Here is a 104,382-nt window from a genome sequence, read left to right as displayed (position 1 = left end):
TAAAAATATCCATCCTAATGGATGTGGTGGGGTATCTCACTGTGATTTTTATTTGCATTTTTGTAGTGGTTGGTGATTTTCGAGCGTCACTGTGTCTTGGGAAGTACTGGGGATCAAACTTAGGACACTGCATATGGTAGTGCCCCCCCTCACCTTTTAAATTTTCTTTAGAGACAGGATCTCACTAAATTGCTCCAGGGGAGCCTCGAACTTTCGATATTCCTGCCTCTGCCTCTGGGGGAGCTGGGATCCCAGGGGAGCCGTGAGCATCTTTCCCCATACTTACTGCTCACCTGTGTATCTTCAGGAAAATGTCTGTTCAGGTTCCCTGACCACTGTTTAATCAGGTTGCGTATTTTGGGTTGTTGATCTGCAGCAGTTCTTTATATATTCTAAATATTAATTCCTTATCAGATACATGATCAGCAAATACTTCCTCCCATTCCTGGGTGGCCTTTTCGCTCTGTTGATTGAGATACAAAATACACTTTTAGTGACACAGACAAGAAATCAGGGCTTCACCCAGTGCCATGAAACCTGTTTTCTTTTTCTTCTTTTTCTCATTTCTCCTTCCGCTCCCTTCTCTTTTCTCCTCCTCCTCCTCCTCCTCCTCCTTCCTCCTCCTCCTCCTCCTTCCTCCTCCTCCTCCTCCCTCCCCCCCTCCTCCTCCCTCCCCCCTCCTCCTCCTCCTCCTCCTCCCTCCCCCCTCCTCCTCCTCCTCCTCCCTCCCCCTCCTCCTCCTCCCCCCTCCTCCTCCCCCTCCCCCTCCCCCCTCCTCCTCCTCCTCCCTCCTCCTCCTCCCTCCTCTTCCCCCTCTTCCTCCTCCTTCCTCCTCCTCCTCCACCTCCTCCTCCTCACCTCCTCCTCCTCCTCCACCTCCTCCTCCTCACCTCCTCCTCCTCCTCCTCCTCCTCCTCCCCCTCACCAGGGACTGAACCCAGGAGTGCTTTACCTTTGAGCTACATCCCAGCCCAAATTATATTCTTTTTTTGTTGCTATTGTAAATGGAAATGTTTTCTTTTTCTTTTGGATCATTCATTATTAGTACATAGAAATATCTGATTTCTGCTTGTTGATTTTGAATCCTGCAATTTTGCTGAATTGACTAGTGGGTTTTTGTTTTTGTTTCTTGTGAAATCCATAAAACATCTGTGTGTGTGTGTGTCTGTGTGTGTTTGTTGTGGTCCTGGATATTGAACCCCATCCTGGTATGACAGTGGTTTGACACACCCTCCAGCACTGGACCCCACCCCACCCCACTTTTGTTCAAGACTGGGTCTTTAAATCACCCAGATTGACCTTTAACTGGTATCCTCCTGCTTCAGCCTCCCAGGGAAGCTGGGATCACAGGCATGTGCTACCATGCCAGGCCAAGGTTTATATATGTGTGTGTGTGTGTGTGTGTGAGTGTGTGTGTGAGTGAGTGTGAGTGTGTTGTAGTTGGACACAGTATCTTTATTTTATTTTTATGTGGTGCTGAGGATTGAACCCAGGGCCTTGCACATGCTAGGAGAGCGCTCTACCGCTGAACGACAACCCCAGCCCCAGGCCAAGGTTTTTGTTGTAGTTTTTCTCTTTACCTGGAGGCCTGGGTAGGGACAGGTTTCCTTGAAATCTTCCAAGTTCTGTGGGTAAGCTTTTTCTAGTCCCCATTGACTAAGGGTGCAGGTTTCACGGTCCCCACAGATTTCGGGAGTGCCGGTTCCAGCTCCCTGCCCTGCATGGCCACGACAGCACCCTGCTGGGTGGCTGCGCCAGTCTCCCTCTGGTGCCCTCCAAGCCCTCCCCGCAGAGCTTCCGCTGCACCAGCTCACGCGCCCTCTGCTCCTCTGCTGTCTCCTACTTTGGAAAGCAGACCCACTCTATCTCCTGACTACGTGACACCGGAGGGGTCCCAGCATCCGTTTCCAAATGCGCACCCCAGCACGAGCATTCACAGAACACACCTGGGGCCAGACACAGGACACAGCCAGAGTGGGAAACACCGTGGGCCCTTCTCCCACCACAAGGGTCCTGCCTCCCCTGGGCTGGGAGCCAGGCGAGGCCTCGCCATGCAGGCCATTGTGGCCATGCTGGGCGTTGTGGCCTTCCCTTCTAAAGGCCACGATGCGCAGATACCACTCGAGCCACTGCGGGATCTTACATCTCATTACTCCTTCCTCCGGCCCTGTGGGTAGGCACGATTATTGTCACTCAGTACTGCCAGAAACGCAGATGGCAAGGGGCAGGACTGGGATGCAGACTTAGGTTGGCCCAACCTTTTACCAAACATCTCATCTTCCTGTGTCCTTCCAAAGCCACCGTGGCTTCCCTGTCTCACCAGATCCATCCTCTGGTGGTAGGTCTGGGTGGTTTCTCTCCTTAGCACCCAGTGGGTGTGGCCTGGGGGCCACCAGCCACCTCTCTGCAGATGTTACTGCGATTTTTGCCCCTTGAGACTCCATCTGCAGCTCGGGAGGGACTGCAGAACTCACACAGCCCTTGGCCTGCGCCCCTGTTACCAGAGAAAGGAGGCTTTGCCAAGGACTCAGGGGGAGTGGACTCGGCTCTGTTTGGGACCCAGCCCTCCCCGAGACATTGTAGAGCCGACGACGGGGCCTCCAGACACAAGCCCTGCTGCCCCACCCCAGCCAGGGTGGTGCTTGTGTGGGAAGGACTTTAAATCCAGCCGCCAGACCCCTGGACGGGAGAGGCAGGGAGTGCTGGTCACCATGCACAGCTCCTGCAGTCTCCGGGCGCTGCTGCTGCTGCCACCACTGCTGCTGGTGGCCACCCCGGGCCCCGCCAGAGCCCTCACGAAGGATGAGCAGCGTGCCATGGTGGAGCTGCACAACCTCTACCGCTCCCAGGTGTTCCCGCCGGCCTCCGACATGCGACGGATGGTGAGTGCGGCTGGGGGAGCGGTGCCTGGCAAGGCCCACCGCCCACCGCTCCTCCCCACTTCCATCCCCCATGCTGAAGCTGGCTGTCTCCGGAGACTCGCCTCTGGGGCCACAGGTTCCCATGAGCGGCCCCATTATACAGATGAGGAAACCAAGGTTCAGAGGGACATGCTTGGGCTCCTGCAGCTGAGAGAGCCAGATCTGGAAGCCCTGGCTTCCCACTCCAGTGGCCCCTCCTAGCACTTCCAAAAATGCATGTGCCTCGGTAAGGGGTCACCTTTGTGACAAGAGTCTTTTAGAAGTCCCTCAAGATGATGGGGAAAGGAAGGGCAGCTGATGGGTCTGCACTTGGGGCAGGAGGGAGGTATTGAGCAGGCAGGTGGGAGAAGGAACCAGAAGCAGATGGAGCTCTGGACCCCACAGTCCAAATTCTGTCTCCATCACTAATGAGACCTATGATTTGGGCCAAGTCCTTTCAGCATCTGTCATTTTCTCATCTGTAAAATGGGGTCATAATATCTCTCTCTCTCTCTCTCTCTCTCTCTCTCTCTCACACACACACACACACACACACACACACACACACCACTTATTGAATCTCACAGATGTAATTTTGTGGGCAGGGATGAAATCTCAAAAAAAAAAAAAAGTACATAAATATACTATTTATGTACCAGTGAGAAAGATGCAGGAAAGGCACATGCATGTGTGTAAGGTGACAGAAACTGGATTTTTCCAGGCAGGGAGAGCCATTTGGTGGCAGGGTTAGGAGGGATGTCTGTGTTCAAGATTAGAGATGAGGTGAGGAAATCCACTCCCTTCCTGCCCTTCCCTGTGGTCCCCTCCAGCCTCTCCCGGGGGCCTGGGAGGTGGGTGGGCAGTGTCCAGGAAGCCCTGGAGCTGGACTGAGAGAGCAAGTCACCCCTGGGGAGCACAGCAGTGAGCCTGGAGCCCAAGGCCTAAATTCTAACCTCAGCTCCGTCCCATCTGGGTTAGTGACTCTGGGTGCCCCTTTCCCTTCTGCTTCCTGATGGGAAGATGGGCCTGGCAACCCCCGTCCTGAGAGTCAGACAGGATGAGACGTGTGAAAGCTGTGGGAAGAGCTCTGCCTACACACCTAACACGCCATTCACAGCCCGTTGGCCTTGGCAGCCCGGAAATGCAGACGACAGAGAGCCCCGGATGATGGCCTCCACTCTGCCAACAGCCCCCTGATTGCGGCCTGGGACCTGTTGGGCCTCAGTGTCCCTGTCTGTAGATCCCCAATGCCCTCCAGTCTTGCGGGCCCAGCATGAGGGTCTACGCAGGCTGGAGCAGTTCCCAGACAAGAGGTGCATCCTGGAGTATGGCCACACGCTGGGAAGCAGTGCCAGATGTCAAAGTGATGTGCCGCTGCCTCGTGGGAAGTGATAAGGTGGAGATGAGGCTGGGCCAGTGTCAGGATGTGTTCACGACAGGACTCAGGCTCCGCCTCAGTAAGGGGTAAATGCAGAGCCTCTGGAGCCAGATGGCCTGGATTCAAATTTTGGCTTTCTCAATGATTAGCTGTATGACTTTGGCCAAGGTATTTAACTCTTCTGTGTTTCAGTTTCCTCATCTGTGAGGTGGGAATGATAACAGAACAACTCCCTGCAGGGTAGTTATACAATTAAATGAGCAAGACGTGTAAAGCTCTAGGAACAGTGCCTGACACACAGCAGTGCTCAATGAGTGTGTGTGTGTGTGTGTGTGTGTGGCACTGGGGATTGAACCCAGGGCCTCACACATGCCAGACAGGTGCTCGACCATGGAGCGACACCCCCTGTCCCACACTGGAGAGAATGGATCCCAGGTGAGGCAGGTTTGACTTATCACAGCTGTCCCCTCTCCCTTAGCCTCCACTCTACTTGTCACCACTTTTACCTTCCAGAAGGTTCCATTGAACCCTACTCCTACCTCCTCACCCCCAGCCTTTTCTCTCTTTGACACAAACCAGGTTCAGTCTTCCATTTTCTGCACCCAGAGACTCCTAGGATAGCCCCCACCTCCTTCCCAGCCACTGGCCTCTGCTACAAGAATGAGAGCTCTAACACATGGCTCTGCCCCTTGTCCAAGACCTTTAGTGGCTCCCAGTGGCTCCCGACTGCCTCCTCATTGAGAAAGCCCTGTGTCTGGCCGCTGCCTCTCTCTCTCTCCAGCCCCCTCTCCCGCTCACCCTTAGCCTTCAGTTACCTGAGCAACTTGGCTTTCCTCAAGTCTGGGGAGGGCAAAGGCATGGAGTATGGATTGTCCCAAGGGGAGTGGGAATGTCTCAGCTCTGAGCCTTTGCATGAGCGCCTCTCCCCAGCTCCACCTGGCCAACACCTCATCTTTGAACACTTGGCTGGGTGTCCCCTTCTCCACCCTCAGCCTGGGCTAAATGGCCCTCTTTGGTGCCTGGTAGTGCTCACTGCTTATGGTATTTACCACATCCTGATCCGGCTGACCTTACAACCCTATGAACTTGGGCTACTTGGTGCTTGCTGTTGTCCTAGGGCTGACACAGTGCCTAGGAGTATGGAATGAATGGAAGGACTAGGGAACTTGCTTCCAGTTGGTGACCAAGTGGCCAAGGTGGATGGAGCACCTCTACAGGGCGCTCTGGATGACTGACTGAGAAGCCTTCATACCCAAAGCAACGATTGTAATGTCAGGACGTTAAGCGTCTAATCAGAATGGAAATTACTCCTGGACTCTGTCGGGAGGCTGCTTTAAGCAGAGCCACTTCTGCCATCAATAGTCGACAGTATGTGTTAAGCTCGACTATGCACCAGGACTGTGTCAGACACTGGACACATGACTGCCCTACCCTGAGGGAGTGTACAGTCTAGCCTGGAGCCTGCAGGTCACCCCAGATGGCATTCTGGTCCACCCCCTCTCCAACTCTTCCACCACTGCTGAATTTGAGAGAACTCAGGGACCAGTGATTTGGGACAAAAATGCCCAGAGAGAGAAAGGGATTCATTGAGGTCCCGGCCCTAACCTTGTCCCAGCCTGGACCTTCCATCCCCACTCCAGCAGCTGCTCGGGAAGCCCTGAGTGGGTGGGGAGTGGGCGTGGCCACACAGCCCCTCCCCTGGGGTCACCGGGCTCCTGCTGCTTTATGGGCTGTCTGGCTCTCAAAGCTGGCTGAGCCTGGAGGGTGGAGAAACAGTTGCCGCCAGGACATCCATTTCCAGGAGAGGCCAAGGACAAAGTTTAATGGGATCCAGGCCTCCCTCCCCAGTCCTTTGGGTCAGATGTCTTGCTAGTTCCTCCTCCCACCCACACTCAGTCTGTCCTCCCAACCAGAAGCAGAACCTCAGAGGCCCTCTATCCTAAAATGCCCCCTCCCAGCATCTCACCTGAGGCCCCCTGGAGAACACTGCCTCTGGGACCCGACAGCTGTGGGTTACTAGGGCCAGAAGATAGGCGGCCGGGCCCTTCAGTGAGGGGCCTACTGCATTGTCACACAAGACGCTTAATTTTCTTGGGGAAAGGCGTTGTCAGATGACAGTTGAGAGCACTTAGAATAGCACCTGGGAGGGAAGCCTGGAGAGGGTAAAGGCATGGGGCTGGACTGTCCCAAGGGGAGTGGGGACAGAGGGAAGAGGAGGGCGAGAGACAAAATGGACTGAATAAACACCCCAGCCTTGGCCATCTCACTGGACGCCTTGTGGGCTTCAGAGCAGTTTAAATGCCCTGAGAAGGGTATCACTGCCCGCCTTGTACATAGGAGATTAATAACTGTCACAGACACCATATGGGTGACTCAATCTTCCCGCTACCTAGGAGAGTTCTCTCAAGTCACACAGGTGGTGAATGGTCCCAAGTTCGAGGAAATTTTCTGCCTGGGGTGGCTCCCTCTCCCTTTCCCAAGAAGCCCACCAGGAGCAGAGACCTGCTACAGGTCATGACTCAGGGTCACCTCTCTAAGGCGAGTGGGTGGCTGGATGAGTCTCTGGACCCCTCAGGCCCCCAGGACACCCTCAATCTTCTGCCCTGATCCCTGCAGGATCTGTGGGCGCCCTCACCTCCCTCTCCCACTTCCACTGTGCCCAAGGCGTCTCACCTCCCTCCCACATGCCCTGCAGAGGTGGGACCCGGAGCTGGCCGCCTTCGCCAAGGCCTACGCACAGCAGTGTGTGTGGGGCCACAACAAGGAGCGCGGGCGGCGCGGAGAGAACCTGTTCGCCATCACCGACGAGGGCTTGGACGTGCCGCTGGCCATGGAGGAGTGGCACCACGAGAGGGAGCACTACAACCTCAGCGCCGCCGCCTGCACCCCAGGCCAGATGTGCGGCCACTACACGCAGGTGCGAGGCTCGGCTGGCGGGGCGGGGCTCGGCTGGCGGGGCGGGGCCTTGAGGGCTGGGGCGGGGCCAAGCGAGCGAGGGCGGGGAGGGGAGGGGTGGGGCCATGGCGGGGGCGGCCACATCTTCTCTCACCTGCCGGGAAGTCCTCCGAGCCTCTCCACCTCCCCAAAGTGGGTCCTCAGCACGCTAACGCCTAGGTGCTCACTAAGACCCATCACTGCACAGCCAGTATGGGCTGCGGAGGCCTTTGACAAGTCTGCTTCTCAAACTGTCCAAACCATCATCATTTCACTCCTTAAAACCCACAGATTTGTCGGGTTCAGTGTCTGCGGAGGCTGAGGCAGTAGGATCTCGAGCTGGAGGCCAGCCTCAGCAATTTAGCGAGGCCATAAGCAACTCAGTGAGACCCTGTCTCTAAATAAAGTATAAAAAAAGGGCTGGGGATGTGGCTCAGTGGTGAAGAACCCTGGGGTTCAATCCCTGATACCAAAAACAAACAAAAACATAAAACCATCTTTTGAAAACCCAGACCACCCTTTTTGGCCTAATACTGGCAAGACATAAGTTAGGTGTCACAGAGCCAATTTCATGGATGGTAGTTATTGTCACAGGAGAAATTTGGACTGGGCTTTGAGCAGTCCTGCCCTCTCCTGCTTTGACTAAAATATGCAGGGCCATTTGTCCCCGTCAGCAAATGCCCCTTAACTTTGCTCTTTTCTCCCTCTCTCTCTCTCCTGATGTGTATAATGATGCTTAATTTGCTGACTAATCCACCTGGGACTGAAAGAGCAAATAGACAATCTTATTTAATTTTTGCTTTAATTAACCATGTACAAGAGCAAACTGTCTCTGTAAGCGACTCAGGAGGCTGAAGCAGGAGGATTGCAAGTTCCAGCCCAGCCTCAGCAACTTAGCAAGACCCTCACCAACTTAGTGAGACCCTGTCTCAAGGTAAAAAATAAAACGTTCTGGGGATGTGGCTCAGTGGTAAAGTACCCCTGGGTTCAATCCCCAGTGCCAATAAATAAATAAGGCAAATTGTCACTGAAGGAAGATTTCGGGGAGCCTTCTAACACCATTCCCTGCCTCTTACAATCACCTGTTGCTCACGGCTGGGGTTCTCACTGCATTTGAAAGTTTGGACTTACAGTTAAGAGGCATGTGTGTATGCTGAGGGGTGGGTGGGGGTGGCGGTGTGGACCTTCGAGTTGAGTCCTTTTTTCTTTTCTCAGTGCTTATTTGTCAAATACAAATGACAACATGACAAAAATATTCAAAGAAAAGGAAACCAAACATCTTCCCACCACGTCCTCCAGTTCCATTTCTTTGTGCCTCTTTTAGGTGGTATTTTTAGTCTTGATCTTTAGGGAAGGAAATCCCAACAGCACCCACCCAGATCAGGAAGCTGTGAGGCCCCAGGACCCTCCCAACCCTCTTCCCTCCGGCTCTGCCACCTCTCCCCCTCTCCATGCACACACAAGCTCCCAGAGGGACTGTTGGCGGTGCCCAGCAGGATCGTGTATGCCCAGCTCCACCCCAGCTTTCTCTGGGCTGTGGGAACAGGCACTGTGTGTCATTTCTGCATTGAAGATCTTCAGCTGATAAGCAGAAAGACTCCTAGGCAAACTCCTAGAAATAGCAAGGGAAGGTTGGTGGTTCCACCCATGGCAGCACGCAGAGGTCATTTGGAAAAAAAAATAATCTTTTTTTTTTTTTTTTTAATTTGTGGTACTGAAGATTGAACCCAGGGCCTTGCACGTGAGAAGCAAGCACTCTACCAGCAAGCACTCTACCAGCCCCTCAAGAATTTTATACTTAAGATGCAATGCATTCTAGCAGCTAGGAGATCCACACCTAGAAACAGGAAGAGCAGGTCCTTGCCTCTGTGGTTTGGGAAAAGTTCCACTTGCAGAGTAACTGCACCTGTGCCCCTCCTTGGACTTCTTGTGGTTGATGTCTAAGCTTCTTCCATTTAAGATTAATTTCTTTGTATAAAATGCAAGGATCTTTAGGAATAATCCATAGGAAAAATTCAAGAGGGTATATCAGAACTCTGGAACTGCAGGAAGATTTAAAGAGGGAAGGAGGCACACCTGTAACCCCAATGTCTCCAGAGGCTGAGGCCGGAGGATCACAAATTTGAGGCCAACCTCAGCAACTTAGTGAGACCCTGTCTCAAAAGAAAAAAAAAAAAAAAAAAAAAAAAGGCTAGGAATGTAACTCAGTGGTTAAGCACTCCTGCCTTCAATCCCCAGTACCTCCCCCCAACCTCCATGCACCAAGAAAAGAGGCCTGGGGAAATGGTAGGTTTGGCAGGGAAGAGTAGACTGTTAGGGAAGAACTCCCCCACCTCCACCTTCTTGTTCAAAAATATTCACAGAAAGGAAACCATATGCAGGGCCATTTTCCCCTGGCAGTAAATGCCCCTTAACTTTGCTCCTGAACCAGTGATGGGCAGGGGTGAGGGTACCAAAGCCTCCCCTCCAGCACATCCTCACCTCTTGAACGTGAAGGGACAGAGGTCCTATCAGGAGGGAATTCCGTGCTCGCAATGTCCCCCTGACTTCCACTTCTTGTTCAGTGTGGTCAGGGAATTGATGCCTGGTGTAGGCCGGTGCAGACAGACACCAGTAAGGGACTATGCCACCCAGTTCAGGGCTAAGCTGTCGGGTTGGCGGCTGTCCTTCAGGTGGTTTGGGGCAAGACAGAGAGGATCGGCTGTGGTTCCCACTTCTGTGAGAAGCTCCAGGGAGTTGAGGAGACCAACATCCATCTACTGGTGTGCAACTACGAGCCCCCGTAAGTGCTGGGGAAGCCCCAGGGATGGGGGGAGGTGGGGAGGGGGAGTGGGCAGAGCCAAGGAGATCTGAACTGGGTCGGGCCTGAGAGGTGGGAAGGGTGTCAGTCTGGGGCTGTATTCTCCAGGGAGCTGAGAGGGTACCCATGGGGTCGCCTCTCCTTGGCCAGAGAAGGCCACAGGGAGCCCGAGGTCGCCCAGCGATTTATTAGCGGGAGGCCGCAGACCCGGGGCACTTGCAGAACGAGTGTGTAAACGAGTGAAGGGACCGGGTGGGGGTACCGAAGCCTCCCCTCCAGCCCCATCCTGGCCTCTTGCAGGGGGAACGTGAAGGGACAGAGGCCCTATCAGGAGGGAATTCCGTGCTCGCAGTGTCCCCCTGACTACCGCTGCGAGAACTCTCTCTGTGGTGAGCTGGGGCGATCGCGCCGGGCGGGGACCGGGAAGAGGTCCGCGCCGCTGGACGGTCTGGACGGGTGTGGCAGGGGAGGGGCTGTTTGCTTTGCCCTTGGCGCGTCCAGTTTGGTCCGATCATGACAAGTGACCAGATTCCAATCTTCCCACGGTCACTACGGAGGGCAGAGCAGAATCCCGTGGCTCTCCAGGACCGCGCCAAGCCAGCGGGTGAAGACGGGAGAAAAGGGCTCGGCCGCCCGGTGGGCGTGGCGGGGGCGGGGCGGGGGCGGGGCCTGCGGGCGGCAGGCGCCCTGGGAACCCGCGCGCAGCTGGAGGAGGTCCCTGAACAGCAGCGAGGACGCGGGAAACTGGAGAGAGGTGGATGAAGGAGCAATTGTGCCAGTAACAAGAAGGGAGGGCCGGGCGCGGTGGCGCGGATGTGGCGGTGGCCGAGTGTCCCTGAGTTCAATCCCCGGTACCAAAAAAAAAAAGTAACATTTATTACCAGTGAGGGTCATCCCCGAGAGACACACCCGCTGGGGAGGTGTCCCGACCGGTGTCTGTGCGTCCTGGTAGCCGCGGTTGCCCCGCGTGGGTTGCGGTGGCCGAGGAGGTGGGGTCCGCTTTGCGGCACTGACACGCGGCCTTGGGTGTCTTATCAGAACCCATCAGTGGCCCGGAAGAGGAGCAGGATTTGCCCTCCCTGGAAACTGCGGCCCCGTCCACTCGGGCCACGGAAGCCTCAGGCTCCAGGAAAGCCGGCGCTCCCTCCCCGGCGACAGAGGTCGCGCACTTCTGGGGGACAGAGGTCTCGGGCTCCCCGGCCACGCAGGCCCCGCCCACTGTGGAAACAAAGACTCCGTCCTCCTCAGCCACCAAGGAGCCCTCCGCGACGGCCACAGAGGCTCGCCCTTCCCTAACGAGTGAGGTCCCTTCTGCGTCGACAGCTCACGATCCGCTCTCCTTGGATGAAGGGCCGGTCACCGTCCCCAAATCGACCCATGTTTCCGTTCCAAAATACACGGGCAAAGTAGAAAGCGAGACAAGAGCACCCTCCATGAGCCCAGAGAAACCTCTTTACCCTGAGATGTCCCTGATAGGGACAAGGGAATCCCTACCCCAGGCACGGGAAGAGGCTGAGGCAGAGGCTGAGGCAGAGGCTGAGGCAGAAGCCGAGCTGCTTCCTTCCAGTGAGATCTTGGTGTCAGATATTCCAGACCAGGCCAAACCAGATGAGTTGCAGGCCACCCTGGACCACACGGGACAGCCCTCCTCCAAGTCCCGGCCCAATGCCCCCAATGCTTCTGCTGCTGCTAATGCCAGGGGTGGGCGTACCCTGGCCCTGCAGTCATCCCTGCCAGGTAAGGGCAGTAGCCTCCTTCCTTCCCACCTGCCTCCAGCGGAGGTGGCCTGGGCTGGCAGGGCCTGCACCCGCAGCAGGCACTTCCTCCCTGGCGTGGCTCCCTGCTGGGGGTGGGCTGGTGAGGCCGGTGGCAGCTCTCTCCAGCAGAGCCAAAGCCCCTTCCTTCCCACAGGTACAGAGAGCAGGGAGTGGAGGCTGAGCTCCGGTCACATGTGGGGTCCTTCCCAGGGACTACTGCTGCTGCCTCCCCTGATGTTGGCTGGACTCTTCTGAAGGGGACAACATTCAAGGCAAGCCTGGGGGAAGGGAGGGCAACCCTGACCTCCTGCTCACTCAGGTTGTCTTTTTCCAAGTAAGAGGTCTCCATTTCCTGGGAAGGTCCTGCTCTGTGGCCCAAGTGCCTCCTCTGCACCCCAGGTTCTGGCCAGATCCCAGGCCAGCTCTGACCTCCTCAGGAGGCCTCAACAGGACTAGCCCCTGACTGCCTCAGAAGGGAGAGCCTCTTCCTGGGCTGTGGGGGACAGACTTCTGAGCAGTGTTCCAGTGGCCACGGGTACCCGGTATCCAGTTGTCTTGTGGCCGCAGGCTGCTCTCCTGGAGCCAGAGGATCTCAGGTTTCCCAGGAGCCCCTTGACTCCTTCCAATCTCCTGGCCTCTTCCTCAAGCCATTTTGGGTACAGGGCTGTCCCCAGATGTGCCTCCTGCCTTCCCAGGTCGCTGCTCAGCTGCCATCTCCCCCACCCTGTTCCCAGCCCCTCAGCTTCCTGGCTGAAGGCCCTTGGGGAGGGAAAGGCTGCCAGGCCTGTGCCTCATCCGGAGCATCTAGGCCGCACCATCCCGGCTGGCTGCCAGTTCAGGGACCAAGATGGCTGCACTCCAGCCGGGACCCCTCCTGCCCCAGCAAGGATTCCTGCAGGGGGTGGGATTCTGGGTGCGCCCCTGTCCAGCAGGGCCGCCCTGCGCTGTTAGGCTGTGGCTCTGTGTGCCCATGCAGCTGGGGAGGCAGGGGCGCAGGCACAAGCCCTACCCAAGCAGGGTTCTCTGGATTGGGAGGCAGGGACCAGAGGAGGCCCCCTGACTCCTGAATAAAGCCTGTTTGGGAGCATCCAGCGCCCCAGTGCTTATGACAGCTGAAGGCAAGGTGATGTGGGAGGCCCTGCCTAGGCTCTCCCCCACCAACCTGTGACCGTGGAGTCCCCCTTCACATCTTCTCCCCCCAGATACTCCATCTGTTCCCTTCCTGTAACTCCCTGCCACCCACATCACAAGCCACACAGGAAAGGGCAGGCCGATCTGGTGACTCCCAATGGGGCCTCGCTGGTTTGAGGCTCAGGGTCAGCAAGGTGTCTGACCTTTACAGAGGGTGCCGCTGCCCAGGCCCCCCGGAACGGGGTTAGGAATGCACTGCAGGCAGGGCTTGGCCCTGGTGCTGGAGGAGCCCCCAGGATGGATTCTGGGGTCCCAGATGCTTTTCCAGGAAAACAGAGCAGGCTTTTCCAGAAGTGTTGTGGGCCAGGAAAACACAAGCAGGGGCAGCAGCAAATGGGTGACCAAGGGTGGTGGGGGGAGCAGAGCAGGCCGAAGCAGGAGGGGCAGGGATGGCAGGATGGCCTGATTACAGGCCATCTGGCTACAGGCCAGGCTGGTTATAGGCCAGGCTGCAGACTTGGCCTGTAACCAGAGGTCCTGCCCCTCATTTTCTTTATATACATTTTTAGCTTTATTAATAACCCACACAACCTAAGACTTGCCACTCAACACAATATTTTTAGTATGTTCACAGGACTGTGTAACCATCACTTCTAGCAATTTTAGAAATTTTCATTATCCCCAAAGAAACACTACACCTGCTAGCAGTCACTCCCCATTTCTAGCCAAACCACTCCAGCTAAAGTAACCACTAATATACTATCTACATGAATTGACCCATTCTTGACATTACATATAATTTCCTGGTAAATCATATATAATTTGTGATTGCTTCTTTCACTTGTCTTCAAGCTCATCAATGTCACATGGATCAGAACTTCATTCTTTTTTATTGTCAAGTAATATTCCATTCTATGGGATTTTTTCCCTCAGTCTTAAGGGTTGAACCCTGGGATTTTTTCCCTCAGTCTTAAGGGTTGAACCCAGGGTCTTTTTTTTTTTTTTTTTTTTTAAGGCAACAGACTCTTTATTTAATGTGGTTTAAAATACATCAATAAAGTCCCTGGCTGTTGTGAATACCAAAAGGAGATTAACTCCCCCCTGCCCAAACCCAGGGTCTTGTGCACGCAAGGCAAATGCTCAACCACTGGGCTACATCCCCAGCCTTCTGGAATGCATTTTATTCGTCCATTCATAATTCATTCGTTCAGGTGTCAGCTGATAGACATTTCAGTTCTTTCCACTATTGAGCTATGAGTAATGCCACATTAAGTATTCTTGTACCAGTTTTTTTAACATGAGTTTTCAATTTGCTTGGGTATATACATGGAATACCTGGGTCATAGTTAACTTTAACTTTTGGAGAAACCCTGAACTGCTTTTACATTCTCACACCAAGCATGTGAGGGCCTCAGAACTTCTCAACATCCATGCAGACCCTTGTTCTTCTCTCCATCACAGGCACCCTAGCAGGTGAGAAGTAGTATCCCCTGGTGGTTTCAATTTGCACTTCCCTGATGACTAACCTGGTGGCTATTTGTCTTGGGCTGTGTATTTGTCCTTTTCCTGAGTTGTAGGAGTTCTTTATACATTCAGTACAAGTCCTTTATCAGATAATGATTCGCAAACATTTCCTCCCATTCTGTAGCTTCTCATTCTTGATATTCTTTGAATATAAGTTTTAAATTTTGATGTCGAATCTATTTTTTCTTTTATTGCTTATGCTTAAGATGTCATCACCTAAGAAACCATTGCCTAATCCAAAGTCGTAAATATTTATACTTGTGCTTCCTTTTTAGTTTTAGTTCTTAAAATCTTTAATCAACCATTTCGGTTTATTTTCCTATGAATCCAGCTTCATTCTTTTACATGTGAATATCCAGTTGTCTCAGCACCTTTTGTTGAAAAATTATTCTTTTCTCATTAAATTGTCTCAACACCTTTGTCAAAAACCAATTGACCATAAATTTGTTTATTTCTGGGCTCTGAATTTTATTCCATATGCCAGAGTTTAATTAAGCAGCTTTTGTATTGAAGTTTTGAAATCAGGACACGGAGTTCTTGAACTTTGTTCTTCTTTTTCAGGATTGTTTTGCTATTCTGGGCCCTTTGAATTTCCATATGAATTTTAGGATCAGCTTGTCAAATTTCTGCCAAGAAGTCAGCAGTTTTTTTAAAGACTGTGTAATCTGCCACGTTAAATCAACCATGAACATGGGCTGTCTCTCCACTTAATGAGCCCTTCTTTAATTTTTTTCAACAATGTTTGTAGTTTTTAGAGTTTTGCATTTTTTTGTTAAACATTCCTAAGCATTTTATTATTTTTATGCTACTATAAATGAAATTGTTTTTTTTAGTTTGTTAGTTCTATGTATAAAAATAAATTCTTTCAAAATATTGATCTTGTATCCAGTTACCTTGCAGAACTTGTTGATTAAATGCGTTTTTTAAAAAATGGATTCCTTAAGATTTTGTATAAGTCATGTCATCTGCAAACAGGTCATTTTTTCTTCTTACTTTCTAATGCATATGGTTTTTACTTCATTTTTTCTCATGCAGTTTCCTAATGAGAATCTCCTGTACAATATTGACTAGAAGAGGCAAGAATGGACATTCTCATTCCTGGTCTTGGAGGAACCCATTCACTAATGTACCAATCTGAATTCTGGTTTTCTCATTGTTGCCATTTTATCAAGCCGATTCCCAGTGCACTGAATGTTTGTTTTGTTTTGCTTTGTGGAGCTGGGGACTGAGCCCAGGACCTCACACATGCTAGACACTCTACCACTGAGCTACGTTCCAAGGCTTCCACTGAATCTTTGATCCTGAAGGTTGCTGGCTTCTGTGTTGACTATGTGATTTTGCTTTGTCTAAGGATAAGAGTGTGTTCCATTAACTGACAGAGGTTCACCCAGCTGCCTTCCTGGGAGGTCCCTCGCCTGTTTTCTTCAGCTAGTGCCAGGGTCTCCTCTTGGACCAGTTCTTGATCTACTGCCAGGGCCTGGGTGGTGGTTGGGTCTGGGAGCCCCTTGGAGCAGGACCCGTAGAAGCCCACCTTCTCTAGTCTGGGGTGGCTCTTCCTGTCTTTTGCAAAGAAGGAGCATCTGCTGAGAGCCCTCAGGGAACCTGTCACATGAAAGAACCTGCCTAAGTAGGGACCCGGGAAATTTATTTTTTGGGGAAATACAAGGACACTGGGCATGATATCCGCACCTGTCAGGCCAAGCTGTGACAGACAGACAGACAGGTTAGGGGGCGAGATGGGCAGGGAGGAGGCCAGCCAGCACAGGCCTTGAGCATAAAGGGCTTGTTGAAGCAGAAGAGGCGCCGGCACTCTCGGAGGCCGTGAGGCCCAGAGGGGAAAGGTCTGCTGCAGCACTGCCACTCGGCTGCTCGGCCTCTGGGGCTGCAGTGACAAGGGCTGCAGAGGGGCCAACAAAGGACACCCCTGTCATCTCAGGCTTCACTACGAGGGGGTCCCAAAAAGCCCTTCCCACTTTGCCCATTAGAGCAAGACTGTGCGGCCTGCCTCTGGCCCTTGTGGTGGAGTCGGCCTCCTTTCTCAGGCCAGCATCCGCCGTTCCAGTTTCTACGACTGACAGCATACCCTGACACCTAAAAGACCTCAGGATACTACCTCAAGATGGCACTGACCCTGCCCAAGGTACTGAATGGCCAAGTCCATGGGCAGCCTCTCCAAATATCCAGGAGGATGTGGCTATCAGAGGGAAGGGCTCTTTCAGGGCCAGCTCAGTACAGGCTCCACAGATCCAAGTGCCCCTAAATCCGGGGAATCACAGGAAGTCATCAGAGCAGAAACGAATTTGAGGGTGGAGCAGAGAAAGAAAAGTGACCCTGGAACAGTGGTCAGGACAGGGGCAATCACAGAGCTGGAGAAAGGAACAGCCGACTCCCCTCTGAGGACGCGAGGCCCGACTGCTCTAAGGAAACGGTGCTGCCGAGGCCTGGACTGACCACCCCCCACACCCTCCCCTTCCCATCAGGGAAAGGGGGTGTGGGACCCAAGTCCTGAGGCCTTGGGAGCCTGAGCACTAGCTGTTTCTGCAGCAGCTGCACAGGCACAGTTCTGTGTCCTGCCAATCGAAGACAACCACATCAAACTTCCCCTGAGTCAACTGTCACCAGACTACTGCAAAAACATCCCAGGGCCTTCCCTGGTGGGGACAACCACCCATGCTGTGAGGGAACAATGACCAGTTACATACCAGACCTCAGTGCTAACAAGTCAGGTGTCCCAAAGCAAAGGCAGAGAAGCACTGGGGGAGCTGGACCGAAAGACACCATCTGTTTACAGACCCTGGTGCTGGGCAAAACCCAATGGAAAGAAGGGAAGGGAAGCTCATCCCCTGTGCTGCAATCATGTGGCCACTGAAACAAATCACTCAGCAGGACTTGAAGCCAGGCCATCTTCCAAAGGTGCTGAGACAGAGTTGAGGGTTGGCGGGAACATGTTCTGGAAGAGCTGCCTGTCTGACACCAGCTGTTGTTCTGGGGGCTCATCTCACCCTGAGACTGATCCCCACCCAGCCTCACACTCCTGCTCCTGGGTGGTGCTCCCACCGCCTGCTGTCTCTCTGTCCACACCAACAAGACGGACAGAGAATGACTCTGCTTAGACTTTTTTGTTTTTTTAAATTAGTTTTTTTTTTTAAGTTATTGATGGACCTTTATTTTATTTATTTATATGTAGTGCTGAGAACCGAACCCAGTGCCTCACGTGTGCTAGGCAAGCGCTCTACCACTGAGCTACAATCCCAGCCAGACTCTGCTTAGATTTTTAAAGTCACAAAAATAAGAAACTCCCCACAAAACTCCAAATCACCACCAATACATTTATTTGAGGGAGGTGGGGTCAAATCTTACCATGAACTTTTTTATACTGGGTAGGGCTAGAGACAATGATCTGCCTAACTTTTTCACATTCCCACAACTGCACAGGTAACCGAATCCTGCACATGAGGTGCCACCATTAAACAGACAAGCATTAGATGAGGGGGACACATTCTGAAGAGTCACATGATTTCCAACTCAGAAAAAGGCGCTGCCCTCGAATCAGAAAAGTAGTGTTGAGAAAACGAAGGCAGAACCTGGCCCTGGCCTTCTAGCCTAGGCCCAGTCATGATGGCGGCCTCGTGAAGGGGTCATGCCCTATTTACAAACAGGAGAGACACTCCCAGCCGAGCTGCAGAGTGAGAGCCGGGCTCCCTGGAGGGGTGCAAGTGGGTGGGACCGACTCCATTAGGCTTCCCCCAACCACCCTGGCTCCACAAGCCTTTCTCTGGCTCTGTACAAGGCCGACTCTGGGAAGTCAGGGAATGACGCCTCAACTCCCCACCCCCCACCCCACCTTCTCCAGGTCTAACAGGTGACCCCACCCACTGGGTGCAGCCCACCCCTGCGCAATCCCACACCTCAAGAGACACATGGCCAATAAGAAAACTGTAGCCCAGCCGGGCTGGGGTACACCTAGGTGTCGCTGGGCTGCAGTCTCCCTACAGGTATCCCGAAATGATCGGCCTCACCAGAGGGCCAAGCTGAGACTAGGAGTTTGGCAGGTGGTTTAGGTTACTCCAGGGCAAAACATGATCCTGATGACACCCGGCGGAAAAGCAGGCTAGAGCCGCGGAACAGCTGGCCCTGGAAGGGAAGGAACGTGACCGTGAGACGAGGAGCTTCCCCATGGCCTCAGAGAAGAGGCACCACGGCTCTGAGGCCCCAGGGCAGGTAGAGGATCAAGGTCTCATCCTGGGAGGACAAGGTCAGCCTGCTGTGCTGAGGAGCGAGCAGGCCACCTCATGCCTGGGAGTGCCCAGTGTCTTTGGGGCTCCTCAGAAGCAACTCCCAAGAGGAGACTGGTGCTCTTCTGGCCTCAGAGCCCAAGGAACTGAGCCTCAAGGGAGGAGTACGATGCAGACCGGCTCTCCACCCTCTTCTCACCCAGAAACCAGCCAGCACCCTGCTCTCCCCAGGCCAGGGCCACATTTACTGGGGGGGGGGGGGGAGGCGGGGGGGGGAGGCGGGGGGGCAAACCAAGGCTGAAAGAAGGCCCGTCTGCCCTTGTCTAGAAGCCTGGTCCCTGACTGCCGGGCCTGGGAGCGCCAGCCGGCAGGAGGCAGCTTCAGCACAACACCCCAGAACCCAGGCCTGCCCCCCCCCGCCCCCAGCAGGCTCCCCATGTGGTCAGCGCCACTCTGCAGGGCCTGGGGTCCTAGAGAAGGGGACCTCCCGCATGCCATGTCCCAACCCTGGTTCAGCTACAGTGGTCTCGGGCCTCACATTTTCAGCCCAGGTGCCTTGAAGGACAAGTGCTGAGACTTAACTACCCACCACAGGGGCCAGGACATCCTCATCCTTGTCCTAAGCCTTTAAGAGTCAAGTGAGACTGGACCTTCCGTGGAATTCTTATTTTGTTTGTTCTTCTTACGGCACAGGGGTTCACTGTGCTGCCCAGGCTGGCCTCAAACTCCTGGGCGCTTCTACCTTGGCCTCCAGGGACCGGGACGATGGCCGTACGCCACCACACACAGCTCTGATGTGTGACTTTTAAATGAATCCAAATTGAGCCACTCAAATCCTTTCTTAAATTAGGAGAAGTGCAAATTTAATTTAAAAGCCTTAAACCAAGCGTCTGTATTTTCTCTATTCACCGTACTCAGGGGAGATCCATGAGACCCCTTAGCCGCCCCTACAACAAAGAGCCCACAGAACCATTCAGGGGACAGTTGTGGCAAAGAATGGGAAAAGTCTCCAGCCTCCCGGGCTCACTCACCTGCACACTCAGGTACTTCCAACAATGAATCCAGGATTTGAACACTGGGGAGTAGGGGGGGAGCCCAGCCTGCAGCCTGTGGGAAGGACAGTGTGTGAGAACCAGAGGACAGAGGGAGGAGGTCAGCTACACCCTCAAGAAAACAGCCTTGGACTGCCACCTGCCAACATCCAGAAATCAGGTTCACCCCACATGGCGTTGGTGGATCCAGGGGAAATGTGTACATGGGCAGATGGGAGGGGGCAGAGAGCCAGAAAGGCCCGGCTGGGGAATCCCGCAGTCGGCAGGGCCGCGGAGGGCTGCACACCTACCCACAATTGTTCACAGCCATGAGGTCTCCGACCAGCAGGAAGGGGTAGGTCAGCATGCTCACTGCAATCTGAAACCCAGAGAGACCTGAGCGCCGGCGGTCTGCCCAGCCGGGCCCTGCACACGCTGCGCAGCACCTTGCACTAAGACCCGCCTCCCTGGACCAAAGCTGGCCTGAGCCCCACCCCGCCCACAGGGAAGGCCAGGGCAGCTGGACTTACCCCCATCACAAACTTGGTGTAGCTCCGGATGGCCAGGGCCTGGCTGAACTGAGGAGACAGAAAGGGAGTGCGTTTTGCCTCGGACAGCTCAGGATGCAGACTTCAGCCCTGCAGACCCCGCCTCGCCCTCCACACCCTGACACACCCACGCTGCACAGGCTGCCTCCCTCAGGCCCACTGTGTCCATGACCTAGAAGGGCCACAGAAGACCTGAGGCAAAGGGGCAGGAACTGGGCTGAGGACTCCAATGAAGGAGATGGGAGTGCAGGGTCACCAGCTGCTGGCTTGTGTGACATCGTGAGTCAGCTCCCAGGACATAGCCCATACCTGCCTGGCTGCGTCCAGGGCCTGGGCTAGTCAGGGCTCACTGAGTGAACCAAAAGACAGACTCCCGTCCAGACGCCCAGAGAAGCCTGGCCCTGGGCCTAAGGAGAGGGAAGACTCAGGCGGCTGCCACCTCCACCTCACTAGGCTGCTGCCCGCTTGGCTCTTGGCTTTGCCCCACTCCTAAAACTCTGCCCTGGAAATAAGCTAACAAGGAAGGTCCTGCCCATCCCTCGGCTTCCTGTGCAGTAGCCATCCCACCAGGGATTCCCTGACCTGGGCAGAGATTGCCCAGCGGCTCAGCAGGTCGGCAACCCCACCTGAGCCTGGAAGCCCACACAGAAGATCCCTCCCATGCGGCGCCTGACTCTGCTGCTGCTGCTGCTGAAGTGCAAGCAGCTGCCCAGCTGGACCAGAGAAGCCAGTCCGCAGCCTCCACCAAGACACCCAGCTGTCCCGGGCATGCTCTGCATACGACAGCAGCAGTGCACCCACCCACAAGGTCCCCAAGGAAGGGCAGAGCTGCAGGCATGTGGGACGGGGTGTCTTCATGGAGCTTATACTGAGAGGCCAGTTAAGATTCACCCAAGTTCAAGGGCCAGCCAGCCTTGCTGTGGGAACAGAGCTCTCATCTAGGGCCACAGACCTGTTCCCCAACACCCCCCAGCCCCCAGCCCATACTGGGCCTACACAGCCCTGCGGACCTTGCCCCTCCCCGACCAGGCTGATTCTGGCAGGCGGGTCCCCAGGTCCCTCACAATCCTCCTGGGCTTGGCTGTCCCTACAGTCCCACAAGAAAACCACATTGCCCAGGAGATGAGGGATTAAGCCACTAGGAGTTCCAGCCCCTCACAGCTCTCTAACCCTTGCCTTGTTCCAGCAGAACCTGTCACCCATCAGGCGCCCAGAGCCTTTCCTCACCAAGCGCCCTGCAGAGGGACCAACGCTTTCATGCCTGACGGACCTGCTGAGGCCTGTGTGCACCAGGCTGGGACAGCCCTGCCACCAACATGGGGAGCCTCCCGCCCGGCTACAGAGATCACCAGAGAATCCCGGGGAAAGCACCCTCAGTCTAGCAAAGGGAAGGACCCTGGCCCAGTCTTGTTCTAGCCCAGTGACTCTGGAGCGCTCATTTAACCTCTGGGCCTCAATTTCCACTATCGGTGTCATCCACCTGTCCTGTTTCCTTGACAATCAAGGCTGGAGGACCAAAGGTCGTAACCTTCACAGAGGACTTTGAAAGCATAAAATAAGAAGCAAAATCTTCTGATTTCAGAGTCCTGGTTGAGCCTCTGCCCAAAGTATCCTGAGGAACACTGGATGGTAACGCTGCCCAGGACAACGGCCCTCCCAAGTCTGGGTACCAATCTAACATCCCATCTTTCCTCAGGCAAAGCCGAGACACCAGGACTTCTAGGGGCCTGTCACCCTCAGGGTGAGGGAATTCCAGAGTCCTGGACCTGTCTCAGACCCTGGGAGTCAGGAGTACATGGAGGTAAAGAAGGACAAGTCCTTGTTCCAACCAACCTGGGAACCTGGATTCTGGTCGTTTCCCAGCCCCCCTGGGGTGTCACTCACGCTGTCATCCACCAGGTAGGCATTGATGAAGTGGGCCAGCAGGTTACAGCCCCACAAGAAAACCACATCGCCCAGGAGATGAGGGATTAAGCCACTAAAAAAACAAGGTGAGCAAAGTGAGCGGGGAGCGAGGGGTGAGGTCCTGGGGCTTCATACCCAGGAAGCAGGGAGGAGGTTCCAAGCTCAACATTTTAGCACCCCCAAGAGCAAAGCCTCGGAAGGAGAACCCACAGGCCCCTGTGAGCCAGCAGCGGCCCACCAGAAAGGCCGGGGTCCTCGTCCCTGAGGTGTTACAGGGCACTTCTAATGCCACAGACTGTTAGTGGTCACAAGCAGTTTTTAAACCACAGAAGCCAGGCATCAAGATGTGAGAGTTGCACATCTCAGATTTTCAAGTGCAGATGATGAAAGTATCTACATGTTGGCAGCTTTCTCCTGGCCTCCTCACCAACCATGTTCAGTATACCTCTTCACCTCTAGAACATCCCACTGGCAACATGCCATGCAAATGTTTCCAAGGAGGCCACCTCATAGACCAACTCATAACGTGACGACCTTAATGGCAAAAAGCTGCAAAGAGCCCACAGGGAAGGCTCCCGAAGGCAGTGCTGAGGGCACTAAGTCCACAAGTGCCACTTGGGTCTTTGTGGGGTGTTTTGTTTCCTTCTGCAGCACTGGGGATGCGGTTCAGGAGTGTCAACCATGAGCCACAACCCAGCTTTACAATTTTTCCGTTTTAAGACAGAGTCTCGCTGAGCTGCCCAGGTTGACCTGAACCTTGGAGCCTCCTGCCTCGGCTTCCCAAGTGTGTGCCACTGCGCCCGGAGGTCACTTCTGCTCTCCACACTATGCTTATCTGCTCATAGAGGAACAGGGTGCCTCGGGGGGTGCTCCAGGGGAATGGCTGTCTCTTGGGAAGGGAAGCAGAGTTATTTCTGAATTTTTAAAAAGTCTAACTAATATCTGGAAAGCTCAAAAGAATGTATGTTAACACATACATGAGGACCAGCAATCAGGTGACCATGCACCGAGCTCTGGGACCTGTGACACAAATGGATACTGCCTACTCCAAACCCCCGGGGAGAAGGAACCCAAGGGCGGGCGTGAAAACGCCAGAGGTGGTGACACAGTGTTTCAAGGCCTAAAGTACCAAGTACACAGGCGAACACGTACTCACATACTTACACACGTGTGTGCACGTGTATGTGAATGTGCGGGTGTGTACATCAGCGCGTCTCAGCCTCGGCGCTGTTGCATTTGGAGCCGAGTGACGCTTTGCTGTGTGCTGCTTCCATGCTGCAGGACACCCAGCAGCACCCTGGTCCCTCTCCACTAGGTGCTGGGTCTGACAATGAGATGGCTCCGAGAACCCTGATGACAGCCATATGTGATATATGTATGCACACAGACACACACCCCCTCACAGGAATCCCTTGGCTAAAGAAATGCTATAAATAGAACCCTTGGAAAGGGTTGGAAAACCACAGTAAGAGTTACGTTAATATACTATAACTATAGAATATCATTAATATATGATAATATCACATAAGTAAAAAATATACTAACAACACGGGTCCCGATACTAGTACACTATACATGGAACAGCTGTGTCACCACCTAGATCTGGAAAAGGAAGACAAAACACAAACTTGTCAAGCCTGGCTTCTGAGTTCTGTTTGTGACTTTTTTTTCTTGGGGGGGGGGCGGTGCTGAGGATGGAACCCAGGGTACTCCATCACTGAGCTGCATCCCCAGTCCCCTTTATTCTACTTTGAGACAGGGTCTCTCTGAGTTGCCTGGCTGGCCCAAGCCTCCCGAGGGGCGCTCTGGTGGGCGAGGCTTGGACTTCCTGAACAGCCCTCTCGGCAGGTGAGTAAGGAGACATCCGAGCGCGGGAGGTCGGTGCCATCAGGTCATCATGTGCCCTGCCAGAGACGAAGCCCCTTGGGCCCCAGCCAATGGCTGCTCTTAGGAACAAAACCAGAAGGGCCAGATTTTCTGACTTTTCAAGAGAAACCGGAAACACGAACTCTTGATTCGCCAGGACAGACGTGACTGGCTGGAGCTGGCCTGTGGCTCCCAGCACTCGACCCTCAGTCCAAGACACAGGGTTTCAGGCACTCCTGGAGTGAAGCCAAGAACTACGGGTGCCAGGGCTGGTGAAGACCAGTGCCAACGCCCACCTGCAGCCCCCGGGGGTGAATGGCCAGGGCCTCACGGGGCCACTCGGCTCATCTCCCCTGAGCGCTGGGTAACAGTCCCTGTTTGTTTGTGGTGCTACAGATTGAACCCCGAGCCTGGCGCACTCCGAGCCACCCCCGAGCCCTACTCCATTTTTATGTAAACTGTGACCTGAAAAGGGCCGAACAGCTTGGTCCTGATGCTCTATGGCCCAGACCAGAGCTGGGCCGCAGCTGATCGGACTGGGGCAGAGCCTTGTGGTTAGTGTGAGGGGGCAGCTGTGGCCTGGGAGGCCGGGAACACACATGTGTTAGCTGAGCCATGGCCATGGCCGGTTACAGGGTGGATAAACTCACGTACACAAAGAATCCCAGCAGGCCCTCCTCTTTGAAAATCTTCCCAATGGAGCTCAGCACACCACTGTGAAGAAGGCAAAATAGGAATACAAGGTCACCTGGTCACTTAGCAGTAGCCCACCCCACCAGTCCCCCCAAATCCAGCCAGTCCTAACCTAGATGGGGAAGAAGAACCCAAGAAGAGAATTGTGGAGAACTCTGGTCTGGGGAGGGTTACACAGTCGTGAGGACGGAGGAAACCAACACGGTCCTCTCCTGCCACGTTCCCTGGGACCTGTGATTCAGGAATGAAACCCTCACCGGGACACTGCAGCAACAGCAGCAGGCCCCTCTCCCACCTGGCCCTGGTACTTATCTCTGGTCAAACACCCTCCTGGCAGAAGAGCCTGCAGGCCACCTGACAGGCACAGCAGGGAAGGGGTGGTGAGCAGAGGGGGTCACCTCGGGGTAAGAAGAACCCAGAGCCTTGAAATGGGACCCCTGGACCAGCCTAGGAAAAGCCATCTGGCCCTCCATGGAAGACGCCTGGGCACTAGTGTCTACTGGAGACCAGAGGACAGGCTGTGGCATCTTGCATGTGAAATGCAAAGAAGGTTCAATAACCTCCTCTGCGACCTGTAGCTAGAATGTCAGCTGGCCTCTCCTGAATGGCGGCTATGCAGGAAAAGTACAGGAAAAAGAAGCAGGTGGCAGAAGATGGCGGGAGAAGCCCCGGCCAGCACAAGTCCCACCAGGCCCCACCAGCCTTCTCCAAAGGGCTGGCCACTGGAATTCTGAGAGAAGTTGTCCTCTCTGGTGCCATTTCCCACCCTCACCTTTCAATCTGGGAACAGGCCAGTTCTCACTAGTGAACCCAAGATGAGGGGACACAGCAAGCAGGCTTCATGGGGTAATGGCCCCATGGGATAGCTGCAGAGAACAAGTGACCCAGGGAAATGAGATTCAGAGGGAGGCAACCCAGATGTGTCTATGGGCCACAAGCTTCCAGGACCTGTACCCTGTGGGGCACCTCCAAGGGACAGAGAGGGCACCAGCCCTGCAGGGAAGACGGTGTGGGTACAGGTGCCATCCACGCCCACATCCAGGGAAGCTTCTGACACACAATTAGTGGATGAGTCCCAAGCCTACGGGACAGCTTCTCAGGACTGTGAAAAGAGCTGCGAGCCAGGCTCTAAAACAACTGGAGAAACCTTTAGGGCATCAACTGAAGAGTCCAGAAGGTGACCTTGGGTCAGTTCTAAGCGGCAGAATCAGTGCTGGTCCTGAACACCTGTCCAAGCAGAATCCACTGCCCAGCACCGAGGCTTGTCTAGCGCAACCCCCGGGAAGAGATGGAAAAGAAAATGGCCCATGACACAGACCACAGATGCCACTGCCACAACCTTCTAAAGTGACGCAGTGGGCTGAGCTAGGGCACAGAAATGGACCAGAAATGGACCAGCATGGCTTGTGCTGGGTGACTCTGAAGGGTCACAGGGCCACTGCAGCCAAGAGAAATTACCCACCTGTATTTGGCTTCCCGTCCCACAAACTGGACCATGCAGCGCATTGAGATGACTGAGGAAAGAGCAAAGGCACACAGGTGACTTGGTGGGCCAAAGCCCATGACATCCCAGCCACATAGTGTCCAATACTGAGTGATCACTGCACAACGTGGCCTAAGTCAGAGTGCAGGAGAGGAGGGCCCGAGGCTCTGGGACCACAGCATCCCATTTCTTCTTCCTGCCATTGCAAAGGACTCTTGGCCAATCTCTCCTTGGTGGGTTCCAATGGGAACTCCTACCCCCACCACTTCCCAGCCATGCCACCGCTGCCTGCCTACAGCACACAAGGCGCCATGCCACCCCCCTACTTGGGGATAGATGCAGTCCCTCAGGGCGGCTCACCATGCAGGGGGTGGGCCAGCATGCGGGACACGCACTGCATCATCATCTCGTAGGACGTCTGGAAGAGAGCGGGGGGACGACTCCATCAGGCCTGTCTCTGGGACTGGCACTCATGGGGAGCTGTCCTTCTGGGGGAAGACTGGGGGACCCACGGACCTCACATGGGGCAGTCCACTTCCCAGGAGAGCGGCCTGGTCCCCAGTGAGGACCAACGGCAGCTGGGAAAGCTTTCCAAAATTCCCCAGGTCCCACAAGGGCTCCTGCATGCCATGCACCAGGCACAAACAGGGCCAGCTGCTCCTCTTTAAGAACCCACCCACCCCAGGATGAGGCACAGCAGACCCCCCTCCACCCACACCCTCCACCCCCACACCCACCTCCTTCACTACTTTCTTCAGGGAGGTCTTCATGTCATCCTTGTTGGAAACCTGCTCGATCTCGTCAGGAGGGAAAACCTGACACACAAAAGGGACAAAAGCAAGGTACAGTCATGCCTCCTCGGCATCTCAAGGGATGCAGATGGCAGAAACCAGCCCCTGATATTTCCTCTACAGGGGCTGCTGGCTGGGCCACCCCAGGGGGCAGGGTGAAAGCAGCCACTGTCACAGCTGTAGGAAAGTAGGATCGTGGGTCGGAAAGCCTCCAAATCACACGACCAAGGGTCTGACCACCAGGGTCTGGAGCCCAGCCATGGCTCTTGGGTCCAGAAGTGGGGAGCAGGACCAGGGCACACGGGCTGCCTCTGATGGTGGGCTGGGGGCAACTCCAGGCAACCGCTCCTGGCTTCGCCCCGGATTCACCTTCTTCATGCTGCCCCGAGTCACAGTGGAGAGGGCGTTGGACATCAAGCGGGGACTCAGGCCCCGGAACAGCCCGATCTTCCCGTCCACTTGCACAATGTACTTGGCTATAAGAAAGCAGAGGGAGTAGTGTCACGCCAGCCCAGGTGCACCCACTCCTGGGCACACATTCCCAGACTAGCTGTGGCTTGTCCCTGAAGTCCCTGCCTACTCCAGCATGGAGGGAGCCTCCAGCCAGGGCCTGCAAGCAGTCGGGCTTCATTCCCAAATGTCGTCTGGCCTGTTTCTTTTCGCAAAACCTTCGCAATGTACTTTAGACAAACAAGCTCACACACTTTGCGTTTTCTTTTTGGTTTGAGAACTACCTGGCAAACTCAGCTGTGGTTTCTCAGTGTAGTGACCTAAGAGCTGCAACCCAAAACCAATTTCTATTGCTTATAAAATGTTTTTCTTGGGGAAAAGGAAAAGAAAAAGAAAAAGAAAAAGAAAAAAAAGAAAGAAAAATGATGATGTCCGTAACCTAAAGAGGAAAAAGTGGAAGAGGAAGGGCACTAAGAAGACAGGCCTAAACACGACATGCCCCGGCCAGGAGCGCCCACCTGCTCCCGTGCTGCACCCTGGACACCACCTGGCACTCGCCGGTAGAGGAGCGATTGAAGCAGAACACACACAGATGATGCTAGGAAGCCCCTGGGTGGTCAGTGAGCTGAGCCTGTGGGGACCATGTTTTGCTAGGCCTCTCCTTTTACAGAGTTAATGACTCGTCTCATTGTTTTATTTTACATCAACTTTTTAAACACGTTCAAAAAAGCCATGTATTTTTATAAACCCTCGACCCTGGAAGCTAGCAGAATGTTCTAGCCGCCAATCGGCTCCCCTTTCAGACCCACGCATTAGCTCTCTAGCACCGCACAGAGGCGGTGACGAGCAAGTGCACCTTCTCCTCAGCAAGGTCTGCCAGCATGGTGACTGGATTTCACAGTGGGAAAGGGCTTCCACCGGCTTTCCAGAGCACCTGTCACCTGCACAAATGGATTTCTGAGATGGGAGTGAGCTGGAAAGAGGAGTGGGAGGAGGGGAGGGATGGGTCATGGGGCCAGTGCCCTATGGCACAGAGGGGAGAGCCCCACCAGCCTCGTTTTACCTGATTTGCCCACGGGTGAGAGGAGCGAGGAGCTCTATCTCCCCACTCCACAGAGGAGGGCAGAGAGGGAAAGGTGCGCAAACTGCGTGGGAGGCCCTCATGGACTGGCCAGGGCCCTGTACTCCAGAGCCAGGAAACCTTCTAAGAAATTTTTCCTTTTACACAGAGAATGTCAGGACAGCTGTGCTGGTCACCAGGACATGGCAGAGCAGGAGAAACTGGCCACACATTTCTGGACATACCTGATCTCCCAACTGAGAGCAAACGTGGTGTCCAGAAGTACCCAACAGACATCTGCTCACATCTGGACTAAAGGGACATTTATATCAACAGGTGGGGTGCCTCGGAACTCTCACATCTTTGCCAAGAGCCACTAAGATGGAGGCCGAGACTGCTCTACCTGGAGTTGAGTCCTTTGTAATGGCTATGTGACCTGAATGGAGCCATGACGTGGGATGTGGTGTCAGCCCCTCAGATCAGCCAACACGTGGAGGCAGACACGAGAAAGCTGATGAAGTGCGACCCCAGCACACTGGCTCCACAGACAGGGGGGCCGCCTTCCTCCTCTGGTGACCAACCCTCCCCCTGACATTTTTAAAATAAAAATAAACACAAATACATTTTCCCATAAAATGTCACATTCTGCCTGGCTCTAGCTTTACAGTGGACAAGCAGGGGTAAAAATGGAAAAGAAAAATGACATCTGATTCTGACAGCAGTTAGTGTGTGAAATAAAACAAAAAAGTGACCCAGAGGCCAAGCCCCAGGTTACTCTGCAGCAGAAAGATTTTCAGAAAACATTATGGACCAAACAGGCAGGAAGAGCAGAGGTGGGAAACATCTGGATCAGTCTGGAGTGGAATTCTGGCCACGAACAAGGAGAGAAGGGCACATTTAAAGCAAGTGCCAACACAGTCACCTGGCAATGGGAGGGACTGGGAAAGGAACAGCTATGATGGACTGAAGAAGGCCCTGGACGGCTGACACCTGGGCCACAGGAGCAGTATGACAGCAGGTGACATCTCGTGGACAGACCTCCAGCAGGGTAGCTAGGAAGGGACTTGAGGGCTGAGGCACAAAGTGGTGGCCTTACTTTGCAGACAGGACTGTAGCAGGGTCAGAGCAGTAAGTGGTGTGGCCAAGCTCAGGGACACTGGGGGGAGAGCTGTGACTCTTCACAGTTCTGTAACCAGTGGCGAGACGCCAGAGTGAGCGGGCACTTGTCTCAGGAATGCTGGGGAGCAGGACAGCCAGTTGTCATGAAATAAAGGAGCTCAGGAGACCACTGTCAGGCCTCCTGCTGGGACAGAAAAGTAGAAAAGCTGCTCAGAAAGAAAACTCATGCCCGCCCTGCTCTCGGCAGAACTGGCTGGCAGAGGTTGACAGGGATTAGCGTCCCGACCTGGCCCTTGGCTCAGGAATCTGTCTGTCTTGCTGACTGGGCTGGTGGCTGGCAGATGTGAGCAGAGGAGGTGGACCAAGGCCGTAGTGCTCACCTGCTCCTGCCTGACACCCTGCCATGTCTGGCAACTCTCAGGTTCCCTTCTTAGCGCCAGCACCAACTGTGGGTGCCAGGCGGCCTGGCAGGTGCCCTAGGCCCTACTGAAGGTCTCTCTTCTGTTGGCATGGGCTTCCTGGCCTGGGCCCCATACTCACCATAGGTGAAGAAGCTCGGCAGGTAAAGGACCTTCCTCCCCAGCACATTGGTCCCAAGCGTGGGGGGCATCGGCTCATGCCCCACCTTCAAAATTAAGAGAGAAAAGCAAAGTTCTTCTGGTGATTTGGGCTTGCTGCACGCCCTCTTTCCCACGCCTAATTCCTCTAACGCTGCTCCTGTCTCCCACTCACACACCCCAGAGAGCTCACCTGCGTTGACTGCCATGGGCATCACGCACTCTCCCAGCGCTCAGCAGCATCCAGTCCTGGCTACTACCCTGACCACAATGCCCGCCCCATCCGGGCCCCAGCATCCTGACCCTCAAAGCCCAGGATTCCCAGTGCAGAAACCCCCTTTTAAAGTACTTCAAAGTCCATTCTCATCTCAGGAGAAATCTCAGTTAATTTTAATCTCCAGGTAAAAACTTCATTTTCCAATTGCACTCCCAACTATGCCAGCGCTGAAACACACCACACCTGAGTCTCAGTCCCACACTTCAGACAGCTCAGCTCTGTGACCCGGTCCTAAGTTCCCCCCACTCTCTCATCTCTTACCAAGCCTACTGCAGACACCTCCACGGGCTGCCCTTCCATTTCCAGCTTTAGCAAACTTCCTTTGAATCCTACTCTTCCTCAAACCTGTCCTCAACTGTCCTGTAACCTCTTTTGTCCCATATCCCTGTGACAAACTGACTGCCCTGGGCTCCACAGGCTACTGTCATTCTTGTTGCACAGAATCCAATTATAACCAAAGTATCTGTCATGCCGTCCACACCCCGAGACTCTGCTGGGTGGGGGGGCATTTGTTATCTGCCCGTTCACGGGCAGAGACTCTCTAATCCAGGCGGAAGGCAAGGTACAAAGGAGACTTGTGCCCAGGTGGGAGTGAGAAGGCCTGCCTTCCCTTGGCAGGGCCAGGACACCAGCCCAGAGGACCAGAGCGACAGAAGCAGCACCTTGCAGATTGCACAGGGAGTGACTGGAGCCAGCAGGTCAGGAGGCCCTGCCCCGAAAGCTGCGGCAGGTGTGCTCCAGGCCCAGGTTAGCCAGTGTCTTTGAAAGTTCAGGTTGTCCCTTCTGAATGTGATTCTGAGACACACATGACAGATCACTGATTATAAATTTTAAGCCCCCCCACCCCCATTATGGCCACTGTCTTAAAAACAAAACAAAACCCACATTCCAGCCCAGGAGACAGACGAGGCTAGAGGCAGCCCTGCCCTGCTAGACATTTTCCCTTCTGGGTGAACCCGAGGGTTTGGAATTAAGTTTAGATTTTGTCTTTAAATGCAGGTAATGCTCCTTATACACTCAGCTACTGCTCTGTGCTGTCTTAGTCTAGCCACTATCATTTGGGAGTCCCTTTGATTCCAACTTTACACTTAAGTTTGTGTCCCTCCACCCCACATCCCCATGGCTTTCAAATCTGTTGGGTCTATATCTTAAACTACTCAGGATACCAAAGACACACTGTCTCTCCTGCTCATTCCTCTCACCTGCGGGTTTTAATTATCTGTTCCCAAGTCACTGCATGCCTAAATCTGTTAATCCAGTCCTAACCACAGCCTACACTGTGGTCCTGTATCAGATACTCGAAGAGCCAGTCAGCCATCTTTAAACCCCCAAAGCCCCAATCTTGACACCAAGCATTCATTTAATCTATTTCCTGCTCTCCCAAATAGTAATTTGATCTACTACTTTTTGCAAAATTTTCTTCTTTTTGGTACCAGGAACTGAACCTACAAGCACTTAGCCATTGAGCCACATCCTTGTCCCTCTTTGAGACAGGATCTCACTAGGTTGCTTACAGCCTCACTAAATTACTGAGGCTGGCTTCAAATCTGCAATCCTCCTGCCTCAGGCTTCCAAACAGCTGGGATTCAGGTGTGTGCCATCAAGCAGAGGCTTTCTGCAAGATTCTACTCTGATTCCCAATCTATACCCACTGAGATCAGACCCTGAAGTATGTTACACTTAGCACCAACTGCCACCCTAACTGGGTCCACCCATCTTACACACCCACCATCTACTTCTTCTCACTCTTCGGGCTCCCCCGTTCCCCAATTCTTTTTCAAACCACCCTTATTTCAATTTTCTTTTCAAACCTGTACACCAAATCACTAACTCTACCACTTCCATTTCTCTCCATGAGACACCCACTCCTTACATCCCAGCAGCTTGCACCCCAAAGACTCTACCGCCTGCCTCTCTAAAATTCCAGCCCTCGTTCAATCTCACTCCACTGGCTCTGGCTCCCAGCACCCTGGATTACCAACTCAGTGCTGGCAAAGCACCAGTTTCTCTCCCAAGCCTGCAATCTCTATTGCTGTAAATACTAATCTTATAAGTAAAGAAGTCCTCACTCCCAAGTCACAACCAAATGCCCACCAGTCTCAGTGTCCACTGCCCCCTCAGCCATTTCTTTGGTACTGGGGATTGAACCCAGGAGCACTTAACCACTGAGCCACATCCCCAGTCCTTTTTATTTTTTATTTTGAGAAAGGGTCTTGCTAAGTTGCTTAAGACCCTGCTAAATTGTTGAGGCTGGCTTTGAATTTGTGGTCCTCCTGCCTCAGCCTGCAGAGCTGCTGGGATTTCTGGCATGAGCCATTTTGTCCAGCCCCCTCAGCCATTTCTAAACCTCAGTCACAATTAGTTACTCCTGATTAGATGTCCTCATTCCTTGTCATATTTCTGGGCACACCCAAATGTATTACCCCCATTCCCTGGATTTCAATTATGCCCCCCACCCCCTGACACTGGGGATTGAACCCAGGATGCTCTACCACTGAGCCACATCCACTGTCCTTATTTTTTATTTTGAGACAAGGTCTTGCTAAGTTGCTAGGCTTGGCCTCAAACTCAGTAACCCTCCTGCCTCAGTGCTCTAAGTCATGGGGATTTCAATTACTCTCATTCATAGACCTTCTCTTTTCAATGGCATTTGACATTCACTCAATTCAATCTCAGGGATGGTAAAATCTGACACCCATTTGCATTAAATCAAACCTCAAATCTCTGTTGGGTCTCCATCTCAATTTTTATCTCCAACCCTCTGCTTGCCCTTCTGAATTGGAAAATTCTAGCCTACATCTTCAGATACCACTTTAGGCTTAGACCACGCCCATCAAAACTGTGCCTGTCTCAGTCACACCCCCCCCACACACACCTCTTTCAAACTGGACCTTTCCCTTTCTCAAGCAGCCCTTTCATCATTACTGCATTGCTGACGGCCACCAAATATGTCCAGTGTCTAAGCATCCCTGGAGTCCAGAGACTTTGCTACCTGGGTATCAACTTCGGCCAACCCCTACCTATCTTGCCTTGTCTCCACTGCGCCTTTTGCCAAATTCCAATACTCCCAGACCCCTGTGGCCTGTCTCCGCAGTGACGGCCTGTGATTCCATTTTCTCCTACAAATGCGTCATCCCTTTCCCTCTAAAAGACTCCTCCTCGCTGCCCTCTCCAAACACATCACCGCGGCTCCCCCAGTGCACAGCCCTATCTGTTCCCCTCCCCCCCCAACGCGTCACCCGGTCTCCTCCTCCCACCAAATCTGTCGTCGCCATCAAATCCAGAGCCCCTATCTCCTGTAAACCGATAGCTCTCCCCTGCTGAATTCTTTGCCTTCGAACTTAATCCAATACCTCCGTCTCCCCTTCCCCCAAGTCCCATGCCCTTCTTTCCCTCCTAAATTTGTGGTCCGGCGCCCACTCCTTTGTTCCCCAAAGCCTCCTTTAAATCCATCTTTGTAAATTCAGTCCTTGTTGTCTTCCACCCCAAATGCGCTCCTTGGTCCCCAACCCTTCCCCCTACCCACTCACCCAAACTTCTCGCCCCTCCCCCAATTCTGTTGCTTCTTCCTTCACCCCGAATCCGATGTCCTTCTCTATTCCAAACCCATCACTTCAATTCTTTAACCTTCTAAACCCGTCTCGCCATCCCGTCGCCTTCTCCTCCATACCTGCTCCCCTGCACCCCGGTGCCCAGTTCCTTGCTCGCCCAAATGTATCGTTCAGACTCCTTCATCCCTTTTCTTGCACCCCCAAACCCGACTCCTGCCGACCCAAGCCCCTCATCGCTTGCCTCCTCTTCCACCCCTTCCTTCCGGAAAACCCACGGTCCACACTCCTCCCCAAATCCGTCGCCATTGACCCTCCCGCTCCACTCCTCCTCCCGGTCCCGGCCTGTCACCTTCACAACAGCTTCCCATCTCCTAGCGGCGCCTTTGCCCCCTCACCTGGATTAGCAGCTTCACATACAGCAGCGGGTGGCTAAGCGCCGTCACACCCGCGCCCAGCGCCACGAAAAGAGCCTCGGTGGTCGGGGCGTTGTCCCCTGAGCCCAGACCCCCGGACGCGCCGTCCATCCTGCGGGCGGAGGGCTGCGCTGCAGGCCGAGGATGGCGCGGGTGTGCGCGGTGCGCGGGCGGCGGATCCCGAGCCCGGGCCTCGACTCCCGCCGCCGCTCCGCCGCGAGCTCCAGCTCCAGCTCCTGCTCCCGCCATCCCCGCGGCACCGCCGCGAGCCCTGGGCGCCACTTCCGGGTCCGAAGCCCCCATGGCGCCGGGCGGCTAGGTCACTCCCCGTCACGTGGCGTTGAGAACCACGCCCCTCGCGGGCGTCGGAGGCGGGGCCGGGCCGCACCACTCGCAGCCGCGGGGGAGCGCGGGAGTGCGGCGCCGTGGTGGGGCCTGCCGGACGTGGCCCCTGGTGGTTGAGGTTGGGGCCTCGCCGAAAGCTGGACCGAGGACTTGGAGTCAGTGGTCACAGACAGCCGGGGCTGCAGGTTTGGGAGCCGCGGAGGCCGCGGCAGGCCCTGGCGCTCCCCCGGGAGCCCCAGAAGACGGCGTGGGCGGGGCTCAGCCGCTCTGGCATCCAGACGCCCCCAATATGGCCTGAGGCACTTTCAAGCCCCCTCCCGGGCTTCGGGAGTTTTCTCTGCAGTTCTGGGCCCGCCCCTTTGCGGCCCACATCCTGGTCGCCGCGGCCTTCGCAGGGTTGGGGTGACGGCTGTGCGAGACCCAGGCCTCCTGCCGCAGGCAGAGCCCCCCCGTGGCCTACAGCCGCCCTTGTAACCCCTCCCATGTCCCATCTGCCAGGAGTGACCTCCCGCCAGGTCACAGCCAGAAGGACCCCCACACACACCGGGGTCCACGCTGCCGCTGTGAACCTCTGCACACCCCACCCTTAGAGCCCCAGTTACAAAACGTGGTTTGCTCTAAGGTAGTTGAGAAGATCAACTAGTCGGTCCACGTGAGCACACGCAGGCTCTGTGCTGCGGGCCTTAGTGTGCGTCAGGCACTTCTAAGTGCGTTACACCTGTTAAATAGGATCCAGCAATCCTGCCAGGAAGATATTGATTTCAGCAAGTGCCCAGTTCCCGTTTGTAGCCTTGCCCCACCCCCAACACCCAGAACACCAGCACCCTGCTAGTTATGAGGGTGCTCAATAAAAGTCGCTGTTAAACGGATCTTAAAGTCGGCAGGGACAGGGACGGCAGTCCCTTGGCCTGTATTTACGTCGTTGTTCGTACTTCGTGAGAGTTCTTTAGAATAGTCAGACGTCTGCCTTCTGATCGCTTTTGACTCCCCTCCAAGCTTACCTTTTAAAAGCCACTCCCAGTCACCACTCCGGAGGACAAACACTGTATACTTTCCTTGTTGGAAACGTGCGGGTCTCTATCCCTTCACAGAGGGCTCCCTCTTCCCTCCCCGACCTTGACCTCCTCATCTCAGACTTGCCCCACGGAATCACTACAAAACCTTCCGGCCCTTCCGATTTACCAGGTTTTCTCTTTCAAATCCAACTTTCATTAACCCCCACACCCTCTCCCAAGAGTGCTTTAAATGATTTCCTTTTGCCTGAATTCCCATTTAGCTTTTTCAGTATGGAAAATCAAGTTCATAGGATAATAGTGAAGCCAGATTTACAGATAGGTAGTTAGGTAAATCGGGTCTAATATCCAGTAAGATCAATAAAATGGAGGCCAGACCATTATACAGAAAGGAGTCCCGGAAACCAGAGCAGCACTTGGGAAAACTGAAATGTTAATGTACCCAAGGCCGGAGCCCATCCTAAGGAAATGTTAATGAAGCAGCTCTCTGCAAACAGCGAGGTGCTAATCAAAAGCTGCCCCAGGCCTTTCCTGCCCAGATTACTCCTTCAGCCCACCTGTCTCCCACCTTTTGGGCCTTCCATTCCATCACTGAAAGATAAGGGGAAACAAAAGACCTGAGTGTGGGAAAGCTGAAAGAAGACCTTAGCTATAAAAAAGGGAAGACCCCCCACTTCCACGGATTCGCCTTCTTCCTCCGGGGAGAAGTCTTCTTTGCTGTCCTTTAATAAAGCTTCTACTTTCCACTCTCCACTTGCCTCGGCTGCTTCTCTGGTGTTGTACTTCAGCATGGGGAAGCAAGGACTCCTCACGGGTGAACAGCGGTAACCACAGTAGCACCCAGAAGAGGTCATGGTGAAGCCAGAGTTAGGCAGTCAGTGGAGGTAAATCGAGTCAGGCCGGATCTAGGAGGCCAATTTTGAGAAAATCTGGGAAGTTGGAGACTGAATCTACCCCTGCTCCATCCTGTTGCCAAGGTAACCTGTCCCAGGAATTGCCCCTCCCTACAGGGAGCTACAAGGTTGTTAATGTGTCCTTGGCTGCTCCATCCTGCCCTTCCCCCTTCAGCCCACCTGTTTCCCACCTTTGGCCACCCCACCGAGCAGTTCCTGGGCCTAGCCAAGTACACTGGAAGGGGAAGGAGAAGGGGGGGTAAAGGCAGGAGAACCAAGGAATCCTAGGACACATAAAAAGGACAGAACACCTCGCTTCTTGGGATACCATGATACCAGCTATGGCCCCCTTCTCCCTCCTAGGAGACGTCTGTTACCCCTTTTTAAATAAACTGCTTTATATGCTTGCCTCGGGGTGCTTCTCTAATGTTCAAACTTCAACATGTGGGGAAGCAGAACTCGTCATCGATAACCAGCGGTATCCACAGGTTTCCAGCTTTCTAGGCAGGCGTCAGAACAATGTCATCAGGGCACTTGGTGATGACACATTTGTAAGAGAAAATGGAATCACCTTGCTTGTACCTTCTGGACGGGCTGATGGGTATCCGGTGAGGGCTGTGATTGGCCTCACCTTCCTCCTGACACCTCCTCGCGCAGACCCTTTCCTTGGCTGGGTTTTCCTCTCCATTTTTCCGCCTTCTGTCTATGTTTCCTTCTGAACTTGTCTGTCTCCACCAGACCTTGTGTAGATTTGGCCATTTCCCACAGTGATTCCATGGAAGGGAGCTATGTTGTATGGTCTTACATTATTTTGAATCTTCCATAGCAACAAATAGGGATACACACATAGTAAATGCTCAATAAATTGTTTCCAAGTAATTCAACAATTTCCAAAGGTGTGTGTGGTGGGGGTAAAAATAGGTCAGTTAAACCTGCTGGACCCCTAAGGATACCAAGCAGAAGCAAATGTAACACTGGGCTAAATTTCTACAACTCAGGGCTTACAGGGACACCAGGAGGAAAAAGTAAAAAGAAACTTAATATTTTAAAACTGCAAGTCAGGCACAGTGGCACACGACTGTCAGGCTGAGTCAAGAGGATCGCAAGGTCCAGACCAGCCTCTGCAACTCAGTGAGACCATGTCTCAAAAAAATAAATAAATAAATAAAATGGGATTTAAGGATGTAGTTCAGTTGGTAAAGTACCCCTGGGTTTAATCTCTAGTACCAAAAACAAAACAAAACCTTCAAACCATTGGAAGACATCAGCAGAGTGGACAAAACAGAAGGACCTAAGATAATAGAGCAATTTGAAAGAAACTTTAAAGCGGAGGGGCGGGGGAAGTTTTCAAATGAAAAGAAAGTATTAGAAAAAGAACAGGTATATTTGAAAAGAAAACAGAACCTCTAGAAGTGAAAAGCATGCTCACTGACATGATTGAATGAGGAAAAGTCTTGCTGGGCATTCATGCTCCTAAGCCACCCAACAATGTGTCTCCAGAGCTAGAAAGCAGTTGACTCTGGGCTGGGTTAGTGCCCACTGACCCCACTACCCACTGCTCTGGCCACCCCACAGCACTTACCACACTGCAGTGGGCAGCATCACCCTGAGCCCTTGCCATTCTCCCCTGGTAGTCTATCAGCTCATTGGCACTAGGCACCATCCATTCATGGCTGAATCCCAAACTTGGCACATAGTAGGAACCCAACAAATGTTTACTAGGAAATAAATGGATAAGCCGAAATGTGTTGTGGGTTTTTTTTTGTTGTTTGTTTGTTTGTTTGTTTTGTTTTCTGGTACCAGGGGTTTTCTGGTACAAGTGTGCCACATTTGGGCTGAACACTACTGAGCCACTTTCCTATCCTTTTTTATTTTTTATTTTGAGACAGAGTCTTGATAAGTTGCTTAGGACCTCACTAAATTGCTGAGGCTGGCTTTGAATTTGTGACTCTCCTGCCTCAGCTGTCCTAGTTGCTAAGATTACAGGTGTGCGCCACCACACCTAGCTAATGTGTTTTAAAATTATACAGTGTTATTGATGGTAGCACCACTAAAGGAATTAAAACTTTAGGAAGACCCATATGCTCCCAAGCAGTAGGATAAACTAATAGAAAATTAGCAGGAAATCAGCTGGGCACTGTGGCGTATGCCTGTAATCCCAGTGGCTCAGGAGGCTGAGGCAGGAGGATTGTAAATTCAAAGCCAGCCTCAGCAATTAGTGAGGCCCTAGCAACTCAGCGAGACCCTGTCTCTAAAATAAAATATTACAAGGGCTGGGGATGTGGCTCAGTGGTTAAACATCCCAAGGGTCAGTTCCCTGTACAAAAGAAAAGAAAAATTAAAAAGAAAGAAAATTAACAAGAAACCAGACTCTTGTAGACCTTGAGAATTGCAAGAATATAGACCATCCCAGCTCTCTGGGATCCAGTGGGGGAACTATGTTGCAATGAAAAGAGAGCAGAAAATCCTAAGAAGCCACCATTGCAGTTAAGTGGACATCACATTAACCAGGTCCGGAGGGGATCTAGGGGGATGTCAAGGTCTACGTGAGAGTTTAGGCCTCACTGGGGAAGGCCTGCCGGAGGACCCCCTCAGTGTAAGAAGATGACCACGCGTGGCTGCAGGCCTCCTGTTCACCTGTCCACTTGTCCTGGGGGAGAACTTCCTGGCTGCGCCTCTGCTCGCCTTCCTTGCTGGAGTGGGGGCCGGGGGTGGAGAAGGCTGCATCAACCTTTGGGACAGACCTTCATTTCACAGCTTCAGGGATTCTTGACAGTGCTGGGACTCAGATGTGAAACAGCATGTGGCTCTGGGCAGAAAAGCCATTTCCTGTGATCTTGACGGTGGCGGATGATGGGCTCTGCCCTCGAGAGACGGTTTGGAGCACTGACCCCACTGTGAGACATGTGACAGATCAGTAGCTGGGTGGCTGAGGCCAGCAAGCCATTTGTAACAGCAGGATTTTGAAGCAGAAATATGGATTATTTCATTTTAAATCCCTGCACCTGAATTTATCTTGGGGAGAATAAGGAAGAAGACGTGGTGTCAGGGAGCCTGTGTCCTCTCTTGGCAACAGCAGGTCCTAAAAGACCAAGGCCACCCCCCTGAGAAGGGCCCAGACTGTCTACCCACGATGCCCACATTTCCACAACACACTTCCTGCAACCAATTTTAGTACCTGTGTGGTTCTAGTTAGCATTTGAGTTTGGAAATCCTGGTTTCGATTCTACCAACCCCAAGAACTAGTTTGGGATGTGCAGGTGTGTGCACGTGTGTGTGTGTGTGTGTGTGTGTGTGTAAACAGTTAACTTCTGGGTGAACTGAAGTCTAACCATACGCAGCACCCACAACTTCGCTGGTTGGAGGTACCAGACTTGGCATCTTGGGGTACCCCTGCTCACTTTGGGTGCTCCATGGGAATTGGGAAACCAAAGCTCACCGCCAGGCCAGGACATTGCCTAGACTCCCAGTCCCCAACCCCAGCTGAACATTAGAATCACAGAAGAATTTAAAAAGCGGGGAACTGGGTTGGTCGCTCAGTGGTAGAGGGCTTGCCTGGCCTGTTTATGGCCCCAGGTTTGACCCCCAGTACTGCAAAAAAATAATAATAATAACCTCAACCCTCAGCTCAAAGGGTAGACTGGGATGGGTTAAAATGTTGCTGGGATGCTCTGTAGGTGATTCTGGTGCTCCAGGCTGGGAGCGATGGGATGCTCAGCGCACACCTGTGCTCAGGTGGATGGGTGGGTATCTCCCGGCTGAGGGGGTCACAGAAACACAGAAAATAGCCCTTTCAAAGAGAAGCCAAGGAAAGCGCTGTTTTCAGTTCTTTTCCCGGTGTGTTTTCCTGGGAGTCAGCATAGTCGCACACACAGCATCCAGTTTGTAGACTATTTTCCTCCCCAGGGCCAGAGCAGTAAGGGAAGCACCCCTTGCTGTACTGCAGCCCCTCTGGGTACCAGCTGGAAGTGGCATCTTTTTTTTGGTAGGGGGGCAGGAGGGATGCTGGGAATTGAACCCAGGGGCCCTCAACCCCTGAGCCACATCTCCGGCCCATTTTATTTTTTTTTATTTTGAGACAGGGTGTTGCTGCATTGCTTAGGGCTCAATTGCTGAGGCTAGACTCTAACTTGCAATCCTCCTGCCCCAGCCTCCCAAGTCATGAGGATTATAGGCATGAGCCACCCTGCCCAGTGGAAGCTGCATCTTGTCCAGACTTGGGCCTGAAGTTCCAGCAGGGCCAGAGGCAGAGCAAGTCTTAGCTTCCAGTGAAGCGGAGCATCCTGAGCAAGCTCAGGAGGAACAGAAAGCAAAATTCCTGTGGATTCCTTCAAGCACTACCTACTGAGCATCTCCTAGGGCCAAGCATGGCCGTGACGCTAGGAGTATACAGCAGGCAAAACACAAGAAACCACATCGTCACGAAGCTATTCTAGACTGGGGGACAGACAACGCGATAAATCAGCCTAAGTGATAAAAAGAGGACAATGAAGCAGAGGGCCTGGGAGTGTGTGAGGATGTTGCAATTTGGGGGACTCTGTGAGGGTCAGGAAAGGCCTCGGTGAAATGGTGACATTTAAGCAAAGATTTGCTAGGCGGGGCCTGTCCAGTGGTGCACATCTATAACCCCAGTGACTTGTGAGGCCGAGGCAGGAGAACTGCAAGTTTAAGGCCAGCCTGGGCCACTTAGCAAGATCCTGTCTCAACATAATAAAAACAAAACAAAAAAAAAGCAAGCAACTCAGAGGTAAAGCGTCCCTGGGTTCGACACCCAGCACCAAAACAAAACAAACCACCTCCAAGATTCAGCGGAGGGGTGAGGGGAGCCATGGGGCTGTTGGGAGGAAGAGGGTGCCCGATAATGGAGGTACAAGTCAAGGGCCCTGCGGGAGGAGCCCAGTGAGGAGGGACAGGGGCTGAAATGAGGCCAGGGAGTGGGACCTCGTAGGCCTTCGCTGTGACCTTAGCTGGGACACCAGCAAGGCACAAGCTAGATATATTTCAGAGGCGGGGACCCTCCCAAAGGGAAACTGAGGCTAGCTCGTGGGTCTCCAGCCGGCTTTCCCCCTGGTTTTCCTGTGGGGGTCTGGGAGTTGGGGTGGTCTCAGTGCCACTGGAGGGAGCACGGAGCACGGATGAGCCCTGAGAGGCCGGGCCCTGGGGCCTGGGGGGACCCGGTGAAGGTGAAGGCGTGGGGAAAGGTCACCAGAGGCCGGGCCACAGGGTGTACAGGAGCAATCCCTCTCTTGCCTGGAAACCGGGCCACTCATGTCTCTCCCTGAGCCGTCAAGGCCCAGAGAAAGGCCCACAGTTGTCTGGAGATAAAAGAAGCCCCCCCCCACTCTGGGCTGTGAGGCCCTGTGCTCGCTCTCCGGGCACCTTCTCAGGGCACTGCCTGGCACCACCCGGCTCTGGCCTCGCCTCTCCAGCTCCTCTGGTGCCTCCCGCCTCAGCGGCTCTGCAGGCCTCCCCTCCTCCCCTGGACACACAATGTCTCCTTGTGCCTTCCCCCGGGCTCCCAGGGGCGTCTCCCCTGCTGGCCACACATCCACCACCAGCCCAGCCCCGCTGCTCTTTCATCCCGCTGCCCAGGATGCCTCCCTGGTCACCCCTGCTATCTGCCTCTGGTGACCTTGAGTCCCTTCGGAACAGTGGGAGGGCCTGGCAGGAGCCTTGCCCAGTCCCCTGAGTGCCAACTCTGAAACCAGATCGGTCACACCCTGAAGAAGAAAAGGCTGTTTATGTTCCTCCTTGACGTCCTCCAGCCGCCACCAACGTCAGGACGGACACTTACTTGCCAGCTGGGCTTGCTGCCATCCCGGTCACCTGCAGCCCAGAGGGTGTGGACACAGGCAGGTCCCGCCTCCCGGGTTCCTCAGGGGCCTCAGCAGTGGCTCCCACTCGATTGACAGTGACATTTAGAGACACCCCGGCCGCCCCTGAGGGCACCTTGCAGGAAAGGCGGGGTCAGGAAGGGAAGGTGGCCTGGCTCCTGTGCTGGTTGGAGGGGTCAGGCCCGCTGGCCAGCCACTCAGCGCCCTCCTGCAGGAAGCCTCAGCAGATGGCGAATTTCTGACCCAGGGACAGGGTAGAACACTCTGGCTGCTTGCGGGAGGGGACAGGAAGGCTGGTCTCTGAGCGAAGCTGGTCTTCTCCTGTCCTCCTCTCTCCAGGCCAGGGAGAGACTGCTTTGGAGCACACCTCCCACACTGGCACCGCTGGTGGCCTCTGCCCACTCCATGGTGACCCAGAGGGTGGCCCACCAGGACCTCCCAAAGACAGGGGGTGGAGGAGGGAGCAGGACAGGGACGCTGGAGGGTGGCAGCAGCCACAGGAGCAGTTTCAGCTGGCTGCCTGCCTCTGCCCCAGAGCCCTGTCCCTCCACCACAGCCCTGTCACAGGCCATTAGCTCTCAGCAGGTGCCCTGTGCTTGCTAGAGGCTGGGATCCGGGTCGGGGTTGGAGGTGGACCTGCAGACATGCCATCTCGCCCCCGCCCCCGGCCTGGCACTGTCGGGGCTCAGAGCCCTCCTTGGAGGTTCAAGGCACTAGTGGCCAAGTGATGAGATAGTCCTTTGCCACTCAGGGTGTGGCACTTGTCCACTCCATCCCACACGCCTGTGGAGCCCCACTGGGTGGGGACACGGTGCTGGGCTGGGCACCAGCCTCCTGCGCACTCAGGCCCTCCCTTAGCTTGGAGCACCAGGCAGGGAGGCTGCCCCGGCCCAGGAGGACATCCAGGGAGAAGTGGCCTTCAGGGCTCCAGGCCTAACCGACGCTGACAGGGATCCGGGGACAGCACCTCAAAGGCAAGATTCCCTCCTGAGACCAACGGGGCCAGTTACGCGTGTTCTCAAGAACCGGACGGACCTGTGGACACCAAGTGAGTCCAGGCTGAGGTGGCTCGTTGGAAATGTCGCGGCTTATTTGGGTCCCCTGATTTTTTTTTTAAATGATGGCATTTATTTTTTTATTTTTATTATTTTTTTTTAAAGACAGAGTGGGAGAGAGAGAGAGAGAGAGAGAGAGAGAGAGAGAGAGAGAGAATTTTTTAATATTTATTTTTTAGTTCTTGGCGGGCACAACATCTTTGTATGTGGTGCTGAGGATCGAACCCGGGCCGCACCCACACCAGGAGAGCGCGCTACCGCTTGAGCCACATCCCCAGCCCCAAATGATGGCATTTATAAAGAACTGGCACTCAGAATGTTTTCTAGATATTCAATTAGATTGAGGGATGATTGCTGAACCTCTGTTGGGGTGCGATGACGTAGTATCTTTCATATGTACACACATGATCACAACATGTAAAACACATGTACATGTAAAGCGATGTTGCTGTGATCAATAGGTATGCCTATACATTAGTGTGTATGTGTATTTTTATTTATTTACTGAAATATTATGAGCCCTTATCTTTTAGATACACACTGAAATATTTGTGGGGAAAGCATGTGATGTCAGGGATTTGCTTCAAAATGACAAGAGAAGGCACAGTCGAGGTGGCTTGGGGAGGGGACTAAAGAGGTGGGGGTTGCTGGGTCTGGGTGGTGGGTTGATGGGTGCATTAGATTGTTTTATCTAGTTTTGCATCTGTTCTACATTTTTTTTTTTTTTAACTAGGAATTAAACCCAGGGGTGCTTAACCACGGAGCCACATCCTCAGCCCTTTTTTGTATTTAATTTAGAGACAGGGTCTCACTGAGTTGCTTAGACCTCACTAAGTTGCTGAGGCTGGCTTTGAACTTGCGATCCTCCTGCCTCAGACTCCTGAGCTGCTGGGATTACAGGCCTGGGTCACTGAGCCCTTAATTCTACTGGGTTGTGTCTTCCTGCTAGGAGCATGCTGGGTCGTGTCTGCCTGTGTGTGTGTGTGTGTGTGTGTGTGTGTGTGTAAATTGTAGGTGGACATGGTACCTTTATTACATACATTTTTGTGGGCGCTGAAGACCAGACCCAGGGCCTCACACATGCTAGGCAAACACTTCACCGCCGAGCCACACCCGGCCCTAGATTCTTCATAATGAAAAATAAGACCAGAAACAGAGCAGGCAGGGGTGGGGGTGGGGAGGGTCAGTGGGATGCAGGGCTGGGGGCGGGGCCAGCTCTGCAGGAGGAAGCAGCTCCCGCCAAGCCCTGAGGGAATACATACGGCTGGTGGCAAGTGAGGCCCCAGGGTTCACAGTCGCTGTAGCGTGAAGCTGTGCCGGGCGCTTAGGGTACTGAGATAACTAAGGCTCAGTCCCAGTGCTCCAGGATAAAGACCAATCTCAGTGGAGGGCCCTGGCTAAGGACACAAGAGACCAGAACCCAGTGGGAGAGGCCATGAATGGCCTGTGAAGCTTGATTGAGAAAAACAGAGGCAGTGGCCATTTGTCTAGAAAAACTGGTAGACCAGGCGGCCCAGGAGGCATCAGGCAGACACAACCCAGCGTGCAAGCAGCAGGAGGCCTGAGGATGGAGCTGCGAGGTGTTTATCCAGGCTCCCAACACGTCTTTGCTGGAACTGTAGAACACCTACCTTTGTTTTGAAAAATCTTAAATTCTCTTGTGTTCTTTCTGGGTGACCTCAAGCAAGTTACTTGATCTCTCTGATCCTCAATTTCCTCTTATAGAAAATGGGGATAGCAATTGGACTCATCTAAGATGATTATGAATCAAATAAGAAAATACTTATAAAGCATTAAAAAGTGCTTGTGTTAGCTATTATTATCTTCCAAGTTTCAGGGCGGAAGCTGCCCTCCCTGGGGCCATAAGGGGAAGACAGTGACGGCCCATCTGAGAGCACCCAGTAAGGAGGTGGGGGAGCCAGGACTCCTCCCGGGCAGCCCTTGGCAGGTTTGTGATCAGTTCTGAGGAAAAGCTGTTTCCTTACAGCAGTGAAGAGGGACAGATCCAGAGAAGAAGTTGCTGGAAGAGGGGCCAAAGTGAAGACCCCTGGGGCCCATTAGGGCAGCGAGGCTGGCCGGAGCCTCTCGGCACAGAAGGAAGCCCGGGGTCCAGCTCCAGGATCCACCCCTGGCCCTGTTGCCCCCTGCAGGTGGCTTCTGGACCTGGGGTCCCCAGGGGGGGACATCAGCCCCCACAGGGAGGGTGGGGCCTGCTGGCCCCTCCCACTTGGGGACAGGGCCTTTCCCTGCAGGCAGCCCTGGGACCACTTCCTCTTTCTTCACTCTGAAGCCAGGAGCTGGCCTGCTGAGCCCGTGGGGAAGATGGGAGCCCACTCCAGGATGTCCTAGCCCACCAGCGTCCCCAAGCCAGGGTGGCCGAGTGTGCTGCCAGAAGTCCCCGTCCCTACTTCAGGACCACCCTGCAGGCTGGCGGGATGGAGCCGGCAAATGAGGAGAAGCTGGCCTCCGTGTCCAACCTGGTGACTGTGTTTGAGAACAGCAGGTACTGGGCTGCGGGGGAGGGTGGCGGACAGGCAGGCAGCCCTCGGGTCCTGTGCCCCGGGCCAGGGCCTCCTGAGCCCCCTCTGTGAGCAGCGCTCTGGGGGGTCCTGCCCTGGGCATCTCCTCCTGTCTGGGCAGCACCCACACCCTTGGTCGTGGGTCCCTTGAAGCATAGAGAGTGCAGCTGGGGTCCGGGAACGAGGCACATGTGTTGGGAGAGTTAAAACCAGTGTGAGCCGGGCGTGGTGCCACAGCCCTGAAATCCCAGGCTGGGCAGAAGGGTCTCGAGTTCAAAGCCAGCCTCAGCAATTTAGCAAAGCCCTGAGCAGCTCAGCGAGACCCTGTCTCTAAATAAAATACAAAAAAGGGCTGGGGGTGTGACTCAGAGGTAGCGCGCTCACCTGGCATGCATGAGGCACTGGATTTGATCCTCAGCATCACATAAATGTAAAATAAAGATATTGTGTCCACCTACAACTAAAAAATTTTAAAAAAATACAAAAAAGGGCTGGGGATGTGGCTCAGTGGTTAAGAACTTCTGGGTTAATGCTTTGTATCTCCCCCACAAAAAAAACCCAAAACCAAAAACCAGTGTGGTTATGTGTCGGGGCTGCAGACCCCACCCACTGCCCTTCCAGCACCTTCCAGAAGTAATAGCTAATCCTTCCTGAGCATCTCCTCGCTGTGGGTAGGGCAAACCTAGAGCTGGTCACTGCCACAGGACACATCGAAACTGAAAGTGGACGTCACTGAAACGGAGAGAGAAGCGGGGACTGTGTCCAGCGAGGCAGGGTGGACGGCCGGGCAGCCTGCCCAAGGGCACCGTCTGCGCCCCCTTCGTGCCGTGTCGTATGTGATCGTCCTAACGGCCAACCTGGATGGCACGGCCTCTGCTTCTGTGTCCACTTTACAGATGAGGAAACAGAGACCCCGGGACGCCCCTGCTTTAAGTCCATGAGCTTGCTGAGCTTTGGGCCAATGCTGAGGGCAGGACCAGATGTGGGAGGTCCCTGGTGGCCTGGCAAGGGGTGTGTGTGTGTGTGTGTCCCTCACCACTCAGCAGACATTCCCCAAGCCCAGGCGGTCGGTCCCCGGGTCCCCGGAAGGAGACTGTGAGATAGGGGTTTGCGGTGGGACGTCTATTGTCCAGGGAGCTCTGGGGACAACCAGAGGAGAGAGGAGCAGGAGGGAGGGGCTGGGCTGCGCCAGGGAGCTCTGGGGTGGTGGTCCTCAGTTGTCCCTGCTGAGGCAAAGGTCTGGTTGGGATTTTACCGCCCCAGGGACTAGTCTGTTGGTCTTCCCGCAGCCGCCAGCCAGGGGCTCTACCCCATCTGGGGGAGGCGAGCTGGACCCCCACCCAGAAGGGAGTGGGGCTCAGCACCTGCGGGAACCCGAGAGGAGGAGGAGGAGGAGGCTTCCCGTGTTCGGATGCTAAGCTCCTGTAGTAACCACGGTGCAAGGTCGCGGGCAGCAGACGTCCTAGGGGGGCCAGGGTGCTGTACAGGAAGAGCCCCCCGTGGGCTTTGGCAGGGAGGTGGCCTGATCCACCCTGAAGTCACCTGAGCGACTCTCCCAGGGTCTTGGCCCAGCTCGTCCCGTTCAGCACCGAGGACAGCTCTCAGGCACCGCCTTCTTGGCCCACCCAGTCCTGGATGCCAGGTGTGGGGTGACCTCGGCGGAGCCCCCGGGCACCCTGCAGCTGCCCAGCAGCACCCTGGATGGAGCGGGCAGCCCTGCGACCTGAATGGCGACCGAGCAGGTGCCCTCAGGAGGGTGACCAGCCTCTACTGAGCGAGGGGCGCCCCTCCAGCGCCTGGCCTGGGCTTCTCGGGGGGCTACGAGGCTCGGCTGATGGGAACCTGGGGTGAGGAGGAAGCAGAAGCGGGCCTGGCGCGGGCAGAGAAATGCAGAAGCTGAAACCGAGTGTAGAACAGAAAGCCCGGGGCGGCCCGGCCAGGCTGGGGGGGCCACAAGCTGAGGAAGCAGGCTCTGGGGTGCCAGGGAGGGCTGAGAGTCCTAGGGCAGCAGCCTGGCCCCTGATCCCTCTGCCACCCACAGGCTGTGTGGCCTGGGGCAGGTCACCTTGGCTCTCTGGACCCGTTTCTCCTTTGCACAGATGAGAAGCAGCTCAGGGCCAAGGCTCAGAACCGGCCCGTCTGATCCCGATCCCACTTTTGTCGCGTCCAAGCGGCAAGTCCCTGTCTTTCCTGTGTCTCAGTTTCCGTGGCTACAAAATGGGAATCATAAGAATCCCTCCCTGCAGAGTTGGAGCTTGCGAACGTGTCTGACCCCTCATGTCCAGCCTCTTTCTCATAACGATGCCTGCTCTGTGCTGTGGTCACAGCCTTCCACGCCAGGGGAGATGGGGCATGTCACTGGACATATCCACTGAGGGTAGATATGTCCCTCATCTACAGAATGAAACTGACCAGCAGACCCAGAACACAGGGTAGCCAAGCTGCCCTCAGAAGCCCTGCCCTGGGGGAGCAGGGGATCTGCTCTTAGCCTGTTTTTTTCTTCAGTGGGTCATGTGGGGAGCCAAGGTCCCAACCGAGCTTTGGCAGGTCTGCCCTCACTCTAGATCACTCCATGGCTCCCACCTTCCCTCCATGTATCAGTTATTGATGCAGAAGTTAACACAGGGGTGAGGCGCGGGGTGATCTGAGAAGAGCCAACCAATAAGCTTTGTCTGTAGAAGCGGGGAGGTCTTCTGAATTTGACTGCATTTCAAACAGGGAAGTATGTAGTTCCCCAGAGAATAAAACAGGGCACACTGACTCACCTTGAAGACTGAAGTTCCTCCAAGGTTCGGGAGGACATGGAAGTCTTACTTGGCAAGTTTCTCCAGAGTGCCGGGCGCTCGGGAGCCATTGCCCACCAGAAATGGACATCAGTCACCCCCCGAACCCTCACGGGGACAGGCTGCGGTTCTCCCTGTTCTCTGACAAGGACACTCTTGGGTCTGCTCCTTTCTCAGGACCCCGGAAACAGCGCCCAGAGACCAGGCCCAGCCACCCGCCCCAGGGCCAGGGGAGAAGCCGCATGTCGGGGAGACCCCCGAGTCTGGGCCCAGGACCGTGAGCAGGAGGTGTCTGAGCTCCCTGAAGAACAAGCTGTCCAGCGGGGCCTGGCGGAGACCTTGCCAGCCTGGGACCTGCGCAGGGGCAGTGCCACAGGTAAGCACTGGGCCTCCCCCTGACCGCCTCCGCAGACACTCTCTCCCGCCAGAGCCCAGGTAGGGGGCTTGTGTGATCAGAAATCAGCCAAAAGCTGGACGGTCCCCCCTCACCAGCCCGGGATGGCTACAGCCCCTGGACTCTCCCCACCTGCCCGTTATTCCATGCCTCCCTCACCCCCGTCAGAACGGCAATCACCAAGCCCAGGAGGAGCAACCCATGTTGGCGAGGATGTGGGGAAAGGCACACCCTTGACATTGCTGGCGGGGCTGCAAATGGGTTCAGCCACTCAGGGAAGGAGTATGGAGATTCCTCAGAAAACGTGGAGTAGAACCTCCATTTGACCCAGTTACCCCACTCCTTGGTACATAGCCAAAGGACTTAAAATCATCGTACTGCAGGGACACAGCCACCTCAATGTTTATAGCAGTTCAACTCGCAGTAGCTAAGCTATGGAACCAACCTTGGTGTGCCTCCAATAGATGAGTGGATAAAGAAAATGTGGTACATATACACAATGGAATATTACTCAGCGATAAAGAAGAATTAAATTATGGCATTTGCTAGTAAATGGATGGAACTGGAGGCTATCATGCTAAGTGAAATAAGCCAGCCCCCCAAACATAGAGTCCAGATGCTGTCTCTGAAATGTGCATGTTGACTCACAAGAGCCTGGGTGGCAGGGTGGTGGTGGTTCAATTTTGGTCTTTTAGGCAAGGAAATTGAAGCTTAAGACACTTGTTCAAGGTCACAGGGCTTGGAACAGTCTTCACCTTGTGAACTTGGGATGCTTCACATCTGTGGCCTCAGTTTACCCTCTAGAGGGGGCACCAGCCTCACACCAGAAATGGAGGTCTGAGAGCTGATTTCCTGTCCTTAGACTAACACTGGGTCTGGTCCCAAGTGGGTCACCTCTCTCCTACAGATGTTTCCTGGCCTGTGGAAGCAGGAGGGGGGACAATACATGGAACTGTACTCCAGAGCCAGCTCTGTGGGTTCACACCCTGCTCTTCCTCTTTCTCACTGTGTGACTTGGGGCAGTTACCTTAACCTCTCTGTGCCTTATGATGGATGATCACAGTGGTGTGTTCTGGTGACCAAATGCTGCGTAGCAGACACCCCAAACATAGTGGCCTAGTATGACCTTACTGGGGTGACCGGCATGCTGCAGGACGAGTCTTCTGTTGGTCTTGGTGGGGGCTGCATCAGCCTGCCAGGCTGTCCTGCCAGAGTCCCACCTGCTGTGTGCGTTGGACAACAGGAAGGCGTTTCCCACAGTTCTGGGGGCTCAAGTCCAAAATCAAGGTGTGTGTGGGGGGGTTCTAGGGAGGCCTCTGTTCCTGGCTTGTAGACGGCCGCTTTCTTGCTGTGTCCCCGAGTGGCCCTTTTCCTCTGTGTCCACACATTCCAGCGGTCCCTTCTCTTCTTACAATGACACCAATCCTATGGGTTTAGGTCCGGGCTCCACATCTCACTTGACCTTAATCACCTCCTTCAGGGCCCCCATTGCCAAATATAGTTACAGCTGTTGGAGGTGAGGCCTCCAGCAGGGAGCTGGGGTACAGTGGGGACGCAGGTCAGTCTTTTATCTTTAAACTTAAAAAAAATTATATATATATATATTAATGGTAAGGGGACACGATACATTTATTTTATTTATTTATTTATATGTGGTGCTGAGGATCGAACCCAGCCCCTCACACGTGCTAGGCGAGCGCTGTACCACTGAGCCACAACCCCAGCCCTGAGACTTTTATTTTTGGTCCTGGGGGTTGAACCCAGGGGTGCTGTACCACTGAGCCGCATCCCCGGCTCTTTTTATATTTTATTTTGAGACAGGGCCTTGCTGAGTTGCTTAGGGCCTCGCTGTTGCTGAGGCTGGCTTTGAACTTGCGATCCTCTTGCCTCAGCCTCCCGAGCGGCTGCTATCACGGGTGTGGGCCACCATCCCTGGCACCTTAGTCTCTAACAAGGTCTCTTTCACGTGGTGGCAGGCAGGTGGCGCCGCAGGCTGGAATGGCCAGGATGGCTCAACCTGTGAGCTGCTCCCGGGGCAGGGACAGCCGAGGCTGGGCTTCTAGGAGCTCCCTCTGTCTCCGTGTGGCCTCCAGTCTCCTCTCTTTGGAGCCTCCCCTGGAGGTCCCTCCATCAGGCAGCCGGCTCTCTTGAGGTGGTGACTCCCAGCTCCCGAGGGAGCACAGGCAGGAGCTGCCGGGTTCAGGGGGCCCTTCTGAACCCCAGCACGGGCTCAGCCTCCGTCTGCAGGTTCTCTGATGGCCTCATGCCAGGGCCAGCCCAGATGCGCTGGGGACGGCGGGAACAGCGGAGGGTGCTCCACAGTGACAAACGGAGGGCTCACCAGAGGTGCCCCAGCTCCCCTCTCCCCTCTCCTCTTCCCGTCCCTGCAGGAGCCCGAGGAGAAGAGGGTGGTCCGGGAGCTGCTGGAGACGGAGCAGGCCTACGTGGCTCGCCTGCACCTTCTGGACCAGGCCAGTGGCCAGCACCCCCGGCCCAGCACCAGTGTCCCCTGCCGGCCACCCGCCCATGTCCTCAGAGCAGGGCTAGGAGCCCTGGGTTTGAAGCCACTGAACCCCATGGTCGGAGGCTGAGAGAGCGGGGATGAGCCCCTCATCCCCGCTCCCCACCCAGCCCTGGTGGCCAGGCCAGCGCCCACAGACAGTCCTCCCGGCCTTCCTCCCAGCCTGTCCCCCCAGCCTGTCCCCCCAGCCTGTCCGGGCTCCTCACCTGCCATCCCCCATGGACACCCTGACTTCCTTAAGGAGCCCTAGAGCCACAGGGCCAGCTGGCTGACCGCAGCACAGGGCGCTTGGCCTGGTGACTCAGGCCCGAGAACTCCATAGACCCCGATGGCCTGTTTCTGGCATTCATCAGGCGTCAGACTTTGGCCAAATCCCCAAGTCCCCAAACGTGTGAAGTGGCCAGAGCAGTCTTCCCAGGGCCACTGCGGGCGGGACTCTGGGAGGTCAAGGGGCGGAGCCCTCAGCACCCCAGGCCCCTCTCCCCCGGGTGGGCTGGTAGGCGCTCCCCCGGCAGCCGGTGACCCAGGGTGGCGGCCCCAGGTGTTCTTCCAGGAGCTGCTGCGGGAGGCGCAGGGCAGCAAGGCCTTCCCTGAGGACGTGGTCCGGCTCATCTTCTCCAACATCTCCTCCATCCACCAGTTCCACGCCCGCTTCTTCCTCCCCGAGCTGCAGCGGCGCCTGGAGGACTGGTGAGGCCGCCAAGCCTGGCCTGTGCCCGCTGTTGGCCATGGTGGGCCCTCCCCGGGGCGAGGGAGGGACAGGCACAGGTGTGCGCAGGAAGGGGCGGTGGGGCTCAAGGCTGTGGAGCAGCCACACTGACCTTGGCCTTGGGCTTCACGTCTGGTAACTGATTCAACCTTGGAATCAGCGGCCACTCGATGGCCACATTGTGGTCACACGAGAAACCCTCTTTGCTTTCAGAGGTAACCACATTTCATGGAAAAAGTCACTTGCTTTATATATTTTGCCAAAGAAATGCCATGATGTCCAAGTGTCCTTGAAAGTCTTTGATAAAGGAGAAGGTCACCAACTGGTGGTCAATAGATAGGGGCCTTGTTATAGATATGTGTTTTACTTTGTAATCACCATTAAAGTAAATATTTTAGGGGCTGGGGCTGGGGCTCAGAAGTAGAGTGGTCGCCTAGCACGTGTGAGGCCCTGGGTTCAATCCTCAGCACCACATAAAAATAGATAAATAAAATAAAGGTATTGTGTCCAACTACAGCTAATATATATACATATAAGCTGGGAGCGGTGATATATATATGACTGTAACCCCAGTAGCTTTGGAGGCTGAGGCAGGAGGATCTTGAGTTCAAAGCCAGCCTCAGCAATTTAGAAAGATCTAAGCAACTCAGTGAGGCCCTGTCTCTAAATAAAATACGAAATAGCGCTCAGGGTGTGGCTCAGTGGTTAAGTGCCCCTGAGTTCAATCCCTGGTACAAAGAGAGAGAGAGAGAGAGAGAGAGAGAGAGAGAGAGAGAGAGCTGGTGTCAAGTGGTGTACACCTATAATCTCAGTGACTTAGGAGGCTGAGGCAAGAGGATTGCAAGTTCAAGGCCAGCCCGGGCAATTTAGCAAGACTCTGTCTCAAAAGAAAAAATAAAAAGGGACATGGATGTAGCTCAGAGGTAGAGGGTCCCTGAGTTCAATCCTTAGTATCCCCCACACACTCACACATGAGAGGGAGAGAGAGCAACCCCGTAAGTCCACCTACCATCATGCCCATTTGTTTCAGGGTAGAAATTGAGGCACAGAGAGGCCATGTGATTGGCCCAAGGACAGGGGGAGTGACTGATGTGGTGGGAATGCAGCTGAGGCAGGCCAGCTCCCAGGGTGGCTTCTTACTGTCCCTGGGTTGAATGACCCCCAGGCCCTGCCTTGGGAGCCTGTGGATACATTCTTACCCCTTGAGCCTCCTGTCCTCATCTCTAAGATGGGCTAAAGGCTCTTTCCACCCGCAAGGTGCGGGAGGGCCCTGGTCATGCTCCATGGCCCGGCATGGAGGAGTTGCCCAGCCCTGTGGCAGGCCCAGTGCTGTGGGAGGTGGGGGCCAGGGGACAGGATGTCTGCCAGGGGGGGGGGGCGCCTGGGGGACCAGCCCCGCCCACACCCCGGGAGCCTCCCTCTGTTCGGGGAGCAGGCCTCGCCCACCCCCACCTCCGGCGGGAGTCCACAGAGGAGGTGGCCAGGCTGAGGACCACCCCTGGGTGTCCCTGCGCAGGACGGCCACGCCCCGCATCGGGGACGTGATCCAGAAACTGGCCCCGTTCCTGAAGATGTACAGCGAGTACGTCAAGAACTTTGGGCGAGCGGCAGAGCTGCTGGCCACCTGGACGGACAAGTCGCCGCCCTTCCAGGAGGTCATCGCCCGCGTCCAGGTGAGGTGGGAGGGGCCTGGCTTGGGGTCGGGGCGTCTCCCGGCTCCGCCCGCCCCACGCCCGCCCTCCTGTCCTCGCAGAGCAGCGAGGCCTCGGGGAGCCTGACCCTGCAGCACCACATGCTGGAGCCGGTGCAGAGGGTCCCCCGCTACGAGCTGCTGCTCCGCGAGTACGTGCAGAAGCTGCCGGCGCAGGCCCCCGACCGCGCGGACGCCCAGAGTGAGGAGCCGGGCTGGGGGGGCACGCCCACTGTTTACTGAGCTCTACAGCAGGATGGAGGGTCGTCACCATCAGCAACGGTGGTTGAGACCTTATGACATTATCCAAACGTTGTGTGTCAGAAAAGGGCACTGAGGCCCAGAGAGCTGAAGTGACTTGCCCACAGTCACACAGCCAGAGAGGAGGAGAGCTGCAGGGTGCCAAACCCCGTGCCTCTCCCGCTGTTCAGGGAACAGGGAGTCACCAAAGCCAAACTGCGCCGCCTTCGGGTCCCTTCTAGTCTCCCTGCCCGCGGTGGCCTGCGCCATCCAGACACCACCTCTGCAGGGCGCCCAGGGGCGGTGCTGGAGGTCCCGAGGGCCTCCCATCCCGGCCTCCAGCCCCGAGCCCCAGCTTGTCAGGGGCTGACCCTGGCCTGCCCCCTCTCCAGAAGCCCTGGACATGATCTTCTCCGCGGCCCAGCACTGCAATGCGGCCATCGCCGAGATGGTAAGCGCGACCCTGGGCCAGCGCGTGGGGCCTCTGGGCCTGCCCTGCCTCCTGGGCCCGTCCACGCGGCCCGACGCCTGCCCCCTGCCAGCCGCCCGCCCGTCCCGGCTGGCCCGGCTGAGGTGCCCCTCCCCAGGAGCGGCTGCAGGACCTGTGGGAGGTGTACCAGCGCCTGGGCCTCGACGACCACATCGTGGACCCCTCCAACCACCTGCTCCGCGAGGGCCCCGTCCTCAAGATCTCCTTCCGCCGCAGCGGCCCCATGGAGCGCTACCTTTTCCTGGTAGGGGCTGCTGGAGCCTCCCACCCTGGGGAGGGGAGCTCCGGGTCCCCTGCCCAGGTGGCCTCTGTCTGGCCACTACCTGGCACTGCGGGGGGGGGGGGCAGGAAGACCCGTGTTTTGTACGGTGCTTTGATGCCTGGCGACTTAGGAAGTCGGCGACCACCTCTGGGCCTCAGGGATTTCTAACTACACTCTTCCCAGAGATGCCCCAGGAAACAAAAGGGCTGGAGTTTGAACTGGGTTCAGACCAGTGTTAATCCTGTTCTAGGACAGGCACAGCAGGAAGGCATTAGGTTAGCTACCAGGAAGAACTGCCTTCTTCACTCTGAAGAAGCCAGGGCTCCCCTGAGATCTGGCAAGGTGGTCCCACCTCCCTCCCCCAAGGCCCTGGGCCCTGAGCCCCCTTGAGGGCAGCCGAGGAGGTTTCTGAGGTTGGCTTTGTTCCCTCGAGGCCCACAAATAGGGTGACCTTCAGCACCGTCCCAGTGGGGCAGGGGCTGGACAGCCCCCTTCCTTCTCCTCTGTGATGTCCAGGGAGTTAGGCCAGAGAGTGACCAGAGGGGAGTGGGTCAGTGGCGCCGCCCACCCCGAGAAGCCCCGCCCACCATGGGAAGCCCCGCCCACACTGGGAAGCCTCGCCCACCCCGGGAAGCCCCGCCCCTGCGCTCACCCCGCCCCTGTCCCCGCAGTTCAACAACATGCTGCTCTACTGCGTGCCCAGGGTCATCCAGGTGGGCGCCCAGTTCCAGGTTAGGACCCGCATCGCCGTGGCCGGGATGAAGGTGAGAGGCTCCGCCGGAAGGTGGGGGTGACCCGGGTCCTGGGCGACGAGGGAGTGGTGGTCCTCAGCACGCGGGGCTGGAGGGGCTGGAGGGAGAGCTCACCCCCGGGGCCAGCCTCCTGCAGGGGCCCTTCCTGGGCCGAGGGGTGGGGCGTGGTCCGCAGGCCCCTGGTGGCGTGGTGGCTGCAGGTTGAGTCAGCAGGTCTGAGCAGGGCCGGGCAGTACTGGGGAGTGAGCAGGGCCTCGTGCTAGGCAAGGACGCCACCACTGGGCCAGGCTCAGTGTCGCACACCAGTAATCCCAGCCACCTGGGAGGCTGAAGCAGGAGGATTCCAAGTTTGAGGCCAGCCTGAGCAACTTAGTGAGACCCTGTCTCAAAATAAAAAATAATAAAGGGCTGGGGATGTAGGTAGAGCCCAGGCCTAGCATGCTGGAAGCCCTGGGTTCAAGGCCTAGCGCTGCCCAAAATAACGATAATGCTGCTGCTGATTTTAATTGCATTCTCTAACAATCAGATAATACATATTTCAAAATCAAACAATATGAAAATATATACGATGAGCAGTCTCCTCCCTGCCCTGTCCCCTTGTTCCCCCTCCTGAAGTCACCCTGGCTTCTCTTTGCACCTACATGCTATTACCATGGCCATGGCCCTGCATCAGTAGTATTTCTGGAGAGTGTTGCCCTTGGCACATTAGAGCTGCCTCATCTTTTTATGCGGCTGTATAGTATTCCACTGTGGGTGGGCTGCAATTTACTCAACCAGTGTTCTGCTCAGGGCTGGGTAGGTTGTCTTCAGTTGTCAGCTGCAGGAAATAACCTTTCAAAGTCTGCCTGAGTGTGAGTGCATCTACTGTTGATCCCGCTGAGAAAGATAAGAAAACCAAGACTCTGGTTAAGTGTCTTGCTTGGGAGTCGCACGGCAAATCCGGGTTTGGACAACCTGGATTCAAAGCCCCAAGCGTACCTGGGTCTGGAGCCTGTGGTCTAACCCCACGCTGAAGCTTCCCAAGTGAGGCTTCTGCCCAGAGCCCTGAAGTCTGTGGCCAAATCTCAGACGTTGAGGAAGAGGTGGCGGCCATCCGTCCTGACCACGGCGCTCCCTGCTGGCTTCTGAGCCACTGTGTCCTGAAGCCAGGGCTGGACCTGCAGGGGCCTGGCCTCCCTCCACCCTTCCATGTCCCCACCCCCACCCCGTCCAGAGCAGCAGGTGTGCTCCAGTCTGGAGCCTGGGCCCTGAGACAGCTGGGGACCCCCTGCTCCATGCTAGATTGTCTGCAGTGGGCACAGCCTGCAGGCGCTGATGGCCCGTGGGGTCATGGGCACCTTCTCGGGGTTCACAGCCCATCCCCACCCTGAACTGACTGAGGGAGGAGTGTGTCCTCACCCCCGAGGATCTAACTTTCCACCCCCAAGTGGCCAGAATGCCCAGAGGCCGGGTGTGTTCAGGGGTGTCTCTGTGGGATCCTCCGTGGGTGGCCTCTTGTCACAGACTCGGGCACAGAGAAGGAGACAGAGATTGACAGAAAGGTCAAGAAACAGACACATAACATAAAGAGAAAATACGAAGAGGCGGGGTGCAGCTTGGTGGTAGAGTGCGTGTTTGGCGTGTGCAAGGTCCTGGGGTCGATCCCCAGCACCAGAAAGAAAGTATGTCCTCGGCGGCTGGTGAGCTTGTCTCCCTCTAGCGGCCACACAGCCCCCTCTCCTGGATGGTACTGGTATGGCAGGTGCCGAGCTGTCCACAGCCCCTTGTCTATGCTGGACCATTTTCTGAGTCTGAGGTTTAAAAGAAGCAGTCTGGTCTTGAACCATCAAGATGACTCTCACCGACCTACTAGGCCCGCTGGCCTCCTTCTGGTGTGTCAGATGACTCCACAATCTCACTTGGGCTTAATGTTTTGCCATCCTGCACAGAAGGAAGGACTATGGGTCCAGCCCCTCAGGGACTCCGTGTACAGCTGTGCAGGCTGTGCACTGCACAAGGATACCTCATCTGAGAGGGTGCCATCTGCAGCAGGCTGCGTATTGGCCGACTGTGACAGTATCGAGATGGCAGATTTATAGTGAGAAGTGTCCGGCAGATGGCAGTCAAATGTCTTGTTCCAACAGAATCTGGATGTTATGCCAGTTTGCCAACAGATGTCAGTAAAGCATTTGAGGACAAAGGACCGTGTGGGCAAGCGGGGCTCCGCAGTGACCACCCCTGGGGCTGGGTGGGGCTGGGTGCAGCCGAGGTTCTGTGAGTGTCGCAGGGGGGCCCCGATCCCCAGGTCAGGAGTTCCCAGCTCCCCTTCTTTTGGGGGGTGTTACAGGGGACTGGACGCAGGGGCACTGACCACACCCCCAGCCCTGCTTTGTCCTTGGTTGAGCGCAGGCTGCTGGGTGGCTTTCCCTGACTCTCTTCCCACCACCTCGCCTCTCACCGCCTGGCAGCCTCCCCCGGGCCCAGGGCGCATGTCCAAACCTGCGCAGCCCTTGCAGAGGGGACACTGGCTCTGGGGCCGAGGCCAGGCCTGCGGGGAGGAAGGACGTGCTCTGGTCAGTGCTGTCAGAGATGCGGTGGCCCCACCATCAGCCGTGAAGTCCCGGCCCCTGCGAGGCATGGCAGAGGGCTCCAGGCTCAGGTGGCATCAAGCCCCAGTCTCCCAGGCGCAGGCTCAGGCTCAGGTGGGTCCAGGTTCTTTTGTGACCCTCTCCCCGGGGCCCGGGAGGTCTGCGCTGCCAGGACCCGGGGGGCTGGGGTGGAGAGGTGTTCTCCCACCTGAGCTTTGGTCCCCCAGAACCTGAGCTGTGACCCTGACTTGGCCATTTCGATGCTGCGTGACCTCAGGCGGGTCCCTGCGTCCTCATCTCCTCGTTGGGGATGGTAATGTCTGCCTTCCAAAGCGGCTGCGGAGATTATCTTCTTTAATTTTTTTTTTTTCGGTCCTGGGGATACCCAGGGGCACTTGACCACGGAGCCCTTTTTATTTTTTAATTTAGAGACAGGGTCTCACAGAGTTGCTTAGGCCCTCGCTAAATTGCTGAGGCTGGCTTTGCACTGGGGATCCTCCTGCCTCAGCCTCCCGAGCCTCTGGGATCACCGGCGTGGGCCACGGCCTCCTTCAGCTCTTTATTATGGACGTTTTTAGGCCAAGAAAATGGTACCCTGAGCCCTCACAGACCCGCCTGGTTTGGGGACCCAGTTTCCATTTGGGGTGAAGCTTTGTGGGGGGCTGTCACCTGCACTCTGCACTGGGCCACCGGAACTGCTTGGTTAGAGGGGGCCCAGCGACAGGTGCCTTCTGCTGGTTGGGCAGGACTAAGGGGGTGGGGACGAGCTCCCCAGCCCTGTCCCTCCAATGGGGACTGCTTCTTGGGCACAGCCCACCTCCCTCCTCTCCGCCGGGCTGCGGAGGGGACAGAGAGTGACAGGGCTGACCGGTCCCCCTGCCTGCAGGTGCGGGAGCTGCCCGACGCCGAGTTCCCCCACTGCTTCCTGGTGTCGGGGGAGCAGCGCACCCTGGAGCTGCAGGCGCGGTAGGTAGGAGCGGCTGGGGGGCAGGCAGGGGGCCCGGCCACGCGCCTCGGGGACACCCATGTGCACCCTCCTTCTGAGCAGGTCCCAGGAGGAAATGGCTTCCTGGATACAGGTATGGGAACGCTCCGGGGCTCCTCGGACTCTGACCCCAGCATCCGGGTGTGCCCACCTGCTCCCTGGTCTGTCTGTGGAGTTTGGAGTCAGCCCTGGGTTCAAATCCTGCTGCCTCTCTCTGCCTTGCTGGAAATCCTGGGGCCAGCCCCTGACCTCTCTGCGCCTCAGTCTTCACGTCTGTACTCTGGGGCTAGATTCTCCTTCCTCGGGCCAGCCCCCGTGTGCCTGGGGGCCAGGGCCTGGTACTAGCCAGCTCTCTGCTGGGTCTGCTGGTTTCTGGGTGGGCGAGGGGATGGGCCCTCCCTGCGGCTCCTCGGTGACACCCCTCTCCGCCCTCCGCCCCAGGCCTGCCAAGCAGCCATCGACCAAGTTGAGAAGCGGAATGAAACCTTCAAGGCTGCAGTGCAGGGCCCCGAAGGCGACACCCAGGAGCAGGTTGGTGAAACCTGTGCCCCCTCCGTGCAGCCCCCTCCGTGCAGCCCCCTCCCATGAGCTCCCTCCCTGCTCCACTCCGAGGGACAGGGAGTGTCACCCACCAGGAGTGACTTGAAGGGACCAGGGGAAGCCCTTCCTCCCAACATCTCCCCAGTCAGCGACTCTGAGACAGTTTCCCACTAGCAAAAGCTGCCTTGGGGGGCGGCCCCCTGCAGTGTCCCAGGGAAGGGGACAGAGACTCCAGCTCTGCTTGCCGGCCAAGAGCAAGTTTAGGATTTGAAATTATCTGAGAAACGTAGCCCATGGGACCGGGGAGGCAAGTGAGGTGGGTTAGGGAGACTGTCTGGGACTTGATTTCCTATATGAGCTTGCTGGGTGACTTTGCTGAGTTACTGGACCTCTCTGGGCCTCAGTTTTCTCACTTGTAGAGTAAGAATAGTAGTAAGCAACCCGTCCCGAAGGCTTGATGGGTTCAGTCAGTTTCAAGTGGAAGCCCCGGGGATACCCGCGCAGACCTCCCGGAGCGCCGCTGCCCAGCCCCTCCTTGCCCACAGCTGCAGTCTGAGGAGCTGGGCCTCCGAGCGCCGCAGTGGGTGCGGGACAAGATGGTGACCATGTGCATGCGCTGCCAGGAGCCCTTCAACGCCCTGACCCGCCGGCGCCACCACTGCAGGGCCTGTGGCTACGTGAGTGCCCCCGCCAGCGCCCCTGCCCTGCCATCCAACCAGGGCTCCTTCCTGGCCGGCTGCTGCCCAGCACCCAGCTCATAGATGGGAAATGAAGCTCACCCTGTCCTCCCACCTGCCGTCTGTCCACCATTTCCCAAGGCTCGGTGCTCAGCTGGGCTCAGGGGCCAGGGCAGCCCCCCCACACACCTCTTGCTTTGGGCCTGGTGCACCTGCTGCTCTGCGGGAGCCGGTCCCTGTCACACCATGTCCCCTCCATCTACTCTGCAAGCAGAGAAGCCCAGGGCACCCTCCGTCTTTAACAACCTCTGGGGCTCGGGAGGAGTCCAGCAGGACAGGTTGGGGCTAGTCAGGGAGGTGTCCCCCAAATACATTGGACTGCAGTCGGGACAGAGGTCAGTTTCTAGGACCCAGGACACACCTGCATGCAGAAGGCAAGCCCTGAGCCACAGGAGGGGCCTGGGGACTCGCTGCTGTTCTGTAAGTGAAAGTCTCATCCTTCTACACTGGCACCTGTCTAAGGAGTCCCTAAACACAGGGAAGAGGCCCCCAGGGGCCCACACCTGGAATCCCAGGGGCTCGGGAGGCTGAGGCAGGAGGATCAGAGTTCACAGCCAGCCTCAGCAACTTAGTGAGGCCCTGAACAACTCGGCGAGACCAGGGCAGGGGATGAGGCTCATGTTGAGCGCCCTGGCTTTAATGCCTGGTACCACAGGGAAAAACAAAAAGAGCTCCAACTTGTCGGTAGTTCTGAAGAATTTCAAAATTAGAAGTTGGTGAAGCAGAAAGATATTACTAGTTATAGTAAATAATTTAAATCTCTCAGCACAAATAAAATACTCCCAGGCCAGCCGGAGCCTCTGTGTGGGGCCCCGGCTGCCGCGGGCTCTCCTGCCGGAGCACATCTCTGCGCCCTGGGAGTCGGTGACTCATCCTTTCGGTGGCTCAGGAGCCTGGTTTCCCTCTCCCCCGCTGCCAGACGGGAGGCTTGACAGGGAGGGCCGCTCAGCACTGCCCTGGGCGCACGCCCTCCTCCCGGGCCCTTCCTCCCGCCCCTGCTCCTGCACCCCCTTCCTGGCTGCCCGTCGTGCCGGGTGCTGTTCCTGAGTCTCCCTGCGCCTGGCTCCTTGGTCTCCCCAGCCCGATCCACAGCAGCCTTTGGGGCTCCTCAGTGATGGACTCGGGGCGGGGTGTGTGTGTGTGTGTGTGTGTGTGTGTGTGTGCGCGCGCTCCATCTCTTCCCAGGTAAAACAACTGGCCCATCATTTTTTCTATTAGAACATTCTGGACTCTGGGATGGAGTAGAAGGCAAAATTTGCATGAGTCCCAAAACAAGGGATTTTGAAGACACACCCTGATGGTGGAGGGTCTGCGCTGCCACTTTGCTGTGTGGCCCTCAGCAAGTCATTGCCCCCTCTGGGCTGGCCTGCTGTCACCCTCACTCGAGGACAAGAACCCTGGCCCTTCACTTGGAGCACTTTGATAAGTGAATGGGTTAAGGCCCCCAGAGTCCCGGCCCCCCATGGAAGGGGGGAAGTCCTACAGCCTCAGAGCCAGAGCCTGGGCCGGCCCGCCCTGAAGCCTCAGGTCCTGGAGCTCAGCCAGCCTGGGGGACCAGCTCTGCTCTGCCCCTGCAGCCCGATGGCTCCCCTGTCCCCACCCGCTGACCGATGCCGTGTCCCCCAGGTGGTGTGCGCCCGGTGCTCCGACTACAAGGCCCAGCTCAAGTACGACGGCAACCGGCCCAGCAGGGTCTGCCTGGACTGCTTCACCTTCCTCACGGGAAGCGTGCTGCCCGAGGACAGGGACAGGAGGCGGGGCATCCTGGAGGTGGGGCCTCCTGCCCCTTGACCTTGGGGTCCCTGCTGGGCGGGTCCTGGGTGCTGAGGGGCCTTGCGGTCACACCTCCCCTCCTCTCCCCCCCCAGCCGGGCAGCGGGGGCTGGCACCACACAGAAGCGGCTCTGTGTCTCTGCCCACGTCCAGAGGCCTGCCCCAGGTCCTCGGAGGTGTCTCAGACACCGCTGGACAGATGGGGACCTGAGGCTCCAGGACAGGCAGAGCCTGAGCTCTGTCCACCCCGAAGCCCTGAGAGATTGCAGGGTCCACCCAGCTGGGCCTCTCCCGTGGAGACCCAGGTGCAGAGGGTCCCGGCTGTGTCCCACAAATACCACGTCAACTAGCTCAGATGCTGGTTGCACCCCCCCGAAAGGCCAGGTGGACGCCACGTCCCTAGGGGATGAGAAGGAGCTGTCAGTTCCCAGGTTCAAGTTGGTCCTTCCCAGGGACACGGGATCCCCGCCCAATTCCCCCTGTCCCTCCAGGCCTGGTCCCTGCCCAGGCCCCAACTCTGTCCCCCATGGGCGCACACGCTTCGGGTCAGGACCCGCCGGGCTCCATGCAGCTCAGCCACTAGCCAGCCTGGTGACACAGGCACATGGTGGGACATTTCTGAGTCCCCGGGGCCAATGACCCCTCCTTGCTTCAAAGACTAAACAGGGAGTCGTCCAGCCCCCGGCCTGCCTGGGGCGTCCAGGGAGCGGTGCCCACTGTCCTCTCTGCTTCCAGAAAGGCGCCCCGCCGGGGCCCGGCCAGAGTCTGATGTGCAGCTTCCTGCAGCTCCTCGGGGACAAGTGGGGCAGGAGCGGCCCCCGGGGCTGGTGTGTGATCCCCCGCGACGACCCCCTGGTACTCTACGTCTACGGGGCTCCTCAGGTAAGGCCACCTCCCGCCTGCCCGGGTCTGGCCTCCCCGGGTGCAGGGCAGGGTCGGCCCCTGCGTCAGAAGGACACCGGGGCCCAGAGTCCACCCTGAGCTGGACCCAGACAGCAGCTCGCGGTCCTTCCCCCTCTGAGGGCCAGGTCTTTGTGGGGCCTGGGGTCTGAGGGGCAGTGTGTGCTCTGGTGCAGGGCAGAGGGCAGCCCACCTCTCCCTCCTCCCCCAGGACACGCGAGCCCACACCTCCATCCCCCTGCTGGGCTACCAGGTGACCCCTGGGCCCCAGGGGGACCCCAGGGCCTTCCAGCTGCAACAGTCGGGCCAGCTCTACACCTTCAAGGCCGAGACGGAGGAGCTGAAGGTCCGCTGGGTCAGGGCCATGGAACAGGCAGCCGGGGGCTGCAGCCCCGGAGTGACTGATGACGGGGACCTGTCTGACTGAGCCGCCGCCAGCCGCGCGTCCTTTTCCAGCATTTGGGAAAGATGGGTCCAGCCGGGGGACGCGGTGCACATCTGTGATCCTAGAGGCTCGGAGGCTGAGGCAGGAGGATGGAGTTCAAAGCCAGCCTCAGCCATTTAGTGGGCCCCAAGCAACTCAGCAAGACCCTGTCTCTAAATAAAAATGTGAAAAGGGGGCTGGGGTGTGGCTGAGTGGTCAAGTGCCCATGGTTCAATACCCCTTAACCAAAAAAAAAAAAGAGAGAAAAAGAAGAAAATATGGGTCCATTCCTTTGAGAAGAGGGAACCAACTGTCCCAATTTGCCAGGGCAGAAGGGGTCCCTGGGCCATGGGACATTCAGTGCTGAAACTGGAAAGTCCAGGTGATCCAGAGTTGTTGGTGCAGCTCTCAAGCTGGATTGCTTTACCAAAGTACTGGTCAGCCCCGGTTCAGTGGCACACGCCTGCAATCCCAGCCACTCAGGAGGCTGAGGCAGGAGGATCACAAGTTCAAGGCCAGCCTCAGCAATTTAGTGAGGTCCTAAATAACTTAGGGAGACCCCGTGTATCAAACTTAAAAATAAAAAGGGACTGGGGATGTGGCTCAGTAGATAAAAAGGGACTGGGGATGTGGCTCAGTAGTCAAATGCCCCTGGGCTCAATCCCCAGTGCCAAAATGAAAATAAAACTAAAAATACTGGTGAATATATCCACATGTTAATTTTAAGATTAAAAAATATCAGCCAGTACGGGGACTCTCTGGATTTTATGATAAATTTTGTTGAGCATGTAAAACTTCTCTAAAATGTAGAGTCCACTTAAAAGGAAAATAAACTTAAAACAAATTCTAAGGAAAAAAAAAAAATCAACCAGGAGTACGCCCTGGTGCACACCCCAAGATTCCAGCACCTCAGGAGGTTGAGGCCGGAGTATCACAAGTTCGAGGCCAGCCTGGGCAACTTAGCGACACCCTGTTTCAAAAAAAAAAAAAAAAAAAAAGAGCTGGGGATGTGGCTCAGTGGGATAGTGCCCCTGGGTTCAGTCCCCGGTACGGGAAAAAATTAAAAATAAAGATTATCAATGTCTGTGCCCACCACCCAAGATTTTCATTGACTTGGCTTGGGATGTGGGAGGCCTGGGTATTTTTTTAGGAGTACCCACAGGAGTCTAGGGTGCAGCCTGGGGTACGCGGGTGAAGATAGCAAGCTAACTGCCGGTTGAGCAGCAGGATGGTAGCAATACTGATAAACATCTAGAGGGCCTAGCGCTGTGCTGGGTGTTCTATGTGGATTATCTCTTTTTACCATCGAGGATTGCAGTCCCCATTTTTCCCTTGAGGATACTGGCCAGAGGGGGTTAGTGACTGGCTTAAGGTCACACAGCTCAGGAATGCCAGAGTCAGGGCACTAAAGTCGGATATTTTTCCATCAGATAGCAGAACAGTAAGGTCAGGAGAGCAGGGAGGAGAGTGGGAGAGGGAAAGGAGGGAGAAAGAGCCAAGAAAAGGGAGGGAGAGAGGGAAAGGCTGAAGAAAGAAGTTGGTACCTAATCTGTGCCCCTCCATGAGCCACTCAGGAGGAAGCTGCTTTTCCATAGGAGACCACCAGGGGGTGGCAGTGGCCTGGGCCTGGGCCCCTCAGCGCTTCCATCTTGCTGGGTTCTGCCTTTGATGGGAAGGGCGTGGGGAGGAATGGACAAGCCACAGGTGTCTGACCCACCCTGGGCCAGCCGTTGGCCTCTGGCCGGAGGACACTTCCCGTTTGGAGGGGGTGTATTTTTTCCCCTGCAGGTGGTTTTAAAAAGCCCAACAAGCCAGGTGCCGCGGGACACACCTGTGATCCCAGTGGCTCCCGAGGCAGGGGGGTCACAAGTTCAAGGCCAGCCCGGGCCACTGAGCAAGACCCAGTCTCAGTAGATACAGAGCTGGGGAGGTGGCTCAGCGGTAGAGCACCGGGGGCTCCATCCCCAGGACAAGAGCTCAGTGCCGACTCTCGGGGCCAGCCACGGGCCCCTTCACTCGTTCACCCAACAGGGCCACATGCAGTTCCTGCACCGTTCAAGCGTCCCTGCCCTGATGGAGGTCACCTTCTAGTGAAGGACAGGGGCAACAAGACAGAAGTGAAACAGAGAGCACGCAGCGTGAGTGCTCCCATAAGGGGCCCAACCAGCCTGCACCTTCACACTTCAAAACTGAAAGTCTTCAGTTCCAGGAAGCCCCTCCCTTTCCAGGCAAGCGGACAGCTGCTCACCCCGCAGAAGGAAAGTGAGAAAGAGCATAGATCGCACGCGTGTGTGTGCGTGTGTGTGTGTGCGTGTGTGTGCGCGCGTGTGTGTTTATTTTTTTATTGCTTTTATTTTCTAAATACACGACGGTGGAATGCATCACAATTCTTATTACACACACAGAGCACGGTTTTTCATATCTGTATATGTAAAGTATGTTCACACCAATTCATGTCCTCATACATGTACTTTGGATAATGATGTCCATCCCATGCCACCATCCTTGCTAACCTGCTTGTGTGTGTATTTAAAAGGAAAGTGAAGGAAGGCCTTAAGAAGTCAATGTTTAGCCGGGCACAGCGGCCCAGGCCTGTGATCCCAGCAGCTCGGGAGGCTGAGGCAGGAGGATCTGAGTTCAGAGGCAGCCTCAGCAACAGAGATGTGCTCAGCGACTCCGTGAGCCCCTGTCTCTAATTAGAATACAAAATAGGGCTGGGGATGGGGCTCAGGGGTCGAGTGCCCCTGAGTTCAACCCTGGTACCCCCCCCCCCAAAAAAAGAATCGGTGTCCTCCTACCTCAGCCTCCCAGGGAGTGGGATTATAGGAGTGCACCAGCACTGTGCCTGGCTTCAGGGGGCATATCTGGTGGCCCTGACGGACCTTGAGTCAGCGGGGAGAGAACCCTACCCCCCACACCCCTCCCCACTGCCTTCCTCCTGGGACATCTTTTCTCGGCCACCAGAATCCTGGGGCCCTGGGAGCAGGCTTCCTGCCTTCATCCATCCGTCTCTTCCTGTGATCGCTGGGCACCGTGTTGTTTACTATGCGCTAAGTGCCTGTCACTTCCTCCCCAAACAGACTTTTTTAAGTTGGGGAGTGGGGCATGTGGCATACTAGGCAGCCGCCCCACCACTGAGCCACACCCCCACCTCCCAAAACAGTTTTTTGACATCCGTTCAAGTGTCCCCATTGGTAGATGAGCAAAGTAGTCAAGCCAGGTTGAGTAACTGGCCCCAGGTCACCCAGCCTGTAAGTCATGACCCCAGTTCACACCTGGGCCCCGCTGATTCCCCCGGCTGGCACTAGGGGGCAGTGTCTCCCAGTGGTTGGGGGTCCAGGCCACCACCAGCCCTGGGCAGACCCCACCCAGCCGGGCCTCTGAGTGGCTGTGGGGTCTTAGAAGCTCCACCGCTCTTGCTGGGTTTCTTCCCTAAGGCTGGCGGAGGAGGGTGTCAACTGAATGAATAAGTGTCCAGCACTCCACAGCGGTGGCCAGTGGTAATTGCCCCCAAGTCACTGTGGTGACCATCTGCTCTCCAGGCTGTGCGGCTGCCTCCGGTCACATACTGCGAGCATTTACTGAGTATCTAGAAACACAAAGTGGAATAAGTGGTGGTCCCTGCTCTTGGGGACCTCCAAGTCTAGGCCACTAGAGTGCCCTGGAAAGCCGTGTGTGTGGGGTGGGGGGGACACTAGGGACTGAACCCAGGGGCGCTCCACCGCCAAGCCCCATCCCCAGCCCTTTTCATACTTTGCGCTCCATTGCCAGGCTGCCCTTGAACCTGGGACCTTCTGCCTGGGCCCCTGGAGGGCTGGGACTTCAGGTGTGATGTGAGCCACTGCGCCCGACTCCCTGGAAAGCTTTTGGAAAAAAATCCCAGTCCCCAGGCTGCACCCATGGCTGTCCCCTGAGAACCCCCGGGAAGGGCAAGTCACGGCGCACCTTGACTACGGGGCGGTTGGATCTTCGGGGACAGGCCAGCTCTTGAGGTCTGGTCCCTAAATTTTTCTAGAGGGTTTAGTCTGCGTGGGAAGTGGCTTCACTATGGGTTCAGGGAGGTGGAGGGAGGCCGGGGGAGGGACGAGGCCCTGGGCTTGGGGCAGTGTTGGGCCAGCGGAGGGTTAGGGTTAGGGTTAGGGTTAGGGTTAGGGTTAGGGTTCTAGCAGAGCTCTCAAGTGTGGAAAAAGGGCACAGCCACTAGCCAGCACCGCCATCCCGCCGTAAGTCCCCCACACTGCCCTGTGCGGCCATCCCAAGCCTACCCTTTGCCTCTTGGCACCCTCTTCTGACCTATGGTTTTGGCCTGTCCAGTGTCACATAAATGGGATCCTGGTGGCTGGAGCCTGGCTTCTTTTGCTCCGCATTATGTCCTGAGACTCCGTCATGACGCGGCCTCTACCTGGACTCGCCGCCTCCCACGGCTGAGGAGTCCTCTCCCAGGTGGGGACAGCGCGGCCTGCCCCTCTGCTGGCCACTGAAGGACACTGGTTCCTGCCCGTGTCAGCTTTTCGTCTCTGTGACAAAATGCCCGAGAAAGCAGCTCCAAGCGGGAAAGGTCTGTTTGGGCTGCCAGTGGCAGAAGTTCTGCTCCGTGTCAACCGTCTCCATGGCTTTGGGGCCCGAGGTGAAGTAGCAGGTGCACGTGGTGACGGAGAAGCCGAGGAGGAGGGACAGAGAGAATGAAAGTCAGGGATCAGGGACAAGATGGACCCTTCCAGGGCACGCCCCCAGCGGCCTCCTTCCTCCAGGTAGGCCCCGTCTCCTAGGGTTGCCAATAGCTGCCTTCCAATGAGACCTTCAACACGGACCCCCAGGGCTGAAGCCATCGGTGGTCAGGGTCCTCAGGAGCCAATGGCTTCCCCTGTGAGCCCCTCCACAGTCTTTGGAGGCGGTTCAGACCCACACCCTGACAGTCGCCCTGTGGGGATCATGAGAGACGCTGCTTTGAGCTAGAAACATCCATGTCCGGGTTTTTGTGTGAGCACAGTCTCTCTTCTCCAGGGTAAGTGTCCAGAATGGCCCAATGGGCTGCGTGGGGAGCCTGTGATGAGCCACCAAAGCCACCAACTGGAGGTTCCGCACTGGTGACCCCGTTTGCATTCACACCCTTGAGGCATGGGTGCCACTGCCCACAGTGTTTGATGTAGCCAGGGCTGTGGGGGGAGCGGGTGTTTTTATTTTATTTATTTTTGGTTCTGGGATTGAAGCCAGGGCGCTCTATCATGGAACCACATCCCCAGCCCCTTTTTTGTTTTTATTTTGAGATAGAGTCTCGCTCAGTGGCTGAGGCTGGCCTCAAACTTGTGATCCTCAAGCCTCGGCCTCCCTGAGTCACTGGGATTACAGGTGTGCACCACTGTGCCTGGTGATTTTTGTTTATCTTAAAAATGTTGGTGCCTATGTAGTGCTCATGAGCTTTTCAAAGATTATGAATATAAAGAAATAAGGACCTTTAATAGTAAATATTTTGCAAACAGGGATCATTGAAGCACCGACTGTGTGCCAAGCAGGATGCTAATACTTTTGAAATCCCAGGGCTGGTCTGGTGGGGAGGCACCCTGTGGACGGTCAGGAAAGCTGGAATCCCAGTGCTGTAGAGCGCTCCCCCTGACCTCGGGCAGAGCCTGCAGGGACTCTTGGTCAATTGGTGGCAAAGCCTCTTTGCAGGATTTGGTGTGAAGTCAAACAAGATAACACACACAGAGCCCCAGGCCCACAGCAGGAGGCCGCAGCCCCGTCCTCACGTCCTTCCTCGCTGGCTCTTTATGCACATTCCAACATTCCTGGGATAATTTGTTCCAGTTGCTTCAACCTTCAGGAAACATTCCAGAGGGGCCCCTCCTCACCTCAGCCCTCTCTCTCTGATCCCAGCAACTGTTATCTCCAGGGCTTTGGAGGCCTGTTTGTGTGTGTATATGTTAAAGCCTCCCCCCAAAAAAAGTTTCCCAAGCTCCGCGCCCCCCCACCACCACACCATAGTCCTTCTGCACACAAATTCTTTTAAATCTGAAACCTGATCCAGTGGCCTGTTCTCAACCCTCCAGGGGCATCCAGTTAGAAATCCCTCTGATGTCCTACTCCTCTAGTCCCCCAGGCTCTTTGTGATCTGGCCCCTGGCTGTCTGTCAGAGCTTGGTCCTCTCCTTACCTATTCTCTCTCTCCCTCAGCACACTCCCGCCCCAGGACCTTTGCACCTGCTACTTCTTCAGCCTTGAAAGTTCTTCCCCCAGAAATCTACATGGTGTGCTCCCTCATTTCACTCAGGCCTCTGCGTCAGGGAAAGGCACTTCTTGTCCACCTGCCTCTCCTAGTGCCCTTTGCCACTCTCTGTCCCCTCTGCTCCACTTTATAATAATCTCGCCAACATTAGACTGCCTTATCTATTTTCTGCTGATTTGATTAATATCTGTCACCACTACTAAAAGTAGTGGGCAGTCCCTGGAGGGCAGGGACTTTGGTTCACTGCTGTTTCCAGGGTCTGGCCCCTGGTCCCTCTTCAGTGAAGATCTGGGGACAGTCAGAAGGAATTGAGGGGCTCAGACAGGGCAGGGTGAGTGTCTCATACCCAGGGATCACCGCTGTCACTGTGGGTGAGGTCACGGAACCTGCCTGCGCCTCTTTGACAGAATTCAGACTGGGCAGGCGCTTGGCAAGGACAGCCTGGCCAGCCCTCGCCAGGCCGGCGGCCACCGGGTGCTCTTCCTTCTTGTGGAGTATCTGAGGTCACAGAGCAGCTCTGGACTCCCTTGGGGACCAGGGCACGGGCCTCCTAACTGACCATGACCTCAGGACCTCGCCCCTGGGTCCCTCCCGGGTGGCTGGACTCCAGGACCTGTTTCTCTTGAAATCGGGAAGAGGGGGCGTGTTGACACCATGGAGATGGGCAAACCTAGGATTGGCAACTCAGCGCCTTTGGCTCTCGGCCCCCATTTTTTTTTTTTGTTCAAACATCAGTGTTTAGTTGTACAACCCACCAAGTCTAGCAACATTACACAACCAGTTTGAGTGTCTGCTGGCTCGTTTTCAATTGGGAAATTCAGCCAGAATGTCACCAAAAGGTTGACTGGGACTGGCGTCATTTAAGAAATGGGTCCGTCTTGCATCCCCTACTTGGGCCTCTTGTTCCGTCAGGACTTGGTTAGAGGTGAATGGCCCACAAGTCTCCAGCCGTTGAGCAGTTTGTGTCATGGTGGAAATTGGGAGTTGGAGGGGGAAGCAGAGCTCAGCCCCCATTTTTAACAGGCCCCTGGCCCCAGGGCCTGGGGTTCTCAGGCCTCGGGTCACAGGGTCAGCTCTGGAGCTTAGGACCAGACCACCCACCCCTCGAAGGCGGTGAGGACACGTCCTGCATCTCGCTGTCTCACCTGTGCACACTCTGTCCTGGGCCAGCGGCCAGCTAGACTGGGGCTGGGGGAAGAGCTTCTGCAGCTGCAGCCGTGGGCGAGGGGCCTTTCCTACTGGGCTCCTGCACTGACCCTGGCCTCGGCCTGCACATGGTTCCTGCCGTTACCCGCAGGCCCGGGGCTGAGCGCTAACTCGCTGGAGACTTTTCTAGCTCCAGATTTTCCTTCCCTCCATGATCCTCACTCATATTTCTCATCTTTGCCATCTCCTCAGTTCTCGCTCAAAAAACAACGTGACCTTTTATGGATCGACTGATTTGGGGTACTGGGGATTGAACCCAGAGTCACTTACCACTGAGCCATGTCCCCAGCCTTTTTAATTTTCTTATTTTGAGACAGAATCTCACTAAGTTGCTTAGGGCCTCCCTTTTGCCGAGGCTGGCTTTGAACTCGCGATCCTCCTACCTCAGCCTCACGTCAGTCATTCTTTATCGTAAAAGTATGAAAACGTGTGCTTCAGTCCTTTCTTTGAACTTTCTTGGGGAGAGCCCCAGGTCTGTGCAGATTTAATAAAACTCTTATGCTTTGCTCTTGGTACAGAGCTCTTGTGTTAATGGGGTCCCTAGAACCAGCCAAAGGGCCCCAGAACTCAGGGCTGGCGGGTGGGGTCCGTCTGGCCGTGGTCCTCAAGGCAATGCCGCCACACGGATGGTCACAGGGAGCCTCAGAGGTTCCAGGAGACGCCCCATCTGCAGCTGGTGGACGGGAAGCCGGCTGGCGGGGCGCTGGCGGGAAGCACATAGCACACAGGCTTAGAACTTGAAACCCTGGGTCCAGTTTGGGCTCTGCCACATCCTGGGACTTCACTCTGGGTCTCAGCTTCCTTCCTCATTCATAAAATGGGCTGACCAACAGCCGCCCTGTCCATTCAGAGGGTCGTCCAGGGGTCAGCTGATGTCATGGGCTTTGAAAATGGCAGAAGCTTAGTAAGAGAGCGTTACTAGTTCACCAATGATTATGATGGTTTAGGTTTCCGTTTTCTGCTGCCTCTCAGGAGATCTTTTTTTGGGTGGGGGGGCCTGGGGATTGAACCCAGGGGAGCTTAACCAGTGAGCCACATCCCCAGCCCTTTTTAGGTTTTTAATTTTGAGGCAGGGTCTTGTTAGGGGACCGAGGGCCTTGCTAAATTGCTGAGGCTGACCTTGAACTTGGAAGCCTCCCAACTTCAGCCTCCCAAACTGCTGGGATTACAGGCGTGGGCCACCGCACAGGCCCAAGGGTTTTCTGTGTGTCTCTGGTGCTGGACTCACAATGTCCAGCGAGCTCCCAGGCAGGGACCCTTCTTCTCGTCCTCAGCTCTCAGCTGGGCTCTGATTCCTCAAGTCATGGGGAAACTCAGCTCCCCTTCCCCTCCTCTCTCCCTCGCCAACACCAAGGCCAAGACCAGCGCTGCTTCTGTCCAGCTGGAATGACACAGAACACGTCTTAGACATTAGAGTGGAAATCAGTTGGAAATGATGCTCTACTTTCTAGAAAGAGTAAAATTTGCAGAAACCTATATTTTTGTGAATCAGAGCAATACACCCTGCTTTGACCTCTTTTCCTCTCTCCCCGCTTCCCGCCTCTTTCTGAAGTACTGAGGGTTACACCCGGGAGCACCCTGCCCCTGAGCTACATCTCCAGCACTTTCTGTTTTACTTTGAGATAGGGCCTCACTAAGTTGTCCAGTCTGGCCTCAAACTCTTGATCCTCTTGCCTCAGCCGTTGGAGTGCAGGTGTGCGGCATCATACCTGCTTTTACCCATATTGCATAGTTTTAATATATTTATTTTTTTTTCCATTAAAAGACATTATCACTTTGGGAGCATAACTCACGGTGAGTGTTCAGCTGGGTGACTTTCCCACAGGTTCACCACATCACCACAAAGACCTTGAACACTCCCAGAACCTCAGAGCCTCCCTCTTGCCCCTCCCAGTCAATGCCTGCCCCCGCAGTATTGATCTATTTTTTGATAGGCAGTGGTACACATAGTACAAGATTCAAAAGGTACAAAGGGTAAATTCGAAACTCTTCCCCCCTCTGGTCCTGCTGGCAATCACTCCTTTTTCTCTCCCCACAGTCAGTATTATTGGTTTCTTGTAGATGCTTCCAAAGAAAGGGATACACACGCATTAAACGTTCTCCCCTTTCTGCACGAAAAGCACCTAGCTCTTCAACTGTTGTGTATGTTGCTTTCTAAAAAAATGTCCCCCTCTTAACACAGATTAAAACACTATAATTAGATCCAGACATGGTGGTACATGTCTGAAATCCCAGCTACTCAAGAGGCTGAGGCAGGAGGATCACAAATTCGAGGCCAAGCTCAGTAATTTAGGGAGATCCTGTCTCAAAATAAAAATAAAAAGTACCTTGGGCTGGGGTGGTAGCTCAGTGGTAGAGCGCTTGCCTACCCAGCACACGTGAGGCACTGGGTTCGATCCTCAGCACCACATACAAACAAAGATGTTGTGTCCGCCTAAAACTGAAAAATAAATATTGAAATTCTCTCTCTCTCTCTCTCTCTTAAAAGAAAAAGATTTTAAAAAATAAATAAGTAAAATAAAGGTCTTGTGTTCATCTATAACTATATATAAAAAAAGTAACTGGGTAGCTGAGTGTGGTGGTATACACCTGTAATCCCAGAAATTTGGGAGACTGAGGCAGGAGGATCTCACGTTCAAGGCCAGCCTCAGAATTTACCAAGACCCTAAGCAATTTAGAGAGACACTGTCTGGAAATAAAAAATATAAAGGTCTGGGGATGTGGCTCAGTGGTCCAGCACCCCTGGGTTTCATCCCCAGTACAAAAAAGGGGGAGCACTGGGGATAGGGCTCAGTGTTGGAGCATTTGCCTAGCATATATGAGCCCTGTGTTCAGCCCTTAGCACCACAGAACAAAACTCACTAAAATAATTTGGATAATTAGCAAATTAATATATTTTTTCTTTCTTGGTACTGGGGATTAGAGCAGAGTTGCTCTGCCTCAGAGCTACATCCCCAGTCCTTTTTATTTTTTATATCTAGACAGTGTCTCCCTAAGATGCCTAGGCTAACCTGGAACTTGGGATCCTCCTGCCTCAGTTTCCCCAGTTGTTGGGATTACAGGAGTGGGCCACTCTGCCCAGCTTGGTTTGTTTTTAAAATACAAAATTCAATTTACCGAACAATTCTATGCCTTGCCTTATGGCCCTCAGAGTGTGCTTGGATAACAAGTCCTACTATTATATCCAAAAATGTAATTCAACTAGGAAAACATAACACACAGTAACTTTTTGATAGCCCTTTTAATACATGATTATGCCAGGTTCTGCCTTATTGGTACCATCTTTTCCTTTATCATTTCTCTCAATAACAGGAGCATGAATTTATAGTCACAGTAACTCTTGAGCCATGAAGGGCTTGTGTAAAAGAGAGAGTCAGGCATGGTGGCGCACGCCTGTAATCCCAATGACTCGGAAGGCTGAGGCAGGAGGATCGTGAGTTCAAAGCCAGCCTCAGCAACTTAGCAAAGACCCCAAGCAACTTAGCGAGACCCTGTCTCAAAATAAAAAATAAAAAAAAAATGTCTGGGATTGTGGCTCAGTGGTAAAACACCCTTGAGTTTAATTCCTAGTACCAAAAAAACAGAAAAAGAAAAAAACAGTGGTGAAAATTTGAAGTATAAATTGTGGAATTTCTCAAAGGCCTGACTTACAGAGTTGACTGGGTTGGGGTGAACAAGGAGGGAAAGGACTATGCTGTACTTTCAGATGTATTCAGCTGTGCTCCTGGGAAGTGGGTCAGGAGATTCCAGGGTGCTGATGGACTTCCTCCTAGGGAGGGCGGGTCAGGCGGCCAGAGGGCAGCTGGGGGCCGGGCTTGGGTGGGGAGTTCCAGGAAGCAGGCCAGGGCGGGCGGGAGGAAGGATCCTGGAGTCAAAGTCCTCAGGAGGCTGAAGGGCCTCGAGGCTCCAGAGTCATGGTCACGGGGCAGGGTTTCCGAGTGGGGCCATCTGAGCCTAGGGTGAGGGGCAAGCTGGGAGGCACCAGGTCATTTCTGAGAGTGAGGTCAAGGTTCACTGGTCTCTGGGTGCATGTGTGGGGGGTGCTAACTCAGATGCAGGTAGGTCTGGCCCAGGCTCCCTGGGGAGAAGGGCTGAGATAACAGCCCCCCCCCCCCAATCGCACCCTCTGTGTACCTGCCCCTTTATCAGGAGACTTTGCTGCTAGGGTCATGGATTTCACCTCCCCTCAGACCTGGGTGACTCCTGACTTGCTCTAAGTAACAGGCAGAAAGGAGCAACTTTAATTTTTTTTTTTTTTTTTTTTTTTTTTTTTGGTACCAGGGATTGAATTCAGGGGCACTGGACCCCTGAGCCACGTCCCCAGCCCTATTTTGTACTTTATTTAGAGACAGGGTCTCACCAAGTTGCTTGGTGCCTTGCTAAGTTGCTGAGGCTGGCTTTGAACTCACAATCCTCCTGCCTCAGCCTCCTGAGCAGCTGGGATTATCTTTGTGCATCACTGCATGGACTGCTGTGCAAGTTCTGAGGCTGGGTTTCTGCCTTTGCTCTTTTGGAATGCTTCATCCTGAAAAGAAACCCTGCAAAAGACCACAGGGAGCCAGAGGCCCAGGCATCCGGCTGTTCTAGACAGTCCAGCCCAGCCAACTTATTAGCAGACTGTAGCTATAGGAATGAGACCAGCGGAGGAGCCCTCCAGCCACTGCTCAGAACTGCAAAGAATAAAAAAAAAAAAAAAAAAAAAAAAAAAATGCTGTTTTGTTTATTTTTAAGTTTTTATTTTCATTTTTCATATTTACATGGACACGATACCTTTATGTTATTTATTTATTTTTATGTGGTGCTGAGGATCAAACCCAGTGCCTCACACCTGAAAGGCAAGCAGTCTGCCACTGAGCTACAACCCCAGCCCCTCAACTGCTGTTTTAAATTTTTATGTTCTGGAATGTTTTGTTACACAGCAATAAATAGCTGATACATCCCTCTACCCTATACACTTCCTGCTCAAGTCTACAAAGGATATCTTTCTATCTCATGTTAGGCCAACTTAGAACTTCTTATGTATTAATAATTACATCCTCTAACCAGGCACAGCGGCACATGCCTGTCATCCCAGCAGCTCCGGATCCCAAGGCAGGAAGAGCACAAGTTCAAAGCCAGCTTCAGCAACTTAGCAAGGCCCTAAGCAACTCAGTGAGATCCTTTCTCTAAATGAAAATATTAAAAAAGGGCTGGGGATGTGGCTCAGTGGTTCAGTGCCCCTGGATTCAATCCTCAGTACCAAAAAACAAAACAGAAATGAATAAAATGCCTGGAATGTAGGTGTGTGAGCACCTCTGGGTTCGGTCCCCAGCTCTGCCAAAAAAAGAAGAGACACCAAAGATTCATGTCCCTAAAGGTGCCCTGGGAGGGCACCTTGGCAAGGCTGCCACTGAGCAGCCAAGAGAAGAGGCCTTGGGAGAAAACCAGTCTGCTGACACCTCAGTCTTGTACTTGCAGCCTCCAGAAATGTGAGAAGATAAATTTCTGTTGCTTAAGGTCGCCCGTTGGTGGCAGGGGCAGCCCTAGCAAATTAATATAGATGTCAACACTCAGATTCAGGTCTCCCTTTCTTAGAATCTTCCTGAGACAACGAGACATCCCTCTTTTTTTTTTTTTTTTTAATTTTGTTTTAGTCGTAGTTGGGCACAAGACCTTTATTTTATTTTTATGTGGTGCTGAGGATCAAACCCAGCACCCTCATGTGCTAGGCGAGCGCTCTACCACCGAGCCCCAGCCCCAGCCCAGTATCTCTTCTTATATATTGAACTGGCAAAGATTTTTTAATAGATAAACACAAGGATGTGGAGATATGAAATTTCTCAATCACTGCTGGTGGGAGTCTAAATGAATACAACTTTCTACAGGGAACTTGGTAATGCCTATGAAAACTTTAAAATGTACTTACTACTGGGTGTGGTGGTGCATGCTCGTAATCCCAGCAACTCAGGAGGCCAAGGCAAGGAGGATCCCAAGTCCAAGGGCAGCCTCAGCAACTTAGGCCCTAAGCAACTTAGCAAGATCCTGTCTCAAAATAATTTTTTTTTTAAATTTAAAGGACTAGAGATATGGCTCAGTAGTAAAATGCTCCTGGTTTCAATTCCTGGTTCTAAAAAAAAAAAAAAAAGAAAGAAAGAAAGAAAAAAAAAATGCATGGGGGTACACACCTGTTATCCCAGTACTAGAGATGATGAGTTAGGACAATTGCAAGTTTGAGGCCACCTGACAATTTAGCAAGATCCTGTCTTAAAAAAAATAAAAAGGGCTGGGGATGTGACTCACTGGTAGAGCACCTCTGAATTCAATTCCAAGTAACACACACACACAAACACACACACATACACACACACACACACAGTACTCAGCAATATTTTTTTAGTGGAAGCAAAATATTGGAAATGACCTATGGCAGGATTGTACTTTCTAAAGATGGAAACATCAAAGTATTCCATTTCCCATGCTCTTTTCTTATTTTTTATTTTTATTTTTGGTCCTGGGGCTTGAACTCAGGGGCACTTTACCACTGAGCCACATCCCCAGCCCTTTTTAATTTATATTTTTATTTAGAGACAGGGTCTCACTGAGTTGCTCAGGGCCTTGCTAAGTTGCTGAGGCTGGCTTTGAACTCGCAATCCTCCTGCCTCAGCCTCCCAGGTTGCTGGGATTACGGGTGTGTGCCACTGCGCCCCTCTCCCCATGCTCTTCTTACAAGGTGACATTGGCACCTCCCCTGAGAGGTAGGGTCTATTTCCTCTCCTTGAACCTGAACAGAGTTCTGTAGTTGCCACAGTCCACAGAATACAGTGGAAGCCGAGGTAACAAACATATTGCTAGGTTATGAAAGGCAGGGCCTCTGGGACAGCTTGCACTGGGGAAAGCCAGCCACCACCTCCTGGGGACACGGGGGCAGCTCTGTGGGAAGGATCCATGTAGAGCAGAGCTGAGGCCCCAGCCTGCAGCCAGCACCCACTTTCTAGTCACATAAACAAATCACCTTCAGAAAGGACCCTCTGGTCTCAGGTGAGCCTTCAGATGGCAGCAGCCTCTGACCGCACCTGGCTGCTGCCACGTAAAAGCCCACCAGGGACAAGTGTTTAGCTGGGTCCTTCTCAGATTTATGACCAGCAGAAACCATAAGAGGAAATAAGTTCCTGTTGTTTTGCTTTACTAAGTTTTGGGGTAATTTGTTACACAGCCATCTATGACTAATACACAACTTATATGTCCATCAACTGGGGACAAGGTAGATATATTATGGTACATGCATAGAATGAAATTCTGTGCACTACTGACTTGGAAAACACTTCAGAATAATTTGTTAAGTGAAAAATGCAAAGAACAGAATAGTATAGAAGATACTATCATTCATGGAAGAAAGTTCGAGATGCGGGTGTACCTCAGAGTTAAAGCATGCTTATCATCTCAGTGACTTGGGAAGCTGAGGCAGGAATTTGAAAGTTCAAGGCCAGTCTCAGCAACTTAGCAAGACTCAGTTTGAAAATAAAAAATAGAGCACGCCCGTAATCCCAGGGGCTCAGGAGGCAGAGGCAGGAGGTTCTGAGTTCAAAGCCAGCCTCAGCAAAAGCAAGGCGCTAAGCAACTCAGTGAGACTGTCTCTAAGTAAAATACAAAATAGGGCTGGGGATGTGGCTCGGTGGCCAAGTGCCCATGAGTTCGATCCCTGATCCCAAACAAATAAATTAAATAAAAGATAAAATGGGATGGGGATACGGGTTCAGTGTAGAACATCCCTGAGCTCAATCTCCAGCACCGCAGGAGAAAACAAAACAAAACGTTAAGTTCAAGTGCATTAAATAATGTTTTCTCTTCAACTCAGAAATTTCACTTCTAGGAATTTATCATTAGTAAATAATCACAGCAAAGATTTAACTAAAAGGAAAAAGGAACCTAAGTATTCAACCGTAGAAGTGTTGACCCTCCCAGGCCCTCTCCCCTCTGCCCGGCTAGAAATAGCTTCAGAGAAAATGATTTCATGCCCTGTGAAGTGATCTAGATAGAGGAATGGATAAGAAGTTATGAAATGGCACTAGGTAATCTTATCTTTCACGTCCATAATTGTATAAATGGAGATTAAAATGTAGAAGAAGACACAGAAAAAGCTAAAGATAGAGCTAGAAAACCAAATGTTAACTGATGATCTCGGGGAGGTTCCCCGATCACCCTTGATTTCCTTTTCTTCTTTTTAAGCCATCTCTTTTCAACAACAAACATGCTACTTTGTAAAAGTGCAAGCACTAAAAGTTTGTCTTTAAGAATTCACTAAGGTGCAGCCAAGGTGGCAAGCACCTGTAATCCAGTGGCCCTGTCTCAAAGTAAAACACAAAATAAGGGCTGGGGATGGGGCTTAGTGGTTGAGCGCCCCTGGCTTCAATCCCTGGTATAAAGGAATGAAAAGGGATCTGGGATGTAGTTCAGTGGCTGAGGACTCCTCCAGCATGCTCCAGGCCCTGAATTCAGTACTGCCCAAAGAAAAAAGTAAAAAAGTCTTTTTAAGAAAGAGCAAGCCAGGGACACCGTCAGACTCACACACACAGACACACACCCTGGGTCCCTATGTAAGGACACAGGGAGGAGAAGATGCATCTACAAGCCAAGGGGAGAGACCTCAGAAGAGCCCCACCTGTGACCTTGATCTCAGGCTTGCAGCACCACGGAAAACATTTCTGTTGTTCAATCTGCCATCTAGGGGCCCTTGTGTGGCTGCCCAAGTGCACTAAGATGCTGAGGTTTTGTTTTTTTTGTTTTGTTTTGTTTTTTTTTATTAAGACAGAGAGATAATTTTTTAATATTTACTTTTTTTTAAGTTTTCAGCGGACACAACATCTCTGTTTGTATGTGGTGCTGAGGATCGAACCCGGGCCGCACGCATGCCAGGTGAGAGCGCTACCACTTGAGCCACATCCCCAGCCCAAGATGCTGAGCTTCTTAGGGACACTTTTACCTTACACTTTACAGAAGATCAATAAAATGCCCATTGTCCAGAGCAAAGTATAGTGCCTTCTGGAGATGACATGGAGGGATGTCGCTGATGGCAATCGTGGGGGACCTTGGGCACCTCCCTGCAGGCTGCAGCTTCCTACCTCTGGCCCTCCCAGCAGGCACAGGCTGGAGCACCAATAGCCGGGAACACCCAGGGCTGCTCCTCATGTGGCCCCCAGCTCCCCATGTGGAACTGCAGCCTGGCCTGAGGCCCTGGCCCTCCCTGTCTCCCAGTTCTCTCCATCCCCAGAGATCTGGGTACCGACGGTCGCACCTGGAAGATGGCTGCTGGTGTGTCCAAGAGACTGTAAGGCCCTGAGCTTCACGGTGCTCAGGCACAGGCTTCAATTGGGTCAATTATATTAAAGTGAACCTGTTGCCGAATGCTTGGTCCTTGTCCCCTCTGCCAATCCAATAACAAGGACATTATTTTGAGAAAAAGTTATTTGTTGAGAAAAAGAAGGTTTATTGCTTTGTTAGTAAAGGAGAAACAGGGGACTCCCATCCCAGAGGCTGTGATTCTGCCCAGCAGCAGGAACAGGGAGCTTTTACAGAGGTGATTCAGAGGCTACATTCCCTGGGTTCTCTGTCCAGAGCTGGAATTCACTGGTCAATTTGGGAGACAGTCATTTCTGAGATCTTCTGGTGCCATCTCCAAAGTTTGAACTACTTGTCCCTGAGGTGGATAACTCTGCCTAGGATGGGGAAGAAAGGTAATCCTGTTCCCCTGAGATGAGGGAGGGGGAGAGATGAGGGAGGAGCAGGGAGAGAGGAAGAGAAAGAAACACGTCCATTTTAAAAATCAGTGGGGTGGTACAGGAGCAAGCCATGTTCAGAGCACAGAGTGGACCCTGGTACACACCGTAGCACATTCAGTTCACACGACTGTAGGAGCTGGGTTGTAACTGCCTGGTTAACATTTGTTGGACATTTAATAATTTCATTCTGACTATATACTTTTCTAGTTTGGGAGGTATTTATGGCTGTCTATGGCTTCGGGCCCTGTGACCCACAGAGGCATTCCCAGGATCCCTCCTAGGGAGGTTCAGTGGTCGAGCACTCCTCCAGCAAGCTCAAAGCCCTGAATCCCAACACACAGTATACTCCTGGCTCAAGGGGAGCCTCCAAAGTACCCAGGGTCCAGGGCAAGGCCCCACCTCCTTCGGCCAATGCAGGTGGCAGGGACAGCTCTTTCCTCTGTAAACTCCATCCTTGGTTGACTCTCACCTCTTGCTTCTTGTCCACAGGACCAGAAAAAGACCAAGGGCTAGGAGGATGGCTAGCCATTGCCGAATCCAAACCTTCTCCCCATTACCAAGCTGAGAAAACTGAGGCCTAGAGAAGGCAGGGTGACCTTCAAGAGCACCCTTGCATTTCTCAAGGAATTTGAACATGAACTCTGCCCTGGGCTGAGCTCTTTTGATTGCTCAGGTAGAACCCCAGGGCGGGGTGTCTCTCCACCCTTCCCTGATCCCTGAGACTCCCAGGTTCATGGTCATCGCAGTCAGCCTGCTGTCTCTCTCTCAGCAGCACTTGGTGGAGGTCAGAGGAAAGGCCATGGCTCTGCTCCAGGTGTGTAGAGAATCTCGGGCTGCCAGAAAATATACAGGTTACCAGTTAAATTTGAATTTCAGATAGACAACAAATAACTTTTTTTTTTTTTTTTTTTTTAATTTTTGAGACAAGTTTTCACTAAGTTACAAGGCCAGCCTCTACTTGAGATCCTCCTGTCGAAGCCTCCCCAGTAGCTGGGAGTTCAGGCATATGCCACCACACCTGGCATAAACTTGAAGCTTCCAGATGTTCCAAGTGGAGTTGTTCATCTGAAATTCAAAATTAGCTGGACTTCCTGTATTTTTATTCACTCAAACCGGCCACCCTGTAAGGGTCCCCTTTGGTTGGGCCAGCCCCTCCCCGCCGCAGCTGTGAGTTTTCTTACCACCTCAGCAGCGTGAGTCACCCAGCTGTGGACCTTCAGGCAAATGTTTTTGAACTGAACAGCATCATGGTTTGGGGGAATCCCCCACTGTCCCCAAAACATGTGTTAGCACAGCAGAAGCCCTAAAATAATGTTGTGGGAGAAAAACAGAAAATAGAAAAGGTGACGAGAATTCAAAATGCCCTGGGGAGGGCTGGGGCTGCCTTAGTGGGACGAAGACAGCCACGACTGGAGCCCGGCTCTTCTCCACAGCTGGCTTCGTGCACCGTGGGAAAGCGGGGACAGGACCTTCCCAGGCACCTCCTGTGAAGGTCCAATATTCTCCGACTTTTCTGCGAAGAGGTCTCCTAGGAAGGACAAGCCAGACCAGGTGGCTTGACTTCAAGGATACTGATTGTATCTTCCCCCTTGGGATCACTGTGAGGATCAGAAGAGGAAATGCATGCAAAGTGCTTGGCACGGAACATGGCACACAATGAGTGCCCACGATCAATGGTGGCTATTGTTCTGAGCACGGAAGGTCATTACCCCCAAGCAAGTGGGTTTCTTTTTCTTTTTCTTTTTTTCCTGTGCTGGAGATGGAACCCAGAGGTGCTCTACCCTTGAGCTACATCCCCAGTCTTTTTTATTTTTTTATTTTGAGACAGGGTCTCACTAAGGTGCCCAGGCTGACCTTAAACTTGAACTCTTCTGCCTTAGCTTCCCTGGGATTCCAGGTGTGCGCCACCACGCTGGCAGGAAGAGCACTTTCCACGCGGGATGCCCCTGAGGGAGGGCAGGCCACACTTCCTGCACGTGTGAGCGCGTGTTGGTGGCGTAAGGGGGCAGAGAAAGGGAGGCCGGATGGGGCCTCCAGAGCCCGCGGGTCTTTGGTTTCCTTGCCTGGAATGTCCACCGTGGGCCCTGGCGAATGAGCTGCGGCTGACCCTGGGTGGGAAAGCCCCTGCAGCTGAACTTCTCCTTGAAGCCTGGGCTCTGCCCCAGCCCTGGGTTGGGACACCTTGGCTTCTTAGAACGAAACGGAAAGCCCTCCGGAGAAACTCCACCGCTTCCCCTTCCTCGCTAAGAGGAACTTGGAGTTGCCCTGACAGGAAAGTCTTGGTGGGTCTTCTCGGAAGCCGCCACCACTGAGCCGCTGAGGAAAACCGCAAGCGGAGGACCAGGCTAGAGGCCAGGCGGGGGAGGACCAGCCATTGCCAAAGCCTTCACCTCAGCCGCAGGCAGAACGGGGAAGCAGTCAACTCCTCTTCAGAGGGGCTTCGTGCTGCCCAAGGTCCCTTCCTGGTACCCACCAGCCCTCCAGCCAGGATGGTCCTGTGTTCAGCGTCAGGGACTCCCCAGCTCTATCTCCCACCCATCAAAGCGCCCAGTTCCCACCCCTCGGAGAGGCACTGACTCTCCTTGGAGGGGCCGGTGGGAGCTGTGCTGGGGTAGGTCACACCCTCCAGCTGCCTCGGACACCCTCGTGAACTGAAAACAGGGCATCAGCTGGGCACATGGGGAGGCCTGACTTGGCACGGAGGGCTGCAGGACGGCTGTCCACTTTGGTCCCTGCTGGACTGGATCAGGCCTGTCTCTAGGGTTTGGGGCGCCTCACCAAGGACATATCCAAGGACAGCTGCTGTAGCCAGGAGGAACAGGTCACAGGGACACATCACATCCAAGGCCCAGCACCCCAAGGGACTGACAGACCCTTGGATCCTGAGTCCTAAGCTTTGGTACAAATGCGTCGGGATCGTGTCACACCAGAATCTGGCCACCACCTGTGGGGACAGAGTCCAGACTCTGCAGCTTGTGCAAGACCCTTTGCAGGAGCTGGGCTCTCCCTCCCAGCTCTCCCTGCAGGCTTGGCTCTGGCTGGCCCTTGCCCCAGCCATCTCCTGATCAGTCTGAGAGACCAGGATTCCCTGCTCCAACCCCGTCTGTAAGAGTAAGGGTGCCTCCATAACCTCATGGGGTACATCCCCTCTCAGGACCCTAATCCATTTCACCTTGTGATTACCGAGTCTCATGACCGTCACCCTGCCTGGAGGCTCCCTGGTGACAGCTGTGTAGGCTTGGCATATCTCAAAGAACATTTGATAAGGGAACAAATGAATAAATGAGAGAATTTGGTGCTACCAAGTCTTGTGGCTGAGAGCCCCACGTGTCCACAGGCTCAGACATCCACGTGTGGACAAGTACGCCCGCGTGCAGCGGGAGGAGACACGTGCCGCCTGCCATGGTGATCCTGAGATGTGCCTCGGTAGGTCCTTGCGTTTGTCCCCCGGCGTCACCAATGAAGCTTTCTGGCCGGCAGGTGGCGCTGCGCCCCGCCTCTGCGGTGCTCGTCCATCCACACCACCGCCGGCTACCAGGACTGCAGAGGCCTCTGCAGGCTCACGCAGCCCACCTCCCTCATCCCACAGGGGACCTGGGCTGTCTGGGTCTCCTGGGGAGTCAGTCTGTTTTTCCCAACCTTGCAGACAGGGCTCCGGCGCGGCCGTGCCCCAACTCCAGTTCAAGCCCTGCCTGTGCAGTCTGAGCTAGCCCTGAGCCGGACCCAGCTGGGCAGCCGACCGATGCAGCTGCAGAGCAGAGGTTAAAAGCGTGGGTTCCGAGCGGGTTGTCATCCCAGTGTCATCGGGAAACCGAGGCAAGAAGGATCACAAGTTCGAGGCCAGCCTGGCCACTAAGAGAACGACTGTTACCAAAATAAAAGGGCTGGGGGTGCCGCTCAGGGTGGAGCGCTTGCCTAGTACGTGTGAAGCCCTCGGTTTGACCCCGTATCACAGGCGGACAGTCGCCGGCCCCACCTCCAGAGACCCGGACCCCCTGGGCCTGGGGCGCGACCTGGGAAGGTGTTGCTCCTGCTGCTCCCCGAGGGGACCCCTTTGGGAATCACGACTTTTATAATCAAGTCAGGGGAGACACTCCATTCACCAGCAGGGCCTCCCGCGAGGGCAGAATGGAGGCAGAGGAGATGGGGGGCCACTCCAAGGCTGCCGGGGTCTGGAGAGAGCACGTGCTCGGCCTAGGCGGCAGGAAGGGGAGAAGGAGGGCCACGTGGAGCTCGCTCTGTCCTGCAGCAACTGTTCCCGCCCCGCCCCCGCCGGGCGCCTGCAGTCCTGGGCGGGGGGGACCCAGGGCGCGGGCCGGCGGGGACTGCCCCAGTCCACGTGGCCGCAGCTTTCCCTGGAAGACAGGGGCTGGTCGGTTCCTGCCTGGCCTCGGCAGCGCCTCCGCTTCTGGGAACTCACATTTCCTCTCTTTCCTTTTTTAAAACGAGATTTTAATCACACTGTCAGAAAGGTAACTCGAGGCCATCTTAGAACATCAATACAATGCAGAAAAGTGTAAAAAAGAAAATGATAGTGATCCAAGATCCGGAGAAAATCGTGGTTAGTTTATTTCTGGGCTGGGAGTGTAGCTCTGGTAGAGCCTTTGCCTGGCATGCTGGACACCCGGGCTTTGATCCGCGGCAGTGAAAAAAAAAGGGGGGGGAGAGTTTAATGTATTTCTTTTCTGTATATGTGTCTGCCTCTGCAAAATATTGCATCCACTTGACATTGTAGCATAAGTCTTGTCCTTTGACATTGAAACTCTTGGGAGAGCTGGGTACTGTGTGCGCACCTATAATCCCTGCTACTTGGGAGGCTGAGCCTGGGGAATTTTGAGTTCAAGGTCAGCCTTAGCAATTTGGCAAGACTCTGTCTCAAGGGGCTGGGGGTGTAGCTCAGTGGGTAGAGCACTTGTTTAGCAGGTACAAGGCTCTGGGTTCAATCCTCAGCTCTGCAATAATAATAATAATTCGGCCACAAAATTCAAAGTAAAAAGGGGATGTAGCTCAGTGGTACAGCACCCCTGGGTTCAATCCCCAGCACCAGAAATAAGAACCAAAAAACCCTCTTAAGAAACATGAATCTGGGGCTCGGATTGTGGCTCAGTGGTAGAGCGCTCGCCTACCATGCATAAGGCATTGGGTTCTATCCTCAGGTCCACATAAATGTAAAATAAAAATATTGTGTCCACTTAAAACTAAAAACTAAATATTAAAAAAAAAAAAAAAGAAAGAAAGAAACATGAACCCGAGGTTGGACGCAGTAGCGCACACCTGTAATCCCAGCAGCTCAGGAGGCTGAGACAAGAGGATCACAAGTTCAAAGCCAGCCTCAGCAAAAGTGAGGCCCTAAGCAACTCAGTGAGACCCTGTCACTGAATAAAATACAAATAGGGCTGGGGGGGTGTGGCTCAGTGGATGAGTGTCCCTGAGTTCAATCCCCAGTCAACCCCCCCCCCACCTGCCTGCCCGCCCACACACAAAACCTGAATCTGTCAGCAGTACAACCATCAAGTGCAAGGTTCAAGGATGGGACCACTTGGTGTAAACAGCCCTTGCTATTGGACCGCAGGCTGTTTATTTATTTATTTAGCTCGTCTCAATAACTCTGCAGGGAAGCAGGAGGCCGGTGCTTCCTCCATTTCTGATGGCTTGCTCAGGAGAACTTTCTAGAAGGGGACTCACTGGTCAAAGGGCATTAACACTTTCCAAAAAGGCTGTGCTGGTTGATGGTACCAGCCAGGGTGGGAGTGTGGTGGCAGTCTGCTGGGCCCAACTCACATCGAACCTGGGCAGAGCTGACCTCCTCCTCTTGGAGCCCAGATTGCTCTTGACCCCTCACCCTCCCCTACCCCAGGGTCAGCCTGGGACTACCTTCAAAATACCTCCTGCTGGGTGCCAGGAGGCCAACTGGGCAAGTTAGCAGGACCCTGTGTAAAAATAAAAATTAAAAAGTTGGGGTGGGGGGCCTGGGGATGCAGGTCAGCGGCAGAGCACCCCTGGATCCCATTCCCAGTGCTCCAGAATACATCCTCCATGAAGCTCTCCTTCCCTCGCCGCCCCACGGCCACCGATAGTTCATTGCCTCTCCCAGACCCCTGCCCCCTTAAAGCCTCCACAGCACCAGAGAGACGTTTTACTGCACTTGATCCTAGCCAGAGGCCAAGAAGCGTTCAAAGCAATTCTTTTAAAACCTAGCTCAAGGGCTGGGGTGTAGCTCAGTGGCAGAGCATGTGCCACATGTGCAAGGCCCTGAGTTCCATCTCTGGCACTACTGAGGGGGAAAAAAAGGGGAGGGGGACCCTAGGTCAGCTCAGATCAATTCTCAGCTCAAAATCTTCCAGCCTCTCCCATCCCACTTGGAGTGAGGGGTGGGGTAAAGACCTTACCTTGAACTACAAGCCTTTAGGATCTGTGCCTCCCCACTCCCATTGCCTCCTTCCTACCAGTCTAACTCACCGCCACTTGCTCTTGCCTACTAGATTCCCTTCTTCCCTCAAAGCACCGCCAAGCACATTCCTGCCACAGGGCCTTTGTACATGTTGCCCCCACCCCCACCTTTGTTTCCTCAGACATTTACAGGGCTCTTCTGTTTGAAAGTTATATATAACCACAAGCAAATATTGTGGAAAGGCCCTCCTTAAGCACCCCTTCTAAAATAGCACCCTGACTCCTGTTTGTTCTCTCACCTCAGTGGTGTTCCTGCAGAACACTGCTCCCTGATTGGATTACTATCTGCCTTCCCCAGGAGAAGAAAGCCTCTGTGAGGGCAGCAGTCTGTGTTGTTGGCTTCTGGATCCCAGCACCTGCTAGACCGCAGGTTCACAGTGGGTGCTCAGGGAACACTGCCGAAGGGATAGCTGAATGAACGGTGCCTGTTGTGGCTCCCCTCCAGACTCTGCCTGATACCTCTAGGTCCCCAGCTGGCAGGTTGTGCCTGGCATGGGGTAAGCACCGTGTAACGTCTGCCGTACAGATGAAGAGAGCAAGGAACTCCAGGCGGGCGCGAGAGACCACGGCCCAGGGTGGAGATTCAGAGGCCCCACTGCCACTCACCATCAAGTGACCTAGGGCACGTCGCTCACCGCTTTAAGCCTTTATCACCTATAAAATGGGCATGACGATATCTGTGCTGTGGGCATCACTGCGCCTGGCCAGTGAGGATTCGATGCCAAACATAGGCCAGAGGAGCCTTGCCCACGTCCAGCCCCTCCATGAGGCTGCAGGGACCTCAGTCTTGCCGGGGTGACAACTCCTTCCCTGAGCCCAGAGAGCCCCACAGAGAAAAGCCTGTGTGCCCAGGGCCTGCTGGTGTTTCCACGCCGGTCCCCTCCTGGGATGACAGCAACCCTTGGCTGAGCTACACTGACCGTCTTTGCTATAGACACAAACAACTCCAGGTGGGGACTTTAGGCCTGGGCTGTTTGGTTCTGGGGAGGGAGGGCCTCAAGTGCCCCACCTGGGGGGCAGGAGACACTCTGCATTGGCCAAGGTCACCAGGGGGCTGGGACCTGGCCAGCCTCCTCCTCCCGGGCATCTGCAGCTTGCCCTTGCCACATGCCCTGGGCTGTGGGGTGAGGCCTGGGGACCCACCTGTGTTCCTTGCCCTGTGTGTCCATGATCTCATCTCAGCCCTGCAGCCACCCACAGAGCAGGAGACTCGGCCGCGTGCTGCAGATGAGGGTAAGAGGCCCTGCCCTGGCATGGTCAGCTGGCCTGGGCTCGGGCAGGCGCCCTCATGGGCCCTGGGCTCCAACCAGGCAGGAGTACCGTGGTGGTGGAGGTCACCCGGCCATTGATCTCCCTACACTTAATGAACTGACGGACCCTCCTGCAGGCCGCTGGTCAGCGGAGGGTCCTGGCGCTGGCCAGACTCGGCTGTCTTCCCTCTGTCGTCCCGGGGACTCAGAGAGGGCTAGTTGACAAACAGGCCCTGGCAAGAGGGGCGTGGGCCAAGTGAGCGAAACTCCTTTTAGGAAGATCTCAGGGCCAAGGTTGAGAAACCAGAGTCCTGCCAAGGCCTGGGGGCGTGCAGAGCCCAGGTGAACGACTCAGTCCTCAGGAATGGGTGGGTCTCCAGGGGAGGAGGGCACTTCCTCCACCCGGCCCAGGGTCCTGCTCCTTTCTTACTGAGGAGTTTCCTGGCGACAGGCAGTGACCTGTCGGCTGCCTGTGTGGGAAGCCGCTTGGCGTGGCTCTCACCGTCTCATTAGCAGTGATTCACCCAGGACTCACCTGGCTGTCGGAGACCTGTCCCACTGTGCTGGAACCAGCTGGGTAGGCACGCTTGGAGGGCCGGGACCTCGCTCCTCTTGCTCTCCCTCCTCCGTGGTGCCCAGGGCAGGGCTGGCCAAGAGCACAGTCAGAACTCAGAATTCTTTCACTCAACCAACAAGTATTTATTGCACACCTACTCGATGCCAGCCATTGTGCGGGGCGCTGGGGATACAGAGTGAGCCAGGCAGACCCAAATCCTGCCCTCCTGGGACCCACATTCTTGTGGGGAAAGTCAGTTACACTTGACCACTGAGCCACATCCCAGCCCTGTTTTGTATTTTATTTAGAAACAGGGTCTCACTGAGTTGCTTAGCGCCTTGCTTTTGCTGAGGCTGGCTTTGAACTTGTGATCATCCTGTCTCAGCCTCCCAAGGCACTGGGATTAAGGGGTATGCCACCGCACCCGGCTTTTTTTTTTTTTTTTTTTTTTTTTTAACTGGGGATTGAATCTGCGGGAGCTATACCATGGAGCCACATCCCAGCCCTTTTAATTTTTTATTTTTGAGACAAGGTCTCACTACATTGCTAAGGGCTTCACCTAAATTGCTGAGGCTGGCCTCGAACTTTTGATCCTCCTGCCTCAGCCCCTTGGGATAACGGGCATGCGCCACGGCGCAGTGTCCGAGAAACTCTTGAAGATGGTGGGCGCTGTGCAGGCAAACACCTCCCTGTGGGGAGGACGCTTCAGGAGCAGTGCGGCCCGTGTCTGAGCTGAAGCAAGTGGGCAAGGGGAGGGGCAGGAGGGGCCCTGCTCGGGTCCAGGCGGCCTTTGTAACAATTTTGTCTTGAATTTGGTAAAAATGCTCCCAGGTTCCCCCAGTTGAACCCAAGATCTGTTCCCAGCCTTCTCGGCCCAGCTCAAAGCTCGAGCTAACTCAAGGGTCAGGGATGATTTCAGTGGAAGGGGACCTCTAGCAGGGGCCGGGTGACAGAAAGGAGCTGGCTGTGAAGGCTGTCTGGAGAGCAAGCACCTGCTACAGAGAACTTCTGTGGGAGGAGGAAGAAACAGCTGGAGCTGAAAAAGCTCCGCCCACCCCACTCCCCTGGTCCACGCAGGCTCCTCTTGACCACACCCCGTGGACGCTCAGGACTCCACCCCTCTCTCTACCCCGGGCCTTTGCACATGCTGTCCCTCTGTGATCTAGTCCTTCCCCTGTGCGTTCTCACTCATTCTGCAGGTCTCGACTTGGACACCAATTTCTTCCCAACTGGTCCTGGAGTCTCCAGAGCAGGTGCTCCTCCCAGATGCCACCATAGGCCCAGCATATGAAGCATTTTTTATGGTGTCAGAATTGTCCACTGAGGGTTCTGGCTTCTCTGTGAGAGCATGGCATTCCTGGGGTGGGGACCGTGTTGGGGTTTTACATCGTCCAAGTCCAGCGAAGAGCCTGCCGCAGTGTGGGTGCCGGGATGAGTGAGTGTGTGAATGCCCACGAGGACGCTTGGAGGGCCGGGAGTGACAAGATCAGAATCATGTTTTAGGAGGTGACTCCGAGTCGAGTCGGGTGTGTGTGTGTTGGGGTGGGGAGGGTTGGAGGAGGCGACACTCCCAGACTACTTAGCGCATTAGAATTCCTAGCAGGACCTAGGAAGAGTAGAGCGTGGTTAGACTCCAGGGGCCAGCTCCTGGAAGTGGCAGGACCCGCAAGATCCAGGAGCGGTTTTTGGAAGGGACTGCAAAAGAACCTGGTGGCACCAGCCCTGTTAAAATATCTTATTGAGAGACAGCGTCTGGCTGAGTTGCTTAGGGTCTCACTAAGTCGCTATCTTTGAACTTGCCATCCTCCTGCCTCAGCCTCCCGAGTGGCTGGGATTACAGGGATGCGCCACTGTGCTGGGCCTTGCTGATGTGTTGCCTGTGGAGGGAAGCCTTGGGCACAAAAGGTAGCACAGGGACTGCAAGCTCAGGCCTTGGAGCCCCCTATGGGTTTGATCCTACCCCCTCTGTGCAACATTGGGCAGATTTCCTCAGCCTCTCTCTTCCTCGGTTTACCCATCTGTAAGGTAACACTAAGGATGAGAACTAGTCACTGCATTTCATGGGCTCCCCGATGATTAAATTTGATTCTCATTCTAATATTTCTGAAATCAAGGGGAAGCTTAAAAATCACTGGCATGCTGGGAAGTGCTGGTGTACACCTGTAATACCAGACTCAGGAGGCTGAGGCAGGAAAATCCCAGCTTCAAGTCTAGCCTGGGCAACTTGGTGAGACCCTGTCTCAAATAAAAAAATAAAAGGACTGGGGATGTGGCTCAGTGATTAACCTCCCCTAGGTTCGATCCCTGGTACCAGGAAAAAAAGAAAAATCACCGACACATGACAGGTTAATGGACAGCACTCTAGTGGTACATCAATAATGCCATAGCTAATGATTGACAGAACTTGGGGTCTGATGGAACAAAAACACACGTACCAGTTACCTGACATGTTGTAAGGGCTGAATCAATGTCCTGTTATTCCTGTCATTATTTGCTTTTGGAGTATTGTTCAAATTACAAGTAAGGAATGCCCATTAGAATAGGGACAAATATAGGAGCTAATAAAGAAAAGGAGTTATTATTATCATTAGGTAACAGGGATTGAATTCAGGGGCACTTGACCACTGAGCCACATCCTCTGCCCCTTTTTTTTTTTTTTTTTTTTTTTTTTTTTTTTAGAGACAGGGTCTCACTGAGTTGCTTAGGGGGGCTCGCTAAATTGCTGAGGTTGGCTTTGAACTCACAATCGTCCTGCCTCATGCTCCCAAGCTGCTGGGATTACAGTCGTGCACCATGGCGCCAGAAGGAGTTAATTTATAAGCAGATATAAAAGAGAAAAAATTTGAGTAATTTCCCCCCCAAAAGCACCCAAAACCTAATGCTTCCTCCCACAGAATTCTGCTAAAGTTCAAAAAAAAAAAAAAAAAATCTTTAAAAATTCCTCCTTTACGATGAGGACCAGAATTCCTGGCTCCCCCCACCGGCAGGGGGAACCAGGGCACGTCCCCAGATGACTTTGGGGGTGTTCCCTGTGTCCTTGTGAATTTCCCTGAGTCACCATTACTCACTGCCCACAATCAGGGCCCTGCTACCTTCCAACCGGGAGGCTGACACCCAGGGACCGAGGGCTGTCCTCCAACAACAATGTGATTCTGAGTGTTCTGCACGGGCTGCAAAACGCGCCCTGCCCACGAGAGCAGGGTGACCCTCACCAGCGTTTTATTTTTGGCCTCCCGGGTTGTCCTGCCCACTGACTTGGCAAGTCCCGGGCGAGACGCCCTGTTTGCTCTCCTCGCTTAAGTACCCGTCTGGAGCAGGCCCCGCCCCCGGGGCCCCGCGGCGTGGAGACGGCGGGCCTGGGGGCGGGGCCACGGGGTGGGCGGCGCCCGAGCCTCGGTCTCGCGCAGAGGGTGGGAGTCCGCCGGCAGGAGCTGCGAGCGCGGCTGCTGGGGGCCACGCCCCCTGGGCTCGGCGCGCCCCGCCCTGTTCTGTGCTCTCTTACTCTGGTGGGGCTCACGCACAGGGCAGATTTGCTCCTGGGATTGGGGACCTGAGGCACAGGAATCCGGCCACACGCAGGCATTGTGCACAGGTTCGGATCCAAGAACGTCTGGATGGGAGTTATGTGGCCTCACAGCCAAAGTGCCTGCCCCCGTGGGCTCTCAGCTAGAGAAGAGGCAGGACCGGTGTACCCCTGGGACTCTGGCAGGGAACGCAACGGGCCAGTTAAGCCATTTGGGGGGGGGGTGTCTCTAGACAACTGCCTGTGTCTAGGCCCCCACGTGTCAGGTGTGCGGTTTTCAGCATCACAGCCCAACCCCATGGCCCTCCTTGTACTGGCCACTCCAGTCCAGAGCCCTAAATTGCAGTGGCCCTGTCGACTGGCGAGATCCAGTGAGCCGGGTTTCTAGGTTGGGGTTGGCACCAGGACAGTGTCAGAGCCTTAGGACACACTGCCTCTGTCTCAGGGAGTCCCCATCTGCATGGGGAAGTTGGAATTCACAAAGATGAATCCAGGGCTCCTCCCCAGCACAGCTGGGCGGAACAGCAGCATCCCGAGGAGGCAGGAGGCAGGGGGCAGCTTCCCCCACCCCTGAGCTGCAATTGCAGCCAGGCCCCACGCACACTAAGCAAGCGCTCCACTAGGAAGCCACATGATCAGCCCCCCTTTTTATGTTTTATTTTGAGACAGGGTTTCACTAAGTGTTACCCAGGCTGGACTTGAACTTGCCATCTTCCTGCTTCAGCCTCCTGAGGAGCTGGGATTACAGGCTGTGCCACCACGCCCAGCTCCACCAGGCTTTGATCAGAACCACCTTTATTTTATATAAGGGCGCATCCTCCTAAGGGAGCCTCAAGCCTCTGCCTCCATGGAGTTCCCCAGTCCCCAGCCTTCCCATGGTCTTCAGCATGGAAAGGAGCTGTTCCCTGGTCTGTCTCATCCATGTGAGTGTGACTTCCTAAAGCCAGGGCTGGGTCCAGATCACCCTTGATCTGCCAGCACAGTGCTTAGTAAGCACATCTCTTAAGTCATACCTGGCACCCAGTGCTGTGCTACCTCACTGATGCCTTGGACGACCTAGGAGACAGGGTTCAGCATTCCCATGTATGACCCTCATTTTAAAGATGAACAGAAGCTGGGTGCAGTGGCACATGTTATCCCAGCAGCTCAGGAGGCTGGTGCAGGAGGATCGCGGGTTCAAAGCCAGCCTCAGCAACATAGCGAGGCCCTGAGCAATTCAGTGAGACCCTGTCCCTAAATAAAATGCAAAAAAGGACTGAAGATGGGTCTCAGTGGTTAAGTGCCCCTGGGTTCAAGCCCTGGTACCAAAAAAATAAAGATGACCGGATCGAGGCCCAAAGAGATGAGCAGCCCTGTCTGTGGCAGCGTAGCCAGTAGCAGATGTGTGCTATCAACCAAGGTCTGTGTAACCCCAGAATCCCGGTCCTTGACCCCTGTCCCCTGCTGTGTGCCCATGGGTACTGGCGGGTGCGATGCTTGGTAAACCACGGTTGGGATCTGTGACTCCACGGAGCAGCCTTTGAGCTTGAGGTTTTGTTCTCATTTTAAAGATAAGGAAACTGAGGCTCAGGAAGACTTGAAAACTTGCCCAGTAAGTGGTTGAGCCCCGTCGAGTGTTTCCACGCCATGCTCCACCTGCCACTGTCCTTCTATCAGAGAGCACTCCTGGCCCTGACCAACCTCACCCGCGATGGGTCATGGATACTCCCTTCCTGGAGTATCTGGGATGCTCTCTGTCCACCTGTCTCTCCTGGGCAGCACCTGAACTTTCAATCTAACTTTTCACCCAGAATCAAAGCTCCTGGGCCTCCTCGGGTTGGGCAGTACCCCAGTCTTGTCACCTCGGGTGCCCCAGGCATGTCACCTTGAGACTTTGGCCCTGGAGGGATTGTGCCTCGGGGCTCCTCCCCAAGGCTCTTTCAACAGAGCCTAAACCACCCTGGTTTGCACTGCTCCACAGCAGTTTCTTCACCAAGGGTGACCTTGGGACAGATGACGAGAGCAAGATAACAGTGGCATGAGGTGGCTGAGGAGGAGGAGGGCAGGGGCTACTCGGGAAGATCCAGCTTGCCCTGGAGAGCGCCTCCTTTCCTTGGTGGCATCTGCTGGGCCAAAGCAAATAAGTAGTGACCTTGGTGGGCCTCGGAGGGGCGGGGGCCAGGGCGGGAGGAGCTCTCACACTGGAGGCACCAGCATCCCCGCTTGGCACCCAGGCCAGGATCACGGGGTCCCAGGTAAAGCCTGGCCTCCCACTAGATGCTTGGCCAGTCCAATAATCACACTTAGGAACATCAGTGGAGAGCTGAGAAGAAATCCTAATCATTTTGCAGAAAAGGACTCTGTGTACTTCACACCCATGATGATGGCCAGGATCAAAAACAAAATCAGGTCACAGCGGAAAGAAAACCTGGCGAACACAATATAATACAAATACTTTAGCAAGTTCTCTTATTTTCTGTTTACCTTTTCTTGGGGGGTGGTAACCAGGGGTTGAACTCATGGGCACTCGACCACTGAGCCATGTTCCCAGCCCTATTTTGTATTTTATTTAGAGACAAGGGGTCTCACTGAGTTGCTTAGGGCCTCACTGTTGCTGAGGTTGGCTTTGAACTTGCAGGCCTCCTGCCTCAGCCTCCTGAGCTGCTGGGATTACAGGCGTGTACCACCACACCGGGCTTATTTTCTGTTTACCTTTACCTACTTGTTCTGATTTGTCTTTAACCAATTAAAAAGACCCATAATATTTGGATACTTTCATTTGTCCCATCAATCTTGTAATTCAGGTGAAACACACACGCACACACGCACACACATACACACATTTGTGTACATACATGCACTGAATTTTCTCCTCAACTTGGGAAACTTTGGCCAACCACTCAGCATTTTACTAAATTATTTGGGTTATGTTTTTATTACTATGACTTAGTAGTTTAAAAGTAGTATTGTGTTCACTATATTAAATAAAAATTTACAATAAAATTAAAGCATTAGGGAGGTTGGAGAAAAACTGAAGCCTCGTGACTGCTGGGATTATGAAAATGTCCAACCACTGTGGGAAGCGGTACAGTGACCCTTCAAAGTATGAAAGATAAACTGGGTGCTGGGCGCTGTGGTGCACGCCTGTAATCCCAGCGACTTGGGAGGCTGAGGCAGGAGGATTGCAAAGTCAAGGCCAGCCTGTGCAACTCAGCAAGAGCTTATCTCAAAATAAAGTAAAAAGGTCTGGGGTTGTTACCCAGTAGAGCTCTCCTGGGTTCAATATCCCAGTAGTATCGCAAAAAAAAAAAAAAAAAAAAAAAAAATTAAATTAAAAATTTCAAAATATACATATGTATGTTAAAGATAGAAATAACATATGAACTAGTAATCCCACTTCTGGGTATGTATCCAAACGAATTGAAATCAGGATTATGAAGAGCTATTTTCACTCTACTCTTCATTAAGCACTGCTGGCAATAGCTAAATATGGAAGCAAATGAACTGTCTTGGCTGATGCCCAGATAAACAAAATACAGTGCACACATGCAATGGAATATTATGCAGTCTTAAAAAGGAAGGAATCCTGTCATATCTACAACATGGATAAACTGAAGACAGAATATTAAGTGAAATGAGCCAGTCACACACAAAAAAGTACTGTATGATCCCACTATAAGAGGGTTTCTGGGGCTGGGGCTCAGCAGTAGAGGGCCTGCCTAGCACGTTCGAGGCCCTGGGTTCGATCCTCAGCACCACATAAAAAATAAACAAATAAAATAAAGCTATTGTATCCAACTACAACTAAAAAACAATTTTTTTTAAAGAGGTGTTTCTGAACTTGGAATGGAACCACCATTTGACCCAGTCATTCCACTCTTGGGTTTATACCCAAAGGACTTAGGTTTGGCATACTACATGACACAGCTACATCAATGTTTAGAACAGCTCGACTCACAATAGCTAAACTGTGGAACACCCTAGGTGCCCTTCAGTAGATGAATGAATAAAGAAAATATGGTGTATATACACAATGGAATATTACTCAGCATTAAAGAAGAATGAAATCATGGCATTCTCAGGTAAGTGGATGGAGTTGGAGAATATCATGCGAAGCCAAAGAAGCCAATCCCAAAAAACCAAAGGCCATATGTTTTCTCTGAGAAGTGTATGATGATCCCTAACGGAGAGGTGGTGGAATGAAGGAACTTTGGATCATGCAGAGAGGAGTGAGGGGAGGGGAGAGTGTGTGGAGATGGGAAGGACGGTGGAATGAGATGAACATTAGTACCCTATATCCATGCACGATTGGACTACTGGTGGGCCTCTACACCATGATCAGCCAGAAGGAGAAGTTGGGCTCCATCTGTGTACAGTGTGTCAAATGCATTCTACGGTCATATACAACTAATTAGAACAAAAAAAAAAAAAAAAAAAGAGGTGTTTCTGCTTCAAACTCCTAGAGACAGAAAGTACAGTGGAGATTCCCCGGGAATGTGTGGAAGGGGAATTAGAGAGTTGTCATTTAATGGGTACAGTTTCAGTTTGGGGATATGAAAAAATTCTGGAGATTTGTTGTATAACAGTGTGAATATGCTTCACATTGAACTCTATTCTCTCTCTCTTATTTATTTATCTATTTATTTATTTTTGTACCAGGGATAGGACCCAGGGGCGCTTAACTACTGAGCCACATCCACAGCCCCTTTTGTATTTTATTTTGAGACAGGGTCTCCTGAGTTGCTTAGGGCCTCACTAAGTTACTGAGGCTGGCTTTGAACTTGTGATCTTCCTACCTCAGCCTCCTGAGCTGCTGGGATTACAGGCGTGAGCTGCTGCACCCGGCTCGATCTCTACTCTTAAAAATGGTCAAAATGGGGGCTAGGGTTGTGGCTCAGTGGTAGAGCCCTTGCCTAGCATGTGAGAGGCACTGGGTTTGATTCTCAGCACCATATACAAATAAATGAAAAAATAAAGGTCCATTGACATCTTAAATTTTTTTTAAATGGTTAAAATGATAAATTTTGTGTTTTTTGTTTTCTCCACAATTAAAAATATATATATTTTTTCCGTGTGTGAAGGTGCACATCAGTAATTGCAACACCTCAGGAGGCTGAGGTGGGAGGACTGCATCTCAGTTCAAGGCCAACTTGGGCAACTTTACTGTGCCTGTGGCAACATGGAAAGGGCGGGGTGTGGTTTGGTGGCACCGTGCTCACCTACTGTGTGTGAGGCCCTGGGTTCAGATTCCAGTATTGCAGGCTCTAAAAGCGGAATGAGTTCTTAGAAAATGGTGATCTCTTCATTTCCTCGGGTTGCAGGAATTCATGCTCTTGACCGAGCTAGGCATTTTATATTTGCTCCTTTCTTTGATTGCTACCACAGGTTAATGTGGAGGGCCACCTCCGGATCGAGGTCCCTGTCTTCTTGAAAACCTTCAAAGTGAGTGCTCCCCATTTCCTCCAACTGACCATAAGTTCCTTGGTGACCGGCCACAGGTTTCTTGACCTGCCAGAGGACTCAAGTTCAATGCTGGACACATGGTGTTAGTGGTTAGCAAACACTGGAGAATCAGCTGATTTTTCTTTTGTAAACTTTTCAAAATGCCAAAATGGATTTTCACAGGAATCCCAGTAATCCCAGCGGTTTGGGAGGCTGAGGCAAGAGGATCACAAGTTCAAAGCCAGCCTCAGCAACTTAGTGAGACCCTAAGCAACTCAGCGAGACCCTGTCTCTAAATAAAATATAAAAGGGGCTGTGGATGTAGCTCAGTGGTTAAGTGCCCCAGGGTTCCATCCCTGGTACAAAAACAAACAAACAGTTGGAGCACTTTTTAGGTCCCAAAGCCCTTTCACATACAGTGGCCGGTTTGCTCCTGGTGGAGTCCCTGGTGAAGGAGATCAGTAGCATCTCCATTTTACAGATGAGGAAAGCTAAGCCCAGGGGGACATGTCCAAGGTCGCACAACCCAAACTGCAATTACTGGAGGCACATCCCAGACTCTGGTCTGCTCGGACACCAGAGTCGGAGATGCTTCTGCAAGAGGCCTCCTAACTCCAGGGTGGGATCCCTGGCCCTCTCTGGGGTCTGGGTCTAACCCCTGCTGTGCTCACCAGCAGCCCTGGAGGGCAAGCCTTGTCCCTCCCAGATAAACACAGGACAGTCCCGAAGGCAGGAGGCTCATTTCTCGAGACTCTAGTTGCCGCTCTGAACACGAAGTCAAGTGCCGGGTGCCAGTGCAAGTCACGCGGGGGCATTCCCAGTCCCGGGAGAGAGCTGGTCAGAGGGTCGGGCTGGAGGCCAACAGCAGGGAGGGCTGGCAGCTGGCACAGACGGGGTCAGGATGGGGACACAGGGCCCTGGTGCCCTGAGAGCCAACCAGGTCTGCCATCCAGGGCTGGAGATCCGGCTAGAGGGGCTGGAGGGGGGGTGCAGATGAGGCTGCTGGTCCTCTGCCCCGTTTCCCATCAGGGCCCAGGGCAGGCCTCTGTGAGCCGAGGGCTCTGGCTCAGGGCGAAGGCAGTAGGCAGCCTGCAGATGGGGGCCACAGGACAGCCCCCCAGGGGCCAACCACATCTGTTTGTTACTTTTTATGAAAAAATTTCCCCCTGATTACAAAAGTATCTTGTATTCACAATAGAAAAAATGAGGACCACCAAAAACCCACATATGCACAAAATAAAAATCACCCGTAGTGCCATCTTTTCTTTAACTACATAAAGTACAAAAGTTAAGAAGCCAATGCCCCATCCCCTCCCTCCCAGCTCTCCCCAGGGCCCTGTGCGCAGAGGTCAGTGTGATGGCGAACTGGGACACAAAAACTCAGTCACTGTGTAATCCCAGCTCCTAGGGAGGCTGAGGCAGGAGCATCGCAAGTTTGAGGCCAGCCTCAGCAACTTAATAAGATCCTGTCTCAAAATAAAGAGTCAAATAGGGCTGGGGATATAGCTCGGTGGTAAAGCCCCTCTGGGTTCAATCCCCAGAGCCTCACACATGCTCTGCCACTACACCACACCCCAGACCTATGGTTTAATTTTTAAAAAAATTATATTTATGGATCTCCCCGTTATAAAAGAAACACATATTTTTGTAGAAAAAAAAAAAGAAAAGCATAACTAAGAAAACAATATTTGCTCATAAAATATCACTGCTGCTATCTTTCATTTTTTTTGGGGGGGGGGAGTACCAGATATTGAACTCAGGAGTGCTTAACCACTGAGCCACATCCCCAGCCCTATTTTGTATTTTATTTAGAGACAGGGTCTGGCTGAGTTGCTTAGGGTCTCACTAAGCTGCTGGGGCTGGCTTTGAACTCGCGATCCTCCTGTCTCAGCCTCCCCAGCCGCTGGGATGACGGGCTGCGCCATTGTGCCTAAGTGCTACTGTAGTTTGATGGGACAATCTCCTGGTCTATTTTCTCTGTCAGTTATACAAATGTAAGCACAAAAACACACTCGTACACACATACGTAAGTCGTGCGGGGGGGGCTTCCCTTCTTATTAGACCGTGTCATTAGATGTCCTGGGACCACATCTTTTGGATGCCTGCGTGCGGACTGTCACAGAAACTCCCCTGCCCCCTCCGCCGGCTTGGCCCTCCCTGTGCCCTGCTGGGCTGCGACGGCGGGGGGCGGGGGTACTCTGAGCGCAGGTCTCTGTGGGGGAGGGGGAGGGGGAGGGGAGGGGAGGGGCCACCGCAGGGAATCCCGGAACGCGGGGACCGAGAGCCACCGCCTGGCCATGGCACAGCGGAGGGAGACGTGACAGGCAGGTGTCCTTGGCCGGCCAGGTCCCCCTCCCTCGGTACAGGCGGCGCACGTTCCGCGGCCGCGGAGCCTGTCCCTCTGGTCCGCGCGCCCCCCCCACCCGGCGCCTCCCTGCGCCGCGGGCGAGGCGCCCACACCCTGGCCACGGTGCCCGGCCGAGGATCGGGGCGACACAAAGGCGGCCATTTACAGGCTGGTGGGCAGGAGGGACAGCCCAGCATTGACACTGCGCCGTGGGGACCTTCTACCCGGACAGCCCCCCCCCCCCCCGGGTTGCCGAGGAAGCCGAGGACCGCGGTGCCCGGAGACGTGCGAGCCAGTCGGTAGCACAGGACGTTCGCCAGAGGGGGCCTGGCCAAGATGGGCCTTGGCCTGAGTCGCCAAGGCTCCACCAAGAGGCTCCGGTCCTTCGGAGGCCGCTCTGCTGAGGCCCCTCCAGGGCTTCCTGCCCTCGCTGCGCTGCTGGATAAGAAAGCCTCACTGTTAGAGGCCACCAGACGGAGTCTGTGTTCCCGCAGCCTGCAGGACCCCGTCACCCCCCCAGGAGTGCGCTTCACAGTTTACATGGTCACCTCCAAGGCCTTCCCAGGCCTCCTCTGACCCCAGCAACCCCTTGAATGCCAGGCATGGTGCACACGCCTATAATCCCAGGGGTTTAGGAGGCCGAGGCAGGAGGATTGCCAGTTTGAGGCCAGCCTCAGCAATTTAAGGAGACCCTCAGCATCTTAGTAAGTCCCTGTCTCAAAATGTAAAGGGCTGGAGATGTAGCTGATGATAGAGTGCCTCTGAGTTCCATCCCCACTTCCAAAGCAAAAGCAAGCAAACAAACACACCCACAGAACAAAAATAAAACTGCAAGGGAGAATTTCCTATCTTCATAGACGAAGAAACTGATGTTCAGAGAGGATACAGGTCCACTGGCAGGATAGGAACCAGAAATTCAGAGCAGAGGACCATGGACAAATGGGATACAGAGTTAAATAACACAATCCTTGCTCTCACCACTCACATGTCCTAAAGGGTGTCAGATGTATCTGATTTGGAAAATGGGACTGTTATGGTTCTCACTTGAAAGAACAAGCACAGAGATATGAAGTAACACAACCAAAGTCACACAGCTCAGTGGTGGCAGAGCCAGCATTTGAACTCAGTGAGCTCCCCACTCCATGCTATTTACTTCTACATATCCCACAGCCAGAGGTGTGGACTGCGGGTGCCATGCGACCAGACTATCAGGGCAGGTGGGACTGGCACTGCCAGGTCATTGACAGGAGAGCTGGGCTCCTCTTCAACACTCGTAAGTTTTCAGGCTAACTGGGACCCTCCCCGGGGAGCACCTGAGTGGGATGGTCTCATTCAACTCTGTGTCCCCACATGTCACCGGTCCCTTACTCCTCAAAGTGGGGTCCAACAGTACCCAGGAACTGGTTTGGAATGCAGAATACCAGACCCAGAGCTATTAAACCAGAATCAGTATCTTAAGACTTGAGTGCGAATTAGAGCGAGGGAAGACCCCACAGCACTTTTGGAAGAAAGAAATTCGTTGTTATTGTGTAGAGAAGCTCCAGGACCCGCAAGTCAGAGATCGGGGCCAAGGGCTAGCTCCTGAGGGAAGGAGGAAGAGTCCACAGCCCAGAACGCACCTGTTCTCCTGGGGGAGGGGGGCTTGGTGCAAAGCCCAGAGACAGTGGGGAGCCAGCCGGGCCGGGGTGTGGCGCACGCCTGTGATCCCAGTGGCTCGGGAGGCGGAGGCAGGAGGATCTCGAGTTCAAAGCCAGCCTCAGCAACCCAGCAAGGCCCTAAAAAACTGAGCCAGACTCTGTCTCTAAATAAAACACACACACACACACACTCACAAAGGGTCGGGGTGTGGCTCGGTGGCAGAGCGCTTGCCTAGCATGCTCCAGGCCCTGGCTTTGGTCCTCAGTACTGGGGGACACAGGGTGGAACCCGGGGAGGAGGAAGACTGAGCATTCAGAAGGGCTGGGTTTAACCGCTGTCCTCACTCTATGGCCCCTGGCCTCAGTGTCCTCCTCTGTGAAGTGGGGCCGCTGATGCCCGCCCCAGGGCTGTGAACAGGACAGAGAGGGTTCCAGCAGGCGCCTGCGTGGGGGAGCCCTCCGGCTGTCCCTCCGGCAGGCTCAGGCCCCTCACCCCAGAGCTTTCTGGACTTCAGAAAGGCCACGTGACACGTGTGCTGACACCACATAACACCCAGCAGGGTCCGGCTGTCCCTGTAATTAAACACAGCACATTTCTGCAGCCAAAGGTAGGAACCGGGAGAGACGCAGCTGTAGATCACCTCGCCAGGCCAGGCCGGGCCTGCAGCCCAGTGGGTTCATCCAGGCTGATGGTCGGGGGACCGCCAGGCTGGGAGGGGCTGCAGGCAGGGGTGAGCCAGCCCCGTGAACGGAAAGGAAGGGGCAGAAAGCAAGCTCTCAGAGGCCGTGCCCAGGAGGGACCCTGACACAGGGCAGTCAGTCGGAAGTCACCAAGGTTGGGGTCTGGGTAGGAGCATGACCTAATCCAAGACAGAGGCCAACCGATTTGTCAGACTTGAAAACAAACAGGAAGTGGACATCCTGGAGTTACCCAGGCCCCAGGCCCTGCTCAAATTCCCCAGCCTGGAGGCAGGGATGGAGGGTGGCTCACACACAAGCCACCCCCTCAGAACCACGCAGGGTCAGGGACAACCCACAGTCTCATCCGACACACAGGAACGTGTTCAATTACCATAATATAAACTAAAAATAAACTTATAAGGGTTCCCTGGGCCAGGCGCCATGAACACAGTGGTCTTTTAATTCTTATAGGAGGCCTCCAAAGTATGAACGTTTGTTCTACTTCATAGAAAAAGACACCGAGGTTCAGGGTGGCTAAGGTAGTCTGGGGTCCCTGGTTCATGGAAGGGCAGTGACTGAGAGCTGCCATTAAACCACACTGCTGAGCCAGAGCCCACTCAGGTACCACCGAGGCCAAAGCAGGAAAAGGACAAATCTCACAGCAGTCATCTGGAACACAGGCATGGCCTGCAGCCTTGGGCACCCCAGTTCACCTCTGGCTCTGCCCTCAGCCCCCCCCATATCCTTGTGTTTCAGTATCTCTTGGAGCCCGGAGAGTTGGGTTTGGACTTTCTCCTTTCTGACAATCTTTGTCTTCCAATGAGAGCGTCTGGTCCATTTATATTTAATGTAGTTAAAAGTGAGTGTGTGTATTTGTGTGTCTGTGATTGAATCTCTCCTGTTCTTCCGACTGGTTCCCAGTATTCTGTATTCCTTTGTTCTCCTTTTTCTCTGCTTCTTTTAGATTTATTGGGTTTAGGTTTGTGGAGGATTTTTGCCATTGAATTTTTCTCTCTATTAGTTGGGAGGTTAGACATCTTTCTGTTTGACCCTAACATCAACTGAATATTTTAAGGTCAAAATTCATGTGTGTGTGTGTGTGTGTGTGTGTGTGTGTGAGTGTGTGTGTGTGTGTGTGAAGTGTTTTGTGTCACTGGTGCCATGGCTTCAAATGATCTTCCTTTCTCTCCTTTATTTATTTATTTACTTTGGATGGTGCTGGGGGTCGAACCTGGGGCCTCCAGTATGCTAGGCAAGCGCTCTACCCGTGAGCTGTCCCCCTAACCTTTTTCATTTAATTAACTAATTAGTTAAGCAATTTTTTTGTGTGTGTACTATAGATTGAACCAAGGAACACTTTGCCACTGTGATACATCTCCACCCTTTTCATTTTTTATTTTGAGACCAGGTCTCACTAAGATGCTTAGGGCCTCACTAAGTTGCTGAGGCTGGCCTCAAATTTACAATCCTCCTGCCTTGGCCTCCCAAGATGCTGGGATTATAGGC

The 104,382-nt window shown here is 54.3% G+C and overlaps 3 protein-coding genes across 7 annotated transcripts; 2 read left to right on the top strand and 1 right to left on the bottom strand.

Moving 5' to 3' along the window:
* The first annotated feature begins 2,590 nt into the window (after window positions 1-2,590).
* Window positions 2,591-15,299, top strand: Pi16 (peptidase inhibitor 16). 3 transcript variants are annotated; one of them, XM_076858794.1, is made up of 8 exons: window positions 2,591-2,882; window positions 6,974-7,195; window positions 9,885-9,994; window positions 10,313-10,401; window positions 10,575-10,766; window positions 11,051-11,311; window positions 11,924-12,041; window positions 14,986-15,299. In XM_076858794.1, exons 1-7 carry the CDS (start codon window positions 2,712-2,714, stop codon window positions 12,022-12,024), a joined length of 1,146 nt encoding a protein of 381 aa, XP_076714909.1. In that variant the 5' UTR covers window positions 2,591-2,711; the 3' UTR covers window positions 12,025-12,041; window positions 14,986-15,299. The 3 variants fall into 3 exon arrangements, with proteins under 3 accessions (XP_076714909.1, XP_076714907.1, XP_076714908.1); XM_076858792.1 differs by having other exon boundaries at window positions 2,600-2,882; window positions 11,051-11,749; XM_076858793.1 differs by lacking the exon at window positions 10,575-10,766 and having other exon boundaries at window positions 2,603-2,882; window positions 11,051-11,749.
* A 2,968-nt stretch (window positions 15,300-18,267) lies between these two features.
* Mtch1 (mitochondrial carrier 1) lies at window positions 18,268-34,728 on the bottom strand. 2 transcript variants are annotated; one of them, XM_076858795.1, is made up of 12 exons: window positions 34,386-34,728; window positions 30,146-30,230; window positions 27,346-27,452; window positions 26,923-27,000; window positions 26,546-26,603; window positions 26,165-26,216; window positions 24,664-24,723; window positions 22,072-22,216; window positions 20,221-20,268; window positions 20,002-20,069; window positions 19,691-19,766; window positions 18,268-18,558 (listed from the first exon to the last, which is right to left on the bottom strand). In XM_076858795.1, the coding sequence occupies exons 1-12, from the start codon at window positions 34,704-34,706 to the stop codon at window positions 18,487-18,489; spliced, it is 1,170 nt and encodes a 389-aa protein (XP_076714910.1). In that variant the 5' UTR covers window positions 34,707-34,728; the 3' UTR covers window positions 18,268-18,486. The 2 variants fall into 2 exon arrangements, with proteins under 2 accessions (XP_076714910.1, XP_076714911.1); XM_076858796.1 differs by having other exon boundaries at window positions 22,123-22,216.
* An 8,489-nt stretch (window positions 34,729-43,217) lies between these two features.
* Fgd2 (FYVE, RhoGEF and PH domain containing 2) lies at window positions 43,218-64,404 on the top strand. 2 transcript variants are annotated; one of them, XM_076858788.1, is made up of 17 exons: window positions 43,218-43,536; window positions 45,834-46,046; window positions 49,023-49,221; window positions 51,630-51,710; window positions 52,302-52,450; window positions 53,986-54,142; window positions 54,223-54,361; window positions 54,792-54,850; window positions 54,987-55,133; window positions 55,823-55,915; window positions 59,357-59,436; window positions 59,519-59,549; window positions 59,897-59,986; window positions 60,541-60,672; window positions 62,359-62,502; window positions 63,240-63,386; window positions 63,616-64,404. In XM_076858788.1, exons 2-17 carry the CDS (start codon window positions 45,979-45,981, stop codon window positions 63,829-63,831), a joined length of 1,932 nt encoding a protein of 643 aa, XP_076714903.1. In that variant the 5' UTR covers window positions 43,218-43,536; window positions 45,834-45,978; the 3' UTR covers window positions 63,832-64,404. The 2 variants fall into 2 exon arrangements, with proteins under 2 accessions (XP_076714903.1, XP_076714902.1); XM_076858787.1 differs by lacking the exon at window positions 43,218-43,536 and adding an exon at window positions 45,419-45,491.
* Window positions 64,405-104,382: the final 39,978 nt, after the last annotated feature.

This window comes from Callospermophilus lateralis, chromosome 6 (assembly GCF_048772815.1).
Source record: "Callospermophilus lateralis isolate mCalLat2 chromosome 6, mCalLat2.hap1, whole genome shotgun sequence".
Classification (NCBI taxonomy): Eukaryota; Metazoa; Chordata; class Mammalia; order Rodentia; family Sciuridae; genus Callospermophilus; species Callospermophilus lateralis.
This window is presented reverse-complemented; position numbering and strand designations above follow the sequence as displayed.

Excerpts from the sequence above, each read along its gene's own strand:
- Pi16 (XM_076858792.1), top strand. The coding sequence starts at position 2,712 with ATGCACAGCTCCTGCAGTCTCCGGGCGCTGCTGCTGCTGCCACCACTG. Across the intron at positions 9,995-10,312 it reads GTGTGCAACTACGAGCCCCC|GGGGAACGTGAAGGGACAGA; the intron begins GTAAGTGCTGGG and ends GGCCTCTTGCAG. Across the intron at positions 10,767-11,050 it reads ACGCGGGAAACTGGAGAGAG|AACCCATCAGTGGCCCGGAA; the intron begins GTGGATGAAGGA and ends GTGTCTTATCAG.
- Mtch1 (XM_076858795.1), bottom strand. The coding sequence starts at position 34,706 with ATGGGGGCTTCGGACCCGGAAGTGGCGCCCAGGGCTCGCGGCGGTGCC. Across the intron at positions 27,001-27,345 it reads CTCGGGGCAGCATGAAGAAG|GTTTTCCCTCCTGACGAGAT; the intron begins GTGAATCCGGGG and ends TTTGTGTGTCAG. Across the intron at positions 18,559-19,690 it reads GGAAGTACCTGAGTGTGCAG|GGCCAGCTGTTCCGCGGCTC; the intron begins GTGAGTGAGCCC and ends CTTCCCTTCCAG.
- Fgd2 (XM_076858788.1), top strand. The coding sequence starts at position 45,979 with ATGGAGCCGGCAAATGAGGAGAAGCTGGCCTCCGTGTCCAACCTGGTG. Across the intron at positions 52,451-53,985 it reads CAGCGGCGCCTGGAGGACTG|GACGGCCACGCCCCGCATCG; the intron begins GTGAGGCCGCCA and ends GTCCCTGCGCAG. Across the intron at positions 55,916-59,356 it reads TCGCCGTGGCCGGGATGAAG|GTGCGGGAGCTGCCCGACGC; the intron begins GTGAGAGGCTCC and ends CCCTGCCTGCAG.